The sequence below is a fragment of the Ostrinia nubilalis genome, chromosome 6, assembly GCF_963855985.1.
Source record: "Ostrinia nubilalis chromosome 6, ilOstNubi1.1, whole genome shotgun sequence".
NCBI classification, from domain to species: Eukaryota; Metazoa; Arthropoda; class Insecta; order Lepidoptera; family Crambidae; genus Ostrinia; species Ostrinia nubilalis.
Window position 1 is genome coordinate 4,521,989 of NC_087093.1, and position 144,179 is coordinate 4,666,167.

The 144,179-nt window shown below is 37.0% G+C and overlaps 6 protein-coding genes and 1 long non-coding RNA gene across 8 annotated transcripts; 6 read left to right on the plus strand and 1 right to left on the minus strand.

Moving 5' to 3' along the window:
• The first annotated feature begins 5,399 nt into the window (after nt 1-5,399).
• On the plus strand, nt 5,400-77,681 carry LOC135072789 (uncharacterized). Its single transcript, XM_063966826.1, has 36 exons — nt 5,400-5,747; nt 29,916-30,030; nt 31,263-31,482; nt 32,844-32,989; nt 35,195-35,318; nt 39,514-39,628; nt 40,071-40,297; nt 49,533-49,701; nt 55,652-55,752; nt 57,560-57,715; nt 58,292-58,500; nt 62,517-62,676; nt 62,789-63,002; nt 63,332-63,444; nt 63,624-63,719; nt 64,713-64,907; nt 64,957-65,088; nt 65,138-65,272; nt 65,322-65,461; nt 65,671-65,830; nt 65,886-66,020; nt 66,425-66,559; nt 66,609-66,743; nt 66,793-66,927; nt 66,977-67,111; nt 67,510-67,704; nt 67,850-67,970; nt 68,360-68,563; nt 69,356-69,462; nt 69,880-70,045; nt 70,391-70,525; nt 71,529-71,671; nt 73,763-73,887; nt 75,316-75,450; nt 76,197-76,284; nt 76,989-77,681. The coding sequence occupies exons 1-36, from the start codon at nt 5,585-5,587 to the stop codon at nt 77,265-77,267; spliced, it is 5,463 nt and encodes a 1,820-aa protein (XP_063822896.1). The 5' UTR covers nt 5,400-5,584; the 3' UTR covers nt 77,268-77,681.
• Nucleotides 77,682-81,696: 4,015 nt separating this feature from the next.
• LOC135072895 (PIH1 domain-containing protein 1-like) lies at nt 81,697-83,566 on the minus strand. Its single transcript, XM_063966921.1, has 5 exons — nt 83,380-83,566; nt 83,193-83,274; nt 82,490-83,052; nt 82,036-82,179; nt 81,697-81,794 (listed from the first exon to the last, which is right to left on the minus strand). The coding sequence occupies exons 1-5, from the start codon at nt 83,446-83,448 to the stop codon at nt 81,762-81,764; spliced, it is 891 nt and encodes a 296-aa protein (XP_063822991.1). The 5' UTR covers nt 83,449-83,566; the 3' UTR covers nt 81,697-81,761.
• A 1,486-nt stretch (nt 83,567-85,052) lies between these two features.
• Nucleotides 85,053-92,479, plus strand: LOC135072790 (ell-associated factor Eaf). The gene is made up of 7 exons (XM_063966827.1): nt 85,053-85,265; nt 86,469-86,597; nt 86,681-86,773; nt 87,393-87,531; nt 88,729-88,850; nt 90,620-90,734; nt 92,185-92,479. Exons 2-7 carry the CDS (start codon nt 86,501-86,503, stop codon nt 92,477-92,479), a joined length of 861 nt encoding a protein of 286 aa, XP_063822897.1. The 5' UTR covers nt 85,053-85,265; nt 86,469-86,500.
• A 291-nt stretch (nt 92,480-92,770) lies between these two features.
• On the plus strand, nt 92,771-93,189 carry LOC135072791 (uncharacterized). Its single transcript, XM_063966828.1, has 3 exons — nt 92,771-92,875; nt 92,939-93,028; nt 93,091-93,189. Exons 1-3 carry the CDS (start codon nt 92,771-92,773, stop codon nt 93,187-93,189), a joined length of 294 nt encoding a protein of 97 aa, XP_063822898.1.
• Nucleotides 93,190-93,829: 640 nt separating this feature from the next.
• LOC135072434 (uncharacterized) lies at nt 93,830-100,939 on the plus strand. Of its 2 annotated transcripts, none has more exons than XR_010257441.1 (3): nt 93,830-93,916; nt 95,091-95,202; nt 96,281-100,939. It is a non-coding gene; the product is annotated as an uncharacterized LOC135072434 (long non-coding RNA). The 2 variants fall into 2 exon arrangements; XR_010257440.1 differs by lacking the exon at nt 93,830-93,916 and adding an exon at nt 94,266-94,354.
• A 3,380-nt stretch (nt 100,940-104,319) lies between these two features.
• Nucleotides 104,320-109,923, plus strand: LOC135072429 (uncharacterized). Its single transcript, XM_063966329.1, has 3 exons — nt 104,320-106,363; nt 107,228-107,363; nt 108,077-109,923. Exons 1-3 carry the CDS (start codon nt 106,337-106,339, stop codon nt 109,363-109,365), a joined length of 1,452 nt encoding a protein of 483 aa, XP_063822399.1. The 5' UTR covers nt 104,320-106,336; the 3' UTR covers nt 109,366-109,923.
• A 480-nt stretch (nt 109,924-110,403) lies between these two features.
• Nucleotides 110,404-115,304, plus strand: LOC135072428 (uncharacterized). The gene is made up of 9 exons (XM_063966328.1): nt 110,404-110,689; nt 111,086-111,232; nt 111,485-111,637; nt 112,099-112,261; nt 112,626-112,861; nt 113,409-113,526; nt 113,746-113,939; nt 114,390-114,519; nt 114,898-115,304. The coding sequence occupies exons 1-9, from the start codon at nt 110,564-110,566 to the stop codon at nt 115,266-115,268; spliced, it is 1,638 nt and encodes a 545-aa protein (XP_063822398.1). The 5' UTR covers nt 110,404-110,563; the 3' UTR covers nt 115,269-115,304.
• Nucleotides 115,305-144,179: the final 28,875 nt, after the last annotated feature.

Below are 144,179 nucleotides of genomic sequence, written 5' to 3' on the forward strand. Positions count from 1 at the left end.
CAAGTGACACGATTCCGATAATCCAGGTCATACTGCGACATTTACATTATACCTGTATGTGCTTAGATACATAATAAAGTTGAGTTATTATCGCTTAGTTAATGCATTAACTCGGAATCTTGCAAATCAATAATAAACGACTGACGATTTTGTTTTCAGAATTTCCAAGAATTTACGGGAATTTCCGCGATATTAAGCTGGTTACTATGTTTTACAAGTAATTTGTTCGTTCGTTCGTTTCAGCCGAAAGACTGAAAGACGTCCACTGCTGGACAAAGGCCTCCCCCAAGGATTTCCACAAAGACCGGTCCTGCGCCGCTCGCATCCAGGCGCCTCCCGCGACCTTCACCAGATCGTCCGGTCCAGCTAGTGGGAGGCCTGCTCACATGGCTTCGACTGAAACGATCGAAACAGGTGTATGTGTATAGAATAAATCTAAAATTAGTATCATATTGTTCTCCGGCTCGTGGTCGCCACTTAAGAACTTTCCTGCCCCAGCGGCCTACAAGTAATTGCTTATCTGGGGGCACGGCAGTGCCCCCGCCAAGTCGAGCGCGAAGCAAACACTGCCGTACCATCTTTACTGGAACCATTTCGCCGCATTTTCAGGCCCCTATTTGAGAACCTCTGGATAAGACCAGAACGCAGAAATTTTCGTCATCTAGTAAGCTATAATCACATACTTAAAATCCAAAATTGCAAGTCTGTAGGTAATTTAGTTCCGAAGTTAAGCGAAAGCAAAGTTTCGCATTTACGACACTCACTCACTGATGATCATCAAAATAGAACTAGTACTTCCCATAAACTCAGAGAGCTGAAATTTGGTACAGAGTTAGGGTTTAATGGCCACATAAAGGGAAAACTATAAAAACTAGGGAAATCGAAGATCTGGAGTAACACCACATTCATAATCAATACTACTCCGGCACCGTGGTGTTCGCCTGTATCGCTTACCGCTAGATGGCGCTAGCACTAGCAAGTGGTGTCCAGATTTTTTTCCTTTCCAGAGCCCCCCGTCGATTAAGTTGAATGTTGTGTAATTTGCATTTCGTTGATTTCGTTTATTATATTGTAAGGATCGCTAAGGTCATGTTATTAAAACAATTCTGATTCGTTGTCCATTTTAAAGGTCGTTGAGTTTATTTGTGTTTAATATCGTAAAAAAAACACAACATTAACTATAATAATAAAGAAATCGCAGTAAGGAACCATAGACTTGGCACGACTTTGTCTAGATTTCATTACTTTTTAGAGATAAACAAGCAGCTCCATCGAGACTTGGCTAGTTTTTTACAGAATGTTTTTGGTGGGATTTATTTTTCTTCGAAAAGGGGTCGGTACTTTAAAAGGTAATACACACACAACTCAAAGTAAAGCATAGAGAGTTTTGAATATGGGCTTGAGATCGAATCGAGATTTAGCGTCAATTATGAATACGATATACGATCCTAAAGGGAGTGGGCGTTAATTTCCACATTTACAATGCGGAATAAGTTATTTATACGCTTTATACTTATTATAAAACAAAGTCGCTTTCCTGTTTGCCCCTATGTATGCATACTTAAACTACGCAACGGATTTTGAAACTATTTTTTAATAGATTGAGAGAGTGATTCAAGAGGATTTTTTAAAGTATAATACCATTGTACCTGTGTGAAGCAGGGGCGGGTCACTAGTTAAATATTAACTACTTTATTCTGTACTCATGAAAACCCCTTTTCCTTGTTTATCATATTATGGAAAATCCTATTAATACATGTTGTTTGTTACACAAAATTTGGTTGGCATAGTAATTCAAATCCGTTTATCTCTTGATGCGTACCTAACTATCATCCAAACCCAAACTATTGAGTGACTAGACAAGCTATTTATGATTAAAATTGTGAGCACAACTGACATCGCTGTCGTGCGCTAGTTACTTCAAATCATTGTAAGTTCTTGCAACTCATGAAGGCGAGTGGGCTTTACTTGTGTGTGTACGTGTACATGCACATAACGATAGTGTAATGTCTATCAAAACTTTGGAAAAACGAACAGTAGCGAGCCACCACACATGTAAAGCTCACTCGCCTACGTGAATTGCAACAACTACGACTACGAGTATAACTATGGTGCACGTAAATAATAAATAAATAAATTCTTTATTGAATAACTTATACAGGGTGTTAGGTAAATGGGTATATGAGCCGACACTAGCCCATGTTAACATGGGCATATAAACGGTATGATGAAGTCAGAAATTTGATATCATCATTTTAATTTTTTTAATTTTCATCTATACTTATAATAAATCTGTAGAGAGGTCAATTCTGTACATGAAATATATTTTCAAAATAACTATCAGGGGGTGATTAGTGATCGATACTGATGCCAAAAATGCAATCAGTAAAATTTTTGTCTGTCTGTCTGTCTGTCTGTCTCTGTATGTTCCTTATAGAAACAAAAACTACTCGACGGATTTTAACGAAACTTGGTACAATTATTCTTCATACTCCTGGGCAGGTTATAGGATACTTAGGAATTCCCACGGGAACGGGCATTAGCGGGAAAATCCTTTTGTATGAAAAATCTAAACCGCTTAAGTTAGATGCTTGAAATTTGGCAAGCAGGTACCTTAGTAAATTGAAAGCTTAGTTACAACAGGATATTGCAAAATTCTCACGGGAACGGGAGTTAGCGGGAAAAAACATTTGTATGAAAAAATCTAAACCGCGTAAGTTAGACGCTTAAAATTTGGCATGCAGGTACCTTAGTAAACTTAAAGCTTAGTTACAACAGGATATTGCAAAATTCCCACGGGAACTGGAATTAGCGGGAAATTCCTTTTGTATGACTGACTCACTGACATACCCACGCACAGCCTAAACGGCTAAACGTAGGCACTTGAAATTTATAAGAGACGTAGCTTAGATACCGTAGAGGTGCACTAAGAAAGGAATTCCCGAAATTCCCACAGGAACAGGAATTACCGGGAAAATCCTTTTGTATGAAAAATCTAAACCGCTTAAGTGAGACGCTTGAAATTTGGCATGCAGGTCCCTTAGTAAACTTAAAGCTTAGTTACAACAGGATATTGCGAAATTCCAACGGGAACGGGAGTTAGCGGGAAAAAACATTTGTATGAAAAAATCCAAACCGCGTAAGATAGATGAAGGGGGTAAAACGGGATCCACGCGTACGAAGTCGCGGGCGGCCGCTAGTACAAAATAAATTCTATAAAATCCGATTTGTATGAAAATTAAAATAATTAAAATGAAGGTATTAATTTTCTGACTTCACCATACCATTTATCAGCCCATGTTAACATGGGCTATGGCTCATATACCCATTTACCTAACACCCTGTATATCTATATAATGACTGAACACACGGAGACATCTCGTTTTTGCGTTAACTGCTTTTTGCAAAATCCCGTTTAGTATAGTATACGTGATAAATATTAACGTTCACAGTGTGTCGCAAAAAACCAATCCATTCGAATTTGTAATTTGAATTTCAAATACAGTACGTACATAATATTTTTATGTGTTCACACGAAAGTCTAGTTATAAGGGATCCTGCATTTCTGTATCCCGCAATGAAACTGGATTGTTGTGGGAACCATAACTTTAGCGTGCTAAATGCCCGTTTAAGACCAAATTTTACGTTGATGTAGAAAATGAATAATAGGTATAGCCGTGTTGCATCTATCTAGAAAATCCTTAGTCTATGTTACAGTTAAAACTCATTCGGTCAAAACCACTTTTGATTGTAAAAATCAGTCAGAAGTGGTTTTGACTTGGTCAATAATATCACTATTGACTGTTTTTTGCAGTCAAAAGTGGTTTTGACCGATTATGAATTTTGACTGTAACATAAACTAAGGGTGGGTTGCACCATCTTACTTTAACTTTGACAAACGTCAAAAATCTGTCAAACTCTGTACAAAAATCACCGGTTATCGTCATAGTTACCGTTAAAGTTAGGTGGTACAACTCAGCCTAAGGATTCCCTACATTTTATTTAACCGACCGAACAAATTGATAATCTACTTATCTTTGACCTGACGAATATCTAGATTTCTTAAAATTAGCCCCAAAGTTAGGTGTGATAATTTTGTAGACAAATCACAAAAATCAGTCAAAAGTGATATTGACCAAGGGCAACAGTCAAAATCACTTTTGACCGATTTAGGCTGAGTTGCACCACCTAACTTTGACCGTAACTTTAACGATAACCGATTTTTGACGTTTGTCAAAGTTAAAGTAAGATGGTGTAACCCAGCCTAAGAGTTTTGACTGTAACATCTGTACTACTACTACCAAATGGTCTGTAATAGGAAAAAAATAAGTTGTGTGAAATTTCACAAGTTTTTTAGTCGACAAATGTGTCAATGAATTTATGCGTATTTTGCTTAGCGACAGTTTTGCTACTTGTGCTATAATTCACTAAGCAAAGAAAGACATGTGAGTACATAATAAGCAAACATATTTTCTGCGATTTAACACATTTGCGTTACATACAAATACCGATACGCTAATGTAAATGATATAGGAGGTTATTTACTTATGCTGTGAATGTGTGTGTTATTCCGTGCCTATTGTAGATGCATGATAATAATAAGTTAAACATAATCATATTTAAAATGTTACTAAATAAATAATTTATCTTCCGTGCCTTAAATTGCTGAGGGCCACATAGATAAACATATGGAGTGAAACACGCACACGCTTTTCATGGTAATTTTTATGGAGTGGTTTACCATTAAGTAACTTCTCAATTACGCACACTTGACAACCAACAAGTGTGCAATATGAATATATTTTCCTTTTCCTCTTCATAACAATGCTTAAGAAAAATAGCATATTATGTAGTTTTTTTACATAAGTTAGAATTTCTTAGGCTAGCGTAAATACTGAATGATCAATAGGCCACGTTAATACGATCTAGGCTACAAATAGGTAAAGTGCTGATATTAGAACAATAAATTGTTCATTGTGGCGTCACATTCCTCACGATGATAATACTGACTCAGAAATAACTGGACTGGGTACGGTATTTCTTCACCTTAATGTACTGTTATAATGTACCGGTTTTATTACTAATTAGGAAATTCCGAAAATATTAACTAAATATTTTTGATAGTATCAAATAGAATAAATCGCCTATTAAAATATAAAAATATATCTATTTTTACGGTAATTCAAATTGAATTTTCAAATATTTTCTTACTAATTTTACATGGACACAAACTCGTAAAAAGTAGACATCACACAAATGTTACATAGCCCTATAATGATTAACTTCGATACGTAATTACAGAATAATGACCAATTATAAAATCATCGGACTAGTCACCATCGCCTAGTTTGCGTTACAAGTTTTTAATCGAATTTGTGAGTGAGTATACTCGCGGGCAGTCGCATGCGATACTCGTGGCGATTCGCACACCGCGCGTATTTGTTGAAACGGAACGCGGGGGAAAACAAACACGTTCTCTTTTTAAAATTTCGAAATATTTCTTTTTAATTTTTGAGTTTGACACAACAGATATTCGAATTATGTTTTTTTAATATTTTTTGTGCTAGTTTTGTGATTTGTGAAAATGGCCAGTGCGTTCGCAATGCTCCAAAGTTTGGGGAGGAAAGTGCGCGGGAAAGAGCATCGGGAATGCAGGACGCTGCAAGTGAATATGCCTTTGTCAAGTTCTGTTGACATTGAATTTACAAATCTAACCATGAAAGTGTCCGAGGGATTGCGTTCTAAAAGTGAGTTTTGCATTTTATATTACATTTTGCTTGCAAGTTAACGTTCACGGTGCGATATAATGATTAGGTACTCTCTTATCTGTGGGTGATTTTATGCACTTAAATTTTAGCATAGCTGGGTTATCATATCTTTTAGGTAATTCAAACAAAAAAATATGAATCAATAAATTCATTCTTAACCTTTTTTATTTACAAAATACCTAATACTTAGGTATAAATTATTTACATTGTCAGTTACATAGTATGGCTGATAAATAAAAAAAATGACAAAGCACTAAAAAGTTACGTTTTTCCTACTATCAAAAATGCATTTGAGATTGATCCCATTCTACTTATTTATTTGATACTTGAATGTGAACATTCAATGAATCAAATGGGTAGTTCTACAAATCAGGGAATTTTACGGGGCTCAACTTGCAGCTCCTTAAATTACCAATTAATAGTTTTCGTTTTAGGGTATTAATAAAGTTTAACTCACATAGTACTTGGTCACTGAATTTCAACACGTTTTAATAAAAACATCCCAGACAAAAATGGCTTCAAATGGGAAAAATTCTCATTTCCCTGTGGGGTGACATTCCAGAATTCATGATGTAAATCACAATAAAAAATATATAAAAATATAATTAGTCAAAAATAACATTGTATTTAAAGTAACCATTAGTGTATCTTTCATTTAACCTATATGGATTATGTTTGAATTCCCTATTTACATAATTTTTTGATTGCTGAACAAAGGCGACACGAATTAAGTATCACTTCCCTGCCACCTATAAACACGTTAAAATCTGTAACAAAACAAAGGGTAAGCCACGTTGTCGTTCTTATGTATTTAAGTATGCAGTTAAGTTCGCCTAGTGAAACGTTTATTTCGCCCAAATCGTCAGTCAGTTAGACGCAGCTACGCTGTTATCATCGTCTGTCGTGTCTGGGCCAGACAACTTCTCACTCATCTGTTACGTATTTATAACAGTATTTTATATTATTTTAGGGCAATTATGAAACAATATTGTCAAACTCGCTTGCGTCCATTGACTGATAATATTAAATTTGATATGAAGTTTATATAATTCATGATTTTGGCAAAATACATCAAAAATCTCACTTCCCTGTGTATCATTTCCCTGGGTTTACGAAGAAAATGGAAAAGTTAGTATCGACTAACCAGCAAAACTTACTGCCATATAAAGGCATTTGACAAATACACTAAGTGCAGGCAAATGCATACACTCCATTGAAACTGGATACTCCATTTTGACTTGCTTGACTCTATACAAACTTTTAGCTGTTTTTGCAGTAACGTGTGCGAGCACTTCCAAATAGGCATCGTAAAATATTCTTCCATGAAAGCAAATGTTGATGACGCTTAAACTGAATCTGAAACTGAGACCAGTAATGCCTGCAACACCAGTATTTTGATTCATCAGACTTGGTTGACCTTACGAGTGTACTGGGACTGAATGAACATTGATGATCCTGATGGATTGCTGGAGATGCCGAAAATAGATACTAACGAATTGTTTCCAGTCGAAGAAAAGCGTCGAGGAAAGAAGAGGAAGATAATAGAAGGAGATACGAATAGTAGGGAAAAGTCAAAGAGATCAGGTGACGGAAAAAGAAGCAATCTAAATGAGTTCCATGTTCAATTGTTAGTGGACCTTTATGATGCACATAAAAGTATTTTTTATAATTTTTAGAATAAAGACTATAAACTCAAATGCATCTTTCAGTTAAATTTTCACTATCCTGTATATGTTCTCACTTCCCTGTCCATCGAAAAATAGAAAAACCGCTATAAAATCAATATTTATCATAATTTTGTCTGGCCCGTTAAAAATTGGATATGTTGCAGTTTGCAGTATATTCTTGGTCTTTAGTCACTGATTATACTGATTACTAACAAAAACTGGATATTGATTTTATGGTCCTAAATAATTCCACCGTGAGTAGAACTACCCAAATGTGATTATTTTATAGATCGAACATGAATCAAATGTGATTATGAAAAATCAAATGTGATAGGCACACTAATACTTCTTCTTTGCCTGGCCCATTCCCCTTTTATTTGAGGTCATAACAACAAATTTAAAAATATTTTCTGACTGGGACTTAGACTCGGACGTCAAAATTCACGTTATAATAATTATCTTCAGCATACTCCAAAAATCTTATTAAATATCGATAAAATCAAATGAGAGTAATGATGAAAAATAAACTATTTCTCTAAACTCAAGGTCAGTCTATATTTTGATACATTTCTCTGTTGTTTCAAGTTACCGGTTTCACGAGCTTAGTTTCCCGGTTCAGTTACAGGGTCAGACACTTTAACTTTCCCCCGACCCGTGACAAACTTGACCTTCACTGGTTGTTTTTTTTGGCGGTTAAACTGCAGATCCTGGCTACACAGAAGTTGCAGCGGTGGGAACGAGAGGTGGGAATAGTCTAGTTCCAGGGACAGACAAGTCAGAAATGTTGACATGAAACAATTTGCCCTTATAGACTTGCATTTGTTGTCTTAAACGTAAGTTTGTCAAATGTTGTTAAGAAGTTGAAAGAAGCTAAGAGCACACCTTGTTAATAGGAAAAGTATTTTAAATATTATGTGTAATATCTTAAATTATTAAGTACAATATTTAATCATAAAGTTATTTTACATTAAGCTTTATAAAAAGCTTTACGTTTTAGCTACAGATTGAAAAGTACTCACAAGTAGGTACCTACTTGAAATGAGTGGGCCCTTAAAGTTTTGTGCAATTTTGCAAAAATAAAAACACCATCTAGTGAAGGTTGTATACCTTGAAGGTCTACATTTTGCAAAATTAAATTATATTTTAATAACAATGCTTCCTGTTGTAAATCCACTCAATAAAATGCATTCGTCTTTAGTCTTTACAAAGCTATCACTCGCAATGCAATAAGTAAGTAGTTTATTACAGGTACCTGCTTATTAGCTGCATATTTTAACCGACTTCAACAAAAGGAGGAGGTTTTAACCTTCAAGCGGGCGCGCGGTCTTTTGTAACGGCAGCGGTCGCGCGTAACCGAAAAGACCTATAGGGTCTAGTTGAGAAATAAAGCACTTATTTTACAATAATCATTTATTATTTTGTACGCAGATATATTATGATTGTATTAAAGTCAAAAGTAATTTGAATTAAGTAAAAGAATCAATTATTTCATCAATTAACATAACGCAAATATTATTTGAATCAAAAACCAATTTTGGAACAAAATCTTTTAAATTACCTCTGAATAGTTCATATACCTGGTAAAAACGATAAAAATGGCAAAATAATGATAAAACATAATTTTATAATTTTGGTCCAGTTTAGCTTGGTCTCTGAGCTCCGATTCACTCTCTTTTTTATCTTTTCTTAGTAATGCCTCTTTTATTTCACTTTGTACTAGCAGTCTACGACTTATTTAATAAGAAAAAACAGTATTGCAAGCTTAATTCAATAATATTGAGTGATAGCCGAAGAAATGTTATATCGCATAGAGAGTCGCGCGTAACCTTTTCGACGACAGGCGCGTGGCGTGCTTTCGACGCCGGCGCCGCGACTAAAACAATAGCAAGCCATGGGGTGGGAAAAGCGCGGAGAGCTGAGGTAAGCTCTTTATTTCACTCATAATGAGCAAACGACAGGCTACTAAAAATGAGAAATATGTGTAACAAGTAAAAAAAAAGTTATGAACAAAAATGTGTTAGGCGCGGTCGATTCGACGCCGCGCGCCCGCTTGAAGGTTAAATTCGGTTGGTAACATAAAACCAAACCTCTAAAAACGTTTATTATATCTACGAAATTCTAATTGATATAATATTGATATTTGCTTCGTGTTGGTGCGTCTCCGTATATTTCGTCATTTATTTAAATAATTTAGTTCAGTGCACAGTGCTAAAAGCTGTTGATATTTAAGTTTAAATAATAGTCGTTCAATTTATGGAATAAATTATGAATGATAGATGCATAGAGTAACTCTATGGATAGATGAGATGATAATTATCATGATATCACAGGGTAAATCGATTATTCTTGGATGTAGCGGACTTATGCCAACAGGGGGCTTAGGCCCAGAACAGACGGTGAAACGCAACTGCAAGTTACTTTTGAGTTGCATCTAAGTTTCTGCCATAGCGTCCGTTGAGAGACCACACATGACGCGACCAGTTTGAAAACTGGTTGTGTTGTGTGGTTGCAGTTTCGTTGCAGTTGCGTTTCACCGTCTGTTCTGGGCCTAAGTGTGAGTTTACATCAAACATCTTCACTAGTACTGCGTTAACGATAGATGACGATGGCATTCCTTGTGATGAAAAGGACAAGAATTTATTAATTTGTTTTATAAACTATGATTATAATAATAATTCCTTCATTGGATGTAAATAACAGGATGTATTTAATATTTAATTAAGTCAATTGATTCCAATTTCGTGTTATTATAGGCAGTTATTAAAGCGTAGATTATACAGATAACATAAATTTATTACTGGGAATATATTCATGTACGTTAATTTAGGATTTGTTAGAAACAATATTTTTTGCAAGGTTCCAAGCTGATAAAACTCAAGGTTTAAACTAACATGATATTATTATAATAATTAAACGTAGTTTTCACACGGTTCGTTAGCTGTAGTAAAACTGTAATGATTAAAATTAAATCATTATTGAAATAAGTAACAATAAAAAAATTGACCTTGCCTTGCCTTCTATGGCTTGCCTACCTGTAAAATACAATTGTTGCTCTAACCAATTTATTACTTCGTAATTCGTAATTTCTAAACTATTTTTGAAGTTTCGCGGTTCACTATTAGCAGGTTTTTCAGCATTTTTATGCCAAAATACCACGCTGGCTCTCAACACTCAACATAATCCATTCATCTACCAAATAAGTTTATTTTCTGTTTATTCCACCGATAAGTTTAAAAATGGGTCAATGTGCTTGTATCGCCGACGAACTGTGCAATCAGACGCTCAATTGGGTCAATAGCAACGAAGTCTATCCGACATCGCTGAGGCAATGGTCAAGTGTTAAAGTCCGTTTTCGATCCGATGTACGGTCGGCACATCATTTTTGTTTTTTTATCGCCAGGAAAATGTAAGGTATGTAATATACCTGCGAGGGCACCTAGTGGGTTCTTTTTCTTCTTCTTTTTTTATGTTGGCCATATTCGTCGAGACCGACTTGATTTGTGCCATTTTCAAGTTTCAAGTGAGACGAGTTATAAAGTGGGGCCAAGTGGGATGGGACTTGGGTTAATTAAATGATATAATTAAGAATGATAGATGATACACCTTCCCATCCCTTGAGTCTCAGTACTTGAGAACTACCTACTTAATCAAAAATTTTAGAAAATAAAACAAAACCGCAAACGTGACGCTTCACATTCCCGTCGAGAAGTCCTACCTAGTGGTTTTTGCAGGGCTCTTCCAACCAAAATAGTGGGCCTGCGGCCTACCCACTAAAAACTAGACTGTTTGAGCCATGAACCACTTGAGTGGGGAATGCTCTCCATTCGCCATTGACTGTTTTTAACCGACTTCAAAAAAGGAGGCAAACTTCACACGTTTCATAATCTTGGCACCGACTCCAGAAGTTTCAATCATGGTATACACCGTATACATCAATATTAATTCGTCCTAATAAATAAGTAATTAGTAATTATTTTTCTACTTTTTAGTGTATGTTTTTTGTAGTCGGTTTTATTTTTTTGCCTGTAGCATTGGTCCGCGATCCGTCGACAGCACATCAAGTTTAACGCAGTTGTGTCTTAACTTATTGTAACACAGGTTATTTTGCAATAAACGTTGTGTACTCTGATGTATTGTGCTGTCGACTGTACTGCGATAAAAATATACAAATATAGCGTTAGCCAAAACTAAACACGTTTTTTTTAACTAACTCTTCCGTATTATTAAACCCGCTTACTTAAGATTTATTGGGCCTAAGTATAACTATTATACGGTATCTGTTAATCTACTACACTGATATTGTGATATGGAAGAGCGGATTTTGAATGTTTGTTTTTATGTGGAGGGTAAGTAATCTTTGAAAATGATTTGTCATTGTTTAATAGGTATACCTATTTGAGAGGAGAACAAAGGTATCTGATGTATTTCCAACTATAGGCGAAGCTATACTTACACTTACGTCAAAACAAGCTAGTAATTCATTCATAATGTGATTGGGTTGTAAAAGTGTCATCGACTCTTGTGACTAGGTACGTAAAGGATCGTTACAGTACCGTGTATGTCTGTTCCTGGTTTTAGGGCCGGCATCATCAGCATTTATAGTATTAACTAAAAAATCAAGGTGAAATGACCAGCATTTTAAAAATTGCACATTCGTCCTAACCAATTTTTTATTTATCAAATTGTCAACTTGTATGGCCTGCTGCTGCGAAGGTATTATGGTGTTTAACGAAACATTCGAAAAACATATTTTAAATTCATAAAATTCATAAAATAAAAATTCATAAAATTCATTTATTTTTGCAAATAGGCTTTAAAAAAGCACTTATACACGTCCCAATATTAACCCTACCACTGCTTCGGGACAATAAATGGGCCAGTGCTGAGAAGAAGCAGCGCAAGAAACTCAGTCACTATTGTCTCCTTTTCAAGGGTTTACAGTCTTTAAAATATACAAATTATGTATAGTCATACGTTCTTTCCACCCCTCTTCACCGAACTGGTTTTCTCTCCGACTCCTTCCGTCTCCAGGCAATAAGGCTCTGGAACTCTCTGCCTGAAGAGACCAGGCAAGCGTCGAGTAAGTTTTCTTTTAAAAAATCAGTCCATAACCATTTCCTCCAAATGATCTCATCTTCATGAATTGTAATTTCAGTTTAACCCAATAATCTATTTTATGTATGTATTTATTTATTGTATATTTTATATATTATTTATGTATGTATGTAGCATTATTTGTTTTTGTTTTTCTTTCCTGCACTAGAAGTACCGCCAAACAAATTTCTTTTCTGCTCAACCCAAAGGTAAACTGGTCGAGAATGCTTTAGTGCATTAAGTTCGCCTTATGTACAAATTTATTTTGGCATTAAAGTTTAAATAAATAAAAATAAATAAGTATTGATGCGAGCTAAGTAGTTAAATATTCCAAATATTTTTATCTTTTATATAATCATCAACTTTATAGTAGCCCTTTTTCATTAAGGTGCTTTTGATATGTGTTTTAAATTTATGAATGGGCAATTCTACAACAGTTTGTGGTAATTTATTGATAAGTTTAATACATTTTCCCATAAATGAATTACCAATCTTGTGCACTGTGCAGTCTGAAATTTGGAACGGCAAGTTTATTTTTGTTTCTTGTATTGAACTTGTGTAAATCACTCTTTCTAGTAAATTGCTCTATATTTTTGCGAACATACCTATAAAAGGTTTTCATAAATGAACTGTGAAGCTACTGTCAGTATACGAGTATTAATCTCCTTAAAGAATTCTCTCAAGGAAAATCGGGGTCCAAGGTTATAAATGGCCCGCACTGCTCTCTTCTGCAGAACAAACACAGTTTCAATGTCCGCAGCTGAGCCCCACAACAATATGCCTTATGACATTTTATGTATATTTTAAGCATAGAAAAGTAATTAATTCGTAAATCATTGATAATATCGTTTAAAAATATCTAAGCAAATCTTTGACCATTTTCTTTTAACGAGATAATATCATCTTGCTTAAATGGATGGAGAAAATGATTCCACTTTAATAATAATCTTTAAACCTTTTCAGTAATATCATAAAATGACTTTCTTTGTTTTGTCCTTTCGCATTTAAAGTTCCTTCAAGGAAGCTATTTATTTTGCAAACTTGACATTAAAGATTTGCGGATTTCTCGATTTTGCTATTTTTTTTATCTCATAGACATTAATTTGATTTCTGTAAGACTGCCGTTTAAAACCGGCTTGACCACTACGGATCAATCTACAATGTTACCGGTTTCGGTATAAAAATATTCAACCGATGCAAATGTTTGCTAAATTAGGTACTCCTCTACTTTCAAAAAGCAGAATTAATAGAGTATTAAGGAAGGAAGGACTATTATTATTATTCGTGTCAAAATTTTACAAAATCATATGACATACCATAAAAACATCTTAGACAAAATCAATCATATATTAATATTGACTGAAATATATCAGTTTTGGACGATACCCACATATTGCAGCATATAATGCTACAAGAGCATTAAAAACCATATTATTCTTAAAATTTGCTAAATCAATAAAATATTAATATTGATCGAAAAATTACAATTTCGGATATATTTATCTAGGTTACGAAATAATTACATAAATATTTATGAAAGATTAAAATGACTTATCGTTATTTGAACTGAAAACCACGTGCAATGTGCATATTATTATCGCAACGTGACTGTAGTACCAGCTTTCATAAACAACACACAACGCAACCATCGACAATTTGATGCGACCTTCAATATCTATGGCTGATGTAAATCAAAACAAAGGGCTTAGGAAACTTTTTATAATTACCTATAATAGGTAATTTACTCAACTACGTCAACCGTGTTTATTGTAACACGTTGACTTGCGTGTAAGCCGACGATAGAAAATAAATTATCTAGCGATGTCACTGCGCTGTTATTTAATGAAAATATAATGTATGAAACTTATAGATGCTCTGACTAAGTAATTATAATTATGATGAACTAAGTTAAAGCGAAATTTCAGCTCGGGTAACTGACAAGGGTAAATAGAGTCGAAAACCTACATTCGTGTTTCAGAAGACGTTTCTCAACCCTTTCACAAGGACAAATAACGAAAAATTCAGATCTCATTTTTCACAATAACTTTTTTCATGTGTATTTTTTCGCTTGGTGTCTGATCACACTATACATTGTATTTGTTTTAAAAGGTAGAGTCGGGGTGCGAATTCTAATATAATAAAAAAAAAATAACATACCTAGCACCTTCTACATTGTTTTTTTCGAGGAAATATAGCCAATATCGAAATTATGCAATAATGAAAATATCTGCGAAGTTTTAATATCTACGCGAATTTAATTAAATAGTCTATTGACATTAAGAATTTGCACGTGCGGTCAACGGCCGGCGTGCTCTCATGCAAGGCCAACAGTGACTTAGTGCAATGCATATAACAGTAAAAGTTTTAAGAGCTTTTTGCTTCCTTAAGCCTTAACCACAAACCGCAAAATAAAATATTTGGTTCATTGTGTTTCACTTACTGTAAACCATCGCCACCATAAATGTACTGAACACTCGCTGTATTCAACTGAACAACTGTATTGCACCTTTAACAACCTTTAACATTCATGTAAGTACCTAAAGAGATTTAGCGGTATAAAAAAACTCATCAAACTCATTTATTTTTGCAAATAGGCTTATAAAAAGCACTTTTACACGTCCCAGTATTAACCCTACCACTGCTTCAGGATAATAAATGGGCCAGTGCTGAGAAGAAGCAGCGCGAGAAACTCAGTCATTATTGTCAGCCAGTTGCATGTTTCAAGTAATTCTTTCCAAAATGTTAATTATGTTAATTTCTGTAACACATTTGTTTGTAATTCCTAAAATAAAATAAAAAATAAAAAAATGGAGCAAGAATTTTTACGATAGCTTCTCTATAGGCCTGTAGGTAAGTAAAGACTACTTTTTTCGCGCTGACCGTCCAATCCAATAAGTAATAGAATATAAGTTTAGTCCCGGAGTAATCGTAGAACTATTTGTTATATGATGTTTCACGCATTAGATCAGATTTTTGTAGTGTTTTGTAGATCTGTATTTTATCTGATTCGGATGCGACCTACGTCCACGAACCGCTCTCGTAGTCTTATAAATGTAAAGTTAAAGATTTTTTTAACATACATAATTATTTCCAATTATACTTTACTTATAAGAACTCCTGAAAACACATAATTAAAACGTCATTCCGCAGGTAGGTAAAGCCTAAGTAGTAGTTTTAATCCTGTTAAGTACAAGTAACTTAAATGGTCGAATGACATTGAGAAGTTTTAAGCACTGTATTTAGTTATAAGACCTTATGTACCTACACTTAGTGAGCAAATAAATGAATATGAATATGAATATGAAAAGAAGTAATTAAATACTTTGTTAATCAAAGGAAAGTACTGTACAGTAGATAGACAAGAAATGACTTTAAATTCCTGTTTACTTCCACGAACACCCGGTAGTAAATTGTAAGAGTTATTAAGACCAGATTTATAAATTTTTTGTGAACAATGCAAAGATTTTACTTCAATAGTTTGGTTTTATTGCACAAATACCACATTTTGAAACTCCATGTCATCCTGTTTCCGGTTTCATTTTCGGATCAATTATAATAACACCCCTCTTTTTTCGTAAAAAGGGTTAGAATCCAGTTTTCTAGATTGCAACGCACATAGCTAACTGACCAATGCGTGAATCTACTCGTATAGGTACAAGTAGGGCCCATATAAGTTGATAAACCTGTTTTAACAAGGTATGTAAGTAGGTCTTATCTAGCTTGAAAGTAACATTGTATATCCTTATCTATATATATCCTTTTCTTTTACACACTAGCAGACGCTGGTATGAGAAAAACATGCCTAGAGCCACTAAAGTGCCGGTACAGCCCGATGATCTTTTTGAAGAAGAGAGCTAAATTATCCAGCTTGTATATATTGAAAATTTGCACGTATTTTATAACATATACTTATTAGTTACATAAACAGGTATAAAAACGTAGATCACTGTCCTTAATTTGAGATCACCACATTACTTCGTCCTTTTCCCAGAAAAATAAAGTAATTAGGTTTTATATTCATTTTTCCTCACATAGCATGTTTACACTTAACATTCATATTAATTATTCCTATAAAATGATCGTTTAATTAACAGTAGTAATGGGCAATAGTATATCAAGCGACAGCACTGCGACCTACTATCTCGCAGGTCAGGCGTAGGCTCGGGATCCCAGACGAGACGAACTATTTAGATTGTGTTTACTAACTCAAATAACATCGTCCTATATAAATTGTTATGCAAAAGCAGCAAGCATATTAAATTTTTTAACACAGTTTATAGGGTTGTGTATTTGAGCATTTTGTATGTGTTTATTAATTGTGCAACGTAAATGAAAATCATCGTAACTTAAATGTACGCTACTTGTAGGTTAGAGTCTAGACAGTGTTCATTTTGTTTATGTATTTTGATATGTAAATGACTGTAACCTGTATGTGTACTTATTAAATAAAAATAAAAATAAAAAATAAAAAATAAATAATAAACTTTAGCCATAAAATATTCTGTATTTATCCTTGTTCATCTACCTAAAAGCCGGTTTTTTGATCGCTTGGTAACTTTTATCTGAAGAAGTTTTTAGTTTATACCCATCTACATATTTTCGGATACAGTCTATATTAAGATACCTACCAGCCGGGCTAGGATGTGCGCCATGCAAAAATCTTATCGATGATTTTCGACGACAAATGTATGGGTTTATCGCGTAAAATCGGTAAAATGATGTGAGCCCGCATCCTAGCCACTGGTAGATGTTTCAAAGGAGAAAATAATAACCAGTAACAGTCGTGTTATAATCATCTTTCGTATTCATAGTTAAATCGATTAGATACCTAATCGAATTATGAAATTGTTTTAATTGTAATCGGATCCATAGACTACTAGCTTTCCGCCCGCGGCTTCGCCCGCGTGGAATTTTGTCTGTCACAGAAAAACTTCATCGCGCGCGTCCCTGTTTGTAATACCGGGATAAAAACTATCCTATGTCCTTTCCCGGGACTCAAACTATCACTATACCAAATTTCATCAAAATTGGTTCAGTGGCGTGAAAGCAAGACAGACGGACAGATAGACAGTTACTTTCGCATTTAAATATTAGTATAGACTAGCGGCCGCCCGCGACTTCGTACGCGTGGATCCCGTTTTACCCCCTTTTCCCGAATTTTCTTTGCTATAAACCTCACGGAGCCCGAGACCTTTCCAACGAATGCAAAACCGTGGAAATCGGTTCGTGCGTTCTGGAGTTATAGCGTCAGGGAGGAAAACCCGACTTATTTTTATGTAGTAGATTATCCTTAAATAAATAAATATTGGGCAATTATATCAATATCTACTGCGGGCAGTGCAATATTGTGAATATGTGGAAACACGCGAGGCAGATAAGCTTCACCTTGGGCTGGTTTCCGTAAACTGGGTTAAAATTAGAAATTCCTATTTGATGTGTTATCGTAAACTGTTTTGATGACGATGTCTTTTGTTTGAACTATCAAAGGTCAATGGTAGCCGCCACCCTCTCTGACAGAGTAAAGGTTCGGCCAAACCAACGCGTGCAGCCTGCGTGCGCGATGGCGATGGCGATCCTACTGATTTCTACTGGGAAATTATAAACCGGGTGAATAAATTAAATAACATAAATGGAGGACAGTTAATGAGATATTTTACTGACCGATCGCCACCGCCATGCGCTGGTTTGGCCAAACCAAGACTCGCAGTATAGGCACTTTGCTAGCAATAAAATCCTTCAATCCAAACTTATTTCATCAGTATCTATTATATTCCTCTACGTCTATAATGAAGATGCGGTCTATTGCGCGTTAAGTAATAGCAACACGCAAATAAAAACATGTAACGTAGTAGGCTAGCCTACTCATAATCTAAAACAGGGTGATTTTGTAATCAGTATCCAAAATTTAATAAGCTCTAGACCAATTTAACAATACAACTTTATCTTAATTATTATTCTTAATCTTTAATATTTTTCGTGAAAAAAAAATATTCAAAATCTAATTCGCGGTTGCCCATTTATCTTTATTTTTAAAGATTAAGGCTTATTTTACCTAACATTATGTCTATTAAATTAAACTTAAATTCTTACGTAACTGTGTGTACGATTTTTTCTATGAACTAAGCAAATTATCCACGTGAGCCAATTTTGAAACCGCGCGCATGAGTCTAAGTGATTTTTCCCACATTACCTATTATTATTTGTTATTTTGTTACGAATCTGCTATTATCTATTAGCAAATCCATCGCATTTATACAGTTAAAGACCAGCTAGATTGCTTTAAGTAGGTAGAATAACTAGTTGGTAACCACATTATTTCTTTTTCCCAAGGATTTTCCGACAAGTCATCATTAACTATTGATTTTTTATAACAAAAAAAAAGGCAATGATGAGTTGCCATCGATGAAACAATGTGAAACAGATCAGATTGAAGTATTTGATATTAAATATAAAGTGTAGGTAATCCTACTTAATAATAAATGCGAAAGTTTGGATGTCTGGATGTTTGTTACTCTTTCACGCAAAAACTACTGAACGGATTTTGATGAAACTTTACAGTATTATTGTTTATAACCCGGAATAACACATAGGTTATAATTTATGACGATCTGTGACTAACTAAATTTCACGCGGGTGAAGCCGCGGGCAAAAGATAGTTATTAATTTAATTAATTAATGATACAGTTCTCGGTCATTAATAATAATAATAAATAGAACATTTTATAGAATTAACACCGATAAGTCGATAAGTTTCTGTCTAGTTTCGTAACATAATAGTTTTGATATAGTATGTTAATTATTGTTTCATTACTTATGTATCTGTTATAGTCAAAGGTCGATATGCAGTCTCTTCGCGGAATGACTGGTCTATCCTAGGTTTGACCAAGGCCTTCAGGCAAACCCCGAAGTGAATTCTTATTTCGGCCTTTGACTAAGTCAAACCTAGAAGTGCCTAAACTGTTCAGTCAAACGTCGAAACTAAAAAAACCGGTTTCGGGCTTTGCCTAGTCAATCCTAGAAACGACTGGCAGACTCGGTCAAAAGTAGACGGCAAATAGAAAACCGGCCAAGTGCGAGTCGGATTCGTTCACGAAGGGTTCCGTGAGACTTTGTTGTTGTATGGGAGCCCCCCATAAATATTTATTTTATTTTAATTTTATGATTTATTTTTAAAATAGATATGCAACTAAATATTATGTGAATATTTCAAGGGTTCACCTGTTTACATTTTAATATCGAGTAGAAAACTGCAACAAGTCACGTTTGCTGTATGGGAGCCCCCTTTAAATATTACGTATTTTATTGAATTATTTATTTTAAAGGTGAATAAAAAACTAAATATTTTTAGAATTATTCATGAGATACGAGCCTGGTGACAGACAACCTTTAGCGAAGTCATAGTAATAGGGTCGCGTTTTAACTCTTTATCCTTTAATTTAAGGTAACAGTACTCTAAAAATTAGTAATTTCAAGATCGATCTAGAAACACTGACAAACAACCTCAGTAAATAAGTTTAGTTACTCGTACCTTCACCTAAAGAGACAGCTGCGCGTGCGCGTGAAAACCGACCGTAACGCCTATGCAAAAAGTTCAAGATCAGAATGAAGTATAGTTTAGTTTAAAGTTTAATTGAGGTTTGACTAAAGCCTGGTCCAGGCTTTAGTCAAACCCCGATTTCATTAAATTGAGTTTCGACCATTGCCTGACCAAATTAGTTACTCCTAGGTTTGACTAACATTATTTAGTCAAAGGCCGAAATGTTTGGGCTTTGACTAAGACTTCTAGTCAGAACCTGAGGATTGACTAGTCAAACCTAGGAGTGCCGGAACTTCGAGGTTTGACTATAACATATCAATTAACTCCAAGGCGCATTTCTCAATTCATTTCCTTTTTATGAAGGCAGTTTCTCAAAAATTTTACTTCATCATACGTCAGTCAATACAATTTATTAATTACTGATATTTTCATTAATTTTCTAGTTAGTAAATTGACTCGGCTAAATAAAACGTGATTGGATTTGTTCGTAATGTCAGGATTGGATTGCCATACAAAATCTTATCTTTAATTAATTTATTCTCATTCTCCTGTTATTTTAGTCGCCATTAACCTAAACAATCTGCCTTCAACCGGATCTTTCATTTATTTATTTGATTTAAACACATTTTATTAGAATGACGTTATCGGAAAACACAAATGATATATACAGTGTGAGTCACGTTAAAGTGTACATATGAAAATAGATGAAACTAGACCTATTTTTATCGACAAAAAAGAGGTCAAAATTTTTTTGAGATTTTTTTTAATTTTTTATAGATTTTTTTTTCTTCCGATTACTTATTGTAAAGAAAACGTAATAACTTTTAAACTAAGCGGTATATCCTGATAAAATAAAAACAGTAATAATGCTAAATAACAGGCGATACTAAAAAAATACATAAAATACACAAAAAATGCCAACAAATAATAAAAAATGATACTTTTTGAAAAAAATCTGCTTTTAAATTCGTGTTTTTTTGGTTATTTGATAAATTTCTCCAAAAAATGCCCCTATAACCGGTGGTTTTTATTACTTTGTATTATTCTCTATCGTATTACCTTCGTAAAACCAAAAATCGCATGTCTCTATCCCTATCACAACGTTTGCAATGATCGTTTGAAATAAGCCTCTCCGGGCGCGCCATTCAACGCTTCGTTAACAACGAAACTGAAAATGGCTCTAGATTTGTAATTTTTATAAAGACAAGTTAGATTTCAAATAAAAACAAAAGATTTCGAAGTAAAATAAGCATTTTAGTTAAAATTAAAATTGTCTCTACCTGTAGCGGAGAATAATGTTGTGGCAGGCCTTTGTTCAAACTTTCATAGCAAATGTTGTGATAGGGATAGAGACAATGAAATTTTTGGTTTTACAAAGATAATACGATAGAAAATAATACAAAGTAATAAAAACCACCTATTATAGGGGCATGTTTTGGAGAAATTTATCAAATAACCAAAAAAACACGAATTTAAAAGCAGATTTTTTTCAAAAAGTATCATTTTTAGGGTTCCGTACCTCATAAGGAAAAAACGGAACCCTTATAGGATCACTTTGTTGTCCGTCCGTCCGTCTGTCAAGACCCTTTATCTCAAGAACGCGTGAACGTATCAAGCTGAAATTCACATGAAATACTCAGGTCTATTGTCCCTTTAAGCTGTGAAAATATCGAACTTCTAAGCCAAGCCAATCAAAAGATACAGCCGATTATGTCGATATTTTCAACAAATTTTCGACACTCGCAAAGGAATCAAAACCTACAGGATACTTCCCGTAAACTCAGAATCTTGAAATTTGGCATAAAGCATTGTCATATAATGCAAATATAGGAAAAATTGCGAAAATTTCATTTTTTTAGTTATATAATATAATAAAAATATTTTAATAAAATGAAACTTACTACCTTATTTCTCACGAACGAATAAAGGTATCAAATTTAAATTTATACCAAATACCTAGATCTATTGTCCCTTTAAGAAGTAAAAAAATCAAACTTCTAAGTTAACGCGATCAAAAGATACAGCAGTTTATACCGACACCTTAGACGAATTTCCGTCACACGCTAGGGAATCAAAACCTACAAGGTAGGTACTTCCTGTGAACTCAGAATCTTGAAATTCGGCACAAAGCAACGTTATATAGTACAGATAAAGGAAAAATTGCGAAAATGATAAATTTGAAGTTATATAAAATTTAAAATATTATTTTTGCTTACATGACATAAAATATTTTTTTAATAATTATAAACTTACTACCTACCCTTTTTCACATGAACGCGTAGAGATATTAAAGTTGAAATTCATATCAAACACTTCTTAAATCTAATTGCCTCTAAACTGTGAGAAATTCTAAATCAACGCAAAAATTCAAAACGCTGAGGTAGGTACCTACCTATAATGCAAATATAGGAAAAATAAATAAATAAAAAATAATCATACCGCATATTTTGAAATTCGCCACTACTCGCAACGGAATCAAGTAAGTAATTTGATTTAATACGTCATAAATTGTAAACCGCTACGTTTGTACGGCGGAACCCTCGGTGTGCGAGCCCGACTCGCACTTGGCCGGTTTTTATTATTTGTTGGCATTTTTTGTGTATTTTATGTATTTTTTTAGTATCGCCTGTTATTTAGCATTATTACTGTTTTTATTTTATCAGGATATACCGCTTAGTTTAAAAGTTATTACGTTTTCTTTACAATAAGTAATTGGAATAAAAAAAAATCTATAAAAAATTTTAAAAAAATCTCATAAATTTTTTGACCTCTTTTTTGTCGATAAAAATAGGTCTAGTTTCATCTATTTTCATATATACACTTTAACGTGACTCACACTGTATTTAAATGATTGTTTGGTAGCAAACATTTTATGTTTATTACCGACGATTCGAAAATGCATCAAGATCATAATAAATACACTTTATTGTACAAAACACAAAACAGAAACATAAAAGAAAAGAAAAACAATAAAAGACAGTTTAAAATCACGTTTAATTAAGTTTAATGGTTACCACCATTTTTCAATTACCTGATAATTAACTTTTAACCACTGTTAATGAGATCTTGGTTAAATGATTGGAAAACGCATACAAAGTTACAGACACAACCACCAGGTAAAACTAGAAACGTAATAAAATATACACATGGATGGACCAAAATGAATCGGCTGAAAAAACAAGGTTTGATTTTATGGGTTAAATGAACTTCTTCGATCCATTTCTGCGAGAGTTATTTTTACATAAATTAAAACTTGTTTTATTTATGTGTATCACTTTTGGCATGGCACTATGGCATTTTCGAATTTTCCAGACGAATAAAACAAGTCACATGAGTGGCAGACAGACTTGACAACACAACAACTACATAATTATGTTTTGTACAGACGACAGCACATCAAGCTAACTGCAGTCTCTTATGAAGCTATAAATAGGGGCGAATTTGCAACAAAAAGTATAATCTGATGTGCTGTTATCAGTACATTAAAACGACAAAAAAAATTACGTATTCCACTTAGAGCCCCTATCGATATAAAAATAAATTTAATTCCACGAATAGCACCTGCACGATGAATAGCACCTGGCCTATTCGTGCAGGTGCTATTTGGGCGGGTGCTCTAAGTGTAATACGTAAAAAACAAACAATAGAACGAAATTCAGCGTTGTAAGTAACACACTTTTAAGCAAACAATTCGATTTCGCATAAACTTTGACCACAGAATAAGTAATAGTACAGGTACAGAAGAATTACTCCGCAAGATGAATTAAATAAATGCGAGACTTGCTGCGACGCGATACAGTAGAATTCAGCTCGCACAGCACTACGTACCTACAATTTTATTCACCTACAAGTTTTGTCTCTTTCTATCGCGTGCCTCTGAACTCTTCTTACGCTGTTAGGGTTGCTGTCTAGTGAAAAAAATAATTAATCTACTTATATGTCATGAGGTACGTACCTCATGACACGTATGTATGTAAGTACGCATTCATTATGGAAAACCTTGGGAGAGGCCTTTGTCCAGCAGTGGACGTCATTTGGCTGAAACGAACGAACGCATTCTGAGCAGTAGTCATGGTAGGTTAGGTTCCTATACTATCCTAAGAATTATTGTTTACCTACATGGCTAACATACCTTTCAGCATCTTTGGGAAGCGAAAAAAAAGATAAATCCGGTAGATTTCTTTTCGAATTTAAACACCCGAACGCCGCACAATATTTCTTTCTCTTTATGTCCATTTTTAAATATGTAATACTTCGATCAAAGAATTAGGTACTACAACGCACGCCAGCGTCCTGACGGGCGCGCGCGTGACACTCGACTGATATAATACCCGCCGGCGGGGCGCTTCGCTGTAGGTAATTATCGGATGTACCGCGCGGAGTGAGCCAGGCCTGCTTTGACCTAAAGAAGATGCTAAGTGACATAGAACTAAAATTCGAAAAATCTCACAGAATTTAAAAGTGTCACAGTTATGTCTATCGGGTCATGAATATCATTACCATAATTGCCGATTATTAATTCAACCGGTAAATTTGAATTATTTCATAGTAATTACTGGGTTACTTTTCGTAATTACAATAAGTATTAATAACCACAATTAATAGATTGATACTACGCCTCTAAGGTCACGTACACAGGTGCATAACTGATAATGAGGTCATTAGAGTGATGGCCTGTCATTGAAACGTTATTGAACTTGTCGGGGCGAGAATCGATTGTAATTGGACGACATTATTGGCGGTTGCAATTTGTACAATCGTACTTAAAATTGATAGGTTACTGTAATGTGTAATCACAAAAGGAGACGTCACATCGTGATCGTAGACTATAGCAGTCAGGCTCGTCTTTATTCGGGTACTGGCTGTGCCCGCGACTTCGTTAATGTTATCATTGATACTCTGGTCCCTCTAGAGCAGGGTTTCCCAAACTATGGGCCGCGACCCAGAGGTGGGTCGCGCTCGCGAGCGAACATTGAGTGGGCCCTGCCTGTAGAACGACACACCACCCTACTACCGATCTAACTGCTGGGCAGCGGGCAAAATTTCCTATAGGTGGGTCCCGAGTTTGGGAAATTGTATTAGATGAGCCGTAGCCCAGACAACTTTGGGAACCACTGCTCTAGAGTCTTCACTGCATAGTATAAAACAAAGTCGCTTTTTGCAGTCTGTCCCTATGTATGCTTAGATCTTTAGAACTACGCAACGGATTTTAATGCGGGTTTTTTTTAATAAATAGGGTCACTCAAGAGGAAGGTTTGTAGGTGCGTATTATAGAAGAGAAAAGCCGGGAAATTCCATTGCAACCGTGCGAAGCCGGGGCGGGCCGCTAGTTCTTGATAAATTCGCAATCTAATCCAACACAAAGTTTGACTCTGGTTTGACTGGCCCCGCGACCTCGTTAAAATATTTCTTGCTCTTCTTATTGGTCGTAGCGTGATGGAATATAGCCTGGAGCCTTCCTTGATAAATTGGCAATCCAATAAATGTTTTTTAAATCTTACCAGTACTCAATTCCTGAGATGCAGACCCAAATTGTTCAGTTATTTATACCGTGTTTTTACCCCTCTTTCTTGTCTTTCTGTCTTTTGTATTTTTTTAATTCAATGCATGAAATACATGAAGTTCATTTTTTGACTCAATTACTTAGTAGCAGAATAATAATTATTCAAGTTAATGGACGAATAATACATTTTACTGTTTATGGAAAACTACCAAGACTATTTTTTACAGAATCTTGTCCCAGACGTCTGCTCCTAAATAAATAAAGAAGTAAACCTTACGAACTCATGTCGGTTTTTATCATTTTATTTCTTTATATCCAGCTAGGGTTGCCATCCGTTCGGGTTTCCCCGGATTTGTCCTAGTTTAGGGCGCGTCCGGGATGCGTACGATGGGTGGGGTTTCATTTGTAGTTTGGGTTTAAAAATTTCATTCTTAGGCCGAAGCTGGGCGACGTGTCACATGACTAATTTTCGTCCGGGTACTAGGCTCCAAAATCCCGGGTTTTCACGCATCAGGTCCTGGTTGCCAAATTTTAGAGATGGCAACCCTATGTCCAGCACGTGTCAGACGCCATGAGTGTTTTCCGTGTTTCTGAGTCATGCCATCAAAACGTTAGAAATAAACACAAGTTGTTGCCTAAGTACCTAGGCATCTTGTCGATTGCCCTTTGAATCAACTAAGCAGACGGGTAGTAGGATATCACACATTGGTAGTATGTGTTTAAGATAAACAAAACAGTAAATACCAGACATGTTTTATGTAAACAAAATATTCAAAACAGAATATCCAGTAGCCCAGTACATTAATATCGACTTTTAAAAAGATACTTTATAAATCAAATCCATTTTAGAGCCGCCAAATTGTTTTTATTCATGATTCATTCAATGAAACCTTGCTCTATATTTTTATTTACTGCATATTTAGATAAAGAAATACATATTTGTATTAATTCCATATAATAACAATAAACTTACAATTGACAAGACATTAATTAAAACATTTAATGCTAAACGTTGATAACAAAAAATATGTGATTGGATGGAAATATGACCGGTTTCTGTTGTTGTTTGGTATTAAATGAGATATTTTGTCGCAAATGACGAAATGTTCTATACATAGGTACTTAAATATCGGAAACGAACGAATCTATAAATATCTATAATAAATATTAATAAGTCGTGTTAACACCAATTATATCTCAAGAAGGGCTAGACCGATTTTAATAAAATTTAATTGTGCTTTAAATGGTTTATATCAATAGAATAAAAATATTTTTTCCTGTAAACCATTTATTAGAAATTGCTATTAATTTCAGAATAATTAACTTAGTTAAATTGAGCATATTTTACGTAAATGTGGAACCCCAGTAGAATTGACTGTATCGTATAATTAATTATCAAATTTTGTTCAGCATTTTTGCTGAAGGCCAACTTTTGTTACTGATTGACCTTTAATGTAGATTACTTTTAGATTGCAATAACCTTTAAAGGTCATACAGATAGAACGAACACCATTTAATAGTACAGCTTGAAATAAGTCTTTATTTATTACGAATACCTACATTGTTGGCTGAAAAAATTACAGCGTTTCAGGAAAACTCAAAAAGAAATTATGTCATAGGCTCTTGAAAGTGTGTGCTTACGTTTTATTAATTACTAGCAGCACACATAGCTGTGCCCAAGACTTCGTGACACCCAAAGAAGACAAAAAGTTTCCAACACGTCTTTGTTACAATGAGGGCTATCGTTTTAGCGCTCACCAGTTGGCGCCACTGTAGAGTAAGGTCCTGTCACTTGCCAGTAGCGAAGACAGTGGCGCCAGCTGGTGAGCGCGAAAGTGGTAGGAGGACTATCGCATTTGCACTCATCAAGATGGCGCCACTGTAGAGTAAGGCCCTGTCAATCGCCAGGGGTGCCAACTGTTAGGTAAAAAAACGATAGCCCTCATTGGAATAAGATTGTGTTGTCAACTTTTTGGCCACTTTGAGTGTCACGAACTATTTGACGCTGCCGCGCTGACTGTACTAAATGTGAAAACAGTTTGAATAAGTACTTAATTATAATTTTTTGAAAGAATATTAATTTAACATTAAAAACAACAATGTTAACAGCATTGTTGTGTTCCGGCAGTTAGAGGTAAGATAGCCAGTTCCTCCGTGGTTGAGGATTCCGGGTGAAGCTCGCTTCCACCTTCGGCCTGATCATCACTTACCATCAGGTGAGATACAGGCCAAGAGCTTCCTCGTTGTGGATAAAAAAAAACCGTACAAAATAATGCAGAATATAACTTATTAAACTGAAAAAAAAGTTTAATAAAAAAGCTTGTAAAAAGCAGTCCTCTTTCCCAATCTTCTGAAGAGGTCGTTTCCTAACGACAAAAACCATCTAATTAATACTTTTCGAACTTATTTTGTTTCTTGTTGAATATCAGTTTTTATAGTGTAGGTATGGGTGTACATTAAAAAGTATCCAACGTTATTTTTTGTTCCTTTTGTAACTTCAAAAGTCCGCAAGTTCAATCTTCCGTCTTTCGCGCGAGACCGGTTATTTTTTCTTCCGCGTCAAATTCAAAATACGATTGCAGGAAGTCTACAAATATTTACTTTGCCGCCTCTCTAAGTATTTCTTATCTTGCAAATAAATATTCATCAATTAAATTTATTAGATGTGTTTACTTAGAGGTTGTTAGGTGCCAAAATTAAGGAGATGATAGACCATCTACACAAAAAAACCTCTAGCAAAAGTCATCATTCTCATGTTTTGGTACATCCTGTATATCTAAGCACTAACCTTGGGAGCTAATATAATTATGTTATTTATGCTAATTACTTGAAATACTCTGTCTAATGAGATGAGGCCTTAGCACTGTGTGTGTACTTAGGGAAAAGGCTAGGGCAAAGAAGAATAACGCCCGTATTTACAAACATTACTAGGATGTCTAACAGACTCACAGTACGCGTGGACACACAGGGTGACACACGAACCAATCACAAAGCTAGCTCTATTCAACGCTATGCGTTCGATTTGCTGCTTCACTTGAGCAAGCATCGTTAGTGAATAAGGGCGGAAGACTTCTAATGAGACGAGAATCAAATCCTGAACTTCTCAGTCAAAGATCTCTGAACCATGAACGCGAAATGCTTAAATGATAACTTAAACCTATGTGGTGTTTATACACGATTTGTAAGCATCACCAACAGAATGTTGGCAGTTATTCTCATTTTCCTGCAAAAGTACCATCGACAAGGATCTGCTTATTATATTGAGAGTAGGTAAACCCACGACAGGTCACAAACATGCTTATCACTCTAACGAATCAAGTAGGGCATGATGTGCAAATATGTAGGCAGTATAATAATGTAGGTACCTACTCGTATGTATTTACTTCGTGCTCGTAGTATCTACTTACGATTGACAGTGACGAAGTATTGTATGATGCGCAGTGGCTGTAACTACTATACTAGAATGGAGAAGTTTCCAATTTTTTTTCAATTAATAAAACTTGAAAATGTAAAATCAATAATATTGGTGAAAGAATCATGAAAATTACTATACAAAAGAAGTTACAGGTACAGGGCCCTAAAGATGCGCAACAAATATTTCGCGCCATTTTTGAACGATGACTTCACGCCACAAACAATTTGGAGTACAAACAGTCAATCACCCCTGGTCCAGTGCTATTAACAGATCCAATTTTTTATAAATCTAATAGTTTTTAATTTTTCAGCCAGGGTCACTCAAGATTCTTTCTGAGTAAAATTGTGTAACCTTTTTTGACATATCCAAGACCTGGCCATAATATCCCTTTATTTTTCTGAAGGTGGTATTTGCTGGTGATTAATAAAGTTAATATGTTTTGAAGAATTATTAAAAATGATTTTAATGTCATAATGATTTTCGGTCGGGTGTCTACAAAAAACTAATTCCGGGCATGACATAACAAGCACCTGACCTTGCTCGATGAATAATAATATAGGTAGGTAATGTATCAAAAATTTTTGCAGTTTGATAAATTAATGTTATAAACTTTTGATACTTAAGTTAATACATGTACCTATTTACCATGACAATGTGCCAAGTAAATAATTAAATAAAAAATCCCCGGTTACAGTTTTGTCTTGAGTGTAAAACATAAATGCACAAATGAAACTCATTTCAATGCAACGAAAATCTGTAAATTTACTAAACCTAAATTTAAAATGATTAAGGCTGAGTTACACCACCTTATTTTAACCGTGAATATAACCACAACCGGTGTTTTTGTATGGAGTGGAGTTATGTAGAGTTTGACGTTTGTTTAAGTAAAGAGATCTCGAGTAACTTACAAAATTGTTTTTATTGTTTACAGAAAAAACAATCCTGAAAGGCGTATCCGGGTTGTTCAGGTCCGGAGAGCTGACGGCCATCATGGGTCCCTCGGGCGCCGGCAAGTCTTCCCTAATGAACGCCCTTACAGGATTCTCGTATGTACCCATCAATATTTATATTATAACTAGCTTTCCGCCCGCGGTTTCGCCCGCGTGGAATTTTGTCCATCACAAAATAAATATTGCTGAATTTTGGTGAAGAGTAAGTAAGTAGAACTTTTACTTCAAAAAAACAAGATGAAATTCCACATCCCTAAAGATGGGTTATGTGTATAATGTTTTTGAAAGAAAACAAAGAATTTGCTAAATAATAGGTACTATAAAGCAGTAAAATAATTAGAAGTTTTAGTTTTTGTCGTAAGACGCGCGGTAGACTGTGTCAGTGAAAAACCTAATACTCGTACCTACAAATTCGACAGCAGGGGTTAATTGTATGCAAATCAATATTAATACAATAAGAGTTATATTACCAACAATTTCTTGAAACTATTTTCTTGAAAAATGATGTAATTTGCCAGCGTAATTTGTCGTTTAGGCTATGTATTTGATTTCAGTACAGCATAAGTCCGTTCTTTTCCTCCCTTTAGCCTAACGCAGCTATGAAAGAATTATTAAATTATCAAAATAAACTACGTACTTCATTATTCAAAATTAAGGAAAACTTGAGAGCCTCATACTTGTCCAACATTTCAAGATAAGAATATTGAAGTACGAATTACCTACTTACAAGGCCATAACGACTAATGCTACTAAGGGCTTCTAGTCCACCTTGATGCATGACTTTATAGAGCCAAAGGCTAGGCTACTTACTGATTCACTTAGTTAAGTGCGCGCAGTATTAAGGACTCAAAAGTCTTACTTCCAGTTTAAAATATCCCTAAAATATTTAAAATATCAGTTTTGATTACAACCCATATTATTCCAAAGGCCAAAACAATAAGTTTACTTAATTCAAATTCAAATTCAAATTCTTTATTGCTCCAATGTTGGTATTGAATAATTAATACTTACTCATCATACTGATTTTTTTTCTTTGAGAAGGAAAGAAAATGAAATATTCTTCGCTATTTATTGTGTCTTCATTTGGCTTACGAACCTTCGCCTTCAGACTTTAAAATTTTGTGACATAATCAAGATTTCATTTACATTACCTACTTTACGTAAGAATTTGCATGCTGAAAAAAAATACTTAAATTGTAAATTTATTCATTTATTTCGCCATTTCACCTACAACAATGTATATGTATTTAGGCACAAAAGATAAATCTCAATAAAATTAGTAGATACTTATAGAGACGGAGTTTCAATCAAATTATTGTTTGTTCCAGAACAAATGGCGTGACTGGCACAGTCCGAGGTGGTGACAGCATTTGTGAGCTTGACAAGCGGGAGCGCTCGCTTAGCTCGCTCAAGGCGTACCGCAAAAAGTCCTGCTACATCCTGCAGGACGACCGCCTCAACCCGCTGTTCACAGTAGCAGAGCTGATGAGGTTCGCAGCCGATATGAAGCTGGGGAACACCTTGAATGAGGAACTTAAGACATCTGTGGTAAGTTGTAAGTTACAGCTCGCTCTAGTACTGCAGGAAGTCCTGCTACATCCTGCAGGACGACCGCCTCAATCCGCTGTTCACAGTAGCAGAACTGATGAGGTTCGCAGCCGATATGAAGCTGGGGAACACCTTGAATGAGGAACTCAAGACATCTGTGGTTAGTTGCAAGTTACAGCTCGCTCTAGTACTGCAGGAAGTCCTGCTACATCCTGCAGGATGACCGCCTCAATCCGCTGTTCACAGTAGCAGAACTGATGAGGTTCGCAGCCGATATGAAGCTGGGGAACACCTGGAATGAGGAACTCAAGACATCTGTGGTAAGTTGTAAGTTGCAGCTCGCTATAGGACTGCAGGAAGTCCTGCTACATCCTGCAGGACGACCGCCTCAACCCACTGTTCACAGTAGCAGAGCTGATGAGGTTCGCAGCCGATATGAAGCTGGGGAACACCTTGAATGAGGAACTCAAGACATCTGTGGTAAGTTGTAAGTGGCAGCTCGCTCTAAGAATTGCAGGAAGTCCTGCAAACTCACTTCACGAGGTCCACGACGTGGACCTAAGGTCTCTCCCATCTTTTCAGTGGTGCTGAGCTCACGGGGATAATGCCGTAACTATAAAAGTTAAGTGATTAGTAAATGCAGCTCGCACAAAGTTAAAATATTTAAATGACTTATTTCAGGGCTCTTCGATTGTTTTGTTACTACGCGTATGACAAGCACCTGTCAGGTGAATAATTTATTTAGATATCTGAGGGTGTCAAGTAGGAAAAACCATATGTTTAAAATATGCATAAAGTTATAATGATGCAATATGCATAAATTAAATTCCTACCAATATGTTTCTTTTATGAATAAGAAAATACAATGCAGTTTTCCCAGACTCTTGGGAAATCACCATTGTATTCGCGTTGTACAGATGACAGCATTATAAACTAAACATTGCGAGATTTTATGCAGTTTTAATAAATGCTTTTTTTGCTACAAAAATATAAAGTCAGATGTGCTGTCGACTGTACATAGCAGTTATCGATTATTGCAAAATCGTTACCTATGCTGACATTGTATCATAACGAGGTTAGTACATAACTAGGTAAACTGTGATAATACGTCATGGCAATTGATTAAACCAGCGAATGAGTTAATACAAGCAACAATAAGAATTAGCAAGCAATAATAAAAAAATATCATCAGGGCACTTTAATCTCCACCTCAGGAATAAATGGTGAATTTAACTTACACTCCCAATGCTGGCCAAACGGGATGGGGAAAGCTGATGATCGCACATCCACGGGAAGTGTGGGGGTAGTCCTACCAAAACCACATGGTCACAAAAGTTTACCAATTCATATATTTTCCGCAGATAAACGACGTTCTCGAGACCTTAGGCCTACAGGGCACGGAAAACACGCGGTGCTCAAAGCTCTCAGGAGGTCAACGCAAGAGGCTCTCCATAGCGGTGGAACTTATCGACAATCCTCCAGTCGTGTTCTTGGACGAACCCACCACGTAAGTTGTCGTGCTAAAGCATGCTCATGCTCTTAAATAGGTACAGTCAGCGTCAAATAGTTCGTGACACCCAAAATAGCCAATAAGTTTTCAACATGTTTTTGTTACAATTCAAATAAGGTTGTGTTGTCAACTTTTTGACCACTTTGCGTATCACGGACTTTTTGACGCTGACTGTACCTACTATCTACTCATCATCACAATATACTGCCTGGCTGAGACGTTAGAAGCATTAAATGAGACGTGTACATTAAAATTCTGCTCTCTGTCTATCGTTTTCCTGGACCTAATTAAAAACAAACCAATGCGCGTCAAAAAGACGATCGCTCCTTTTTTGGATAAGCAGAGTCAACCATTAGGACTATTTATTAGACTAATGCCCGTTTTCATCATCAATCCCTAATTTTTAAGTGACTCCTATGGAAACAAAATTCCTGTTATTTGTTACCATATAAGTAGGGGTCACTTATAAATTAGGGATTGATAGTGAAAACGGGCATAAGTCGTCAATCCATCGAACTGTGGCGTCTTGCATTGGCAAAACATGTTCTGGACAAAATGTCAAGTAAACAGGTTCTCATAAGTATTCTAACTCTTGTTTAAAAGAGCTGCAAATCGATAAGTTTCAAGTTCTGAATCTACATTTCCGTAAATATTAAGTATTTAATATTAAGTAAATATCTTGTGTAATATCTAATGTTATTGCATTATCTAATAAGTGCAGTCATTATGGTATATCTTGATGTCTGCGACTAGGTAGGTACTTGATAATAAATGTAAGCCAGCTAGCAATAAATCTGACATGACTCGTTAATATGCAGAGAAAATGCCAAGTATTGTACTTAGCGCATCGTAAATTTTACATTGTACAACGCTTCGCGTCATCCTTTAGAGTTTAGAGCCTGGATTAACATGCAGTCCGCGGCAGATGTCAATGACCAGTGCCTATAGATAAATACGTATCATAAGACGTTTATTCTTCTTGTCGGGTCGACAACAAACCTATACCCCCTTATTTATTAATAAAAAGTTACACCTAGGATGAAGTCTGGATTTATATGACATTTCCATACTAAATGATAATTTAGGCCAGAGTTCAACTAGGGTGTAACTAGGGGATACAGTGTAGAGATGGGTTATACTAGGTAAATTTGATACTAGGTGCACCTATTCCAAGTATTTATTAATACTCGATCCAAATACCTGTTCCACCTAGTACGTAGTAATTTAGCATACTTGACGCGACTAGTGCGGACTAATCCAAGTAATATGACTTTAAAATACAATTTTCTTTGAAAAGATACAACCGTAGTATGAATAATGCAATTTGAAATTGAATAATAATATAATTCCTCCCTTCATACTTCAACAGGCTTTGGACTGTCAACTTAAAAGTTGGCGTATTTAAAAGATATCAATTTCATAAAAATATTTACATACTTTTTTCTTATTTACATGAATATGGTTTGACTAAGTTTGTGTGCGTTTGCTTCGTCGCGCTCAAATTTGTTTGGTCAGACAGAGACGGAGTGAATATCTACGTTCGCACATAAGCTTAGCGAGAAATACTAGGTGCGCGTAATACACGACTACGGATTACGCAATAATAACCTCTATTACTTTCAGGGTAGGGTCGGAAATCGTGTAATTTATAAAATACTAGGTGGATCAAGTATTTTTTAAAATGGAATAGGTGCCGCCTAGTACTGTAAAATACCTAGTGTGTGGATCTGTTCTAGTAAATACGTCTCATCTCTAATACAGTGTCAGCCCGAAACTCCTCTACAAGAGTGGCGTTGTCAGTAGCATTCTTTAAATCTTCCTGCGTGCAGTTATTTGGACACTCAGGGCACGACATCAGACGTTGATTAAAATCGTGATACAAAATCAGTGACAGACAGATTAAAATTGCACGGGTGTAGCTAACTAAAGAATTGGGGAAATCTTTTGACTGTATTGATTTTTAACCCCCAATTAAATTTCAACAATCTGCATTTTTTTATCGTAGTAATTAATATAAAAGTTATTAGGAAATAGAAAATTGTTGTTATACGTTAAGTTAACAGTTACTCTTAAGTTTTTTCTAAATCTTTCGTTTCTTTGCTGAGCAAAATCATTGCTTTCCTGAAAAGTCAATCATTTCTGCAGCCGACATTCGCTATCTTATATAGCTATGATGATAAACAGTTTCTACTCTTGTTTCAGAGGTCTAGACAGCTCCACATCAATGCAATGCATCGAACTGTTGAAAAACTTAGCCCGGGACGGTCGCACGATCGTCTGCACCATCCACCAGCCCACCGCCTCCGTCTACTCGATGTTCGATCAGGTAAGCGAACGTCTAAGGCCCAGAACAGACAGTGAAACGCAACTGCAACTTTCTGATGATTCTGATGAATGAAACTGAAACTGAAAGTTTCAAACTGGTCGCGTCATATGTGGTCTCTCAACGGACGCTATGGCAGAAACTTAGATGCAACTCAAAAGTAACTAGCAGTTGCAGTTTCGTTGCAGTAGCGTTTCACCGTCTGTTCTGGGCCTTACTGTCTACCGTAGGAGTGAATTTTAAGAGATTGGGATTTTGTTTGAGAAAAATTTTACACTGGCAAAATCGTAAAAGACATCCACTGCCATCTTGTCATGTCTACATTATCTACGAGTATTTTACTTATGTACCTACTGAAATATAAAAAATCACTCCCATGTAGTTTAAATAGCCGATCACTCTTGAATGTCTGTCTATAAAGTCTTATTAGTAAAAATGTAGTTAAATAGACAAGTCCATAAATTAGATTTCAATACATATAGATTTAGTAAGGTAAGCAACTACATGGGAGTGATTTTTTATATTTCAGTAGGTACATAAGTAAAGGTAAGCACCTTACTAAATCTATATGTATTTAACTAAATAGTAGGTAGGATCACTCTACTACACCAAAAATACGTATTTAATTTACAATCCAAAATTAGATACAAGCTTTGCTTTAATTTTATTGCAAAAACCCCAGATATATATAGATATTAATTTGCAATAACACTTTAAATAGCTTTAATTAAACGAAAATGTTGTCTCAGAATATTTATTTGCTTTAAAAGCCAGCAAAAATAGGGTAATTTAAATTTTAAACGCTTACAAACTGGGTTTCTGATTTGAGGCACTACTACACGTGTCAATCAATATTTGCATTACACACGCATACTTACATTAGCTAAATGTTCAAATTATACACAAGCTACAAACGCTTCCTCCTACCTATGGCGACGGCAAAAACCGTGGTAAATAGGTACTATGTATATCTACCTAACATAGTATTCTCAGGAACTCTCGCCTCATTGCAGTATTAGTTAAGATGCTTACTTTATTTGGTAGCTTAACTGCGTCAAGAACTCTATTTCGATACACTAATATTTATAAAATCAATTAGGTAAAACACTATAGACAGATTAGGGAGCATTCAAGTATTACGTAACGCAATTTGGGGGGGAGGGGGGTCTCGTAAAACGTTACGATGCGTTACAGGGGCGGGAGGGGGACTTTCTTACAAGACGTTACGTAACATTGTTTCTTTTTTTTTAAATAAAAATTTAGGGAATTAATGCCCGTTTTCACCATCAATCCCTAATTTTTAAGTGACTCCTTTGAAAACAAAATTCCTGTCATGTGTTACCATAGGGGTCGCTTAAAAATTAAGAATTGATGGTGAAAACGGGCATAAATCTCCCAAATTGGCAACCCTTTTCGTTTACGTTTTACGGGAAATCCTTCGTTTGTATTATAGTCTGGTCGTCATTTTTCATTTGTTTGGCTCGACGAAGACGAAGTTGATGCAAGTGGCTTGACAATTCCAGAACCGTCTTCGTCTGCACTCCGGGTGCCAGTGATGAGAGAATCTGAGTGGCTAGCAAACCCGTGGACAGAGGAGCGTTAATTTCAATCGAATTGTTTTTATAGACTTACTTAAATACTTGGTTAATAGTTGATTATTTTTTAATTTTGTTAAGGATACGATTTTATTTCGAGTAAAATGTTTAATTTCAGTTGGGTTTCTGTTTATAATTGCATTCCCAAAGGTTAAAATAAACATGTTATGTATTTTAAGAGTTTATTAGTAAAAAAAAGCTAAAACAGGATAGGAATGACGGAGAAAAACAATTGTGTGTGTGTAAAGCCAAAGTTATAGAAAAATAAACAAAATACGCAGGTGTTGCGGTTTAAAAATCTCTTGTTTTATTTAGTATGATTACAGCAAAAGCAATTAAAACTATACCAAGGACAAAAACAATAATATCTTTTAGCGCCTTTATGGTAAAAATGGTCACTTGAGTAACGGTCACGTAACGTTTAGAGAGGGGGAGGGGGGGTACAGAAAAACGTTACGGTGCGTTACAAGGGGGGAAGGGGGAGTCTAAAATCTTCAAAAATTGCGTTACGTAATACTTGAATGCTCCCTTACCCACGTATGCGTAGTTACGCTTCATGCGTCTTCAAAAGCTCATAACAAAACAAATAACAAGTATTCAATTATTTTCAATCGATAATGAATCGCGTCACTATTAGATAATTATGAAAATAGTTTTTCAAATACAAATACTACATTGACCATTTACGAAAGATCAGCGACTGATTAGGAGTTTTAATCACGCATGACATGTGATCATCATTGCACAAGGACGTATTGCTCAACTTCCTACTAGAATAATCTGTTTTGTTGTAATCCCAATTACCTAATTAAATTGTTGGAGTGACGTCGAAACTACACAAAATATTTTTCTATACAACCCATAGCTAAACGCAGCGATAATCCAAGGCAATCATAATTTAAACGTGTATGAGTATCGTACTACTACCATTAAAAGATTACTGTCGTATGTCACTAATTTACCTAACTTGTAATAACTAGGGTCACAACAACACAATACAAGATCTCAACTTTTAACTAAGACCTCATCTTCAATTACCATTAGATGAAATGAATTACGTAGAATTCATTTCATCTAATGGTACAAATCACGAAAAAATATTACATACCAGCGGCCGCCCGCGACTTCGTACGCGTGGATCCCGTTTCCCCCCCCCCCCCCCCTTCATCTATCTTACGCGGTTTAGATTTTTTCACTGACTATGGAAACCGCTGGGAAGGGGTATCTTTGTTCAACAATTACGTCGAAACTAATAGACGTAGACTAATAAATTTACATTCGTTTTGTAGAATAGCTTAAATACTAATATTAAAATGCAAATAAAACATACCTAAACGACCTGGTTTTTCTTGTGTTGGGAAATAACTGAAAAAGATGTGAAAAAAATCATGTTTATTTCTAATTAAATCCATTCTTACACCCTTAAAATGTATTAAACTTGTATCTGTTTTCTACTTCTACTAAAAGATATTTTTATTGGCTATCGAATGATATAAAATTTTTGCTTATTAATGTTAAACTACCCACGCTATCAATTGTTTTTGAAGGAAGAGGTGAAAACTTAAAATAAAAAACTTAAATCCTTGTAAATATGCGAGGAATGGGTCAAGCCCCAAATTTAAAGTATTTTCACCGATAAAATTGTCCATAGATTACGCCCTTAAAGTTTGATCACTACATGCCCGGACACACTAGAGATGGGTTATACTAGGTAAATTTGATACTAGGTGCACCTATTCCTAGTATTTATAAATACTCGATCCAAATACCTATTCCACCTAGTACGTAGTAATTTAGCATACTTGACGCGACTAGTGCGGACTAATCCACGTAATATGACTTTAAAATACAAATTTTTTTTTTAAAAGATACAACCGTAGTATGAATAATGCAATTTGAAATTCAATAATAATTCCTCCCTTCATATAATACTTCAACAGGCTTAGGACTGTCAACTTAAAAGTTGGCGTATATAAAAGATATCAATTTCATAAAAATATTTACATATTTTTTCTTATTTACATGAATATGGTTTGACTACGTTTGTGTGCGTTTGCTTCGTCGCGCTCAAATTTGTTTGGTCAGACAGAGACGGAGTGAATCTCTACGTTCGCACATAAGCTTAGCGAGAATTACTAGGTGCGCGTAATACACGACTACGGATTACGCAATAATAACCTCTATTACTTTGATGATAGGGTCGGAAATCGTGTAATTTATAAAATACTAGGTGGATCAAGTATTTAAAAAATTGGAATAGGTGCCGCCTAGTACTGTAAAATACCTAGTGTGTGGATCTGTTCTAGTAAATACGTCTCATCTCTAGGACACACTGTATATAAAAGAAAGTCGTGTTAGTTACTTCACTTATAACTCAAGAACGGCTGAACCGATTTAGCTGAAAATTGTCAGGGAGGTAGTTTAGAGCCAGGAGAAGGACATAGGATACTTTTTATCCCGTTCGAAATTAAAAAAAAGTCTGCTTATTTATTGCCATTAAGGCGGAACAAAGTTCGCCGGGTCAGCTAGTTTATTATAAGTATAGATTTCTTATACACTATACACTAATTTAAGGAGTAATTAATTAAAATTAACTTTCGTAGGTCTACATCCTAGCTGACGGCCTGTGTATCTACCACGGATCCAGCTCGAACACAGTTCCATACCTCGCGTCCGTAGGCCTACAATGTCCAAAGTACCACAATCCCGCCGACTATAGTAAGTAATAATTTATTTACACATACATTTATGCTAGCAAAGCATCTGTAAAACGGTAGAAGGGTTGGGCACTCTGAAGCCCACTATCTGACAAAAGCTCTGGGCTAGGCGCTTGATTAACCGCCGACGAGAAAGCGACTACTCTACTTCTCTATCTCACTCCCTCTCTATAATCTCCCTCAAAAAACATACAATTGATAAAAATCCCTTGTCGATAGAGTACACAATCTCTCCCTTTTTGCCATAGCGACAAGAGCTGTTAAATAAAATATTTGCTGAGCGATGCTTGCTTGGCGGTCGCAACTATTGCCAAGAAAATTGTACTCTATTTTAGTGCGAATTGTTTTTTCCTGCTTGTCCGTAGACTAACAAGTATCTTATTCTAATTAATTTAATTAAAATTATTTAAGCGTAAGTTCTTATATGTCAAACGTTATCCCAGTTTTAGAAATCGCGAATGGCGAATACGGCAAGTTCAACGAGTTCCTAGCTGAAAAGTGTACGAGTCAGGATTGGGGGGCGAAAGTGGCGCCACCGGAGCCGCTTCCTAATGGCAAAGTGGATTCCTTCCACTGCGGCAAGATATCCATAGTGGTCAACCCTCCTCACGAGCTTTACAAATTCGGAATCCTGTTTCGACGGTGTCTTATACAGCAGTATAGGGATTGGGTGAGTTTTCTTTTCTACTAAGTTAATCTTTTCTTAAGAGCGTTGTCACATTTTTCATGCAGAAATCGAGAATTTGGCAGATTTCGAAATGATTTTAGTCATATAATTTATTGTTATAGCTTCTTTTGACTTATATCATCGTAATTATCATACGTTTTTACGGAATGTCTATTGACAAAATCTCGTTCAAATTGGATTTTTGCCTACGAAAACAGCGAATTTCGAAAGCCTGATTTCCAGGTAACTCGCGAAGGCACAACTTTGAACTAATATTACAACAAATTTATTTCTAAGTAAGAAGATAGAATGTATTCATTAGAATAAGCATACCCTGAAGAAGAAAGTGTATTGAGAAAATTTTGATGTTTAATTCATTAAAATACATTTTTATCATGTCTAAGATAGTCAAAATTCGAGAAAATTACTGCAAGAAAACAGGTCACATCTCATAATCTAAAAGTCATTTGGCAACATAAACTACTTTATACTTAAGAAGAAACATAGTACTATTATTGTGTGAAAAAGAAAAAATATCTATCTTCAATCTCCAAATGAAAAATTAATTTGAAAATACTATAAAATCGGGTGCATCAAATGGCATAAATCAGTCGTGCTTTGGCACTCGTAGACGCCGGGTCTATGTCAGTTGACTGCCCACTGACATATCGCACCCTTAATAATATAGGGGCACAACTCAAAATTTTTGGTTTTTTACTTTTTGAACTAGAGAGGCACATTTTCGTAAGTTCTACAAGATGGCTTTCACAGAAATCGAAAACAACGATCAGATAAAAGAGTTCTACATTTTGTGCCCCTTCCATACTTTCGTCTATCTTCCCGCTAGAAGGGCTGAATCAGAGACATGCCGATATTTGTCGAATCCGGCCCCCGCGACTGTGGTCCAATTTGGAGTTGTGCCTTTGTGTGACAAACTTTTAAGTAAGTGTTAGTGAGCTAAGACTAATTAATTCCTTATATTTCTAATAACATGTTACATTTTCATTTTTATTACATTGATAAAGTCCCGTTAATCATAGAAAATTATAAAATATAACTTTAACTTTAGTTAGGCAGACCATGGATGGGTGTTTGTAGTTAAATTTACAACTCTCCTATAAAAGTAATTTGCTTCTTGGTATTAATTTTCATAGCTATTGGTTGATTAGGAGCCTATAGAATGTTTTATCGCGATGCTAAAAAATAAAGCGGTGGTTATGAAATACTTCCCGACAAATAAACTAATGATTAATAAAATAAGAGACATACCTACGTGTTAAGGCTATTAACGTTCGCTCGGGGCTCGGTTTGGCTTTTTTCTTTGTTTATTTTATGAATAAACGCACTAGTCAGCCAAAAGGTGAATTACTTTAATATGATAGTGTTATAATTTAATTTAATTATATTATTCATTAATTTATTACGGTCACATAAATTGATGCTAATTAATCACTCAGATTCTGAGGACTGAGGATACATCGAATTTATTTTAAAATTATCTTTTCACATATTAAGTTACTACAATTTTACTGATCAGCTATTAGACCTTGAAATTTTCAGTTTGTCTAAATTTAAGTTCTAAAGTGCTTTTTGTCTTAAAAAATATGAGTTCGTAATGAAATCTTGTGTTAACACCACTAAAAGTTTTTATTAATATGTGGAAAATATTGTACACAAAAGCAAAGAAAAAAGATCACGGAGTTTGTGATAACAAACCAAGCATACTTTGGGATAAAAACTGTACAAAATAATAAATATTGGGTGTCCAATATCGTCGTAAACCTTGTGTACCTAGACTCTTTGCAATACTGAAGTCAAGCAGGACGTAAAGGGCTTCTATTTGGAGGGCCAAATATATGTATTGAGCTTTCTAATCACTAAAATGATCAAAAGCAAAATGATGATGAGTACGGAAAAATTAAAAGCAGCTATCTTCGATGGACTGCAAATCCGTGCTCTTATAAAAGACTGTATTTGTAAACCATATAACACAAATTGAATCTGAAGCATGGCTAAGGTGCTTTAGTAGTAAAATATTTTTTGGGGAATGTTAGAACACCAGAATGGATATTCTTGTGTTCAAAATTGGTTGCTAAAATCCTTCAAAAATTACACACGCCAATTTAATTATTAAATTGTATTTTTTACAATAGCCATTTGAACTGATTCCCACATAATGTGGGTGATTATAGTAAGGGACAAGGAGAACGGTTCCTTCCACCAGGACAGCAGGATAGTGGAAAAAAGATACCAAGGTACTGGCTGTTGGACTTTAATAAGTGATTATCCTGAACAAATCCTTTCAGGATAATCACTTATTTCTGTTATAGAAAACCTTACAGAAAAAGTTTTTGTAGGTTTTTTCTTTATTTGATGAAAAGCATATTTTTTATAGGGTAAGAGTCCCTATCTATCTAAGTAAAAATATTTTGAATGCATAAAATTAGTATTTTCATGTCGGTTTTCTCAGAGAAATAACTAATAGTCTTTATTTTAATCTAATTCGACATATCTAATAATTTTCTAGTATTCAGCACCCTACTCTTATACTGAATTGGCTAAAAGCTACTATACCGCACAATAACTGTCCCCAATGTTATTGGGCGTAAATCAATATAAAAATCGAATAATACACTTATTTTTAAATATTAGAGAGCAATATTAGGGAATATGCCATATAAAGCAATTCAGCCTAAGGATTAGATGGGCACAAGTACAAGTAATACCCAAAATCACAACAACAGAAATAGTAAAATAAAGGCCTAACTTTGAAATATTTTTTTAAACAATTTTTTTAAATACTCATAATCAATATTTTCAAAAATGTCTTATGTCAAATTATATAACAGATACCAGTGATGAAGTATGCTTAATTTGAAAGTTGTAGCTGATAAAATAAAGATTTTAGAGCCAATTATGTAAAAAACCGCGATCCGCCGATTGGTTTTTTGGCTGTTCCCAAAAAACTGAATTTTGGAGTTGTGCCCATTCATTATTAAGGGTGCGATATATGCGTCACGCGTGATTTTTTCGTAAATTGTAGTATGATTGAGTACTTTTGATCCGCAAGAATTTTTAATTTATTTGTTTAGGTAAATCGGACTTGTAATTTCTTTCTTTTCAAACTTTTTATTATTTTACTTACAGAATATGGGTAGAATAGATAAAAGATGTTATTATGGTATCTGTTTGGTCAGGAAAAAATAAATGACTAATAAAAATTTTAACAGGGTGTCAAAACATTAGTCTATGCTATTGTGTTTCTACCAACATAAAATATACTCTTCCTTACTAATAAAAGTTGCATAGCGTCTGTATGGTCACACAACGCTTCGTCATGTTTTTCCGAAAGTTCAATTTCTGACGACTGAATGAAAGAAATTGGTGCGTAACTATTCATCTGATATTAAACGTTTAGTAATAAAGGGGTAGGTCAGGTAAATGGCAAATCCACCAGCGGTCGCTCGATGACACTTAGACAAATAGTTTTATAAAACGTCAACTAAGTTGGTTAGGTATTTGTATTGTAGATACTTATATACAAATGAACGTATAAAATGAGTTTATTTTTAAAATTATAGGTACAGGGTGGAAACGATAAGTGATTTCACTTGATTATTAATTATACAAGATATCGAGAAACTGTTTAATGTTCCTGTAATTGCTTCATGAGCTCTTTAAAACAATAACAATAAATAGGTCAAAGAATAAAGTGGATTTATGCGAAAATTCAATGTTTCCGAATTTCATACTAAATGTATGCCGCCAGCCATACCTACCATATTAGAAGTGTTAATTTTTTAAATTTAAATTTTTAATTGAGTAATATAAATAATCAAACAACAAACTCGTAAATTGCATTCTTATTTAAATTGTTTACGGAAAACATGATTTTAGGTTTAACTTGCTACAATATCATCAAGAGATACTAATTAATAAATACTAAATAAACAGATAAAGGGGACGGCATTAAGGCACTCAGAATTCTCAGAAACCATTGATTTCGTGTTTGTTTGTAACTGTATTAAATGTATGAAAGCTGGAAATATAGGTTTTTTGAATAGATTCAGTTCGTTCTTAAACATAATATTATTGATGCCGTTTGCTAGGTCTCATGAAGCACTTTTTCAGTAAGTAACCATTTGTTCGACATCTTGTATACCTACTATAAGAAATATTCGAGTGAGATCACTTATCGATTATTTTCGACATCCTTATTTGTATTAAATTTAATTAAAATACACTAAGGCTGAGATGCACCACCTAACTTTGACCCTAACTGACAATAACCGGTGTTTTATGTTAGACAGATTTTTGACGTCCAAAATTTTGATGTCAACGTTAAAGTAAGACGGTGGGTGCAACACGGCCTAACAAATGTATCGTAGACAGTACTTTTTATTTTCTTCATAAATCTTTCTTTTCTTTGTAAAGCTATCTACAAGCTTTTATTTTCTTTGACATCTGGAGTTGTAAAATCTTGCAACTTAAAATTTACTTACTTCCCGTTTTCCCATTGAGCTGAAATTTTGCATGTCTACACAGGCATGCAAAATTTCGTTTCATTTCGCACTAAATAATTTAATTTACACGTGTTTTCATGCGATGGCCAAGTCAATATATTTATGTAAAACGTTAATGATTTCCTGGACTGGACTTGGTATTACATGGATCTCACAACTTTTTACCGTAGAACAACTGAGTAATGAGACTTGGTTTTTTGACAAGTATTGTTTTTGATGGGTTTGTATTACAGAACGCATGTGTATCTAATGGGATAACTGTTTAAAAACACGATTAGATAAATTTTGCTCTATGGATAAAAATCTTAAAGTTACCTCTGTTTTTTTTTAGCTTTATACGACCGTGGTTTATAATAATAAATTCTATAAAATCACAATGATATCAGTATTTACCTCTTTGATTTCCTGAATTGTTTAGATTTACAAAAACTAAATATTTATTATTAACTTTTAGATAATAATTTGAATGGCGCTTACGATGTTTAGTTACGAGCTCTTTGATGGACACAGATATTATAGATAACGTTTAAAAAAATGGCACGCTCTGTTTCATACATTTCATTCTATTTATTTAACCTATCCATATTTATGAGCGGAAACGTCACAAAATCAGAATAAATTTTAATTTTTCCATCCCGCATCATAAAAAGTAAAAAGTCAAAAGTAAAATTTAAATAGTAAATATTTTTCATAAACAAGCTTTTGATGCTGTAAAAAGAATAAAATAAAACATAAATTCTTTCAAACCCATCAACTTATTACTTTACTCAATTTAAAGATTAAAAACTTGTCGCGGGATTTACTAGTATAAAAAATACATTAATTACGTAACTTGATTTTTCTAAAAGTCTGATCTGAGAAAAAATCAAATAGGTAAATTATACATTATTTCTTTATTATTATGTCGACGGTCCCTACGTACATTTCAGTATCTACCAGTTCCGTGATTTGCCGTTTTTGTTTGCAAAACCTTCAGAGGACCCAACAGTTACGGCTCAGTTCAAAAAACATACAGTTTTTATTCAAATTGAACCTTAAAACGTCAAAAAACAAATCCCGCAACTACAAAATTAGAACGATATCCGCAGTAAAATTGCATTAGTGGGAGTTACGAAATTTTACGTTGGACCTCACGCTTAACCCCGCGCGCCCAGCCCCGCAACTGCCACTTTCATTTGCGCAGATCGAGTGAATTGATACGTAATTTATGAAGGAAATAGGTATTATTATGGTTTCTAACCTAATTTATTTCACTCAACATTATACCAACGGCAAATTAATCAATTAACTGTAGGAATCTGGTAGTTGCGTTGTTTCACTAGGGAAAATTAAAGTTACTATTATAAGTAGGTGGCACTTACCTATTTTTACGTCGGAAAATTAAAGTATCTTCTAGCCATAACTGCCACTATAAATGTTTTACTTTGGAAAAGTTTGTTTTATGTCTATAAGCAAGTGCCAGTAACGGTGTTTTACGCTGAGAAATTGTATTTTAGCAATATCTGGTGGAGATGAAAGTGAAGACAAAACAATATAAAATATGATATACAACACGACTGAAGTATCTAGGGTCATTTATTAGACTTAACGCAACCAAGTTCTTCTCCTATGCTACTTTTTACAAGATACAAGTTTGTAAAAATATCGTAAAATTTATTTTATTTAGAGCTCGAAGGATCCGTGCCCCGTCATGGAGCGATCGTTCGAGCAACCTTAAACTTCTGCACGAGTGCGAATAAGGTTAAGTGACCCAACTTAGCTATGGCGAGGTAGTTTATCAACTACTAGACTACAGCACAGTCTAGCGAGTCTCACGTCAAACGGCCTCTCTGTCCTCCTAAGGCGGAGCTTTCACCTCGTTCTTCACGCTTCGTTAAAGCCAACGATGTAGCCCTGTAGACTTTCTGGGCCTATTAAGGTCTTAGAAGATGGGCAGCGTTACCCTTGCCTACGAGGGTGATGCCTTAGATGGGAGTCCTGTACAGAATTATGCTTTTGAGGGTGCCAGTATAGAGCTCCCGGCCTTTCTTTATAGCCTTCCGACATAGAGTTTTCGGACCTCTAAATTAGGGAAGCAGCCACGAAAAAGCAAGCTGTCTTCCATACGCACGGCGACGAATTGGTAAAAGTGCGAGCTGCCACTGGTTATATATAATTAAGGTCACCGTATTTGCACTAACTACTTGGTGCCACTGGTGATTAACAGGACCTTACTCTTAGATATTTGATCTGGCCCTTAGCTTTGACAGTGATGTGGGCGTCAGGTGAAGGTGTCAGGGATGCTTTTAAATATAATATGTGGTCCCTGGCCTGGGGCAACCATAATGACATCTGTGGCGTCCAGGCAAGCCGCCTCGCTGTTGGAAGGGAGGCTCTGAAAGTTATGAGGATATTCTTGTAATGATGAAACTATCTGCATGGCAGATGATACCTTGAAATGTCCATGCCCTTGAAAAGGGTTCCATTTAGTACCCAGTCGTATCCAATGTTCCACAAGATCGAACTCAAAAAAGACCCATGTGGATCTTCGGACTCGATGCCATGCTGTCAAACCTAGCCGGCACTATTGACAAAGAGAATTAAGCGGTTCTACAGGTACTCTTCAGTCAAAAGACCCCTTAGATAAGGAGGAATCTTAAGGTATTGAAGTGCCTCCAATATGCAACTATCTGGGAAACGAGGCGGGATGCTGTTATGTCTCGTCGAGCAGGACTATGGGCCTAGAGTGAGAGTTACGTTTAGTAGTAGCTGAACTTTGTTCCCGTGTACAATTACTTATGTGGCAGTTAATAATTTAAACAAACATATTACTCCAACGTAAAAGTCAGCAAGTACCGCTTACGTCATTTGCAATTAGAAACTTTCCGTTGTATAAGTGAGTAAATGACAAATAGTACACTTATTGTGATTATTTTTTGATAATTCTTCATGTTTTATAAAATAAACCTCATATAAAACTATTATACCAAATTTCATCAATGTACGATAAATAGAACGCGAGCTACACATGTTTAAACCTTCAAACCGCTCTCCTGTAAAATTGGCCGTTTTCAGATACGTTAATATACGTAGGGACCGTCGATGTATGATGTACTGTCTTAAAGTCCGATTTTTAATTCGACAGAATTCTGACAGCTGTCATTTTTTGACAATTCAGATGTAATAAGCCTTTTTTGCTTTGAATTATTAATAAATAATATGAAATGAAATTTCATCAAGTACAAGTTACAAGAATGAACTATTGTTTGTTTTGTGAATTCAATGTGACACTAATTATTATGTACATTTTAGAGATTAAATAGAAAAAAACGTGTTTTTAACACAGTAAAACAACATATTATCATAAATAAAAATATGTATTGATCATCAATCATCATTATCGTTATCATAATCAACTTGGATTATAAAATGGGCATCTTGTTAAATTGGTTATTTTATGAAGCTAAGATTTTATTAACAAAAGGATTTTCATAAAAAAGGTTTGTAACCCATGGATTATTGGCCAGGGAGTCCAGTAATAGAAAAATAATTTCCCATTATTTTTTGTAACTTCAAAAATATGATAATAAAAATTCAAATAACCATTTTGAAATGATCAGTACATTTTTAAGCCTTAGTTTTTCAAGTGAAACCTTAAATTTAAGAAAGGATTATTTTTGAATTTGTGAAAATGCTCTCCATTCATAATGGGAATGTTTCAATGTTGACAACACTTCTGAAATGTCAAAATTCCGTCGAATTAAAAATCAGAGTATAGGTACGATACAACTACGGATTAAGACGTTTTGTCGACGCAGCGTTGAAATTGTACAGATAAATGCAGTTTGCGCACTCACTACGCGACGTCAAGCAATAAAAACCTAAAATTCAAACGCCAACTTTTTGCTACAACGCTCTTAAAGGTTTTAAACCTTTGTTTGTCACCTGTCATCCGCTTTGCAATGGAGGGAAGTCGAACCTTTATTTCGAACTCCTCCTATGTTCTTCTGATTAATTTCGTTGCGGGTCCAATGACAGTTTAACTTTCCCCCGGGACAAACTTGACCTTCATTGGTTGGGTTTTTGTGGCGGTCAAGCTGTAGATCCTGGCTACACAGGAGTTGCAGTGGTGGGAACGAGAGGTGGGAATAGTCCCGTTTCTACTAAGTTACCAAGATCACTAAGTACATAGTATAAAACAACGTCGCTTTCCGCTGTCTGTATCTATGTACTTATTCGTAGATCTTAACGGATTTTTACACGGTTTATTTAATAGATAGAGTGATTCAAGAGGAAGGTTTATATGTATACTTAGCACCAGTGCGAAGGTGGGGCGGGTCGCTAGTATTGATAAACTATAAAAAAGTAATCAGTGTAGATAGGTTAATAAATCTATGATAGCCAACATCCCCCCGCCCCTCACAAATCTGTGTGGAGTGTAGGTTATTAGAGCTGGTTATTCTCCTACAGGAGAGACTAATGCCCGTTTTCACCATAAATCCCTAATTTTTAAGTGACCCCTATGAAAACAAAATGCCTGTTATGTGTTACCATAGGGGTCGCTCAAAAATTAGGGATTGATGGTGAAAACGGGCATGAATGACTTGATAATGATGATGAAAGATAGTCAATAGTCATTGATAAAATTATTTAGTGAATTACAAGCGTTGCATGTTAAGTTTATTTAAATTGATTTTAATAATATTCCTCTCTAACATCCTCTTATTATTTGGCAGACAGTAACTCACCTAAAAGTGTTGCTGCACATAGTGATCGGGGTGATCCTGGGGCTACTCTTCGAACAGGCCGGCAACGACGGCTCCAAGACCATCAGCAACCTCGGCTACCTCTTAGTCTCGGTGGCCTACCTCTGCTACACGTCTCTGATGCCAGCCGTACTCAAGTGTCAGTAGCAGCAGTTTAAATAAGAATATGTATATGTAAGGTTTGAACTCAGCAGGCCTTCAACTACGGCTCCAAGACCATCAGCAACCTCAGCTACCTCATAGTCTCGGTGGCCTACCTCTGCTACACGTCTCTAATGCCAGCCGTACTCAAGTGTAAGTACCTTTAGTAGACAGTGTATATGTAAGGCTGCAGCTTAGCAGGCGGCTCCTCCGGCTCCAAGACCATCAGCAACCTCGGCTACCTCATTGTGTCGATGGCCTACCTCTGCTACACGTCTCTAATGCCGACTGTTCTCAAATGTAAGCGATCACACAGGACGTCTGAACATAGGCCTTTGCGATTGGCCTGTTGGTAGCGACCTGTATCCAACGACTCGTAACCTCTATGAGGTAATTTGTCCACCTCGTGGGTGGACGTCTCACGCTGCGCTTGCCGATGCGTGGTTTCTATTCCAGAATCTTTCTGTCCCATTTGTTTTCTGACAGTTCTTCAGGCTATGCACTTTTTTGAGTCGCGTACATTAGGTTTTCAGTAGGGAATACCACCGCGTAGAATTCTAAAGACAAAAAAGCAAAAATTTTAATGATTTTATTGTTTTATTTAGCGCATATTTGTGCACGTTCCTTCCGGAACTGGTAGGTGATAATTTACTAAAGCCACTTTATTTCTTGAACCTAAAGTTAGAGGCTATCTAAGGAGGCTAGATGGCTAGGTTATCGATAAACACTGCATATCGTCAGTTGCAGGTTCACTTGGGGTAACTGACAAAATACAGTTTTTCAGTAGAGCCGTTTAAAGTTTTTTTTCGTCTTGAATCGGACATAACTTTTTTCCTATTTAACCTTTTATGGATCTGTTTTTACAGAAATGCTTAGAATTCTACGCGGTTTTAGATTAAATAAAAAGAATTATCTAATATGTCTTAGTTAAGGAAATAAATTGCAGTTATACCAATGTATTTTTGTACTTTTGACAGTTACACTAATTTTACACCATACTTTTGGAAAAAACATAGGTCAAATTGGTGTAAGTACTGCCCAAATTAAAATAATTTGATGTATTTGCTGGGTTTTGTTTACTTAGATGCTGTATAATTTATGTAAAAGTATTAAAAATAGGAGAATTCATGAAAAAAAAAATAACATTTTGTCGTTTTCTTTATTTATTTTTTTTTAAATTTATTAGAAGTAACTTTTATTTTATTCATTAAAAAATGTTAAAAAAGCCATGTAAATCAAGAAAATATGTGTATTTAATTTTTTTAAGACAGAAATATTGAAATAACTAAAGTATTACTGTGAAACTAAGTAATTTCAATATTTTTTTAAGCTTTGACTTACCAATACCGTATTTAGCTCTACGGGGCAATTTAAACTGAAAACAAAATGGATTTAATTTCCCACCTCTTTATAGCAATGTTGAATTAAGGTCATGAGTACTACAACAGTAAAAGTAACAGAGTAACAACAGGTTAATGTTAGCAACGCGCAGTGACGCCTAGTTGGCTGGATAGTTGCTCAACTTCAATATATTTTTTTTGTTGAGCTAACTTTAACTTCTTTAACTGATACTGCTGGTATAATAATAATGTAATATGCCTTAAAACTTTCTAAATTCCTATTTTATTTCATGTTATAAACCTTAGCAAATCAGTGTAATTGCAAAGTTTTGTAGCAAAATTTTTACATTATTACAGATACACCAATTCAACCTGGTAAAATAGGGATGTTTCCTGGGTCAAAAAGCAAGAGTTTTAATTAGTCCGTCAGTTAACTTATCAAAAAATACTCTACACGTATTTTTCACTTTTTCAAACTAATGAAAATTGAAAGAGATTAAGCGCGCCAAAGTTCATAAGAAGAGGCCCGTGACGTCAATGCGTGCATAAAAGTGCCGCACGTTGTGACGTCGTGCGGAACTTCAACGCACCATAACTATGTAATTATTTGTTAGATTGACAAATAAAAATATATGTGTCCAATATTTTTTTATATTAAACATGACGGACTAAAAAAATTTTTTTAAGAAAGTAGCCTATTATTACAATGTCAGTTACACCAAAAATGTGAAGGAAATCTGAAAAGTTCACACCTGAAAATGTCCGTGTAATTGTAATTTTTTTAAAGCTAGAATTTTTTTACGTATACCATTCGAAAGAGCAGAAAAAACTAAGAAAAACTGTATATTTAACTCAAAAACCATATTTTGTCAGTTACCCCAAGTGAACCTGCAACTGACGATATTTATCCCAACGTCCAGGTATGATAAATTTATTAGGTATTATTATAAAGTTCTTTGAACTGAAAATTAAAATTAAAATTAAAAAAAATCTTTTGTAAACTTTTTTCTTAACCCTTAATGCAACCGGTTTTGTTTTGCAAAATTAACTGACAAAACATAAAAGATCTTTATGGTCCATAATGAGGATCATTTCGATTTTTAGCTGTGAATGCAGATTTATAGGTCTACGAAATCCATAATATACAGTCCAAAAATTTTTGTTCTACGACAAAAATTGACAAAGTTATGGCCAAATTACTAAAAAAGTTCACTGACCGCCCGGCGCGGGACCGATGACGTCATTATATCCGATCCGAACGCTGCCGGCGTACTGCGTGGATAGAAAATTTTTTTTTCTAGCCATACTATCAGTTTTAGAGAAAAACTTCTTATGACATTTATTCATCAGAATAAAGTAAGCTATCGATAGGTAATTTTTTAAAATAGAAATTGTGAAAAATATCGCAAAAAATCCATACGCTCATACGATTCAATGGAACGCGGAGACGCGATTAGGGTCTCCGCGGTGGTATATTTGGCGATTTATGCAAATAAAGTGTTCATAAGTGTTGTTAGAGTCATATCTTCGTCCAAGTAAAGTATAAAAATGTATAAGTAGGTATTAATTTATTTACTTCTAACAATAAGTATAGCTGAGGCAGATACACTCTGCCTAGGCTACAAGACATTGCTATGAAGATCATTTCGATGTATACGCAATACCTACCTGTTATTTAGTTTTTCTGAGTTAAACCTACGTACCTACCTATCTATTCGCCGTTCCCATGGGCGGGCCAGCTGCTCCCTCCTGGAAATCTATTTAATCTTAGCCTAGAAGCTGGGTATGACTCCCCCGCCCCTCCTCTCCCCAGGTCATAAGCTGGGCATGACTGCCCCCTCGGCCAGAAGTCGGGTATTATGATTTACCCCCCCCCCCCCCCAGGCCAGAAACTGGGTATGACTTGACCCCTCCCCCACCCCCCCAGGCCAGAAGCTGGGTAAGGCTTGCCCCTCCCCCTAGGCCAGAAGCTGGGTATGACTTACCCCCCCCCCCCAGGCCAGAACCAGAAACTGGTTATGACTTGACTCCCCCCTTCCCCCAGGCCAGAAGCTGGGTAAGGCTAGCCCCTCCCCCCAGTCCATAAGCATAAGCTAGGTATGACTCCCCCTCGGCCAGAAGCTGGGTATGACTAACCCCCCCCCCCTTAGGCCAGAAACTGGGTATGACTTGCCTCTCCCCCCTCTTACCAAGGCAAGAAGCTGGGTAAGGCTTGGGGCTTGCTCCTCCCCCCAGGCTTTAAGCTGGGTATGACTTATCCCCCCCCCCCCCCTCCCTCTAGGCCAGAAACTGGGTATTAGCATTCATATTATGTTCAATACAAACAATCATAAAGTTACACTCACCCCAACCGCGTCTCCGCATTCCATCGAATCCTATAAAAATGTGGTTTTTGGACATAGCGATACTTATTTTTCACAATTTTTATTTTTAAAAATGACTGGTCGATAGGTTACGTTATTTTGATGAATAAATGTTATTAAAAGTTTTTTTCTAAAACTGATAGTTTAGCTGGAAAAAAATATTTTCTATCCACGCAGTACGCCGGCTGCGCTCGATTCGGATATAGTGACGTCACGCGGCCCTGCGTACGTTGACTTTTAGCGGCAAAAACGGCCTATGTTTATTACTTAATATCTTCGTAAGTAATGGTCCGATTTGGATAATTCAAAAAGATGTATCTTTCTTATGTCTTAAAGATTAACGTAGATACTAGTTTTATTGCATTTTCTACAACAGTACTGATCCTCATTCTGCAATTACTGTTTCCTGTCAAGTATTTTGTACAAAATTAAACTAATTACCTAATTTTATGTTACTTGTCGCAATTTGTCTTTTTTGCAATTTAAATTATTTACAGAAATAACCCTTTGTTTCTGCAATTTACCCTAATTATTCAGGTAACAACACACTCAGGAACTTAATAATAATACACGTAACGTTAAAAATAAGTTAATAACTACTATAATGTATACAGTATGATTACAGCGACCCTATTTAATACAATTTAGATTTAATATGGTTAACACGACAAATTAAGTTGTACTAAGGTTTCCTTGATTACATTGTTGCGTGAGAACTGCCAAGGTATTTAATTAAAATAGTTTTAATTGAGGTATGTAAGCAGTTACTGCAATTGAAAGTATAATTCACTGTAAGTGTATACAGAATAATTTGCAGTTACATAAGAACATCTAGTCAGTCTAGTATAAAATCATACTTTTATAGGTAAGTATTTATCCACTCTATCCTAATACGAGTAGGTATTATAGCAATAGGGTTGACAATGATTAAGTTCATTATAAAAAATATGAAATAAACAAAATTGGCTTATTTCTATTTTTGTAAATACAGCCTTTTGTTAATAGCTTGACAATCTATTCCAGAAACGTAGGTATGGGTCATTCCACAAAAATATGTCAACTCTTAGTCCGCGCCACATTTCACATGGAATATTTGTTAATATTTTATTCCAAAATTGTTAAATAACAGCTCGCAATGTGTTTTATTCATCACCCATTTATATTTTTTAAAACTATTTTTAAAACATCTTAAATTCCTTTTAAATTACCCATAACGTCATTCCCTAGGCATGTCCGTACTCCAAAAGTTTGTGTTTTGGAACCCATATTTATGGAAACATCAACTTGATCCTTTGTTTTAATTAACGAATAATCTATTTAAACGTATATTACACCAAATTCTATTAATATTTTACGGTTTCAATAAACAATAATTTGATTTTCTTAAGTTGAAAAAGAGTCCACAGCTTTTAACGTCATTCCCTCGCCACGCACAGATTTTATAATTTTGCGCCTTAATAAGTATTTAGAGTGAATGACATTTAGTTGAATTTAAAGTACGATACGAAGTTATCTTCAGACCATACTGACTTTGCGGCAACCGTTTTTTGAATTAGTGCAAACGTGCCAATTGTTGCGGAAACATGGTGTTGATCCAGTCACTGCGTCAGTACCTAGTTGAGTAGCTTTATTGATTACAATAGGAAATTGTATATAATTTATTAGTATTTACGTGTGGTTTTTTGGCTATTTTCGGCACATCGTATTAAGCATCTTATATTATAAAGTTAATCTGCATTTGTGTTAAGTTTTACTCTAAATCGTCAGTTCCTAGACCGTCAGGCCCTAGCTTTTAATGGCGCTAGGGACTAAGTTACCAGTTAGGGAATGACGTTTTTTATATAGTGATAATAACAAAACAACTACATTTAGTATATTAACTTATCTATACATGTTAAGGTTATAAGTTTTATACTTTATTAAAAGTCATATAGGAGTAATGTAGTATGAAAAAATTGAAAGTTATAATTTCTCGTAAAATAAAGCATAAAGTGACTGGCCCTTTTAGACATAACATAATTAATAAATAAACTATAATTTACACTAATAAAGTATTCAAAAGCATCTTAAAAAAGTTTAGGACAAAATGACGTCGAAAATATACAGATTTTCATGGAATGACCCGTATACAGAGATGGGTGCTATAATTTTGCAATTTAACAATTTACAGTCTGATTGATTTTCTGTCTCCCTTTAGTCAATTAAATTAGAACAACCTCACTAAATTTTTATCATTTTCCTACAGTTCCCTCCGAACTGCCGGTGTTGAAGAAAGAAAACTTCAATAACTGGTACAACTTGAAGACGTACTACGCGGCAATACTCGTCACGGGCATCCCTATGCAGGTAACTTTACTTTTAATATTTATTGTTTCCATATTGACCTATTATGTTTTCAAACTTACTTGAAATCCATGGTTACTAAGCATGATCCACCCCAAAAAGGTCTAGTACCCACCCCAAGATGTGGCTAATGGTGTTTAATCTTAGGTATAGGTAATTTTCTAAATAAAAGCACTATTTCTCACCAGATACTAAGATTGAAGATTGCGAAAGTGAAAATTTGGGTCTTGGAAACATTTCCCTCCAGGATAAAAATTATTAATATTACAACATATAAGTTGGTTCTAAAAATCTGACCGAAGACCGGTGTAGTTACACTTTTTACCTACAGGAAATTATACTTTTCGCAATAGGCATCTAAACCGACTGGTTTTCTTGGAATTAGCATCGCCAATTACTGCTTTTTCTATAAAATACACGCGATTGGTTAATGTAGCAACAATTTCCTGTAGATAACTAGGTCTCGTAAATAATAATCAACCAGGATCTAACATTAAAGCGTAACAATGAGTCTATTATACCAGGTGATTAGATGAGATTTCAATTGTTTCTGTTAAGAAAAGGTAGCACAAACAATTTAACTTCTAACATTTCCTGTGGGTCTGTCTGTCCGTTTGCCTATTCCACACTAAGCAGCTCAACATTTAAGTGTTCCAACCAAAGCAGACTTAAATTTTTATGACTCTTCACACTCCGATTAATTTCCCAAGACACTAACCCAAGAATTAACTATCAAACTGTCATATGACTACTACACTTTATTGCGGACAGTTGATATTATGCTGTATCTGATATCAAGCTGAACACAGTGGCGTCTTATCTCATCGTAATACGGGCTAATTTGCAACAAAAAAGTACTTATAGTTTGATGTGCCATCGTCTGTACCTAGGTAATAGGTAGTAAGTAGGTAAACATCTTTCGTAAAGATCCATCGAGTAATGCAAATTCGTCAACCTGTTTTTAGTTCGAAAAGAACGTTGCTGTTCGCCTCGGCCGAATTCTGGAAAGATGGCACCGGTCAGTCGAGTTGCATTCCGCAGCACTCTTTGTTGACTCTTTTTCCTACTTTAGCAGAAATTACCTGGCCTTGAACGTGATAACAGGCCTGTTCATCTCCGTGAGTTTACTTCGAAAACAAAACACGCATGATCCCACCTACAGGATACTATTCGACAAGGCCTCACATACGAGCGAACATTGACTCACGCATGCGTATTCTTGTGTATGATGGAAGAAAATAAAGAAAATGGTGTACTAAATACTGTGCAGTATTTAACTGCCTAAATAATAATAAAAACACAGAATGTACTTTTTTAAGTTGCCTCAAGACACTGAGAGGTAAATAAGTAGTTAATATTACTCATGATAATTCATGCTTAATCATGTATTTCCTCCGCCATTTTCCGCAGTTTGGCACCTCACGTCACATCATTTTACCGAAGTCAGCCCTATAGCTTCGGCGCAGTGCCGATCACTGACGTTTGTCAACAAAATGGTGCTTGACTCTTGAGACAGGCTAAATTACACCATATTGTTAATGACATTGAGCATACATTTTTTTAAATACCTTCGCGAAGTAAAACTTCTGTACGTAGTACTTATTATTATTCTGTGGTGATAATAGCATGCCATATACTACATAGTAGGTACACTGCTCAGCACACTTTTTTCTTCATGTGCTACTTGTATGCCCTTTTTGTGCGATGTTGTTCGCAGTAATTCTGTCTTTTCTTTCCTTACTTTGGGGCTAAATGGTGCTGGGCTGTGTAAAATTTTCTAAAGATAGATAAATTAATTAATTTGTTCCAGATATGGTACAGTTTCGTGTACTCAGCTCCGTCGTACTTCCTGACAGGCCAGCCGGTGGAGTTCTCCCGGTTCCTGATGTTCGTGATGGTGTTAGCTAACGTGACGCTGCTGGCTGACGCTATCGGGAACGTCATCGGGACCTGCGTCAATCCTGTCGTAAGTTCCCTACAAACTACATTTTTACTCTACTTCGGTACTCGCTAGCTGGCCAGATTTGGCACAAGCCAGCCAGATTTCGTGTAGAGAAAATTGTTAGATCTGCTATAAACGAAAAATAAATAAAATCACAAATTTTAAACTCGCTTTATCTCCCGCGCGATCGTGTGCCATCAGACACGTGAGGCTGACAATGTCAGACATTACTGATTAGGTACGATGTACGATAATCATGTCATCTCGTACATTACATCCATTATAGTAAACACAGCAGCCATTTCCTGGATAAGTACCTACACAAAAACTGTGCCACTCCAAGTCAGTAGGTACAGTCAGTAACAATATGAAATAACTTTTGCAAAGTCCTCCGCCACGTTTGAACGGGTTTTCATGCGATTTTCAATAAAAAATTAGTGATTCATGACGAAGATTTACATACTTATATATTTTGTAAATTTTTGTATAAATTGGTTGAAATACGACGAAGAGAAGTGTTGGAAATTGACTCATCGATCGCAAGTTGAAGTAATCCTTTTGAACTCAAAGTGGTTCCTAAAAAGAAATTGTTTGTTCCAGAACGGCACATTCCTCGGCGCCATAACGACTTGCGCGATGATAGTGTTCGCGGGCTTCCTAGTGTTGTTTGCTCACATGAGTCCCACCATGCGCATAGTGTCGTACGGTTCCTTCATGCGATACGCCTTCGAGGCGCTTGTCCTGACTCTGTACTCGGGAGGCCGGCAAAAGCTGCCCTGTCCAGAGGATAAGCCCTACTGCCATACGAGGTAAGGATAGACAAGATACTAATACAAATATTTTAACGCCTTTGTATTTCGGTAAACTTAGACTATATCACTCAAAGATTCTCACTCTCGCATATACATAGTGTAAAATCAGTTTGTATTCGTTCCCGTTTCGACATTGCTGGTCGAAAAAATATTATTTTTCGTCCCTAAAAATATGATCTAATTGAGCCATAGACGACTACGAGAACTCGTAGTATGACCGGATTAGGGAAGAACTACACTTATTCTGCTACGAGAGTTTTAAATGCTACGCTACGGGAACTGCTACAGATTCCTTAGTGGCTACGGGGTTCGCTACGAGTTCCATTCACGCTACGAATGGGAACATGCTACGTGTAGCGTAATGGTGTTTAGCCAATTTTTTTAGGGTTCCGTAGTCCTGACAAGGAACCCTTATTTAATCACAAACTAATTCTGTCTTCTGTCGTAACTTTATTATTGCGCGATAGCGTTATAATTAACAAAATTTTAGTAATTCCATCTTAAATAAAATGTTGAATTTGATTTTCAGATATCCTTCAGAGATCTTAAAAGAGTTCAGCCTTAAAAGTGACAACTACTGGACGAACATCGGGATTCTTTTCGCAGAGATCGTCGTTATAAGGATAATCGCATACATGACTCTTAAACGAACTGTGAAACGGTCTTCTTAGGTAAAACAACCTGTAATTACTAGTGTAATTTGATAAATTGTTGTGTGCTTCGGTAAGAAACTGTACAGTCATTGCTGAGAAGCCGTTTAGCTTAAGTAGACATAGGTATTGATGATCTAATGAGCCTCATAAGTGCCTTAACTTGGAACGGAGTCCAAAATTGATTTCTGTGACTTGGAATTTTAAAAAGGAGTTTATAGAGTGCGGATTTCAAACATGCCTTGGGCTGTTTATATGTCACGTAAAGTTTGTCAATTTTATATTAATATCCAAAGAAAAACGCGTAAGGAAGTTAAAATAAAGACTTGTATTATAAAATAGCAACACACTAGAAGCCAGGGTAGTCTTTTAAGTTTTAATTAATTTTCCCGGTCGCTTGAAAGTATGGCCTTCCTGAAAGCGCTGGATGCCGCTACCAACCTTGCGATGTGGAAGTCATTGGGGGAGGCATGTGTTCAGCAGTGGACGTCCTGTGGTTGAAATGTGTGATGATGATGATGATGAAAGTATGGACGACGGCACATTAAGTTAGTGGTATCTTATTCAGTTATATTAAGTGTTATTTTGCCACAAAATGCATAGTCTGATGTACTGGTGACTATATTATGCCTTTAGGATTTAAGGATAGGTACATAATATCTATGCATGGTGATTGATTGGTGATGGATGGAGAATACTTATAAAAGACTTATTTATTGTAAATATATCATGTTATTCCTACCTCTATTCTAAATAATATTTTAGTACAAACAAATATTATTATAAGCTAGTTGTCTTTAAAATAAATTGTATTTCCATGACAGATGTCGAGGTTAAATCAAGATAAATTGTGTAATTGGTATTATTTCGCACATGTTATCGTTATGTTATTAGTTAAGGAATAAGTTTATAACTAATTAGATGTCTTAGCGAGGTGATAGTAGTTAATCGCTTATGAACAGATCTTGAATTTAAGTTTTGATTTGAATTACGTTTTCTCTACGATGCGATGATGTGATGATGACAAAATTAAAACAAAGTAGGTTCAACACGATTAAGTCTAAGTTGCAACCACTTTTTTTATTTCCTCAGATTTTACGAATCTAATTCACTATTTTAAAAGAACATTAGTGTTAGGGTATCTCGTGTTTTGATTTGGTCTCCTTTTAAATACTTGCTATTGGAGAAAAAGGCAACTTTTCAATACCATTTTCTTTTCTATTTCATTAAATTGGCGACTTATTTGTATGAAATAAACTAGCGGCCGCCCGCGACTTCGTACGCGTGGATCCCGTTTTACCCCCTTTTCCCGAATTTTCTTTGCTATAAACCTCACGGAGCCCGAGACCTTTCCAACGAATGCAAAACCGTGGAAATTGGTTCGTGCGTTCTGGAGTTATAGCGTCAGGGAGGAAAACCCGACTTATTTTTATATAGTAGATAATTTTGGTACTGTCACATCATCGCCGGAAAACTATTTTCACTATGTTCGCTTTAATATTTTACACACGCTTTAAGGCTGTGTTTAATTAACCCTATTATCTGATAATACGCAAGCCGATGGGGCATCACCAGGGGTTATGTGGGGTGAGGAGACTCTTTTTCATACACATACATTTTAATTTTATAAATACTAAAAGCAGTCGGGAACTGCGTTAGCTGCTCAAAGTAATATTTAATTTATCATAATTTAGCCGACAGCTTGTGAACCAATAAATACTTATCTAAGGAAGTTGATACATTGCCTGGAAAATACACATTTCTTGCCATGTTTTTATGATCTTATTTGAATAAAATGTTTTAAATAACTGTAAGTAGTCAATTAAGGTTGCTGTGATATAAAATTTGATTTACGGAATAAATGTGTTTTATTTATAACAAAACAATATACCAAAATGAATAATAAAAATTAAAGAGACTTCCTGGCGGGAAAATAAAGCTTAATTAAATGTTCTCCAACAACGAATGTTCTGCAAGGTTTTGCATTCCATTAGGCTGTAGCGACTTATTTCTTATTTCCCACCTCAACAACACACCCTCCCCTTTCCTCCTACTTTTCCAAGTATTTGGTATCTTTGAAATCTATTTTACCTGAGTTAAAAAAATACCAGTTTTTATCTAGGTCAAAAATCTTCAATTTTGAAGAGTTCAAAAAAGTTAACTGTATGGCAAAATGCCTTTGCCTTTATTATAGAAGAAGGAACAAAAAAAGACACTAAACGTCACATTGCTGCCAATATCAGAAAATTAAAAAGGGATGTAATCATAATGTAATGCAGTATTGTCTCGATATCTACTAAGGTACATAGTTCCAAAATACTGAACTGTCCTATCCATGACATTAACAGTGGGGCGCCACCGTCAATACCGGATCGCTGGTTCCGATTTTTGCCATGTAGGAAAACATATAGTTGAACGATGGTAGCGCCCCCCTGTCATTGAGTTTAGTGGGACAGTTCAGCGAGGGTCATCTACAGGATGTTAGGTAAATGGGTATAATGAGCCAACACTAGCCCATGTTAACATGGTCATATAAATGGTATGGTGAAGTCAGAAAATTGATATCTTCATTTTAAATATTTTATTTTTCATACAAATCGGATTTTATAAAATTTATTTTCTATGAAAATTTAAAAAATTAAAATGATGATATCAAATTTCTGACTTCACCATACCATTTATATGCCCATGTTAACATGGGCTAGAGTCGGCTCATATACCCATTTACCTAACACCCTGTATACTATCTTAGGTTTGCCCCATTTCCATTAATTGTGTTTTGTTGTAGTTAAGTCGCATCGTATGTAAATAGTACATTTAAAATGTAGCATTTTAACGTTACGCTATATATTTAAACATTGCCCAGTACGATTTTACGTTACATCGAATCACCGGATGTTTTGCTCAGTCATTTGGCAAGTGAAAGATAACCTAACACGTCAATAAATTATTGACAAAATATTTTCATGCCATGAATGAATGAACTGCTATATTTTATCGACAACACTTTCAGACATCCCTATCATGAAATGAAACTGCTGTCAGTGTCAATGTCAAAACTGTCAAACTCAGTGCATTTTAAACTCATGCATTTTTAAACTCAACACCCACACAAAAAGTAAACAAATGTGCCTTATCTTAACAGATGGTCCATTTAAAGTAATTAATAATAGTTAAATAAAAGTGTGTCACAGATTAGACAAGAGTATGTGGTGTTACTCTTTCGAGATACAAGCTCAAAGTTGCTCGTAACTCTGGGAAGCATATCACCGGCTTATCTATTAAAAATGTAAGTTTTTTTAACTGTAAAGCAATGTTTTTACAATTAAATCGTTGTTATATTACTAATAGATTATTTTGCAGGTACAAACTAATATTGATAGGTTTTCTAATACTAGAAGTGGTTAACCTAAGTGAAGTTAGCTATTATGAAGTACTTGGTGTGTCTAAGCAAGCTTCTACTCAAGAAATAAGGCAGGCTTACAAGAAATTAGCTGTAAAGTTTCATCCTGACAAAAATTCTGTAAGTATTCTCTATTATCAGATACAAATTGCATAAAATCGACATTGTAAAGTTTCATAGAGATTAATATTGATCTTCAAATTGTAACATACAATTTATTGCTATTTTTTAGAATATTGGTGAAGAAGAGAAGTTTTTAGAAATCACAGAAGCTTATGAAACCTTAAAAGATCCACAAAAAAGACGAAATTATGATCTCTTTGGATCATTTTCTTCATTCACAAGAAGATATGACCATCGCTCAGAATCAGAATACAATAATTTATTCTATAATGGTCTGTACCATGGTGACCCATTTGTAGACACCCTGACAGGCCAGACATTTTGTGAGTATGACTAATTTGTTTTGAGTAATTTTGTGAGAAACCTAATTTCATACTGTAATCTTTACCCAATTATGCTTGGCCTAGACTTTAAATTAACCTGTGCCTATTCATTAGACCTAAAAACTAGTAAGCTGAAAATTAAAACATGTTTTATTTAATTACATTTGCTAATTTTACAGAATTTTTCAAAAACAAAGGCTTGAAGTTTGTTTCAGAACCTATTATTGTATAAAAACGCATGAAAATACTGCTTGTTTGGTAAATGATTTTTTTGTCTTGATGGGATCTATTTCACAAATTAAACGCGTTTTTATTTGTCGACTTTTCAGACAGCTATCTAAATGAAGGATTTCATTTTATCAACTTCTATTCACCCTTTTGCCCGCCATGCCAAAACTTAGTGGAGCATTGGAAAAAGTTGGCTGAAATATACAAGGGAATTGTAAGTTGTCACTACTAATTGTTATGCTTCAACTACACCAACACATGTAAATCGCGCTGGTGATAGATGCATTGGTGTGGTTGAAGCTTTACTGCTTCATTTTTGTTTTTTCTTGATCAGATTTTTTTTTATCCACAACGAGGAAGATCTTGGCCTGATTGATACTTTGATTATTGCAGGTTAAAGTTGGTGCGGTCAACTGCAAATACCATAACTCTTTTTGTTACAACTCTATGAGAATTGCCAGCTACCCTTCGTTACTGTTTTACCCTAATGTAAGTGTTCACCAGTAATGTTGTAAGCTTCGTTGAATTTTATAGATAGCTATTTCCTTAACATCCTGTTGTGTGATTATGAAGTTATGTCCAAACAATAAACTGTCAATTTTGTAATTTTTGATAAAAATAAACTCTAACTGATATTTAACTACCTCAGTATCTTTTACATTACTTTGCAATCAAATATAGATTTACTCAAACCACTAGATGCATTCACTAGTTCAGTCAATTCATTGTCAGCTTATGTTAGCACCAACTAAGTAAGCATACATTAAATGTACATTACTTGCTTGTAAGAATTTGACTTAAAAGATTTTAAGCAGATGTTCTCGCATCAACATTTTGTCTCACCTCAAATAATAATATACTCAGCACAAAGACGTGGCAGACCAAAAAATTGTGCGTATGTCGCCCTGAAAATTGCGTTTATTACGCTGGTTCAGGGAATTTGATTTGAAAGTGGACTGTATAGGTTTTTTATAATAGAAAATTGATGAAAGGTACATCAGTCCTCGCAACACAGTCTGGGTGTTACTATGTATAATAAGTATGTATTTAAAAAAAAAGTATATACCTAAGTAGTATATCCGTTAAGCTAGCACCCATAACACAAGCATTAAGTTGCTTACTTTGGGGCTAGCTGGCGCTTTGTGAAATTGTCCAAAGATTTATTTATATTAATAAGACAGTGCATAACACATTTTCTCTCGCACTCACACCGGTTATGAGTGACGTCACACAGAGGCAGGCATAGCATTGTTTATATTACGTAATAATTAATAAAATATTGACGAGTGTGCATCTCTGTATCAAAAATTACTTATGGTCCCGCCTGCCACAAGTCTTTTGCGTCGAGTATATTGTATGTTTGAGGTGAGACAAAAAATGTTGGCGCGAGAACGTCTCAAGAGGTTGATTTCAGGAAATCCATTATATTTTTTCTTCCTCCATAATGAAATCCTTAATATTTTTCACCCACTTACACCACAGGGAAGACGAGGTAACTTCGTGCATTACCGCGGCGAGCGCACCCTGGATGCCCTCGACCAGTTCCTGATGTCGTATCTAAACACTCGCGTGCACGTGCCGATAGTCCACCGACTAAGGAACGACAAGCCGATGGCTTACGTACTCGGAGCCAACAGGATCGAGCGGGCTGTGCTGAGTCGAGTCGCGTTCCACTTGGTAATGTATACTTCTATGTGCTAGCATAAGATGTACGCCATTAGACCAGTTCCTGGTGTATCTAAACACTCGCGTGCACGTGCCGATAGTCCACCGGCTAAGGAACGACAAGCCGATGGCTTACGTACTCGGAGCCAACCGTATCGAGCGGGCTGTGCTGAGTCGAGTCGCGTTCCACTTGGTAAAGTATACTTCTATCTGCTAGCATAAGATGTGCCCCATTAGACCAGTTCCTGATGTCGTATCTAAACACTCGCGTGCACGTGCCTATAGTCCACCGGCTCAGGAACGACAAGCCGATGGCTTACGTACTCGGAGCCAACAGGATCGAGCGGGCTGTGCTGAGCCGAGTCGCGTTCCACTTGGTAAAGTATACTTCTATCTGCTAGCATAAGATGTGCGCCATTAGACCAGTTCCTGATGTCGTATCTAAACACTCGCGTGCACGTGCCTATAGTCCACCGGCTCAGGAACGACAAGCCGATGGCTTACGTACTCGGAGCCAACAGGATCGAGCGGGCTGTGCTGAGCCGAGTCGCGTTCCACTTGGTAAAGTATACTTCTATCTGCTAGCATAAGATGTGCGCCATTAGACCAGTTCCTGATGTCGTATCTAAACACTCGCGTGCACGTGCCGATAGTCCACCGGCTAAGGACCGACAAGCCCATGGCTAATGTCCTCGGAGCTAACAGGATCGAGCGGGCTGTGCTGAGTCGAGTCGCGTTCCACTTGGTAAAGTATACTTATACTTCTATCTGCTAGCATAAGATGTGCGCCATTAGATCAGTTCCTGATGTCGTATCTAAACACTCGCGTGCACGTGCCGATAGTCCACCGGCTCAGGAACGACAAGCCCATGGCTTATGTCCTCGGAGCTAACAGGATCGAGCGGGCTGTGCTGAGTCGAGTCGCGTTCCACTTGGTAAAGTATACTTATACTTCTATCTGCTAGCATAAGATGTGCGCCATTAGATCAGTTCCTGATGTCGTATCTAAACACTCGCGTGCACGTGCCTATAGTCCACCGGCTAAGGACCGACAAGCCCATGGCTAATGTCCTCGGAGCTAACAGGATCGAGCGGGCTGTGCTGAGTCGAGTCGCGTTCCACTTGGTAAAGTATACTTCTATCTGCTAGCATAAGATGTGCGCCATTAGACCAGTTCCTGATGTCGTATCTGAACAGTCGCGTGCACGTGCCGATAGTCCACCGGCTAAGGAACGACTTACGTGCTCGGAGCCAACCGGATTGAGCGGGCTGTGCTGAGTCGAGTCGCGTTCCACTTGGTTAAGTATACTTCTATCTGCTAGCATAAGATGTGCGCCATTAGACCAGTTCCTGTAGTCGTATCTAAACACTCGCGTGCGTGTCCATAGTCCACCGGCTAAGGAACGACAAGCCGATGGCTTACGTACTCGGAGCCAACCGTATCGAGCGGGCTGTGCTGAGTCGAGTCGCGTTCCACTTGGTAAAGTATACTTCTATCTGCTAGCATAAGATGTGCGCCATTAGACCAGTTCCTGATGTCGTATCTAAACACTCGCGTGCACGTGTCCATAGTCCACCGGCTAAGGACCGACAAGCCGATGGCTTACGTGCTCGGAGCTAACAGGCTCGAGCGGGCTGTGCTGAGTCGAGTCGCGTTCCACTTGGTAAAGTATACTTCTATCTGCTAGCATAAGATGTGCGCCATTAGACCAGTTCCTGATGTCGTATCTAAACAGTCGCGTGCACGTGCCGATAGTCCACCGGCTCAGGAACGACAAGCCCATGGCTTACGTACTCGGAGCCAACAGGATCGAGCGGGCTGTGCTGAGTCGAGTCGCGTTCCACTTGGTAAAGTATACTTCTATCTGCTAGCATAAGATGTGCGCCATTAGACCAGTTCCTGATGTCGTATCTAAACACTCGCGTGCACGTGTCGATAGTCCACCGGCTCAGGAACGACAAGCCGATGGCTTACGTACTCGGAGCCAACAGGATCGAGCGGGCTGTGCTGAGTCGAGTCGCGTTCCACTTGGTAAAGTATACTTCTATCTGCTAGCATAAGATGTGCGCCATTAGACCAGTTCCTGATGTCGTACCTGAACACTCGCGTGCACGTGTCGATAGTCCACCGGCTCAGGAACGACAAGCCGATGGCTTACGTGCTCGGAGCTAACAGGCTCGAGCGGGCTGTGCTGAGTCGAGTCGCGTTCCACTTGGTAAAGTATACTCCATTCAGCTGGGCTTGGATGCGCGCTGTGATAAAATCTTATCGAAGATTCCAGACGACAAATGTATGGGCTTATCGTGAAACATCGATAAAAGTTTATCGTGGTGCGCATCCTAAGCCTACTGATCCTTTGCAATCTTTTTAGAAACATTTAGTTGGCTCTCTTTGCTCAAAAAATAATATTGCTTTTGTACCATACCTTATCGTACCATCCACCTTACTAAAAATTCTGTTTCTATTGAAATATTTTTGCGGGAAGACCTCGCCTGCTAAAGTTCTTAATCTTATCATCTCTAACATTTGGATAATTTTCTTCTTTTTATTGAAGGTGGATAAAATAGTAACTTTCTTTTCTAAATAATTTATACAAATTAATTCATCTTTCAGAGCAATTTAATCAATTTAGTCATCGTAGAAGACGAAAATCTCCGGGAGCAGCTAACAAAGAACGAACGCACAACAGTTGTGTTCAGGTACAATGAAATTACCAAAGAAATTGAGAGCACCGAAGAAAAGGAGCTGTTAAGAGAGCTAGTGAGCTCACTGCCAAAGATTGATCTCATTGGCCCAGAAGAGTTCAAGGTATGTTATTTACTTGTTTGTTAACGAGTGGGAATATAGTTCCCATTATATTTTCAACCTTATTTGCTTGACTTAAAGTCAAAAACAATGAAAAAGATCATGTTGTGTTTTGTATTTTTATTTATGTTCTTATTAATCTTTTCAGGACTTACGAAACCGTCTTAGAACTACTCTAAAAACGCCTTGGATCATTTATTTCTCAGCCAAAGGTCATGACCGACTACAGCTATACCAAATGAGGGTGGCCTTTCCTGAAATGTATTTTGGTATGTGATTTCTTCTACATCCTCGATTTGGCGCATTATTTTTTAAAATAATTTATTTATTATATTGTGTTGTGTTATAATAATATGTAGGTACTCATTTATTAAAAAAATATATGTAAGAGAGGATCTGGCTCAATTCCTTTTGAAACGTGACACAAGTGCCATAAGGACCAGTTTTTGCGCTTGCCTCAAATGATTCGTTCGTTCGTTTCAGCCAAATGACGTCCACTGCTGGACAAAGGCCTCCTCCAAGGTTTTCCACAATACACGGTTCTGCGCTGCCCGTATCCAGGCTCTTCCCGCGACCTCAAATGATTACTCAAACATAAATTTTGCTTAAGGATCTGCCAAGACTGTGGAAGTAATTTGACCTTTATTTTACTTGACAGCTGAAATGGACTGCGACAAGTGGAGCGAGCTATGCGCTTCCCTTCAAGTGGCAGATGCCCCCGCTTGGGGCGTCATGAAAGTGGGCGGGGCTTACCAGCTTGCCCCGCCCAACGGGGACTTACGGGACTTCATACAAACGGCGTCTGAAGCTGTCAACCTTCACACACTGTCTGCTTCGGAGTTCACTCGGATACTGGATGGAGGTATGTTGTTCTGTTATAATTAGTCGGACTTTATTTATTTACAGAATATGAAGTACATACATGTGTGTATTTTGTAAATGGTAATAGTTATTTCATGAAAAAACTACTTAGTCAAAACCTAGAAAATCTGTAAAACTTTGTATAGCGTCGATAAAGACCGCGGCTTTTTCAAAGATGTTACCGAAATGTATTGTGGAATATCATAAAGATTTTGCACTTTAGCTTAACCGATGACGGCTCTGTATCGTTTTGCTCTATTTTCAAATACGGCCATCCACAACCCCGACAATAGATCTAGCGCTTAACTCCAGTTAGTGCCTACGATATTATGACGTTACAGACCTTATAAATCTAAAGGTGATCTGAATCTGAAGTCTCGCTGAAGTTAGACGTCTCTTTTTTTTTTATCCACAACGAGGAAGCTCTTGGCCTGTATCTCACCTGATGGTAAGTGACGATCAGGCCGAAGGTGGAAGCGAGCTTCACCCGGAATCCTCAACCACGGAGGAACTGGCTATCTTACCTCTAACTGCCGGAACACAATAATGCTGTTAACATTATTGTTATGGCGACAAATTTAGGTAAGATGGTGGTAGCTAGCCAGGCGGACTTAGAACAAGCCCTACCACCAACCAAACCGAACAGAAAAATCTGACCCCACTGGGAATCGAACCCGGGACCTCTGCGTCTGAAGCAGGTGGTCTTACCACTAGACCACAGAGGCGGTTAAAAAAATACCCTCCCGTGCCACTCTTGAAATTGTATGTAATTCAAGTTAATTTTCTTTCGCAGATGCAGGCATGTGGGTGCTTGTAGTAGTGCCGCACCGGCTGTCGTGGGAACACATCGCGGAACCCTTCACGCAAACCAGTCTACACTTCTTGGATACAGATATTAGCGTGAGTCATGGTGCTTTATTGGTTACTTTTGCATGTGATTCAGTTCAAAATCTTTATTGTGATCTAAGTGGCTATTGTTTTGTGATGGTGTAGATACGTACTACATATAATTGTTTTCAGTTCCGATTAACTAGTATCAGACTTTGTCCGACCGTCGCTATAAGTGATGTTACCGCATTTATTGGACCGTTTTTAATGTACCCCTCGAAAAAATAATAACAGTTTGTGAGTTATCTTGAGCCAATAGTAAAAGTTCTGTAGTTGTTTTAATTTTGTAACCACTGCCATCTTTTCCTTGAAATAAGATATTTATTGTTTTTTTTAAATCAGGCAGTTTTAACAGCTAGACATTATTGACTGTAACCTATTGAAACAAACAGACGCAAAGACTAATTTGCTATTATATGTATCCTTCAGTTCGGCGTAATGGCGTGTACGGCGGCCACAGACAAGTATTGCCGCGATCTGGCGCCATCGCAGCCCGTTATAATATTGCAAGAAGGTTCCAAGCGCCACGAGTACAACGACAAGATCGACGCGCACAGGCTGGCGGAGTTTATACAGCTCATACTGGATAGTTACGGTAAGTTTATACAATCTAATAAGAATTAAGACCACCTGCTTCAGACGCAGAGGTCCTGGGTTCGATTCCCAGTTGGGGCAGATTTTTCTGTTCCGTTTGGTTGGTGGTAGGGCTTGTTCCAAGACCGCCTGGCTAGCCAGGTAGCTAGCTACCACCATCTTACCTAAGTCTGTCGCCATAACAACAATGTTAACAGCATTGTTGTGTTCCGGCAGTTAGAGGTAAGATAGCCAGTTCCTCCGTGGTTGAGGATTTCGGGTGAAGCTCGCTTCCACCTTCGGCCTGATCATCACTTAACATCAGGTAAGTTTGCAAAAAAAAAACAATCAGCGTGCATGACCATAGACAAGTACTGCCGCGATCTGGCGCCATCGCAGCCCGTTATAATATTGCAAGAAAGTTCCAAGCGCCACGAGTACAACGACAAGATTGACGCGCACAGGCTGGCGGAGTTTATACAGCTCATACTGGATAGTTACGGTAAGTCGATGATGAGGATGCGTTACTGCCTAGCTCGCATAAATATTTATAACTTTGTACATTTTAAAGCCTGTAAACCTTTGAAAAAGAGGCTGACAATAGTGACTGAGTTTCTTGAGCTGCTTCTTCTCAGCACTGGCCTATTTATTGTCCTGAAGCAGTGGTAGGGTTAATACTGGGACGTGTAAAAGTGCTTTTTTTTAAACCTATTTACAGAAATAAATGAGTTTAATGAGTTTTAGTTTATACAATCAGTTGGCGTGCAAGGCGGCCACAGACAATTTCCAGCATTAGCAGTTCTCAAGCAATAAATCTTGTAGTTATGAATGTGCTTTCGTATCTGATTTCTTTAGTCTCGGAGGACAAATTATGGATGAGATGAGATAAGGGAATCTTATGGATGAGATGAGACGTGACCGTGATTTATTTGTAGTAAATAGGTATACAAACAGTTTACAGTCTACAGTCTTCATCGTTAAGAAAAAGTATTATGCCCGTTTTCACCATCAATCCCTAAATTTTAAGTGACCCCAATATAATCAAAATTCCTGTTAAGTGTTACCATATGGGTCACTAAAAAATTAGGGATTGATGGTGAAAACGGACACTAATAAATTAGAAACTGGACCGTAAGCCAAAGCTAAGTTAAACATAGTAAGCTTGTAAAGCATTTTTTTTAATATATTATCTCAAAAATGTTCAGCTCTTGTTTGCATTCCATTTGATAGAAAGTGATGACTTTGCTTCGAAAAGTCCTCGAATGGCGACCACGGGCTGGAAGACGTAGCGTGGGCAGGCCTCCTACTAGGTGGACCGATGATCTCGTAAAGGTCGCGGGAAGAGCCTGGATGCGGGCAGCGCAGGACCGTGCATTGTGGAAAACCTTGGAGGAGGCCTTTGTCCAGCAGTGGACGTCATTTGGCTGAAACGAACGAACGAACGATGACTTTGACTAAGTATGTCCAGAAGTATTTATGTCTATTCTTTGTTTTCCCGTTCCAAGACTTGGAGCTGGACGAGCAGCAAGTGCTAGAGGTGATGGACTCCCGCGAGCGCCGGAACCACTGGCTAGTGGCGTATTTCCCGGCACACTGCGGCCGCGGCTGCTCGCAGCTGGCGCACGAGTGGCGCCGCGTGGCACAGAAAGTATAATACCATCCAATGATATTATAGAACTATAGAAGATATGTTACGTTCATAGAAATTACGATTTTAATCCGTGCCGAGCTATTCCAAATTGCACACATTGACAAATGTAACTGATAAGTGAAACAAAAGATACGAAATAGCACGCAAATGAAAGAGATAGCTATAGTTTTAACGATTCTGCACTAACTAATCTATGTCCGTAGCGCACGCATCCTTATCGCTCTAACGTCAAAACAGATCGCTTTCTCTTTCTTAACTTGAACATGGCGCATGGCGTCTTGATTGTTTGCATAAATAATTGAAAATATAAATACTAAATAATTTTGCATAATCACATGTGGTAAGAGATACCTTGTATTTTGTTTACTTTAGAGTCATAATTGGTACACTTTCGAAACACACACGATGGCATTTTTTATTTATTTTGGTAAGAACACAGGAACTTACGGTGTGGTACGCACGCGATTGCGCACGACGCAGGCCACACGAAGACTAAACACAAGACGTCCCAATTGGGACGTATTTGAGTATTCACAGCGCGAGCGCTTATAACATATCTGCTTTTGTTTTTATATAATATCATTGATACCATCATTATTATTTAAGCTATAGATCGTTTCATCCACGAAAACGCGCTCCACTATTCTTCCGCTAATGTTTGAGTGTTATCTGTACACAGCTTTCTCATGAGTGGCGTCGTGTGGCACAGAAGGTAGGTATATCATCATCATTACAAATTATCCTTTCAGGCAACTGTCCACTAATAGGCAAAGGCCTTGTATAAGGATTTCTATTTACAACCAACGGATCCTCCGCTGCCCGTATTTTTCGCAACTTTCACTAGATTGTCTATGGCTTCCGGTCCATCGCCACTTGAGAACTTTTCCGCCCCATCGGTCATTAGTGCGAGATATATGCCCCGCCCACTGCCACTTGAGTTTGGAAATGCGGGCTGTGATGGTTACTTGGTTCTCATACGGATTTCTTCATTATTATAGGTATTCGCATAAGATGCACACAGAATATTTACTTGTATATCTATAAGTCTGTGTCCATAGAGGGTCTCGTAGTGCAGGAAAAGGTTAAGGCACCAGACCATGTGGTAGATCACAGATGGACAGACCAGATCAAAGTTACAACTAAGTACCCGGAAAACTGCAGTTCGCGAGAAATGGCGCCGTATTGCAAAGATCATCACTCATCGTGATTCAGAATGATGACCTGAGGGCTTAGTGTGAGTTTACATCAAACGCGCTCACTAGTGAGCGCGTAAAAAAAGACATTAAATGTATGACGGATTGTACAGCGCCCCTAGCGGAAACCAAAAACTAAAATTTTCATATATTTTTTAACGCGCTCACTAGTGAGGACGTTTGATGTAAACTCACACTCGGCACACAGGACCCTCTGGCAAGAGTGTACCGAGCTAGGAAGAAAAATACTGACGTAATTTAAGAGCGTTTACGCGAAGCGCGGCGTTTCAAGGGGCATCATTGGAAATGATTCGCGCGCGGCGTTTTTTAATAGTTTTCAAATGTTTATAGCAAAACAATAACAATGAATTAAATATCGTTTCAAAGTAAATATTTTAAAGAAGATGTTGTTTTATTATATTAAGCTATTTTTATGTTGAATAAAGGAAAAATATTGGTGAAGAAACACTTTGATTTTTGGGTATTTCACGTTCTTTTAATTTGTGATTTCTTATTGTAAAATGCTTAAATCTAAAAATTTTCTCAGATAACTATTTGCCCAAGGATCTATGCTATAGGATATAAATGTTTTTTAAATCGTTTTCACAGTATTTTTATAAAAATTTCAGCTTGTAAACTGACGCTAAAGTGGAAATTTACAAAACCTGTGTGGACTTATCTTGATAGAATTCTTAAATACTAAACTAATCGCAATATTTTCGCAATTAACTATTTAGACGACGAAATTGCCTAACTATTTATGCCTATAACATATTTGTAGTATTACTGGTTAATGATTGTGACGAGTTGAAAAAGTACTGTTTTTGCGCCAAACGGCGTAAACGCTCTTAAACATGCAAAATGGATTGAATGTTGATTTCTGTTTGTTCCTTAGCTCCGGCCGTTAGCGCAAGTGCGCGTGGGCATGCTACAGTGCTCTAACAACGCTCGCGGCTTCTGCTCCAACGTGCGCTCGCCTTCCGCGCGCCTTTATCCGCCCGCCGTCGCACACCACTACACGTAAGCACATTACGCGCACACTATACACTATTCTATGTGAATCACATCATACACTAGCCCCACAAAACACTTTAGGAATTCACGGTAAACGAAAAGTTAATTCACACCACTACAAGCTAGTATCACACAATACACACTATAGTCCGGTCGCCAAGCACGTAGAATTTTGTCCAATGACCCCAAGCTACCCATCCTTATCGCTCGCGCGTAATTAACCTTAACCAAGCGCAAATCACTGCAGCCGCCCGTCGCACAGTCGCGACAGCCATATAATGAGGGATTTCGCGATTGAAAAATCCGCCAGATGGCAATACGTAGACGCGAGGTCCAAATGCTGCATGATTGGTTATTTTTGACATGACATTGACAGATATGTCAAAATCCACCAATCATGCAGCATTTGGACCTCCCGTCTACGTATTGCCATCTGGCGGATTTTTCAATCGTGAAAACCCTCATTACGCGCGAGCAATAAGGATGGACAGCTTGGAGTCATTGGACAAAATTATTCGTACTCGGCGACCGGATTATATACGACTAGCCCCGCCCCCGCCACTGACTGATGCCATATTATGGGTCGCACCCACAGATCACAGAAACTAATGGGAGATGTGAAAAGGGGGCGGGGCCGGTGTCGCAGCAATATGCCCAAAAGCAGGACACATTGCTCGTGAAAGTAATGATGACAGCAGCGACGTCATAATGTAAACAGTTTACATTACTTGCTGCTTTAGTACTCCACTAAAGATTATTCTAACGTTGAGTACTGATACCGCAGTGGATAATGAGCACATATTTTGATTACTTTGTGTGTGTGAATTTCTAATGCGACACTGAGTTTCGAACTCAGCGCATTAGTTGGCATCTCTCTATATCTCTATTATGAAATGCATTCCACCAGAGATGTGCGAGGATGCGTAGCGACGGATGTGTTTGTAAAGAACCAATAGAATCGCTTCAGTTACCGAAGCGAGGTAAACGCATCAACGTTACGCATCCTCGCACATCTCTGGAGGAAACGCAGCCTAAGACACAGGGCTCCCTGTTTAAAAATTTGTTAGGGGCCCTATCTAAAAAAAGGTCATAAGGGAATCCTTTTAATGAAACTACGTAACCCTAAAAATGAACATTGCAAAATTACAGAACTTCCTTAGGTTTTCTATTTGAAGAAGTCTGCCACTGGGGCCCCTGTATTTCAGGGGCCCCGTATCATTGATACGGAAGATACGGAGGTAGCTACGCGCCCCTGGGTCGACACTACCTTTTAAACGCACAACTATAAGCGAGTCATAACTACACGCGCGTCGTTCGTTCGTTTCAGCCAAATGACGTCCACTGCTGCCTCCCCCAATCTACACCTAAGTGTTACTTAAGCTAAGAACTTTTGTATGGCCACATAGTGACACACATTTTATGTTTTTATTCCAGTGTAAACCTCCAGCAGTTGTCCGAAGCCCCGTACATATTAGAGTGGGCTTTGGAACACATCGACGACTCCGTGGTCAAGCTCACGTGGCATAGCTTCATGAAAACCGTCGCAGTAGAAGAACTCAATCCGTCCAGGTAAATAGAAGCATGTGGTCAATGTGTTAAGGTTTAATTTAGTGTGAACCTCAAGAAGGTCGTGCCTGAATAAGTTATGTTTTAGGCCCCTCGCCCACGGCGACTTTTTGTAGCGATTCTGTTTCGTGTTCGCATCGATACCTACAGTCGCAATGCGGTCGCTAGCTGTGTGCCCTCGCGCACTTAAACGCGCTTCTGTCGCAATGCAAACGCAATACTGTCGCGATGCAAACGCGATTCAGTAACCCTCCCTCCGTTCTCTCTCCGATGTCGTCCGACACGGTCGCGCGTTTGCATCGATACAGTCGCGCTGCTGTAGCGCATTGTGGCATCGCTTCTACAGGGTGTTAGGTAAATGGGTATATGAGCCGAAACTAGCCCATGTTAACATGGGCATATAAATGGTATGGTGAATTTGATATCATTTTTTTTTTAATTTTCATACAAAATAAATTTTATAAAATCCGATTTGTATGAAAATTAAAATAATTAAAATGAAGATATTAATTTTCTGACTTCACCATACCATTTATATGCCCATGTTAACATGGGCTAGTGTCGGCTCATATACCCATTTACCTAACACCCTGTATAGTGCGTTGCAATGCGACTAACGCGCGTTAGTAGCGTCGCTCGTTTCCGAAACGTGTATCACTACAACAAGTCACCGTGGGCGAGGGCCCTTAATCTCTTTTTCAATCTCAAATACTGATTGTATTTATTTATATTATTGTTGCCCATTTCAGTGGTAAAAAGCCTTGGTTGGTGTACTTCCATTCCCCGCGTTGCTACCGGTGCTACGAGATGTATGCAGACTTCGCTATAACTGGCATTGTAAGAAATTATATTTTAAACTATCTCAGTTGGTACGGAATCCTACTTTCCAACTAATATTATTAATGCGAAAGAAATTCTGTCTGTCTGTTATTTATGCTTTCACGCCTAACATAGGACAGTTTTTGTCCCGGTTTTTGAAACAAGGACGCGCGCGAATAGTTTTTCTGTGACACTAAATTTCAAACATACGAAGCCGCGGGCAACAACTAGTTACTGATCAAAGTTGTTCGTCGCATTATGGGCGCAATGGATTTAGTATAAACTAGCGATCCGCCCCTGCTTTGCATAGGTACAATGTTATTATACTTAAAAAAAAGCTTCTTCTTGAATCACTCTAATAAAAAAAACCGCATCAAAATCCGTTGCGTAGTTTTAAAGATCTAAGCATACATAGGGATTAGGGACAGACATACAGAAAAGCGACTTTGTTTTATAACTAGCGGCAGCCCGCGACTTCGTACGCGTGGATCCCGTTTTACCCTCTTAGGGGTGGAGTTTCGTAAAATCCTTTCTTAGCGGATGCCTACGTCATAACATCTACCTGCATGCCAAATTTCAGCCTGATCCGTCCAGTGGTTTGGGCTGTGTGTTGATAGATCACTATGTCAGTCAGTCAGTCACCTTTGCGTTATACATACATATATTTAGATATGTAGCGATGACGAATTATGACGCTTCTTAAATAAGCTTATTGTTCTCAGTTCCTCCAAAAAGCGGTCAACGCGGGCAAAGTGAACTGCGTCAACGAGCGCGGGCTCTGTCAGAACGAACAGATATCGAGCTACCCGTCACTACGGCTCTACCTCAACAGGAACCATAGACAATCCTTCACCAGCGTGGTCACCATACAAGTCAGAGACCACGAACTAATGATACAGGACATCAGAAGACACTTGATAAAGTACGACGAGAATTTATTAGACGCTGTAGATAATATTGTAAGGAGTCAAGGGATCCATGCGAAGCATGATGAGTTTTAGCCAAATTAATAATTTATATTTAAAATTAATATTAGCAATAAATCCAGTGATAAGTAGGAATTGAATTGCAATATTAATAGAATCGTTTGTGATAATGTGCCAGTTAGACACTTGGGTGGTAACATCACTTTCTATTACCACAAATTCTCAATATTGATCTGTCTAATATTTAAAAAATATACACCACTACATTTTTATCACCGAAAAAAAAAATTCTGGGTAATGAGTTATTGATACTGATCCTATTTATGCAAAAAAAAAGTTAAATAAAGCTACTCAAAATTTCATCCCAAAATTGGTAATATTTGGACACACGCGTCGCTAGCACTATTTACGCTCAACGCAAGGCCGCCCGTTACTATGGAGAGAGATGCGACGTTGCCGGCCCGACGCTTCCTAAAGGCGGCGGTGCACGTTTGTTGTGCGGCCATTATCGGGCGGGTGCCCGCGGCCCCGCGCCGCCCTCTCGCTCGCCCGGCCGCCGGCCGCGGTCGGTCAGTTGCACGCGCGCGAGCTCTTGATCGGTCGTGAACTGTCTTGTTAACATTGTATCAATCAAGTCAATAGTGTCGTGCAATTATTACGTTGTCTTACCAATTCACCTCACGTGAATACGTGTTAATGATGCGTGCATTATTATTCTTGGCCGGAGAAATTGTGTAGTGCAGTTTTGCGACTGTACCGGGACAGCCACACTTCAGCACGATGCAGGGTGCTTATCAAAGCATTGAATTTTGCCGGTCCTAAGGCCGATCCTAAGCCCGGGTAAGTATGAAGGGAAAGTTGAATTATTTTTATTATTTTATCTAAGCGCCTACTAAAACCACCATCTAAAACTGTTCGCACCACTCAGCTGTTATGGCGGATCTTAAATTCACGAACTACGAACGACGCGCGATCTCAATTGGAGTTACACAGTAGGTATTATTATTAACTAGTGTTAAAAACTAGAGATGAAACGGATAGTTGTTTGGCCGGATACCGGATACCGGATATCCGGCCAGCTGCTAGGCCGGATAGCCGGATATCCGGCGGCCGGATAGTTGACCCATTGTCTCGTTGCATGTCGTGACGAGTTTAGCGCCGCATAGGTGCTTTGAACGCGATCAGTGGGTCTATTAGTAGAATAGACTAGTCACACTTTTCAAAAATCGAATCCGTCCGAATAGAATGTCACATTTTACTACTTGTCTAGGGGGCAGATCAATTTAGGTGATTTCGGTTGCTCCTAGTGAGTGTGTGATTGAACAGCGAAAATTAAATTAGTTTACTTGCTGTGTAATCTGACTGAACTGCATGCATCATATTGTCACCAGACCATCAGTGAAAAAAAGATCGCCTTTTTATTTGGCAATATTTCGACATTAACAGATGTTTACTATTTATACATATATTGGTCATTAGAGTGATTAGCCCAGAAAAAAAGTTTTTTTTTTGAAAGGCCTGAATATGGCTTTTTTGTAACTTTTTGGACTTTAAATAAAAGCAGTCATTATTATAAGCCATTTTATCGATATTTACGTCAAAGATTAATGTATTTCATTTTATTAATAGGAAAATGTCGTAGTTTTTTAATATCCGGTTATCCGGTATCCGGCCGGATAGTGAGTTACTATCCGGTATCCGGCCGGATAGTAAATTTAGGCCGGATATCCGGCCTACCGGATAGTTACCGGATATCCGTTTCATCTCTATTAAAAACTCACAGAAATACAACGTGACGTATTACGTAATTACTAAATTACTGTTTTCGTCCTTTGCCCTGCGTTCAATTACAATTCTAATTACCTACTTGAAATGTTGCAATAAAAATAGCCTAAGATAGGTATAGCCTGACCAGGAACATAAAAACCCTGGCATAGAGGCGCCTCAATTGCATTTGATAGTGCAACACTGGGTACAGTCGTACCTGTGTTAAATTAATAGGCTAACTTTATGTATCAGGATTCAGGATTACGGGCTAATTTGATATTTTCATAAATTAACGAAAAAATATTATTATAGGTAACCTGGTTTAAATAAATTAAATAAAACCATCAATCGAGCTAGTAGGATTTATTTTATTATTCATCAATAATCAAATTCAGAACTTGAATATTCAACTACAATGTCTGCTCATGAACGCATCAAACTCGGTACTTCTTTCCCAATTTCATAAAATTCAACACTTAGAAAGTGACAAAAAACTTTAAAATAGGTAGTTGAAACAAACCACAGCTAATTTTCATAGTGGACTGTACTATACGATAAACATGTCAGTCAATTTGACAACCTTTGTTGGAAACATTATTCAGTGAAAATATTGTCCGAACCCTTAGTATTTCTCTTCGACAAATACTTTAACACATTGTGAACCACTTTTCTTTCACGACTTTAAAAAGATTTTAGCAATTTAATTCACAAAATCAATTGCACACATTAAAATAAAGTTTGTTTACACTTTGACAGCAATAGACTGACATGCAAAGTGACAACTCAATGAAGTTTTCAGTTACTGTTGCCATTAAAAGAAATTAGTACCATTAGTTTTCCGCAACATGGCGAGGGTTTTTATGTTCCTGGTCGGGCTATAGCTAAGTAATACATTATTATTATTCTGTGATGATAACACTGAAAGCCGCTGTTTTGGCAGATCTTTGAATTACATATTTCTTTTAAAGTCGTAGTAGCCTCGTAACGACACATTGGTGTGTATTCGTAACGTATTCACAGTAGGTAGGTATTTCATTGTATTATTAACTTACAATTAGTGTTAACAGTCAGAATACCACGTAAAGAAGTACGTAAGTGTAATGAAACACTTATTAGAACTCAAAATTACTTGAAATGTTGCATTATAATGGTCTAAATTAGTAATAATAAGACTGGAAGCGTGGTCAAGGCGTGAGCGAGACAGACAGATCAATGTGCGAGCGCGTACGACTACTCTACTGAATGAACGAGCAGCGGAGTGGCCCAGCTGTGACGCGTAAAATAGGGACTAAAGAAAATTTAATAAAAAAATTAACTTTATAAAAATTTCAATTTTTTTTTTACCATGTAATTTTCACACATTTCTGCATAACCTGTTAAAATTTTTCCGGTGATAAAAAAATAGTGGTGTATACTCGCTAACTTATCGGTTCCTACTAATTTAATATATGTAAGAAACACTAATATGGCTAAAAAAAACAGAATCTCGCTAGTCACAGTTGTGTGATTATACAACAGTCGATATCCATATAATATGGATATCAACTATTGCTATTCCTCGAACTGTTGAAATGAAGACGAATCTCAATTTTCAATCATGTTTAAAAAACTGATATTAGAAGCCGATATAAAAAGGTCGGAAGTATGGTAACCCTCACCTGCATTTATCAACTAAAACCAAGCCACAAAAATCGTCTCACACATGGTTTAAGTACCCTATGTATTTATTATGTTGCATTTTGTGATATTTTAAGTTAGTTTAAGTCTAATAGGTGTACCTAATAGGATAATTGGATTTTTTTGTACAATTGGTATTGAAAATACAGCAGTTTTTATCCCGGTTTTTGAAAAGATTGACGCCCGTGTTTGTGTTTTCCGAGACAATCCGCTATTCACGCGGGCGAAGCCGCGGGCAAAAGCTAGTAGCCATATAAAATAGTATTGACAGCTTTTGTGAAAATAGAGAAAAATATTGTTCCTTGCAATAAGTTTATCACTGTACTAGCGGCCGCCCGCGACTTCGTACGCGTGGATCCCGTTTTACCCCCTTCATCTATCTTACGCGGTTTAGATTTTTTCATACAAATGTTTTTTTCCGCTAACTCCCATTCCCGTGGGAATTTTGCAATATCCTGTTGTAACTAAGCTTCAAGTTTACTAAGGTAGCTGCATGCCAAATTTCTAGCGTCTAACTTAAGCGGTTTAGATTTTTCATACAAATGTTTTTTCCCGCTAACTCCCGTTCCCGTGAGAATTTTGCAATATCCTGTTGTAACTAAGCTTTAAGTTTACTAAGGTACCTGCATGCCGAATTTCAAGCATCTAACTTAAGCGGTTCAGATTTTTCATACAAAACGATTTTCCCGCTAATTCCCATTCCCGTGGGAATTCCTAAGTATCCTATAACCTGCCCAGGAGTATGAAGAATAATTGTACCAAGTTTCGTTAAAATCCGTCGAGTAGTTTTTGTTTCTATAAGGAACATACAGACAGACAGACAAAAATTTTACTGATTGCATTTTTGGCATCAGTATCGATCACTAATCACCCCCTGATAGTTATTTTGAAAATATATTTAATGTACGGAATTGACCTCTCTACAGATTTATTATAAGTATAGATAATAGTGTGCTAGTTACAAAGGCTATTAATGTATTGATACTAATATATTTTTTTACAACATCATTACATTTTTTATTTTTCTAGCAATCTCAAAATAAAACCAATAAAATATCTTTGCATAATTTTTATTAAGGCTCAATTATTAGAATCTTTTCCAAACACAGCGGCTAGACATTGTTTTTATTGAATAACAGGCATTTTCACCAACAGCATCTGAAAGTAGAGAAAAACATGTTATTGCAAAAATATTATTTTTTAGCTGAACACCCACCGTGTTCAGGTAATTAAAGGAAAATATAAATAAATAACAAATTGTCACGCCTGAGCCACACACATCACATCGCGATGACATTCGGGCGATATCTTGCGACTATGCGAATCTATTATCGCGATCTGTCTGGTCTAGAGGACAGAATGTATTTGGAATGATTTTGCAATGAAACAATGTACTTACATCATCATTCCTATTCAGCTTTGCATCAATAATGTCCTGGTCAACACTGCAGGGTAAGAAGAAGTCAACTATCTCAAACATGCCCTTTGAGTCTAGAACCAGGCGATCTTCACCAACTTCTAAATTGAGATCCTTAAGTTCAACCTAAAAATAAAACTTGAATTTTAAAGACATAATTTACATATGCCACATATTAAATACCTATCAATTATCATAAAAACAAAGCCAAGGCAAAGGTCAAAATCATATTTTATGTTGAGTTGCATCTCTTAAGTTGAAACCTGAAACTTGAAAAAAAAAATGTGTTGCCTTTCCCTTCAAACCCTAAAACCTCAATAGCTTGAAATCTGACCCCTCTAAGTTTAAATAATTAGTGTTTTCATGCACATCTCTAGCACTGCACCAATCTATTATTGTCCTTAGAAGATTATAGAATAAACATCTTTGAACTTACAGAGGCAGGTATTTTAAATTCAGCTAGTAAGTATTCTATTTCCCCAGTAGGGGGTTCTCTTCTCAGTCTATAAATAAGCTCTCTCCTTTTGGTAGATATTTTGGAAGCATCAATTTCCTCAATGAGGGGGGACTTAATCTTCTCCTCGCACTGTTGGATATCTCTCATCTGAATGTTGTGAGACTGCAGAGTACCAATCGACTTTCTATTTTTCAGGACTGTGAATTTTAGCATATCTAACTCGAACTGGTATTTATCCTGCAAACCTTCAAAGACTATGGTGAGAAAGAAGGTCCGCCACAATTCATCTTTCTCTGTTTTCTTATAAAATTCAGGGTTAATGGCTATATCATATACTGTTGCTGGTGCCCCAGACTTATCTTGCTCAGTTCTCCCTTCCCCAATGCTCATGGGCACTCTATAGCTGGAAGGATCTTCCGAATTCAGTATTCGCATCAACTCATCATTACTGATGTCTCTCGGACTGGGTATGGAGTCTGCAGTACATATGTTTACAAAAACTTTCTTGTTGTCTGGTTTTGAGAATGTTTTTACACAGTAACCTACAAGAGGGAACAAAAAGTGAGTTTATAATTAAGGACTAACATAGATAACGTACCCAAACCGTAGTACATTTTAGAAGTTTTTGTTTCCGGCGTCTTTATTGTTCTTTGTACGTTTACTGTGTATGAACATAATTTACCTGGTGTTGGTTTCACAGTCTTATACGGCAATGGATCCACTGTAGCAAGCAGTTTGTTGAACTCTTCTTCCATAGGATTGTCCTACAAGAATATTTTAAGATAAAAATATAAAAATATCACGCAAAGAAACTGTGTGTACTGGTTAATCATGATGGGTAAGAAAAATAATCATAATTATCTACTTACTCTCACAATTCTCATATTCTTCTCCATTATTGAAGGGTCTATTTCCAGCGATATTGATTTTTTTGTCATTTTGTTTAATGGTTTCTATGGTACCAAGTCACACCAAGTGCCAATAATTTCTAAAAGCAGGCAGATTTTCAAGTTCAACAAAATGAACGATGTTTTTTTTCCAAATGTGACATTTTGATAAGAGATGACAGTTTTGACAAATTTGACACACATTTGCCAAATCTGTCATGAGTGTGCTCTTTTTTTATCATACAATTTTATCTTTTGTACTGTAGTAGAAGTAAATCTTACCAACATAGAGGAATTAATTCCTCTATGCTTACCAAGCAAGGAAAGAAAATCATCAGATTCGAAATGAAAATGTTATGCTGCTATAAATTAGGTTTAAGAGCGTGCCGTAGCAGTTGTACGTCTTAATTAACCATAGAACCATAATCTCTCTTTTTCTCTTTTTAAAACGGTAAAAGAGAAAGATAATGTCACAGTGAGAAAAAGAGCTCACCGCTGCGCGCGCGCTATGGTTTGAAATGTGAAAGTTATGTGTTTGGTGGACTTGCGAATGCATCAAGCTTCTGACCAAACAAGAACATGTCATCATGAACTATAATGACTTTTTTCGTGAGCTGAAGATATCGATTAAATAACTTTAAAAGATCAACTTAGAAAACAATGTGTTACACTTAAAATACATCTTTATCCACTTTTTTTTTTTTCAATTAAAATTATTAAAATTCCAAGGCACGTCCATCCTAATCCATGAAAGACAACTTATTTATTTAGGCTTACAAAAGGCAAAAGGAGCCTCTTCGAGGCTTAAAAATAAACATTTATCAATGTTCGGTTATTCGGTGGTTAATAGGTACGAATTTGGGCAGTAACTGAGACTTCGGTTTTATTAAACGGTCTGGACCGTCAACCCAGCATTGCTTAATTTATTCAATTAAAACATTAATTGCACAAAATTGACTACAAAAAATATTGAATGTTTTTACCCGACTGCGCCGCCGGGGAGATCCGGTTTACAATACCAATTCACCTACTGAGTACGAACGATACACTTATAATTCGTATTTTTCCCTCATTTAAAAGTAATGAGTAATACAATTTAAATATCACAAGATTCTGATTAAAATAATTTTGGTTTTTTGTTCGTCAACTTATATAATTACACATTTCAGTGCCCCGATTGCGCTAATTATCGCGGTAAAGTTCACGCGTAAACAAAGACGAAACAACGGTTTTAATCACTTTCCATTAAAAGTAAAACACTTTATTTTCACTTAAAAACAGGAAAATGAATGTTCGTGAAAGCGTTTGACTTGAGTTTGAGAAAAAGTAGCTTTTTTTCAGCTTTTACACAAAGAAGCAGTTTCGTTTTGTTTCCGTTTTAACTAGCTGACAAAGCGACACCGCGATAGGAATTTATGATTTTCGTTCATCGTCTAGTCGCGTTGTAGTTGAAAATATTTAGCGCAATCGGGGCCCAGAATCTGAACCTTATGCCCGTTTTCACCATCAATCCCTAATTTTTAAGTGACCCCTATGGTAACACATAATATGAATTTTGTTGTCATAGGGCTCACTTAAAATTAGGAATTGATGGTGAAAACGGGCACTAATCTATCTTTTCCTATTTATCGATATCGATGATTCCAGATGAATTTTGAAATCACTAGCTACGAACCAGGTATGTCAAACGTCATGAGAACTAGGTCGAAAAAAATAGTCAATGCCTAACCAATGGACTATTTTAATATCATTCTAAGGTGCCTCCGATGAAATTATTATCAGATTATCACAATTAAGAGTAAATCTAACGATGATCATTGTTTCCAAGGGATAAACAGTACATAACCTCGGAGGAAACTTAATCAAAGGTAAGGGTATCCTTAACTCGACTTGTCGACTGTTTGCCATATTTTATCAATTTTAACTTGCCATCTATTTTATTTTGTGCAAATACTTAGATAAGTTAAATGCTCTTTAAGCATTTTATAGTGTGAAAATAAATTTTAGCGGAACTGAGGTGTCAAATCTTGTCAAAGTCGTTCTGGCGAAATCGCTCGGGCGATTTTGTCTACGTTAGTACATTGGTAATACCCAATTAATGTTACGAGCTCTACTCCTTTAATTCCTCTACGTTTTCCTGGTTCATTACTTACTTGAACTTAAAGAAAATGTTGGCAATTGTAATTAATCTTTCTTTATGTCTCTAAAATGTAGCAAAATCTATGTAAATCATTATTTAATCATCTTATTGAAACACTTAATTTTTTGAATTTTTGCCCTAAGTTTTTGCTTTAGAAAATTATGTGCACCATGCACTTTTTTCAAGATGAGAACTTTTAAAGCCAATTTAATTTACAATACTGAACTAAATACCTTATCTCTCCTAAAGAAATGTAGGTATAATTATCTTACTTTTTCCTTGCATTAGTATGCAATCTTCATCAGTCCCTACAGCTCCTCAGATTTATCAACAAAATAAAACATTTTTTCACTACACTTCAATTTATATTATCCAGTACAAGATTAGTAAAGTGGCCTGTATTATTGCACTCAAGTGTAGATATTCACTTGATTGATTACCTACAGTTAATAATCGCAGGAATTATAATAACTACTGACATAACTTTTCTAGATAACCTTTAACTGCAATAATTGACACTGAAAGTGCTGCAAATATAAAACATGTACAGTTTAGCATTAAAAACTATCATTTATAACTTAACTAGCTTTCCGCCCGCGGCTTCGCCCGCGTGGAATTTTGTCTGTCACAGAAAAACTTTATCGCGCGCGTCCCTGTTTCAAAAACCAGGATAAAAACTATCCTATGTTCTTTCCCGGGACTCAAACTATCTCTATGCCAAATTTCATCAAAATCGGTTGCGAGGTTTAAGCGGGAAAGCGTAACAGACAGACAGACAGACAGACAGACAGACAGACAGAGTTACTTTCGCATTTATAATATTAGTTGGGATTAGTTGGGATTATTAATTAAATAGTGTTTCTGCAGTACTGACCACTTTTTAATGATTATTCTGTAAAACATTCAGTCATATTTCTTTTATTTCTTCCAGATTACTAGATAACTTATGGCATAGTTATCAAAATGGCAGATAAATTTACTTTCGATTATGATGAGAGAGAATTAAACTTGGGGGCTAGTTTTACTAATAATAAGTCTTCACAGTACCATACTATAAAATGTAAGTATTGTATCATAAATAAAATACTATAATAATATGATAGTGTATGTAAATTTACTGTAAAATACTACTTTAAATTACAGATGACTTCAAGCCAGCATCAGTTGATGTCAACAAAATGGCAACCGTGGATGTGGGTACTAACAACCAGGTCACTGTAACAGTGCCTCATTTAGGTATGTATCATCATTTATGGGTTATGGTAAAGTTGAGTGTCCTCTATTTTTAATTCTTGAAATAACTGTCTTATGATTGAGGATATTACGATTTCCTGTAATAAATAAGAGGCTGACAAAGGTGACTGAGTTTCTACCGCCATTTCTTCTCAGCACCAGCTGATTGTTGTCCTGAAATGGTAGCAGGGCATGCTATATTGGGATTGGGACTTGTATAAGTACCTTGAAATATTTTTTTTTATCCTTTTTATATCTGCAATCGACTTGGGTCATAATCAGATCTTTTGTCTTGCTTTTTTTTGTGTTCATAAGGAGGGGTATTTTAGTAAATTCTCTCCCTCGGTCTTCACTCATTCACGTAGCAATCTAGTCCAGTCTTCCAATATTCAGTCCAAGAAGCCACTAGCATCTTTGGTCCAACTGTAATATTTGCCATCTTTTCAGTTTTGTGGGTTTGTTCCACTATTTCTCTAGCGAGTTGGTTTGTGTGATGTTTCAGCCTTACCTTGAAATGGGCATACATACTCATGAAGAACTTGATTTGATGCTAGCTGTATGTAAGAAAATGATGAGGAAACTAACACACAATAGTTATTAAAAGTTCCAATAACATTTCCAGATGGTGCTGGCGTTCCACAGACAGTGTTCAAAGGAAGCCAGCGGCCTTACACGAAAGAATGTGTGCTTATCATTGACAGGGTCACGGGTGAAATCACCTTAGAGAAACTATCTAGTAATATTCAGGTTAAAAAGACTAGGTAAGTGATGAAATATTTCTATTATTAACATTTTCACACAAAACTGCACACCACATACATTGGGGTATCCAGGGTCATTTTTCATGAGGGGCTCAAACCCCTACATGAAGCCTGGGGTGCTATTAGTATCTTATAGTATGAAGATATTCTATTTCTAAGATTTTCTGGGGCTGCCACTAGACTAATATGGGGTCATAAGTTATAAAAAAAATTAAAAATGCATTTTTTGACCTTTCAAGCCAATAATACCAAGCCAGTGATAATTTTATCCATTCCAATGTCTGTATTTTTTGTTACTTACAATTATTTATTTTTAAATAGTTGATTGGATTGGGTTTTTTGCTAAACAGTTTTTGTTTATTTCATTATCATAAGATAAACTTCAAGGTAAACGAAAATGATAGCTATTTTTGGTACTTAAGATAAAACATAATTATTACATAAATGCTTATTTTTCCGTTAAAATGCAAAGTGAATCGACACACTTTTTGTTTACCCTGCAATTTGGAAGTTAATTTAAAAACATTTAGTGTCTTCATCCATATTCAGATGATTACAGGCAGCCAATATAGCTGGTGCTAAAAAAGTTTCTTTAGCTATTGTAGGTTGTTTGAATTTATTCTAAAATACAGGAAAACTATAAAAAGATTGAATGTATGAAAACATTTGGCACAATAAATAACTTTTATAAACTAGATTTTTTTTAAATTAAGTAAATAAATAGATGAGTGTCAAGAAAACCATTTATAATGATTTAATATTATCCATATTTAATAAAATTAACCATGTTCGTACAAAACACAGAAAAAAGCAGCTCAAATGTAATTTTTTTTTCTTGGCTTTCGCGGTTTGCGTTTAGCCACAACGGTATGTAATATTACTGGCTGGAATTAACTAGGGAGGTATTGTAACCTTCTTTTTTATAAGACATAATATGCTAACCACACAGCATAGAGCTGTAGAAAGTGACAGCTCAATAATACTGGCTGGAATAAAAAACTAATCTTTTTTTCGAAAAAGGTTTACAATAGTGTCTGAAGTAAAAACCAAAGTACAGTCCCAAAGAGGTTTTAAATAATACTGGTAGGAATTAAAAACTAATTTTCTTTTAGAGGTTTACAATAGTTTCAAAGGGGAGGTGCTTTAATAAAAACGTAACTTCACTTCCAAAGAGGTGTTAATCCGGTTATATTTCAGGCAGGAGACAGCGCAGAAGCCGCGGCCTCTGACGCCGGTGACCACGGACTTCACCAACACCACTCAGCGTAGCACGTCGCGCACCAGGGTCGCCACTAACAGGCGCTCCAACACTAATGCCGGTATGTGTGCTACATGACAACTAATGACTTGAAGTATGGTGTCAGACTTTAGTGAATGAAAAAAAAAAAACATTCATGAAAATGGTGGTTTTCATGAATGTTTTTTTTTTGCTAAAGCCCGGTCTGTGAGCACGTAGAATTTTGTCCAATGACCCCAATTACCCATCCTTATCGCTCGCGCGTAATGAGGGTTTTCGCGCATGAAAGATCCACTAGGTGGCGGGACGTGGATGTGGGGTCTGACTGCTGCGTGATTGTTGGATTTTGACATATCTGTCAATGTCATGTCAAAAATAACCAAACATGCAGCATTTGGACCTCGCGTCTACGTATTGCCATCTGGCGGATTTTTCATACGCGAAAACCCTCATTATATTGCTGTCGCGTCTGTGCGACGGGCGCCCGCAGTGAGTGTGCGAGCGCGACAGCAACATAATTACGCGCGAGCGATAAGGGTGGGTAGCTTGGGGTCATTGGACAAAATTCTACGTGCTCGCGGACCAGACTATAGACTAAAGAGGGATATAGACGAATCTACCTTTTTTCATAAACAAAAAATCTTTAATGGTGTATCCATCCATGTGGCCTTGATTGACGCCTGGACAGTTCTTGACTTTAAATAAGAACGCAAATACGGATTCAAAGCCACGCTTGGCGGTGGCTTCTTTGGCAGCTTTGCTTGTGATCAGGCCATCATCTGTAGCACGGTAATAATATCATACAGTATTGTAACTTCATATAAACGGACGAAACGTGAGCTTTCATTCGAAATTCAAATCTCGGTATGCGCTCGGCATACGAAATGGGTGCTCTGCTGAGACGATATGAATTTGCATGTCTATTTTATTCGACTAAATATGTTGTGTACTCGCTTATGAATTTTGTAATAACTATTTTCTACCATGTTTTATGCAAATAAAGATATTTATTATTATTATAAAAGTCGGGGGTGTCGCGAATGTGCCAAGTAATAAACGGACGATGTGTTGTTTTTTAAACAGTGTTTTTTTTATAAAAATAATTACAAGTACCTATTTATACGTGTTAGGTAAATGGGTTTATAAGCCGACACTAGCCCATGTTAACATTTATGCATGTAAATGGTATGATGATGAAGTCAGTGATATAATTTTTTTAAATTTTCATACAAAATAAAATTTATAAAATCAGATTTGTATCAAAATTAAAATTATTAAAATGATGATATCAATTTTCTGACTTCAGATTATATGCATTTTGTACGCTTCAGTCGAGGCGCATACATTTTACGGTCGCAAAATAAGATTTGTTACTAAATCTTAACACAAATGTATTTTTTAAATTAAATCTACTAATGACAGACACCATGCATTTTTATCTGTATTCATTCACAAAGTATTTTGTTTGTCAAGATAAAATAAAAAATTACAATCACAAAATACATTCACAAAACTAGATAACAATTCTAAGTAGGCAGATGTAATGAAAATAGGGTCTGCAGGTGGACAGCCCTATCGCATGTTGTCATACGGTGACGTACCGCGCGGCTGTTGACATTTATTTCAAAAATATGGTCGAGTTGGAATACTGTATAGATAGTATTACCGTGTCTGTAGTGCCGCCGTAAGGGGTGAAAATTTGTATGAACCCATTATAGATCGTTATAAAGATAAGTTGCGGCCATATTATGGATCGATGCAGCTGGATGAATAAAAGGGGAGAATAGTGATGCGCAATGATATTGGCTGAGATTATAATCTGAATTTAAACATTGCACATATTGTTTACAGGCCCTGGAGCGGCGGCCGGCAGCCAGGCTCGCTTCAATGGTAACGCGGGGGCTCATAAGCCTAATATGGTGCGCTCCCCGCCGCGAGTCAAGACCTCCCCGCCGCAGGCCGCGCCGTAAGTACAAAGTCAAAGTCAAAAGTCAAAATTTCTTTATTTGTTTAGACTAATAAATAGTTCTTACAAATCGTCATATGCTCTTAAGGAGCCTCTACATGTCTCATAATCTTTTTACCCTACCAGCGCTTCGAGACCAACATTTGGCAAGTGCTGAGAAGAAGCGCCGCAACAAACTCAGTCACCACTGTCTGCCGGTTAATATAAATAAATAGAAATAGTAGTAGTAGGTACATTCGATTCAGGAGCAGTTCACTGAATTTACCATGCATTCTTGTATGGTGTATCATAAGAATGGGTATACAAGATTGCGTGGTATATTAAACAAGGTAGTGACGTGCTAATATCTAGACTTACATATTAAGGTACTAGTAGAAATGACTCGCATACATAAATTTGAATAACTTGGATTGACCAGTCCCCGAAAGCAGCGCCTGTTCACAGACATGACGAGTGAACCAGCCATCGCTTCACTCGACCATATTAGAGGGAATGTAACGACCCGCCTCACTACCGCCATCATAGTCGCTGTCATCATCACGTTACATTCCCTCTAATATGGTCGAGTGAAGCGATGGCTGGTTCACTCGTCATGTCTGTGAACAGGCGCTGCTTTCGGGGACTGGTCAATCCAAGTTATTCCAATTTATGTATGCGAGTCATTTCTACTAGTATTTAAGTCATCTGTTAGTCTAGATATTAGCACGTCACTACCTTGTTTAATATACCACGCAATTTTGTATACCCATTCTTATAAGATACACTATACAAGAATGCATGGTAAATTCAGTGAACTGCTCCTGAATCGAATGTACCTACTACTGCTATTTCTATTTATTTATATTAACCGGCAGACAGTGGTGACTGAGTTTGTTGCGGCGCTTCTTCTCAGCACTTGCCAATAAATGTTGGTCTCGAAGTGCTGGTAGGGTAAAAAGATTATGAGACATGTAGAGGCTCCTTAAGAGCAAAATGACGATTAGTAAGAACTATTTATTAGTCTAAACAAATAAAGAAATTTTGACTTTGACTTTGACTGTCGTTATCGTCATCACCATCATTAGGTCATCTCATCTAGTCTAGACTAGGGGTCTCCAAACTACGGCTACACGCCACTGCTATCAATCCGGCCCGCGACAGCTTAAGACAAAGCCTTTGTTTGCATAGGTGGGCAGAAAAATTAAAAATGTTATGGCCCTTGCAACATACCGAAAAAAATATTATGGCTCCAAGGCTTCAAAGTTTGGAGACCCCTGGTCTAGACTATAGTGCGCTTCAACGGCGCAGAAATTTGTTTGAAAACATTGCAACAAGTGACGAAAGATGAACTCATTTGAGTTTCAGAATCAATAAAATATCTCTTTTAAATTATTTTTTATTTATTGATAATTTCAAAAACAACATCATTATAATAACGTATTGCTATTTATGTCCTATTTCTCTCATCCAGTTGGTCAGGAGGCGGCAACAGCACGCTAGCGTCTCTCTTCATGATCGGATTAGACGACGCGCCCGCACCCGCGCCCGCGCCCGCGCCCGCGCCCGCTCCCGTTCACAACGCTCACAACGCGCATAACGTTCACAACGCGCATAACTCTCATAACGCGCACAACGGGTACGGGCGGGAGCGGCCCGCGCCGGCCGAGAGGTTCCAGGAGCGGAGCGTGGTGCCCGACAGGCCGCCGCCTGTCTCGCACGCGCCGCCGCCTGTGAGCCATGCGCCGCCGCCGCAGCCGGTGAGTTGACAAACTTCTACCGCGCATAATGTTCATAATGGGTACGAGCGAGAGGTACCAGGAGAGGAGCGTGGTGCCTGACAGGCCGCCGCCTACCTCGCACGCGCCGCCGCCTGTGAGCCATGCGCCGCCGCCGCAGCCGGTGAGTTGAGATACTTTTATAACGCCCATAATGGGTACGACCAAGAGGTACTAGGACTTAAGAGAGAAGTGCGGTGCCCGACAGGCCGCCGCCTGTCTCGCACGCGCCGCCGCCGCAGCCGGTGAGTTGACAAACTTCTACCGCGCATAATGTCCATAATGGGTACGGGCGAGAGGTACCAGGAGAGGAGCGTGGTGCCTGACAGGCCGCCGCCTGCCTCGCACGCGCCGCCGCCTGTGAGCCATGCGCCGCCGCCGCAGCCGGTGAGTTGAGATACTTTTCTGCCGCGCATAATGTCTATACTGATCATAATGGGTACGAGCGAGAGGTACCAGAAGCGGAGCGCGGTGCCCGACAGGCTGCCGCCTTTCTCGCACGCGCCGCCGCCTGTGAGCCATGCGCCGCCGCCGCAGCCGGTGAGTTGAGATACTTTTGTACCGCGCATAGTGTCCATAATGCTCATATAGGTACGGGCGAGAGGTACCAGGAGAGGAGCGCGGTGCCCGACAGGCCGCCGTCTGTCTCGCACGCGCCGCCGCCTGTGAGCCATGCGCCGCCGCCGCAGCCGGTGAGTTGAGATACTTTTATAACGCCCATAATGGGTACGACCAAGAGGTACTAGGACTTAAGAGAGAAGTGCGGTGCCCGACAGGCCGCCGCTTGTCTCGCACGCGCCGCCGCCTGTGAGCCACGCGCCGCAGCCGGTGAGTTGAGATACTTTTTTGCCGCGCATAATGTCTATACTGATCATAATGGGTACGAGCGAGAGGTACCAGAAGCGGAGCGTGGTGCCCGACAGGCCGCCGCTTGTCTCGCACGCGCCGCCGCCTGTGAGCCATGCGCCGCCGCCGCAGCCGGTGAGTTGACAAACTTCTACCGCGCATAATGTCCATAATGGGTACGGGCGAGAGGTACCAGGAGAGGAGCGTGGTGCCTGACAGGCCGCCGCCTGCCTCGCACGCGCCGCCGCCTGTGAGCCATGCGCCGCCGCCGCAGCCGGTGAGTTGAGATACTTTTCTGCCGCGCATAATGTCTATACTGCTCATAATGGGTACGAGCGAGAGCGAGAGGTACCAGGAGAGGAGCGCGGTGCCCGACAGGCCGCCGCCCGTCTCGCACGCACCGCCGCCTGTCTCGCACGCGCCGCAGCCGGTGAGTTGAGATACTTTTGTACCGCGCATAGTGTCCATAATGCTCATATAGGTACGGGCGAGAGGTACCAGGAGAGGAGCGCGGTGCCCGACAGGCCGCCGCCTGTCTCGCACGCGCCGCCGCCTGTGAGCCATGCGCCGCCGCCGCAGCCGGTGAGTTGAGATACTTTTGTACCGCGCATAATGTCTTATAATGCTCATATGGGTACGGGCGAGAGGTACCAGGAGAGGAGCGCGGTGCCCGACAGGCCGCCGCCTGTCTCGCATGCGCCGCCGCCTGTGAGCCATGCGCCGCCGCCGCAGCCGGTGAGTTGAGATACTTTTGTACCGCGCATAATGTCTTATAATGCTCATATGGGTACGGGCGAGAGGTACCAGGAGAGAAGCGCGGTGCCCGACAGGCCGCCGCCTGTCTCGCACGCGCCGCCGCCGCAGCCGGTGAGTTGACAAACTTTTATAACGCGCATAATGTTAAAAACGCGCATAATGGGTACGGGCGAGAGGTACCAGGAGAAAAGCGCGGTGCCCGACAGGCCGCCGCCTGTCTCGCATGCGCCGCCGCCTGTGAGCCATGCGCCGCCGCCGCAGCCGGTGAGTTGAGATACTTTTGTACCGCGCATAATGTCTTATAATGCTCATATGGGTACGGGCGAGAGGTACCAGGAGCGGAGCGCGGTGCCCGACAGGCCGCCGCCTGCCTCGCACGCGCACGTAACATGTACAGTCGCGGAATGAAAAGGTTCGTCACCTTAGTGTTGGTTTTCGCTTGCACTAGGTACTGTAAGAGTCAAACCTGCCAACATAACCGTGCAAGAAACAGTGCTGCTAACATTTAAATAAATAAGTATTACGGTTGCTAACGAATAAGGTTTTGCTTGTTTATTTTTCTATCTCATCAGTGCAATGTTACAAAATGTAGTTTTTTTATTTAATAGATAATGGCAGGTTGAACCAACAAGAAGGTTTTAGTTTATCAATCATAATAATCTTCTTGACAAGTTAAATCGTCAAACAACTTTGATCTGAATAATTTTGAACTTTAGGTACTGACGAACATTTAAAGATTATTTTCTCTAACTCGAGATTATTCTGTAACATAGTTTCAAAAGGTAATATGTGCTCGCGATTCGTTGAAGGAATCAATTTGAAAACTGACGAACCTTTTCATTCCGTGACTGTACATAACTTTATTCAAAGCCTATAATTTGTATAAAACATAAAACGAATAAGTATAATCATTTAATGCCTTCGAGATGTCCGAAACTATATTCAAAGCCTGTAATTTGTATAGAACATAAACGAATATAGTCTTTATTGCGTCCGACAGAAGCCGCAGCAAGACGACAGCTCGTCCAGCTCGTCGAGCAACAGCGACAGCGACTCCGGCAGCGACAGCGACAGCGACAACGACTCCAGCGCGCACCAGCCCGTTCCCAACGGTAAGTGCAAGTCCATAAAGTTAATTTTTGTGTGTACCTACAGTCTAAAGTCTTTATAACGAAATTAAAGGAAGCATTTATTTATCGTCATAGAGAGTTATCGTTATATGGAGTGAAGAAAAAAAAACTACATAATATCCTGATGGTTCCTCGTTCGTTCGTTCGTTTCAGCCGAAAGACGTCCACTGCTGGACAAAGGCCTCCCCCAAGGATTTCCACAAAGACCGGTCCTGCGCCGCTTGCATCCAGGTACCTCTCGCGACCTTCACCAAATCGTCGGTCCACCTAGTGGGAGGCCTGCCCACGCTACGTCTTCCAGCTCGTGGTCGCCACTCAAGAACCTTCCTGCCCCAGCGGCCATCAGCTCTTCGAGCCATGTGCCCCGCCCACTGCCACTTGATTTTAGCGATTCTGCGGGCTATGTCAGTCACTCTGGTTCTCCTACGGATCTCCTCATTTCTGATTCGATCACGCAGGGAAACTCCGAGCATAGCACGCTCCATCGCTCTTTGGGTGACCTTGAGCCTTCTTATGAGGCCCATAGTAAGCGACCACGTCTCAGATCCGTACACCATCACTGGCAACTGGTTCCTACCTCTACCTATCTAACGTCCGGTCTCCAAGTAACCCCAAGGGGTCATTATACGGAATTCTATCTGCTCGGCGACCGGACTTTAGCGTGTTTAATTCGCTAATATAACTTCAAAAAAACATAAGGAGATGCTAAATGCTAATGGACAAGCATCTATAGAAAAAAAAAAGTATCACCATTTTCAGTTTTTTTTGTTATGTTCTTTTTAATCCCTAATTAATTTTGAGTCTATCTTGTGCTATTTATAAATGGGCAAATCATTTTCAAGATGAATAAGAAAAATATCTGCTCATTCGTACACACAGCAACAAGAGGAAGACTCAAAATTGAGGATAAAAAAAATCATGAAAAAAAAATCGTATCGAAAATGGTGATACTTTAAAAAAAATACTTTATAGACGGCCATCCGTTAGTCTATCATCTCCTTTAGTTTGGAACGCTCTTTACGGGACACCCTGTATACTAATAACATGTTTTTATCGCCAGGCAACACGAGCAACCCGGCGCTGCCTAGCGACGTGCTGAACGATGATCTCTGCCTGTCCGAGTCGGGCAGCGACTCCGACTGACCTCACGATAAACCTCTTTATTTATTTGGGTTTGGGTATCTCTTCTCCTGACTTCTCTGCGGCCTCCCCCACTCTAGCGCTGTCTGAGCAGGCGCTAGTGTTGTGCATGTGTCGATAGTTTGTATCGAGTTTGTAGTTGAGCGAGTCGAAAATGGTAACATCGATAGCGTTTGCCACTCCAGCTTTCTCCGAGTGAGCGTTGGTGTTGTGTATGAGTCGATAGTTTGAGTATCGATAGTGGATCTAATCGAAAATGGTAACATCGATAGCGTTAGCCACTTCAGCTTTCTCCGAGCAAGCGCTGGTGTTGTGTATGTGTTGATAGTTGACCTTAAGGAAATGGCAACATCGATAGCGTTAGCCACTCCAGCTTTCTCCGAGTGAGCGTTGGTGTTGTGTGTGTCGATAATTTAAGGATCGAGAATTAATTAGTAACATCGATAGTGTTAATACCAGTATTCAATTGATCAACCGTCACTACTAGTGGAAACACTATCGCATAATTTTTCGATCTCTTGGTGTGGTAATTTGCGTACCGGAATATAGAGCAATCTACGGTTCGGTGTTTGAATTCTGAAAGGAGAAAATTATAGTGTAATGATTGTAAATATTACGTCTGCACTTATAATAAGCGGTGTGGAAGCTTGCAAGAATCATTAGTATCGCTAGCTATAGATGTTTTACTGTTTTTCGATGTCACAAGCGTATATTATGTACAACACTAGCGTGAGTGCTCGTCACGTTCGTGCGCTCACGCTGGGAAACCGCTAGTGTGTTGGAGGCCTTAGACGCAAGCAAACAGCTCTATGAAACTTGGCAAGTGTCTGAAGTCAGCACTCATTGAATCGTTATTCGTAAATCGTTCACTCAATACGATTGTATACAAAATTAAGACTTAAACAAGGATAGAAAAAGCATAGTTTTGCATCAACAAGTATCGATATCTTACTGTATCATATCGATATGACTCGATTACTGATACTGTTTCGTATTAAACGTACGAAAATAATCTGAACGAGCATGAATGGCAGCCTGTGTAAATACGCCTTAAAACCATACAACGGTTAGGATTATTAATGCAATAATAAAAAAAGAGAATATGTGGCCAACTTTATTGTAACGTTAAAATAACGAATAGTAACGTTATCGCTAGCCTAGAATATAATTGATATAATTGACAACGGTGGGGTTTCGGAATTAGATGTATTGTTGTGTGTTGTACAAAATTAATGTGTATTATGCCTGAAAATTCGTTATAGTAAATTGCAAAAATGTATGAATTCGAATGTAACTTTAAAGCTGGTCGTATGAATGGCTAAGAGTCGCTTCTTATATCATAACTTAAATGTAATATAATTCATTAATATTAATAAAACATACATGCATCTCAATCATGAAACTAAAGTTCAAGAATAAAATGCCTTTTATACAAACTATATTCTCAGTACATAATGTATGGTCCTTAGCATGTTAGTCTACCATAAAACGACCATTTCTCCAATAGTTTTTGAGCTTTATGTCTATAGCATATGGTTCAAAATTGATTGCGGAAATTTGATACTATAAGGTAGTTTGATGTGCTAGAGACAGGTAGCTTAGTTTTGGTATTTTGTACGCTAGTGATAAAAATCGTGTCAAATGAAAGTTTTTGGTCCACTTAGGTAAATCCTTGAGCGATATCCTGCTTAATCTTTTTCTGATTGCAGCCGAATGCAATAATCGTATGCGAAAGACGCACGGGTCTGTGAGGTTTCTCGGAAAAACGTAAACGTTATGTTGCCAACCAAAGTTTCGAATGTTGCCATCCCTTTCACGCAAAGCGAAATGCCAGCATGAGAGACAGTGACAGATAAACCCGAAACAACGTTAACAGCGTTTCGGAGTAGCCCAGTTGATATTCGCGCAGTGTAAAAGAATTGCGACGCATTAGTTTCGTTTTTCGCGCCTTTTGGAAGATTAAAATCGCTCACAATGCACGGAATTATCTTGAAAAGGTCACCTTTAAAATAAAAAGAAAATTCTAATGTATTATTCTAATCATCGCCTGCAAGGCACCGTGTGTTCTGGAAACCTTTAAATCGATGTACAGTCACGGAATGAAAAGGTTCGTCAGTTTTCAAATTGATTCCTTCAACGAATCGCGAGCACATATTACCTTTTGAAACTATGTTACAGAATAATCTCGAGTTAGAGAAAATAATCTTTAACTGTTCGTCAGTAAAGTTCAAAATTATTCAGATCAAAGTTGTTTGACGATTTATCTTGTCAAGAAGATTATTATGATTGATAAACTAAAACCTTCTTGTTGGTTCAACCTGCCATTATTATTTCTATTAAATAAAAAAAACTATTGTCAATTGGTCAATGTCATCATTGCATTGCACTGGATGGGATAGAAAAATAAACAAGCAAAACCTTATTCGTTAGCAAACGTCATATTTATTTAAATGTTAGCAGCACTGTTTCTTGCACTGTTATGTTGGCAGGTTTGACTCTTACAGTACCTAGTGCAAGCGAAAACCGACACTAAGGTGACGAACCTTTTCATTCCGCGACTGTACAAGTTTACTGAAATCGTGCAATAAAAGTAATCGTGTCTTATTTGCAATTAAATATGAGAGGTCGTAAAACCGTATGTTTTTTAACATACATACCTATTTCATCAACTCATAACAAAGGAAATTTTACCGTTGCAAAATAGTGAAAGAGATTATTAGAATTACGCTGAATATATACTTAATTATATACCAAAAGTGCCTTCTCATTGGCACCATATTATAAGCAAGTATCGTTAGAACCTCATATACCTATTTAATAGAAAAAGTATACAGTCTTTTCTTCTTGTAGGCTACGTGTCCACTAGCAAAAAATATCACATTTTAGTTACCGATTATGAATTCACAATAAATAAGCAATTCTAGTACTTCTTTATACGTAAGACTGACAGAAATGTATTTTTCATATTCAAGTAAATTGTTTATTAACTAACCTGCAATGAATATACAAATATACATTACTATATATTTTTGCAATGGACAATTAGCTGAAAGTTAAATATTATTTTATGTAAAGGCCTTATTAAATACATGAAAATAACAATAATTTTAAATCGGCGCTTAGTATTTATTAGAATATCCTATTCATTCTTAGATAAATAAAATTACGTCAATATTTCAATGATTTAGGCCCATTTGCTCAACAAACTTAAAAACGAATTACTTATTACTTAATTTATAAATTACTTATAAAATATCAATTTTAACAAAGTATTTAACACATCATGCATTATTTAAAGTTATGAGAAGACAGAAACTGAATGATATTTAAAGATAGGTATCTTTATTTAGTTTGAGTTTTAAAAAACTGTCTTTTTCTACGTTACTTGTTGGTTTTCCAAGTCACTTTCGGCTATTCCTTTGTCAGTACTCAATCAATGTTAAATTCTGAATTCTATAAATAATCCTAGTAGTTTTTTTGTGCAACGGGGCCTTAATAATGCTTTTACCGTGCTATGCGTATCAGTCCAAAAGTTGGCAAAGTTTTGAACAAAAGTAACCCATCATTTGGTCCAATACGCCAAGTGCTGTGTAAGCAAATAATTTAATAATTTCCTTGTAAGTTGCTTAACAAATCATCGAGTAAAAGCAATCGTGACATTCTAAAAGGCATTATGTGTCTGTTGTTTAAATTATATGATTGTTATTCGTTAACTTGTTGTTGATTCTCATAATAGGCTTGGAGAGCTCATTGTGGTTTTCTTTACTTTCTTTCTATGTACATCTGTTTTCTCCAATGTGTTCATAAGTCATTTACTTATCTCTCTTCTACCAGCGATAGTGTATAGAGCCATTATGGTACCGTCGCGAATGTCATCAACCAACAATAATTTATGTATTTAGTTTATTCTGTCTGTTCAATCTTTATTGTAAGAATGTATTCATTAATTTGATATGAGCACCTGAGCAATTAAAATTGTTGAGCATCAATAATCATGCTAAAATGGGACTTAACATTTATGTTCTTTTCTTTTTTAGCAAATATTATATTTTTCAACTTATGGTAGGTGACGTGTCGCAGCGAAGTTTACACGTGCCAGCACTTTGATGTTTGTACAAATGTTTGTGTTATTTGGCTAGGCCTATTTTCACCAAAATCTAATTTATGTGCTTTGCGCTAAAGCTCCTTTTGCCTTGGCAAATACTGGAAACTTTTGCCAAACATCGGGTGCTAGCATCAAATAAAGTGTAACACTTGACTCTTGCCATGTTTTGAAATATTTTTAACGTAAGTGATGGTACATAATAGAGTAACTGTTACGAGTTATTTTTATGTCAAACCTATTTTATACATAATTTTAAGTAAAAACATTTACTTACGGTTATGCATTAGTGACATAATAAAATAATAATAATGTGCCTCAAATCAGACAAGAGTTATTTTTTTTATCTTATGCCAATAACATAGTGCGTCTAGATAAGCGTGTAATGTTTGTTTGATATTTTTATGACAACCATATTATTTAATATTATTAGTTATGAAATAAAAATTTTAATAAATTTGTATAGTAAGAGTAAAAGTATGTTTTATTAATTCTCACATAGCGCGCTCGGATAATTACGCGATCAACGGAACAATGAACTTTAATTAAAGTGTGTGTATGAATAGATATTCTAGAAAAAACTTTACATAAAACTAACATACCTGATACAAATGAACATAAATAAAAAAACAGCGAAAAGTATTTTCCTGCTAAAAAGGTATTTCAGTTTCATTGAGGCTTTTTTTTTACTTATCTTGAATGTAAATTAATTCTTTACATAATTAAATGCAAATCAATCAACCATAATCTAACGGTTAATAGTGTTTTACAAAAGGATATAGATAAACAATTTTCAAATGAGTTGGTAATTTATTTTTTTACCCAACAAAAACGGTTAGAGGTCGCAGGTTTTTGACTGTAGTTAGGCTTATTTTACAGAAGAAGGAAAAACGTTTAAAAAAATAAGTAAACATTTACTTGCGTAATAGCAGCTATTTCCACAGAGTTTCATTGCTATCTAAAAATGAAATATCAGTTAGGGCTGGATTTTTCAATCTTCGGATAACTTTTAACTGAAGAATAAGTTTGGCACATTGACAGTTTTTGTATGGGAAATATGTCAAAATGACAAGGTTATTCTTCAGTTAAAAGATATCTTACGATTGAAAAATCAGCCCTTAAAAGAAAAACTACTTAGTCCTCGCGAAATTAATTTTTATTTATTTGTAGTTGTTTGTAGAGAGACACTGGGCGAATTTTTTAGCCTAAATACATACAGTCTTGGCCAAAAGTATTGAGCACCCATGATATTTATTAATTTTGAAGGAATTATACATGTGTCTGAATCAAAACAGTTTTTAACAGTTTTATATTGTTTATTTACAACAAAAAAATAATACTTTGTTGGACCACCCTTCGCCTTAATTACTGCAGAAATTCTTTTTGGTAAAGATTGTACTAATTTATTACAATCGTCACATGTTAAAGCGTTCCACTCTTCTCGCAAGCGATGTTTTAGGTCTTCTTTTGTTTTTATTGAATGGCGCTGGACCTTGCGCTTCAATAGACCACACAAATGCTCGATGAGGTTCAGGTCTGGTGACTACGCAGGCCATTCACGCAGCTCGATGTTATTGTCACTAAACCAAGCCATCTTTCGGTCAGCTTTGTGACAAGGTGCGTTATCCTGCTGGAATTTGACGCTCTTCATGTTGATGTCACCAAAAAGTTTTGTAAACGAGGGCAGAAGTGCGGATTCAAGAACGTTTATGTACTTTGTAGAGTCCATGCGTCCTTCACACACAAACATTTCCCCAAGTCTTGCGGCGCTCATACACCCCCAGACCATCACACTGCCGCCGCCATGTTTGACGGTAGGTACCACACACTCCGGGGTAAATTCTTCGTCTACTCGACGACGGACAAATGTCACACCAGGTGTGCCAACAATCTGTAAAGTAACGAAATTTTGCTAAGTGTTTTTCGGTCCAATATTTATTTTTACAAATATAGTTTTATAATATTATTGTCGCGTATTGTTATTACATGATATTGGCTAACTTACCTCAAAGTTTGATTCATCTGACCACACAATATTTTTCCAATCTTCCTCGGTAAAAGTTTGGTATTTTAAATTTTAAAGCCTACTCGTAACGAGCTGTTTTGGTCTTTTCTGAGAGCCATGGCTTCTTTCTGGCTGTATAGCCCTTAAGCCCAGCTTCTTGGAGTCTTCTGCGAGTTGTCCTTGCAGAAATCGGCGTATTAATTTCAGCTGATAACTCAGCAGCGAGGTCGGAAGAAGTTTTTTTATGATTTTTCAAAGACTAACAATACTACAGTATCATAGCTAAACATCTCGAAACGTGTTTTATTGCACGTTGTGCCGTGAGTTTATGTTTCAAAACCTGTCAAAGAAAGGTTTTTATCAAATAACTTTGAGTATCTTATATAGTTATCATGTATAAGCAGTATTTAGGGGGTGCTCAATACTTTTGGCCAAGGCTGTAGGTTGACTTGCAATTTCAAAACAGTAGAAAATTAATACCCATTTAGTAGCGACAAATAGTAAAAACAATTAAACTTTTTGTACCAGTAGAGATAAATCAGTACGAAAATATGTAGGTAATCCGGGTGAGTTCTAGCTAATGTTTGTTTTCGAAGCAAAAGTTTAAAAAGTATGAATACTGATTTATGTAACAGTTTGTTGTTGAATAAACTTGCTCTTGAAAAATACTGCAAAATGAATAACTAATTATTGCCTAAGTACTACATCTTATCTCAACGTATAAGGTCTCGTAATGCAAATAAATCGATACGATTAAGGCTTGGTATTTCTGCTAAAGTAGGTATTTCGCGCTGTCAAAATCTGCGCGCGCAATACTTCGCCGAAGACAGCGCGCCAAAGAGCTCTCGTGGCTACACAGTATAGAAATACGCAGTTTAGAAATACGCAGTTGGTTAGGTTAGGTTGACTTCCTTCCGTTCAAGCGTCACACATCACACTCACAGCACTTTTTAATACAAATCATATCCAAGTGATACAAATTAAAACAACTTTCAAAATTTTTGGGAATATATTTTAGAATCGAATAAATATAGAATATAACTGCCAAAGTAAACACGGTTCAAAGAGGCGTGGCATCACCCGACCTTCCGGAAGTTCCGCGCTGGCTAAAAGAATTTCAAGATTACGTCACCCGACCTATCGGTAGATCCTCGGGAGCTTGAGCGATAGGAAAAACATTTTATGATCAGTTACTCGTAGTAGCGATTATTTAGAGCTTGGATAACACAAGTTAACAAAAAAAAACTTTTTTTTTGAGTTTGTTATTTAATTGATATTTTCTGATTGTCTACATCTAAAAGTACCTAGAGGCTCTATGTCTATGCATAGCAAATAAAGTTTGCTTTTGTGCATTTTACAATGAAAAAGTTAAAGCTAGTATTTTCGTCGGTCCAGAAATTAAAAAAATAATGGCCAGTGAAGAATTCCTAGAGTTACTGAACGCCCACGAAAAACAACCGTGGCTCAGTCTTAAAGCAGTAATCCATGGATTTCTTGGCAATAAAAAAGCTGCAAACTATGTATAAAGATCTAATTTCTAATATGCTTAATAAGTATTTTCAAACTCATGGGTTGCAGAATGTCCCTTAAAGTAAATATGCTAGATGCTCACTTAGAAGAGTTTAAAGATAACTTAGGGGCATATTCAGAAGAGCAAGGAGAACGGTTTCATCAAGATGTGATGAATTTTGAACAACGTTATCAAGGACAATATAATGAAAACATGATGGGTGACTACATATTTTGGAGTCTAATACGTGATAGTTCCTACGTACACAGAAGAAAAACAAAAAATCTTCATTTTTAAAGCTTCTTTCTGTTTCATTTTAAGTGTTTTGACGTTTATCTTTATTGTTCTTTGTAATTAAAAGTGATTAACACATAAATTAAAGTTCTATCTCTTGCTTTCGCATTTGATTGAATTAAAATTATTAGATTTTCTTAAAATTTGAAATTTCGTTCTAGTTGCTACGAAAGCAAACTTTATTAGATAAAAGTATTTTTTCCTAGTTTAGTTAGACGAAATTAATCAAAATCAGCACTATAGAACTTAGACTCAAAAATCGTGTTTACTTGTGTAATAAATTATAGCTGTTGCAATTCACAAAGCTTTGCATGTGGTTAATTACATTAATCAGTACACGCATCAATTTTGTTCAGTCTTTTTGTTTATTAATAGATAAAAATATCATACTAAAATTGCATACATATTTGTTTGTATTGGTCTGGGTGTTTTCTTTCCATAATTTATGTATAACGTATGTACGGGGCTCTGTATCGAAAATCACTATGAGCAATAAGCATCACACACGGTTACCTGGAGTGCATTACCAGTCCAGTCTTAAATCCGTTGATATATGCTGCATCTGCCATGTTTTTGGCTAAAAGATTCTTCTATCTTGCAGTTTAGACTTTTATTACAGACCTCAGACAGTATTTTTGGAAAACTTTTACGCATGGTGGAGGAAGGGACGCTCTAGACACTCAAGTCTAGAAGGAGTCACATGAACTCCAAGTTTTAAATCCGTTGACATCTGCTGCATCTAAGATTCTTCTATCTTACGGCTTAGACCTTTAGCTACAGGCCTTAGACAGTATTTTTGTGAAAATTCTTACGCATGGTGGAGGAAGGGACGCTCTAGACACTCAAGTCTACAAGGAGTCACATGAACTCCAGTTTTAAATCCGTTGACATCTGCTGCATCTGCCATCTTTTTGGCTAGAAGATTCTTCTATCTTGCAGCTTAGACCTTTAGCTACAGACCTTAGACAGTATTTTTGTGAAAATTCTTACGCATGGTGGAGGAAGGGACGCTCTAGAGACTCAAGTCTACAAGGAGTCATATGAACTCCAGTTTTAAATCCGTTGACATCTGCTGCATCTGCCATCTTTTTGGCTAGAAGATTCTTCTATCTTACAGCTTAGACCTTTAGCTACAGACCTTAGACAGTATTTTTTATTATTTATTTGTGTCAGTGTGCTCTTCTAAAGAGTGTAAGACGATTGTATGTAGTAGGTACTATTAAAATGTAATTTTAACTCATTGGTTTTGTGTCATATTTGAGGAATGTACTATGTATCATGAGTAGAGTCTTCGTTTAAAAGGATGCGAACGATTTAAATTTCAATAGGTAGACAAAATTGATAATTTTTAATTATCAAAAATTTAAGCTTTCTCCAGCAACACTGATATTATTATACTGTGACTCATCAAAGTCATCATTGTCAAAAATATTGACAAATCGCGAACTGTCACGGCCAAAAAACTGACACGCGTCCGTCCTCCGTAAGCGCCACCGCGCGACTGATTGAGATTGTCCAAGCCGTCATGGACGATTTTTTCCACATTTTTTAACATAGTAACTAAATAAGACGCAATATAAAAATTTCATCCGTTAAAAGCCCTCAAGTTATTTCTGAACTTTAGTTTAGTATAAGATTTAGAACCTCAAATCGCTTATTTTAAAAATAAAACCATAAATAGAAAACGAATAGAGGTAACTTTGGGAATTTATTCTATCGAGTCAACTTCATCAAATCGTGTTTCCATCCGTTAATAGCCCTAGAAAATATCCTCAACTATGCCCAATAAAAATCTTAGCCTTTAATTTTACTGTTTAGTACCTCAAAAATGAAAAATGAAAACCTCATTTTCGCCATTTTCTCTGCTACCCGGCCTTAAGAAATTGCTGTTTTTGAAGACGTTTTATATTTAATGTACGTTTTATGTACTGCTGTAAATTATACTGTGGTACTTAAAACTGTCTCGATGCGTCTATTCCAATTACATCGATTCATTTTGGCGGACGGTCGTGGTGACAGTGGTATTATGGCTTGCCATTCGCAAAAGTGAATTTTTTTAAAAGCCATGGGGCGTACGGAGAAATGTCGTATGGTAAGTACCTAAATAAGAATGGAAATAAATAAATAAATTTTGTTACTAAATTAATAATTTTCAAAAAATCGTTTATTTATAAATGTTTTGTTCTTTTTATAAATTTAGTCGATAGACTGTGTAAAATTTAGTACCTATGAAAATAGAACGGTCCCTTTGTTTAACAATAGCATCGGAAGTAAAGAGTGACGTAGAGTACCTAATATTTTTGCCCTTATTTCCCATTGTTCCCACTAGGCTTGTCGCCACCAGTAAGTAGTGGAGACAGTGGGAATTAAATAAAATAAGAATTATTTTTTATTCCCATTGTCGCCACTCCTTCGGCCGGTGGGTACAACGGATATATAAAAAAATATTTTTTAAATATTGAATTAATTCCCACCAGTATTGAATTAAATTCCCACCAGTGGGGACAGTGGAAATAAACCATAATGTAAATAAAACATAATTTAACGACCTGATTTTTATGATATTTTAAAATAGGTAACTGAAAAGACGTAAACTGAAAGTAATGTCACGATTTTTTACTTAAATCCATCCTTACTCGCATAAAATGTTAAGGTTTTGTTTCTACTTCTAGTAATAGGTAATTTTTTTAGATGTCGAATGATACCTAATATTTTTTTATCAGTGTAAGGTGCCCATGCTGTTTCTTATTTTTAAAGGAAGAGGTGAAATCTAAAAATTAAACACTAAAATTCTTGTAATTCGGCGAGAGGCGGGTCAAACCCCAGATTTGAAGTATTTTCATCGATAAAATTGTCCATAGATCACCATAAAGTTTGATGACTATTTACTTCCCCAGACACATTGTAGATCCTGGCTATACAGGACAGAGCTGACTTAATTTTGCTAATTTTACAGACGCTCGTCATAGTTGGGATGGGGTTGAACACTTTTACGGAGAGCTACATTATGGGGCACACCGCCCCCTTCGTCGCTGGGTTATTTGAGGAAAAAGAAGATTTACAACTCACTGACGAAGTTGTATCCTGGATAAGTAAGTGATAGCTTTCTTTACTTTTAATGTCAATAAATCCGTTCGCGATAAGTTTGCCGCTGGCGATATGACGTCACTCGAAGGGAATCGTCTTTAACTATAGCAAGCTATATTGAAAATATTTTTTTATTATTAATATTGATAAAAATTGTGTATTTACGTGAAATAAGACACATTAATTGCGTTTAATCACCAACTAATTGCGTTTAATCGCGGTTGGGGGAGGCACACGCATTCCACGGACCGGCAAACTTAGCGCGAACGGGTAGTATTCATCGTGGTTGATGGCGGTGGTGGGTGGTAATTCCCACTTAAAAATCACAAGCAGTAAAATGACTCACAGACTTAGATTAATTACTTAGAATAATCTATGCTCACAGAAGAAAGAAAAAGCCACGATAGCCGAACGGTGAAGGGGTCGGAATGGCAGACTCGTGATCCGGGGAACGCGGGTTCGAATCCCGCCACCGCTCGACTATTATGGTGAGCCCACTCGTGACACAAACATATTTATTAGCTTAGAACGAGGGGCTAACGGGACTATTAGTATTTTGTGTAAAACAAATTACTAATAATCTTTTTATTTATAAAAAAAAAATCTGTACCTACAGTTCGCATCAATATTTATTTAACTTTTGAACAACAATTGTTTTGTGTTCGTTTTAGCTACCAAGGTCAAAATTAACTAATAATGATATTTTTATTTTTTTCAGTGTCCGTGATGTTTTTAACAATGGTGGTCGGCACTTTACTAGCAACTTTAATCACAGAGAAAGTCGGCAGAAGGCTCACAATAGTTATCTTCAACGTCCCAATATTAATACACTGGGTTATGTTGTACTACGCACGAGATGGTTATGTCTTGATGTTCGCGAAGCTGTTGGCAGGCGTCGGGTTCGGAGGCAATATACCAACGACATACATGATGACTGCCGAATGCAGCTCTGCAAAAATGAGAGGATTGAATCTCGCAATCATAACCACTGTATCCCCTGGAATTGGGGCGATGACCGGATCATATGTGGGTATTGATGTAGGCTGGAGACAGGCTGCCATGATAGCCATTGCACCGGCGCTTCTATCTTTAATTATTCCCTTCTTCTGTGTCGAAAGCCCGGCATGGCTGGCATCCAAAGGTCGATTCGAGGAGTGCGAGGTGGCCTTCACATCACTACATGGAATAAAACCCTCTGCACAGAAGGAACTCCAGCCAATGCTTAATGTGGAAAAATCTAAGTTTGACAATAGTGAAAAAAATGTCAACGCTATGAAAGTAACTCTTAAACGATTAAAGGTAGCAGCCACGAAAAGGTACTTTTGGAATATATTGCTTATATCATCTGTACTTAACATCTACAAAATGATTTGCGGTAGAATAATTTCTGGCGCTTTTGGGATACTTATTCTCCAGAAGATAACCGGACAGTCGGACGTATTGCTATACATAATGGTGCTAAATGTAATAAGCCTTGTTGGGAGTGGATTTACGATTATATTGTTAAAAAAGATAAACTTCAGGACTTTATTGTTTCCTGCAGGGATATTGAACAATCTGCTTCTTATTGGATTGAGTATATCTCTCTACTTTAATTACGATTATTATGATAACTCTCTAATAGTTTTGAGTAATGTTGTAATGTATTTTGGTCATTTAGTCATAATAGCTGTGATTTTGTTTCCGATTCTGGAAGCTGTTCCCACCGAGTTGTATCCTTTAGAGATCCGTGGTGTTTGCAACACCATCGTAGCCTTCATCGGTACCGGCTTCTGCTTTTTACTTCTTAAAGTGTCTCCGGCACTGTTCGCACTTTTAGACTATTATGGGTTTTTTTCAATCACCGCCTGTTTAATGTTCTTTATGCTCTTATTTTTTTGGATAAAGTTACCGGAGACGAAGGGTCGAACTTTAACCGAAATTGAACTAGACCTTAAAAACAAGAATCTCGTAAACCCGGATGACAACATCTCCAAAGAAGAAACAAAAGAGTTCCTAAGAGTTTAATGCTAAAATGTTCATTTTATTCTAAACTAGCTTTCCGCCCGCGGCTTCGCGCGCGTGGGCTACATTATCTACATATTTTACGGAACCCTATTTTATTCCAAAATAAAATTTAGCCTATGTTACTCATGGATAATGTAGCTTTCGAATGGTGAAAGAATTTTTCAAAATGGTCCAGTAGTTTTTGAGCTTATTCATTACAACCAAACAAACAAACAAACAAAGTTTTCCTCTTTATAATATTAGTGTAGACTGTAGATAAGTTGGTTAGGAGAATCTAAGGAATAGTAAGTAAGGGCTAAAACATGAAAACTTAACTGCACGTAATTGTCTTAATAATTATAATACATATAATAGCTAATTATAATAAATTGACTTGTGAATTCCGATCAACATCAATCGGCGGGGGGCCCGACGCCCACGTGCTGCGTGCTACGTGTTATTCAGTTGTATTAACGTGAATCTCTCAAAAATAACTAGGTTTACGTTACGTTGTACTTATGCAGTAATAAATTAATTTAAGATTTCCTAGTTAGGTAAAATAAAATAATGTCTTTGTAATACTGTTGCTTTTCTAAAAGTCGATCCTTATCTTCATATTCCTCTTATCTATAGGGCCCGGAGTTATTCGTGCTAAGGGTACCTACTGAATTAAGATATTGCTCGTCGATTGCAAGCGAGTGTAGCAAACTTTCTGCGAGGTCCACAATATGAGACCAATAATATTAAATTAAATTATTTAATTACGGGCGCATTTTTCTGATGAAATATTGAATGGTACACAGTCGGTCGGTACACACTACAAAAAAGAAAAAAACCGATGGATTGCACGTTTGTTTAGGAGCCAGGCGTTACAATCACAGGTGCCTCAATTTTCATTCTGTACTATAGTACAATATTTTGTGACGAATTGATTTACTTAATTAAAATTAAAATTTAAAATAAAAATAAGTATTTTTTTTTATTAATTTTGTAATTGATAGAGTACAAAACGCAGATTAAAAAAAATCTGTTATCTGTCACTGTCATTACTGTCAAACACAGACGAAAAACGCGAAAACAGTGCATGGGATTAATTTTACTAATGTTTTAATTCATAAAATTATCGATTTCCATTTGATTGATATTGTCTTGTAAATGTGAGATTAGTCTGTATTTTGTGTGTTAATTTTGCCATGAGTGTGTGAAGTTCGCGTCTAAAATGTCGGGCTCGAGTAGCAGCAAGAATCATTCTAAAAAGTCGAGCAGTAGTCGCGATAGAAACAAGTCTATCGCTTCTGAATCTGGCGGTTCCAGCCAGTGCGATACACCACCACTGATTGAGAAGGTATGTTAGCCCAGCTAGTCGTTTTCTCCAGTCTTCGCCCATTGCGCTTTGACATGCGCTTGTTCTAAACATAGGTAGCAATGTCTATAAACAAGGCACTATGCTTGGATTTACTATGTAACAATAATCTAAAACAGCGTGTTGTACTTTATAGTATGCCTTTCAATTAAATTCTCTAACATTTCATCTATAAAATAGTATTTGGGTCCTATGGGAAACATTTTTTTTTACATCATGTTGATCTGTAATAAATAATACAAAAAGAAAATATTGTACATTACTGCTTGCAAATTATCTTAGAAAATAACAGCTTAACAATGTTTTAAAGCTTCTATATTCATTCTTGTATTCTTTAGAATAGAAGTGCTAATATTACTTTGATAATATTCTATGCAGGATGGAAGTACGTCACAAGGCAGATTTGCTGGAGTGGGGCCGGACTCCATTGTGTGCATGGCGGAGCAGGTGGCCTGTGAACTCAATCCAGAAGCCGCCGCAAATCTTGCCGAAGATGTCAGCTACAAACTGCGACAGACGATTAGCGTAAGATATTTTAATGAAAATTCCTCTCAATATTATTATCAAACTCAAATAATTTCATAGCACAAAAAAATTGAATAACACGTTGTACTAGAAGTGAGCAGGATTTTTGACCACATTTTGTAAAGAGCTCAGGAGTACATTAAATATTTAGAAACAGGTTTCTCTTACTTATAGTATCTAGCTAAATATGTTAATGTGGTATTAAAATGAAGTTTATTAAATTCATGAAAAATGTTTGCATTTATGTTATAGACAATAGCACTGCACAGTGAGATGTTCAAGAAGACCCGGGTAGACAGCTGGGACGTGAACACGGTGATGAGCCTCACGGACACCAGCCCAGTGGTCGGTACATCTGTCACCCAGTACGTGCCCCTCGGTGATGAGAAGTTGTGCTGCCCAGTTGTATGTAATATTTTAAACTACAATTATTATATTGAATTTTTTTGACTGATGAATAAAAATTGAAATATTGCTGAATGTGCTCCTAAAGACAGATGGCACAATAGAATGGGAAAAAAAAAATGCGAAAGTTTGGATGTCTGGATGAATGAACGTCTGGATGTCTGGATGACTGGATGTTTATTACTCTTTCACGCAAAAACTACTGAACGGATTTTGATGAAACTTTACGGTATTATTGTTTATAACCCAGAATAACATATAGGCTATAATTTATGACGATCTGTGACAAATGAAATTTCACGCGGGCGAAGCCGCGGGCGGAAAGCTAGTTTACTATAAATTATCACGGGATTTTGCAACAAAAAACATACAAAACAGATTTTATTGCCGAATTAATCATCTAAAGTCTTTAGCGAATACATGTATTTATTCTTCGTATCATTAATTACTAGCCCTTTCAGGATACACTTATAAACGTAACCGAAGCGGCGCTAACGCCGCAAAGCTACGTGTTCTCGACCCTGCCCACCGTGTCCGTCGAGTGGATCACCGACGAGAAAAGTCTGAATAACAATAGCAATATAAGCGTTAGTTTACAAAATTATTACACTAAAGTAGCCAGAGGTGAGTGAAGAAATAAATATTGATCAAGCATGTATGAGATTATAGCGATTAATAGTTTCTTCTTCTTCTTATAATAATTTGTATTCGTCCATTTGCCAATATTTTCTAATTCTTACATTAATCGTGTCTGTTAAAGCTCCAATAAACCGCTTTATTAGTTTTTTACTAAGATTATGAAACTCCGGTCTCAGACCACTCGTAGGTCTCACTTCTAGGGTCTCAAATTTTGGATGGGGGTTCCCTTTAGAACATAGGTGCTCACGGGATTTTGAGAAACTTTCTTCTTTAAGGGCGTAAAACTGAATCCACGCGTACGAAGTCGCGTGCGGCCACTTGTATTAATATAAAATGTCTTTTCTCCCAGCAATATTGAATCTGAAGAAGAAACCGAAAGAAATAGCGGTGGAAGATCTCACAAAGAACACACGGATCGGGCCGATATTCCCAAACCTATTCAACTTGGCGGTGCTGGTTCTCAACGACGATAACCTGAATGCCCTGAACGTGCCAGCGAAGAAACCGCTGCAGTCAAACGTTCTGGACATGGTGGATGCTCTCTGTTCTAATCCGTGCAGCTTAGACACCAATATACAGCAACAGGTAAGTTATCCTAATAATATTATAAATGCGAAAGTTTGGATGTCTGGATGGATGTTTGTTACTCTTTCACGCAAAAACTACTGAACGGATTTTGATGAAACTATACGTTATTTTTGTTTATAAACCCAGAATAACATAGGCTATAATTTAGGACGATCTGTGGCAAAATAAATTTCACGCGGGTGAAGCCACGGGCAAAAGCTAATTAATGATAATATCGAGGTACCATCTCGCCGTCGATATTTATGTCGAATCCGGTCTAGTCCAGAAGCTTGAAGACATCTTCCAGGGCGGTGGTAAACAGTTTCGGAGGTATGTCGCCTCCCTGTCTTACCCCTCGCTGCAACTGGATAGCGAGGGGTAAAACAGGGAGACGTCATATCTCCGAAATTGTATCATGTTTTTTTTGACAATACCTATTCTTTGCAAATAAATACTTTGACTTTGACTTTGAAATAGATTGATCTCCACCCAATAAAAGGTCGTTTTAGAAAGCTTTTGAAATGAGCTATCATTCAAGACGCTTACAATTACCCTTTATTTTCAGTTCCAACGGTTATTTCCAGTGATGGTGTCAAATATTTTAGGAAATGGATCATTATCAGATAAAATGGTTGCAATACTCACGAAAATCACACGTACCTGGCCTTCTTTTATAGCAATAGGTAAGTTGAAACAGTTTATTCCTGTTAGATATTAAGACTGGGTTCCATCATCTCAATTAAACTTTAATAAACGTCAAAAGTCTGTCAAACTTCATGTACAAAAAACACGTTATCATCACGGTTAAAAAAATAAGTTGGTGGAACTCAGCCTAAAACTGTGATCCTATAATTAATTTAAAGATTTAATATTGTACTTGTAATTTTCTTTTTTTTTTTCAGGTAAAAGCATACTCTTTGACTACCTAGCGCAAGGCACTAAAGAGCGACTGACCGCACCCATGATAAAGTGCGTCATTGCTCTAGGAAGAAGGGCGCTTATAGAGTGCCTGGATGACCATCTGCAACACTTAGATGAGTGGATGCACACTCCCAGGAGGAATCATCTGCTGCCTGACCTTAGGGAGACTATACTCGTAAGTGCTTCATCATCATCATTGTTTCAGCCTAAGGATGTCCTCCACTGCTGGACATAGACCACCCCCAACCCCCAAAGATATAAAGGTTGGCCGGTTGGTAGCGGCCTGCATCCAGCTCTTTCGTGCAACCTTATGAGGTCATCTGTTTTATTGATGAGTAGATAAACTTATAAAGCCCGGTCTCCGAGCACGTAGAATTTTGTCCAATGATCCCAAGCTACCCATCCTTATCGCTCGCGCGTAATTATATTGCTGTCGCGACTGTGCGACGGGCGCCCCCAGTGAGTGTGCGAGCGCGACAGCAACATAATTACGCGCGAGCGATAAGGATGGGTAGCTTGGGGTCATTGGACAAAATTCTACGTGCTCGGAGACCGGGCTTTAGATGTTTACAGTATACTAGCATTTACGCCGCGTTACGCCTAATGCCTCTAATGCCATGTCCAGGACGCATCGACCTGCCTGCTCAGATCTGAGCCCACCACGTACCTAGAAGACTACGTGTCCACCGACTACGCGCTTTATGAAATGCTCGGCGACTCCATCTTACCGCGGCGGACTCTATTCCCTTTACAAAGTAAGTTATACACCATTCAATTAAGTCATCCAGTTCGTTCGTTTCAGCCAAATGACGTTCACTGCTGGACAAAGGGCTCCAAGGATTTCCATTTTTCCAGGCCTTTTACGAGCTGTCTAAATGCTGTTCTGTACAAGTTTGTGTGGATCTTTACATCCATTTTGACTTCATTTGTAGGGTTTGTTTTTGAAAGTAAATAATAATCGAAAAGAATACGTTGATAATGAGTCGGCTTTTCTTACAATGTATTATTTTAACCTACATCAAGTTATTATTTATTAAAAATGTCTATTTTGCATCTCGTTTTATATTATTGACTCAAGTTTCTGTCAACCAAACATCATAACTGAGATGTTGATTATTGTATTTTTCTTTCAGAACCAGACGCAGACGAAGATGACGAAATAGAAAAGACATCTGTGGAAGACATGCCATACATTCCGGTGCGGCCCGTCATCCCCCGACCTAAAGTGCGGTTCATCCCCACTCTACCCCGCCTCAGGAACTGTCTCCACAGAGACCTAATATTCGAACCCACACGCTTCGACCCATCACAATGCATCAGGATCAAAATCAAAAACTGCAGGTCCCTGGAAGTCGCAAGCAGGATACAAAATATACACACAAACTCCTACATCACCCCCCGAAGCAATGTAGCGGTGGCGGCCAGCGGTCTCCTAAACAGATTTAGGTTCAGATTAAAGGATCCCAACGACGCCTTTCCTTTATTAGGAGCTTTAATTATTTAGTGTATTTTAAGCGAAATATAAATTATTTTTTCCAATGTTTTTGTTTTGGTTTTTGTTTTATGTTTTATTTCCAGTTTTTTGGAATTCATACATTTTGGATAAAATGAAATGCAAATTCATAATCAGTTGCAAATATGATTTTTTATATTAAATTCATTCTTGAGTAGAAGATAGCACACTCAAGCTGGATATCTCGATTCTTGTCATTCAGTTTGATATACTTTTAATAAAAGGCTTTTCGTGTGATTACTCATTAGTAGATAAGTATGTGTGTATATCTGTGCAAAGGCACGCTGCACGAAAAATAAAAATGCGCACCGTTTAATTACATAGGTAAACCTTACATAAACTAGAGAAAAGTACACGAAAATATCTTAACAACTGATTCTATACTTTGTTCAGCAACCTAATTTCAAATTTCGGTAATTTTCAAGGCACAGTAATTCGTATATTTTATTATATCTACTAAATTGCGTATAGCAACTAATCTTCTTTATTCTATTAACTTACACTAGAATCGAACACGTAAACGACTCGTACTCGTACTTATTACGAAACGATTCCCAAAAGTAGAAATATTTTCACTCGAGCGCAGATTTTCTGAAACTTTTGTGTCAAATCTTTATGTATAAGCTACCTATGTAGTGAGTTCTTAACTTCCTACTCATTGGGGAATATAATAATTATGATTAATATTTGGATAAACATAAATATTTATTGGAGTTGGATTAAGATTTGCTCGACGCCTAAAGATATTTTGCAAGCAAAATTTTAGTAAGAGCAAACATTGCAAAATTGTATACAACTGAAAACAAGTAAATAATCGAAATTACTAGTACTATAGTACATAATGGAATGATGTAAGTAAATAAACGACCTATTATTAATTTTGTGTTTTTGTGAAACAAAATACATAAAATTAATAAATGGGTTTGAATTGGACGGTTGTCGTAAATGAAGAGAGATTGAGATCAATAGGTTGTATGTATAAAATCTTAGAGGTAAGTTGGCTTATAGGTCGCCTTATCCACGAAGACGCGCCCCACCATTCTTCCGCTAATGTTTGAGTGTTATCGGTTCACGCTAATTTATCCATGAGTGCACACGCACACTACAATAATGACGCCCGCGCTTCCCTCAACCAAAATTTGGTGGGGCGTGTCTTCGTGGATGACACGATCTATAGTATTCTATTGGCAGTGGTAATAGATACGAAACAGTATGTATTAATTATCGTTATGTAAATCTGTACTTCGACTAGAAAGAAATGGCGTCAGGGTGTTTTATTTAGGACTACTTACTTATTGCGGTCCAAAAATATTGTTTTTAGATGTCTATGTAACCTATGTGTGTAGTAGATAATAAATAAGAATGTATATTACTTAATGACTTAAAAGCTTTTGAACTGATGGTTATTTTTCTTTCTTTACAATTGGTTCATAGCTTTTGAACTGATGGTTATTTTTCTTTCTTTACATTGGTTCATCCTAGATATCTTGATGATCCTAGTATTGTATTGCTTGATCCTATTTCTAGAAGCTCTCCCTTAAAATAAGAGGTCTACAGTGGTTGGTTAACGAATTCCGAGTATGAAGTTGCAGGCATTTGGCAATGAGCACATAGCTAATCAAATTAACTCTAAGGCCCAGAACAGACGGTGAAACGCAACTGCAATGAAACTGCAACCGCTAGTTAACTTTTGAGTTGCATCTGAGTTTCTGCCATAGCGTCCGTTGAGAGATCCACGCGACCAGTTTGAAACTTTCAGTATCAGTTTCATTCATAAGAATCATCAGAAAGTTGCAGTTTCGTTGCAGTTGCGTTTCACCGTCTGTTCTGGGCCTAACTTAATTCATTCTAACTTATCCACCTACTGCAACTTCTAAACTGAGTTTCTTCCGCCACTTCTTCTAAGCGCCAGCCCATATCTTTTCCCGAAGTGTCGGTACCGTAAGCAATATTTGGAACGTGTATAAGCGCACTGGAAAGGGCTTAACTGAATAAAGGCTATGACTTTGACTTCTTCAGTTACTGTTAGTTTTAAAGCAAAGTACCTATTCCATAAGAATAATATTAACAAAATTACGGAGCGGTCTTTTATCGTCTTTTTGAGTCGATCAAACACTCATAATACGAAGATGATCACCTTTGTGAACCTAAGCAGGATAACTCATTGTTTTCGGCATTATAATAAACCGACATTGATGTACCTACATTGTGTTGATGAAATCAGTTCCCAGGAGGTGCGAACTCATAATAGCACAGAATATACGGTAATAGGCACTTTGATCAGGCATAATACCTAACGCTCCGGCGCCGCGGGCCATCGCGCGGCGTCGTCGCGGCGTCGCGCGCGTCTCGGGTGAATATCAATAACCGTGGCCGAACTAGCGCCGCCTTAACACGTGCGATTGTTAACTTTGTAAATAACAATTATGTAGACACACTAGGAGTATTGTAGAAGTCTCGCCGCTGCGCATCGTGGAGTCATTGCAAAATTTGTCATCATCATGGCGAAAGGAGAGCTAAGGATTCCTTCGTTTGGCTGTATTAGGAGCTCCATGGTACCTATCAGAAGATACTAATGGCGTTTGTGACGGATATAGGTAGTTCTCAAATAAGTACCTACCTTTGTAACTGGAACAGATAACACTCCCCTGGCTGGCTGTTCAAATACTTACAGTCACTCCAGAGTTTTCACACCAAGGCTGATCAAGTGACAGGGCTCGTTCCCACGGCAATTCAGTTTGCTGGATCCAGTAATGCAGGGTTCCGCAAATAGAACTGTCGTGTGAACACACTAATGTAAATAATTAGGTACAAGTGTTTTTGAAATTTGAATTTCAAATTCGAGCGGATTGGATTTTTGCGATTGCAGAGTCCCAATCGAGATGTTCATGTGAACGTTATTTGTTAAAACAGTAAAACACGTAGGTACCTAATGCTATTAAATGGAAACGTGAAAACACAGTTCCTGCAAAAAACGGGATGTCCCCATGGAAACGAGCCTTAAGAATGCGCAAATTCTACGCCAAATGTATCCATGAGGTTTCGATATCCAGCTCTGTTTTTGGTACATTGATTTGATCCTACCGCGTCTGCCACTGCTGTGTCTATTGTTATGTCTAGAAGCATAATTCCTCGTTATTTACGAGCGCCAGACAACTGCGACTTAAGTGGATACATAATATTTATAAACGGTCCCGTATTCATTTTCTAAATCTTCAAGTTAGAATCGTATCTTAAAACTATTTTGATCCTCTTCAGCTGTCTTTTCAGGCATTTTTAATGCTCTACTTGCAAAGTTCTTTCAAAGCAAAACGGTCTAAGTACTTAAATGAGGATTTACCTAGTTATGATGTAATAAAGGTCTTGGTAATTTATAAGTTAAATCAGGAACTTCCCTAACAATTGGATTGGAGGGAAGTCAATCCTTGACTTCGAACTCATGTGCTTTTGTTCTGATTGATTTCGTTGTGGGTCTTATGACAATGTTACCTCTCCCTGGGATAAACTCGGTGGGCTTGTTTTTGTAGATCCATAGGAGTTGCTGCAGTAGGCTGAGCGGAAGGTAGTCCCACAAACTGTTAATCGCAGACTCCCAGTCTTCCTTCGCTGTGAGAGGTGTGAACTTAACTCGAATGTGATTATTTTGTGCATAATTAAGTAATCGATATTGCCTTACATAAATTACGTAGTCGCCACTTAGCCAGCGACAGGCGTGTATAATGTATTCCAGTAATATAATATTCCAGGTTTGCCATAAACCATGTTATTTATCGGCGAGCATTCCAACTGTCAGAGCCGTGTAGAATCTGAATTAATGAAGGTTCATACGTAATAGACAATTTAATTACTTTGCGATGTCATAGAAAGATAAAATTGTAATGGTTTGATTGACAATTAATGTTATAACTTTATAAATAAGGCTGTTGAGAGCAATTTGTCGATTAATTTACCCTGGAAATTTATGTAGACATGTTTAACTGCATGTATCTAAACGCCTTGGTACTTTATTAAAGGTTAATTGATCTCAACAGGGAAATGATTGTAACAGTTCAGTTATTAACCACAGACCCAGAACGATGTTTGTCAATACATAGCTAGGAAATGCAAGTAGGAACGGAAAGACAAAACAAAACCAATAATTTCCTGGTAGGACACACGAAAATTAACACATTCATAATCCATTGTACCCATTCATTATGATAAGAATCACGAACAAAAAAGTCCCCCAGCCAGCCCCCACTAAAGACTCAGCAATAAACGAATCCCACGCGAGTTCAGTTTTCGAGCTAATTTGCCGGTGTGAATATTTATGAGCGATGAAACTTATTTGACACGCCGCGATTTAGGGTGATATTGTCAGGTCTTTTCATGGTCACCGCGCGTTTTTGTTATGTATCTTTTGACCTGTTCTGAGGCTGTACCTACATAATTGTTTCAAAGGATTAAATGGTTTTCTTGAGGACATATTTGCTTCAAATCGTCAACTTGTTTCTTCATTGTGTTACCTAAATGTTGGAGAAGCATCCAATTTGGTTTTTATTTGCTGCCAAAATTTACTGGCTTTGACAACAACCTGAACATTTTCGTTTGTTGCAGTCTTGCTGAACTGAAAGAGCTTTTTACCAATATTTGGTAGGTAATTAAAAGTGTAATCTTAGATGACAGGTAGTTAGATTTTGGCCTGATCGGATGTAGAGCGCTTACGTCCCTTACATGGTTTTGGTGTGAAAACATATCCTACCCTATATCCATCGCAATTTCCACCGATATTTCAGTTACTATAATTAGGTATACTTACTAAATAACTTGTATTTCATCCGCTGCTTCTTTTTAGCATCAGCCGAATTACTTAGTCCCGGGGCGGTGGTAGAGCCAGCTACGAGTATATTTGGGACGTTTTTAAGTCCTCTGAAAAGGTTTTATACAAAGAGTTTCAATTGAATATATTTTGTTAATACGCGGTCGACGTGGGCTCCCTGCGCTCGGGCGGGGTGCGCTACATCGCGCTTGAAAAATTGCTTCATTGTTGATGTCTGCTGACAATGCGCATGTCTGACTGCATTACAATAATGTCCTGTTGACACAATGAGTTTTTACCTTGTTTATGTTCCTGACTTCATTTAGTAATGAGATATTTTGAGGATGCATCGTTGATTTGATAAATTGCGATACCGTTGTGTAGCCGAATGGTTCCGGCAAAGTAGAATTAATAGGACTCAACTATTCCCGTGGATGTATAAGAGGGAGAGGCAGAGTTGTACGGGAACATCAGGCCTTCTCATTAACCTGTATGGTCAATGTGGGGGTGTATGCCAAATCCTGCATTTGGCTCTGGTAAATTGGAGAATCGTGCCTGCAGTAGAGACTCAATGATCTGATGATGAAAGTTCTGTGACTAACTATAAAATATTGCGCGTTGAGCGGCACTTAAACATAATTATAAGAGTACTAAGTAATGTGCAGTGTTTAATGCAAATAAATGTTATTATAAAGTTATTATCTACTAGTTTACTCTAGCGGTTGCAGGATTTAAAGTTTTAAACATTCTACAAACATTTACCTAGAGACGTGGATTTAAATAAATAAGTTTATGCGTATGAGTCAAGTAGGTATCAATGAAATGCGTACATTTGTATGTTCAATTCTAAGAAAACATTTCTGTATTCTTTGTATCCAAGTACGTTGTATACATATGTAGGTTTTTCCAACTATTCCATACGACAACATCAAGCTGCGAACGGCGTGACCGATCACACGGTGCGTGCTTTCTCTATTTTTGCGCCGACCGCAGAATATCATCTCCGTCGGATAGCGTCGTTATGGATGGTCTTCGTAAGAGTGAACAATTCTCAAGGATTGGAAAATAACTCCATTTAAAATTAATCACACTGAAAAAACACAGCTTAAGGTAGGTATAACTTGTGTTCCGGCAGTCGATTCCACATTCGGCCTGATTATCACTTTTATCAGATGAGATGCAGGCAGACGTAGCAATGCACTCACATTATCTGTGATGCTAAGGGAGAAATAAGTACTCATTTTAGTCACAATGGTAACTTATTTTCGGACTTTACTGCGGTACGCGTTATCGTATTTACAAGCACTTTAATGAAAGCTCATTACTAAGCATTTTTCTGTAAAACTTTGTGAAGTAAGAGAAAATTTAATGGAAGCGTACAATTTCTACGTAAACTGGCGCACAACGCGTTGCTACCATATCTGGAGTTACATCTAGCAAATTCAAAATTCTTAGTTTATTTTCAGAACTTTATAGCTGATAACTTGTTATTCGCGTCCAAAGCAGGAACAGCTGAGTAAGAGTCGCAAATACGATAGGAAAACTTAAAGCCGGTGTAATTTTGGCTCCGTCCCGCATGCGGTTGACACTTCCAATACCTATCACTGTCAGAACAGCGTATTATGGTTGCGGTGTGTATGACGCACGGCGTACATTACAGACTCGAATGCACCGAGTTTTAGTGCCTAAAGTACTTTCGTGTGCAGCAATAAAATAAGAGCATCTACCTACCTTGTCTACCATGTGTTCTAAATAGTGTTTTTGAACTTTAAATAGTTAGTTTGGGTGTAATTGGGTGATATTACAGCAGCAAATAGACAATGTGAGCACTCGTTATAGATTCGACTATACGATCGCTTCGCCGGTCATAAGTTAGGTCAGTATCGTAGGTTTACGCGTCTGAAATAAATAATTAGTTACTAAGTAATATTGTTCTGCAAAATATACCGTCAACGAGGTTGCTACATCATAAAATATGATTCAGAAAGACTGGATATTGTCTCTCGATGTTGATCTAGAAAATAAAAAGATGGAACTCTACTTTTACATATTACCCACCTACATACTTATTTTGACTTACTTATTACGGGTGCCACAAGCAAGTACCTATGCACCGCTTTAACCTACGATTTCGTAAATGTAAGCATAATAAACCTTCGTACTGCGTCCGTCTCATGAGTTTAATAAGCTTATTAAGGTAGGCGCCTAGGTCATAGCAGGCGCCACGCCGCTCCGACATCCCACGTGTCAAACGTCGGGGCCGCCAAATAGCTCTATAAAACTTACATCATAATTCGTAATGCACACACATTACATTCCGTATTTTGGAGGGAATGTGTGTGAAAGGTGGGAATTCCTCCACTCCAGTTATTTTAAAACATACGTGTCTTTGATTTGTATTGATTCAAAATTCAATAAATAACTAGTAGTTTTACTGAAGTTCTGAAGAACCTAGTAGGTTCGACTCCCGAAATTGCCAGTGTGATGAATAAATAGGTATAAAAATTTAAATAATTAGCTATGATTGAGTCAGGTATTAATAATATGTTAAGCCATTCGTCGCGGTACGTGATCCGGTGGTAGAGTTGACGACACCTCAAGCTTGACACCGTATCATCTTATGCGAGTGCCAATAAGAACTACAATGTGTTGGCGATTGTACGATATTCGGGCAAGACAATTAGTGTTATTATAATGTATTTATTGCCATGCTCGTGAGCACACGGTATTAAGCCTTGTTCGCACTGATCGAGTAATTTAGTAGAGTAACTCGCCTTTAGTAACTGAACTACTGGCTGCTGATCAAAAAACCGTTCGCACTTTGGTCGAGTATAGTTTAGTTTACAAGTAATTAGTGGTTTTTGTACGAACTCGACTAAAACCACCGGTTCGGACTCGTTTACCCGAGGAGCGAGTGAGCAGGGACGCATGGTGGGGGTGTTTCTCACCTGTCAAAATAGAACAAAATGGATTGCCTCGACTGATCGATTTAGTAACCTCTCATTTCAGCCGAATGACGTCCACTGCTGGAAAAAGGCCTACTCGACTAAATTTTTGGTGTTCAGACACGTTTAGCTACTAAATTACTAGTCACTCGATTAGTGCGAACAGGCCTTTAGAGTGGGTCATCGGAGGCACCGGCCCACGTGACGTGCGCGGGCGCCCGTGCGCGCTAAATACCGCGCTACTATAAAATTCGGTTTAACTTTAAACAAAAACCTCTAATAATTACTTGTTGTAAACTGTACTCGACCAAAGTGTGAACGATTTTTTGGTCAGTAGCGATTGCTTTACCAAATGACTAGTGCGAACAGGCCTTTAGAGTGGGTCATCGCAGGCGCCGCCCACGTGACGTGCGCGGGCGCCGGTGCGCGCTAAAATACCGCGCCACTATAAAACTCGGTTTAATGCCGCCGTAAATCGTGCATCGACGAGTTTTAGATCGTAGCTCCTGGGTTTGTCGGATGGTGTAAATGCAGTTTTACGGCGAGCGCCGGCAATTTGGTTTTTATTGGATAAAGATGGGGCCTTTGTTTTGATTTTTAACGTAAAATATGTAATGTTGTAATCGATGGGAACATGCTTTTAGATTATGCTGTTGTTTGGATAAAAAACTCATAAAACTCATTTATTTCTGTAAATAGGCTTAAAAAAAGCACTTTTACATGTCCCAGTATTAACCCTACCACTGCTTCAGGACAATAAATGGGCCAGTGCTGTGAAGAAGCAGCGCAAGAAAAGAACGAAAACAAAAGTTAAATAAAATTGTTGGAAAACTATTAAATAGGACAGTCATATTGTCATGTTACCCTCTTCTTCAAGCAACATATTCTTAAGTGGAATTGCTAATCGAACTCATTTCGTGAAGATGAAAGGCTACATTATCTCAAATCTTGCAATAAAAACATTCGACGTTACCTACAATAGAAGAAAGTTTAAGCTAGGTTGTAAGATGTTTTCAAGCTAAAGTTAAAATCCTGAATCATTGCCTGCGTTAAAATTTCATTCATAATTCAATGTTATAAAACCTATAAATCCTGAAACTTTCACGAACGGATTACTCGACTAATCGGCCGACCGATCCGAAGATATCCCAGTTCGGCAAATCAGTCTGGTCTTCCACAGGGAACGCGCGTGTTCCCACTTTTGTAAAGATGATAAAACTTTTTGTGATGTTACTAAGTTAAACAACTTGTATTTTGTGATATATTGGTGAACAATTGAGTTTGAACGTTGTTGTGAATGTGATGCTGGTTGGATGGGATGTTTAGTGAAGGTACGTGTTGTTTGAAGAAAATGATTTTCTATGTAGTTATAACAACAATAGTTCAGAAGTAAGTAGTAAGAGTTAATAGACACTTGTAAAATATGAAAAATGATTGAAATATACAAGTGCAATTTTCACGCACTATCGCTACATTTTTGAAGTTTCGATAGTGCCTTATAACATGTAATCGCAAAAACAAAATGCCAGTAAAACACCAAAATAAACATAAGCAAACACATAACTAAAACCTACCCTAAGTCTTGAATATTTTACTAAGTCTTGAAAACCTAACTAAGTAAAATCTTTGGCAATAAGTAACTTTATGATTTTTTATATTACAAAGTTTACTTGATAGAAGCTCTTATTCCTCAATTAATTTATTCAATTGCATATCTAACCGACCGGCACATAATAATATTTACGTAGAATCTAACTTTGACACTTTGTGAACATTCGGCTGGAACTGAGAAGTGGGTGTAGAATCTCAGTCACCTTTGCTGATTGATAGTGACATTATAGTATCGCATTGCTCTTCACAATGTACAATGTACACACGGCAGCATATTAGACTACCCATTTTTTGCAAATTCGTTCCAATTACAACCGTATAAGACCCTTCAGTGTTCACTATGACGTGCCATCGTGTTCAAATCTACTAGCTACACACACATTGTGAGAGTCCCGATATTATTTGAACTAATGCTCGAAATCTGTCTGATTGAGGTGTCTATAAATATTTATCCTCCTAACGATCGACAGTGAGCTAAATTCAATCGCGTAGATTACTGACGTTTAGGCTGCAAACACACGGAAAAGCGGACTTCAGTGATGATAACATTTTGCAAGGAAGAAATGTAGACAGTGTCCTCATAATGAAAATCATTTTAATCCACTATCTTCTCTCATTATAATAAAACACTGGTTTAAAAATACGGTTTCCTATTTTTTTTAAAGAAATGGTTAAAAAGCTTTATACCTACTTACCTTTAAGTATAATGAGAGCTTAGCCTTAGACTTACAAACAAATATTTCTTTTAATATCAATCTAATTTAATCTAATTTTCAATCTAAGTACTGATTTTCAGAAATAAAATGCCATTTACCAGGTAGACTACCGAATTTTCTATTATGCACTGCTCGACCATATGCTATACTTGATAGAGAAAGTTTCGTGCTTAGGTAAGTAACTATAGTCAAATCCTAGGTACAGATAAAACTTATATCAGCTTAAACATTCATAGCATAAAAATTAAAATAACTATTTATTAGCAAGCTATAAATAAGCTGCCGTCAATAATTTAGAATTGAATGTCAAGCTTTGCCTCCGTGATTAAACATGTAGAGTTCTCCAATTGTAGAGTTGGCCGCCTTCCAGCGCACGGTTTATGCGTCTAGATCGCGAGTTTGTTTGGGCCAAATAGCCCTATTTGGGATTACATTTTGTTGGTTTTTAGTACGGTAGACTTAAAAACACCCGCCAAATGTGAGTTGTATCTTCCTATCCAAAGAGCAATCCGTACGTGATATACCCTACATTATTTACGAGTAATATGTGTGTGCTAAAATTAAGCGGAATCACAGTAAACACCTAAAAAGTAAATTTTAGAAAAATATTACCCGGCGAACTTTGTTCCGCCTTAATGGCAATAAATAAGCAGACTTTTTTTTTTAAATTTCGAACGGGATAAAAAGTATCCTATGTCCTTCTCCTGGCTCTAAACTACCTCCCTGACAATTTTCAGCTAAATCGGTTCAGCCGTTCTTGAGTTATAAGTGGAGTAACTAACACGACTTTCTTTTATATTGTACTAGCTGACCCGGCGAACTTTGTTCCGCCTTAATGGCAATAAATAAGCAGACTTTTTTTTTATTTTGACGGGATAAAAAGTATCCTATGTCCTTCTCCTGGCTCTAAACTACCTCCCTGACAATTTTCAGCTAAATCGGTTCAGCCGTTCTTGAGTTATAAGTGGAGTAACTAACACGACTTTCTTTTATATAATAATATAGATTACTGTTTTCCCGCAAACGTTCGGCAAGATTGATTATCCGGTTTTTCAAAACTTCGGGTATAAATTTTGAGTTACAAATATTATCATGGTGCCATTGTGTCGTCAATACAAAAACATTTAAATCTGGACTGCGTAAAATCAAACTATGAAATAAATTTTTCATTGATGAAAATAAGTATAACCTTGCCTAAAATTGGTTTCAAATAATAGCCATCTTTCTAAAGCAGCCTCTAATGCAGTATTTTTTCCAGGCTAGTTCAACTTTTCAGCTTTCAGTTAAAACACAAATTAGAAAAGAGAACAAACCTATTGTGTTATTTATTCAGTTCAGGATACAAACGGGAAATAAATGAACGTGATTTATGTAAATCTAGTTGACCTCTACGTCTCCGATTACCTAACGGCCTAAGCCCAGAGACATAAGTGGTTAAATAAATGTCTGTTTATGGTAGACAATGTAAAACAATAGACTGTCACTCGCTTCGTTTGTTTCCGACTGCAAGATGGACTGCGGTGCTTTATCATTGTTTCTTTGATTCATGCGAATTGTTTTTCTGAGTGGCTCTGATAACTGGCCAATAGACAGATTTTGCAATAAAGCTAGGTAATAAGAAGGTTTACTACTTTTGTTCGTTAGTTCGTTTCAGCCGAAAGACGTCCACTGCTGGACAAAGGCCTCCCCCAAGGATTTCCACAAAGGCCTTTACTAATTTACTTAATTTTATTCTAATCGTAGGTTTAGAGGTCCAAGCTTTGATGTCTCATGATTTTATTTGCCATAGCCGCGTTTGACATGGTTCTACCAGGCCAATTGCTTAATGTGCCTTTGCTTAATGATAAATTGTGTCCTATAAATCACGAAAATGTTTACCTTTGACATCCTTCCGTGACGTCTATACTTACATACATTACATTATTGGAGAGTTGTTCTCCGTGCTTGAGCTTCTTCGTGACATCCATAGTACCTATCTAATATAATATTATGGTTAATGAGTTGTTTTCTCGACTGTGAGATAGATAGATAGGTTATTTTTAATTTTCATAGGCTTTATCTAAAAGGTTTGTGGTAGTTTTCATTTGGCAAGAAGACAAGACCAGATTAAAAAATCTTAATTGTAAGTTAACAGAATTGATTTCATGCTTCGAAGACCACTTTAACCCGTCTCGTCCAAACTAGTCATTTCAGACGTCTACGGCGGCGCATAAAGTCTCAAATCAGTGGCTATTGATTATTAAGTGCTAGTTAACGAGAACCCCGATCCATATAATAAGGTGAACATTTTAATATGAAACTATGCATTCATTGATACGCTAAGTAAGCTGATACTGCTTTAGCTTGGTAGAGCGCAGTAGGTCCACTACCCGGTTAAATTAGAAATAATGTTTTTGCTCATGTAAAAACATAGCTTTTCCGACCTTACGAACTTGAGAGCAGAATGCTGCGAATTCGGTGCTATTAAAGAAGTAATTAACTTCGAATGTGCTAACATTAAAGTTTCATTTAGCGATTCGCGGTTACGGCTTTATAAATGGTTCCAGTGACAAGTGACCACAAAACGTTAAATCCAACCAATAAATCTAATCGTGGCGGCTAGGTCCTGGTACTCATGGAAGATTGTAATCAAAATTCATGTTATAAATAGGTAATTTATCTGGAACCTATTATTTATTTAGGGATACTTTCAATAAATAAGTTTAAACCCATAGTGCTAAGTACGGTGGTCCAGCAATAAGAACCTTTGTATACCAACATGGAGCAATAATTTCAATTTGAAAAAAATATTAAATGTGGACCAGTATTAGTGTTTCTACTGACCCTTCATACATTAGCAGCAATAATACGAGTGTTTACGTGGTGCATTGTCGGGAATAGACTGGCGACGTCTGGACTGCAGAACTCGTTGCAATTATTTTACAAGCTAGTTATGAAAATTTGCCTACTGGATTGAATGGTTTAACGGACCGTTTAAAGGTCAGTTGTAAAGTTCTGCAAGGCTTAAGTGGTTTAAATTGTTCTTAAAAGAGTAAATAGTGGTTGGAATTCTGTTTTTTCAGTAAATAGAGGTGGGAAGTCTGTTTTTTCCGACTTTCGACTTTTATTATAACAATCGTAACGTCAATTGAATGAAAATAGAGCTTCGAGCTTTTTCCAAAAAGCTCTAACTATTGTTAGTTCTTATATAATATTAGATAAATTAAGGACTATTCAATTATTCATTGCTTGTGTTTGCTGCTTTACAATAAGAATTTAGTACCTTGCGCCTTTTTAAAAAATGTTTAGATACTCGTAAATCAATAAAAAATGTATGTAATTAACGTATTATACTATAAATTAACAATACAACAGAAAAGAGCATGCCTTTTAATGATTTTTTTTTCGCAAAATGTAATTTTATCGTAACTAGAGTTTTCGTTGTCAATTTATGACTCAATAAATGCAGCCAGAATGACGTTCCGGTTATGCAACTGTGTTGCTATTATAACAAGCATTTGGTATGTTAACTGCACAGAAATTATCGCGCAGTCTGTGCTAACACAATAAATTAATTATGAAGCCTCATTTGCCAATATTTATTTGGACAACAGCTGGCGACGCGGCGCCTCTACAATTGAATTGGTGTTAGTAAGACCATTGCAGTAGAACTACCTGAAATAATTTTGTGAATTATTTCAAGTTATCGATGTTATGTATTATTAGTAGTAGTAAATTGTACTTACCCAAAAAATTGTACCTACTACCTAAAATCGTAGAAAGCGCAAGACACATTAATATTATCCGCCTCTGTGGTCTAGTGGTAAGACCACCTGCTTCAGACGCAGAGGTCCCGGGTTCGATTCCCAGTGGGGGCAGATTTTTCTGTTCGGTTTGGTTGGTGGTAGGGCTTGTTCTAAGTCCGCCTGGCTAGCTACCACCATCTTACCTAAGTGTGTCGCCATAACAACAATGTTAACAGCATTGTTGTGTTCCGGCAGTTAGAGGTAAGATAGCCAGTTCCTCCGTGGTTGAGGATTCCGGGTGAAGCTCGCTTCCACCTTCGGCCTGATCGTCACTTACCATCAGGTGAGATACAGGCCAAGAGCTTCCTCGTTGTGGATAAAAAAAAAAAAAACAGTCAACTCAACATAACAGTTCTTTAAAATTAGGCCAGTTTTCTTGATGTGTTTGATTTTAATGTATGATTTTACAATAGCCTGAATTTTCAAGACAAGTAACACAGTTATCAGAAACCAGACTGACCGTTGGTTCTATTCTTGTATTGGCATCTTGGCATCAAATGTTTTGTGGTTTCATACCTTTAGCAGGCCTACTGTATAGCCTTTCGTATCTGTTATATCAGCGGCGCCACCTAGCGCAGTTTTGATAAGTTATCTTTACGCCGTAACATTACCAGTCTATTTGTAATATCTCCCGTTGGCGCCGGGTCCAATAACAGATTTTATGGTACTTGATGTATTATTAGTAATAACGCACTCTCATTTCAATAAACACACTAATTAGTTGAATGAGCGTTATCTCTAGGCATGAAATCACGGTCTAAACGATTTCGCCTTGGTATTTGTAGCATATTTATTGACATCTTTATTGTACGGGGTCGTGGAGTCGCTGTAAATTGTGAATGCACTCGTGGAAATGTATTTGCTTGGTTTTCATGTAACAGCGAGCAAGCATACATTTAGGCCTGGTTTCCACCAAGACGGAGCAGAGCGGAGCGGAGAAGAGTTTTGAATAACCAATCAGATTTAATTAAATTATTTCCACTTCTTTCCGCTCCGCTCTGATCCGCTTCGCTCCGCCTTGGTGGAAACTGGGCTTAAGTTATTTTTCTTCGATTGTCGAATTTTCAGGCGTTGCCTATTGTAGAGTGCCTTATTTATTTTCCATTATGCTTCATTCATTCTATCAGAATAATTGCTACTCATGTTTAAAGGTCAGCTCTTGTAGGTGGATAGATTTTGTATCTCTTTAGAGCTTCTTTTGTCTACCTTCAAGAGCTGACGTACACTTAAACGTCTTTATTTACTAAACTTATGTTATTTGAAGTCTGAAATTTATGAATTGATGTTATATAAATGTAAAAAGAATTATGGTACATGGTGGTTCATGGTACATACACATCATGTTCTTTCCATCATCAGAACCAGGACAAGCGTATATGACGAATCAGCCGTTATGTTAGGATGCGTAATGCTTACTCGTGCTTGTGTAAATATTGTCACTTTGGGAAAATACTGAGTATTTTGGCATTTTAAATAAGTGAGTATTATGTATATTTAATTAATTACATCATCATTAAAATTAAAAATAAGAACATGGCGAATTGACGACCTACTTGTGTCTTATAAATATTCTACGTTTTATGGGAATTTCCTGGTTAAATACGTAGGTAAATTACTTATAATAAATACATATTTAAGACACATATTTATTATAAGTAATTTTTGCAGTTTAATTTTTAAGTAATTTTAAGTTTATTATGAGGTAGGTTCGTTCGTTCGTTCGTTTCAGCCAAATGACGTCCACTGCTGGACAAAGGTCTCCACCAAGGTTAGGTAAGTATGTGATTTTAATAAATTCTATAAAATGATGTAAAAGAAGCGGGAATTTAGAGCTTGTCATACAATTAAGAAAAATATGTAGGTAGAGGATGTGGAAATGTACCATGTGGTTTCCACATCATGTAGTATTCAACGAGCAATTAAGAATAGTGATTTACTCATTAATTCTCCAGGATATACAAGGTGATTTTATTATCAGTGTCCAAATTTTTTTAATAAGCTCTATAGTAGGTACATTTTAAAAATATGAGTACAACTTTATCCTTATTATTCTTAAACGCGGCATTTTTCGCGAAAAAAAATTATTGAAAAATCTAATTCGCGGCTGCCTATATCTTAATTTTGAAGGTTAAGGCTTATTTTCGAACACCATTGTCTATTAAACTTTGTAGTAAGCTGTGTGTTACTATTTTTCTATGAACAAAGCAAATTATCCACGTGAGCCAATTTTGGAACCGCGGCAGAGGATAAAAATAAATAAATATGAAAAAATAAAAATGATTTTTACGATAATCGATAAAGTTACTGATTCTGAGTTGCGCCTAAAATTTTGGATACTGATAACAAAGTCACCCTGTAGATTGTTTAGATTTGATAGACTTTGTCCCGCATGGTCTATGATTGAACCCGAAGTCACTCAGGTCCACATATCACAGCATAACAACACATTACCTACATGTAGGAAAAGATTCCAGTATAATAAAGTCGGTAATTCAACTGTAGCTATCCGGAGGAACATCTTTAAGTGTTACTTAGTACGTACTTTAGAGTTTCCTTTAGTAAGTTAAATATAATACGAGCATGATAATCTTTGATTCTACTAGTACTTACAATAGTATAGTCAAGTACAGGGCTCTGTTTTCCATCATAAGTTTAACCGACATGGTCTTGATTCTATTTTTTTCCCTTTTCCAGCATCTAACACTAGCTAGCTTGTCATTTTACTAAGGGTTAATAATCCCATCCCAGATCCAGGTGGATCTACTCCTCAAATTAAGAATTACAATTTCCAATGATATTTGGAAATTGTCTTTTTTGTTTAATAGTGCAATTCACGTAGTTTTTATTGTAACACCTGGAAAAGATCTTTCAAAAAGTTTGGTCTCGTGGTTGTGATTTTCCTCAAGAGCTTTCATTTATGTGTCAGAGATAGTATGAAAGTTTATACTTATAGCAAATCGGTACGCTAGAGCTCAAAATACTAATTCACAAATCGGGGGTCCGTCTTCAAGTGGTTTCAAGCTACTGATCAGTCGTTCTTACACTGTGAGTACAGTAGCCACGCGGTGACGTAAGCAGATGTAATCGCGTCGGTACGTTCAAAAGGCGATTCGTGATAGTTGTGACTAACGTCGGAATTGTGGCACTCATTGTGATTGAGCAAATAAAGTACGCTGTGAGATAATTTATTGCGGGAAAGAGTTATTTGCAGTAATATGCCGAGACGTGGATTTCCCTGCTTGCATTTTGGTCTTGTTGGTAAAGGACCTTTCTGAGACCGTATAGTGGTCAAACTACCTTTCGTGGTCTCATTAACGTAGTAATATTAAGGCTTGGTATTTCTGCTAAAGTAGGTATTTTGCGCTGTCAAAATCTGCGCGCGCAATACTTCGCCGAAGACAGCGCGCCAAAGAGCTCTCGCGGCTACACAGTATAGAAAAACGCAGTTTAGAAATACGCAGTTGGTTAGGTTAGGTTGACTTCCTTCCATTCAAGCGTCACACTCACAGCACTTTCTAATACAAATCATATCCAAGTGATACAAATTAAAACAACTTTCAAAATTTTGGGAATATATTTTAGAATCGAATAAATTTAGAATATAACTGCCAAAGTAAACACGGTTCAAAGAGGCGTGGCGTCACCCGACCTTCTGGAAGTACCGCGCCGGCTAAAAGAATTTCAAGATTACGTCACCCGACCTATCGGTAGATCCTCGGGGGCTTGAGCGATTGGAAAAACATTTTATGATCAGTTACTCGTAGTAGCGATTATTTAGAGCTTGGATAATAAATTATAGTTGTTGCAATTCACGAAACTTTGCATGAGGTTAATTACACGAATCAGTACACGCATCAATTTTGTTCAGTCTTTTTGTTTATTAAAAAATAATATTATCATACTAAAATTGCATACATATTTGTTTGTATTGGTCTGGGTGTTTTCTTTCCATAATTTATGTATAACGTATGTACGGGGCTCTGTATCGAAAATCACTATGAGCAATGAGCATCACACACGGTTACCTGGAGTGCATTACCGCAGCAAAATTTTTATAAATGTTGTGCTTTAGAGTGTCGAGAGTATAGCAGATAATTAGTCCATCGTGAGCAGAAATTTGTCCACTAATAGCAAAATTCGTTCAAATTATAGTTTTAAAGTTATTAGGAAAAAACAGATTTTGCTGGGGTAACGTTTCAAACATTACTCTGGCAATTTTTTTTTTGAAAGTCGTTCTATCCCGGAACCAAATACATGGATAGATAGCTCTTGTTGCGTAGTAATTTGTCCACGAATAGCAAAATTTGTTCGTGTTCCGGTTCTCAAGTTATTTAGAATTTTGCTGGGGTAATGTTTTGTGATGTCCCAGATCTCGTAAATGGCTCAACGCAGAAGTTTGAAAAAAATACCAATGATAGACTTTGATATTATTTCCAAATTAGTTCAAACATTAGTCATTGATTTGAATGATAAACACCAGTGTAATTAAAAGATTTCGAAAATCAGATAAAACGGATTTGTGAGTAAACCAGTACTCTTACAATCGAATAAAAAGGTGCAGCATGTACCCTTGGTACACCTTTATAACCACAGTAAATATAAATGATGTGGCTTTGCGCAAAAGAGAGATTTCAAGAAATCTAATTTATTTTAACAGTCTTACTTTCGTGGCCGAATACGCGATTCCCTTATAACAAGGGAACATGGCATACAATGGACAAATTAAAATGTTCCTTGAATAAGCTATCCTGTTAATTTCAGCTTTATATTACGACTTACTTATAAGAAAGTTATCGAACTGCAAAACAATATCAGGAATTCTTCTATAAGCCGACCAAATTATAAGGCCTCAGCCTCGAACTTAGCGGGCAGCGGGACGGGAGCGGCGGCGGCGCGGCAGCGGCAGGATCTTATGCGTGAAATCAAATAGACCGGTTCTCGAAAACAGCGGCGCGGCAGCGGCGCCGGGGCGGGCAGCGGCGAGGGAGCGGGTAACGAGCGGGCAGCGCACTCCTTCTTTTGCCCACAATAAATCGAGCGTTAGGAATAAATTTGAATCGAAATAAAATTGTCGCCGTTGTTCAGACATTTCGTTTGCGAATAAAAACAAATATCTCGACAACATAACCCCGAACACAACACTTCGCCGCTAAAGCGCCGCGCGAGCTGCCCGCTTGTTTCGAGAACGGGTCTGCGTTGCCCGCCCCGCTCCCGCGCCGCCGCCGCCGCCGCCCCGCTGCCCGCTAAGTTCGAGGCTGAGGCCTAAAGGTTACAAAAAAGCGACCGTTCCATACATCAACTCCAGTTTTAAATCCGTTGACATCTGCTGCAACTGCCATCTTTTTGGTTAGAAGATTCTTCCATCTTGCAGCGTAGACCTTTAACTACAGACCTTAGACAGTATTTTTGTGAAAATTCTTACGCATGGTGGAGGAAGGGACGCTCTAGACACTCAAGTCTACAAGGAGTCACATGAACTCCAGTTTTAAATCCGTTGACATCTGCTGCATCTGCCATCTTTTTGGCTAGAAGATTCTTCTATCTTGCAGCTTAGACCTTTAGCTACAGACCTTAGACAGTATTTTTGAAACATTCTTACGCATGGTGGAGGAAGGGACGCTCTAGAGACTCAAGTCTACAAGGAGTCATATGAACTCCAGTTTTAAATCCGTTGACATCTGCTGCATCTGCCATCTTTTTGGCTAGAAGATTCTTCTATCTTACAGCTTAGACCTTTAGCTACAGACCTTAGACAGTATTTTTTATTATTTATTGTGTCAGTGTGCTCTTCTAAAGAGTGTAAGACGATTGTATGTAGGTACTATTAAAATGAAATTTTAACTCATTGGTTTTGTCTCATATTTGAGGAATGTACGGTCAACAGCACGTCAACGTAAACACTGTGGTATCTTACGAAGTTGCGATAGGGGCGACTTTGCAACGAAAATGTATAGCTTGATGTGCTGTCGACTGTACTATGTATCATGAGTAGAGTCTTCGTTTAAAAGGATGCGAACGATTTAAATTTCAATAGGTAGACAAAATTGATAATTCTTAATTATCAAAAATTTAAGCTTTCTCCAGTAACACTGATATTATTATACTGTGACTCATCAAAGTCATCATTGTCAAAAATATTGACAAATCGCGAACTGTCACGGCCAAAAAACTGACACGCGTCCGTCCTCCGTAAGCGCCACCGCGCGACTGATTGAGATTGTCCAAGCCGTCATGGACGATTTTTTCCACATTTTTTAACATTGTAACTAAATAAGACGCAATATAAAAATTTCATCCGTTAAAAGCCCTCAAGTTATTTCTGAACTTTAGTTTAGTAAAAGATTTAGAATCTCAAATCGCTTATTTTAAAAATAAAACCATAAATAGAAAACGAATAGAGGTAACTTTGGGAATTTATTCTATCGAGTCAACTTCATCAAATCGTGTTTCCATCCGTTAATAGCCCTAGAAAATATCCTCAACTATGCCCAATAAAAATCTTAGCCTTTAATTTTACTGTTTAGTACCTCAAAAATGAAAAATGAAAACCTCATTTTCGCCATTTTCTCTGGTACCCGGCCTTAAGAAGAAGCTTTGTACGAAAAACCTGAATGCACCTTTTGGGTAGGTTTGTATCTACTATCATAGATCACATTTACCTGCAACACGCCTTGAGTGAAAACGGTATAAAGAAAAATCTACGAAATCGGTGTTAACTTGTTTCTTGTAAAGTTAAGAGCTACTTAGGGTTATTTTTTTCAGCTTTCCCCTGATATCGATTTTATTGATTTTGAGCTACTTAGAGTTAGGGTTAGATTTTAATCTCATGCGCTAAAGGAAGCTAATATAATTTAAAAAAATCAGGTGTTCTTTTCGGGTCCAACGTTAAATCCGTGCTGCTCTATGGGTGTGAAACGTGGAAGGTCACCAAGGTCATCTCGCACCAGCTGCAGGTCTTCGTCAACCGCTGCCTTCGCCGAATTCTCGGCATATACTGGCCTGAGAAAATCTCCAACGTCGAGCTATTGGAACGCTGCCACGAAATTCCGATCGACCAGCAGATCAAGCGCCGCAAGTGGAACTGGATTGGCCACACTCTCCGAAGGGATCCCGATCACATCCCCAAGCAGGCTCTGGATTGGAACCCCCAAGGAAAGCGCAAACGTGGTCGCCCCAAGCAAACTTGGCGGCGCACTGTGGCAGACGCGGCGAAGAAGAACGGCAAGACTTGGAGCGAGATCAAACACATAGCTCAAGACCGAACGCGATGGAGGACTGTTGTGGACGCCCTCTGCCCCATCTAGGGGACATAGGACCATAAGTCTAAAGGTGTTCTTTTGTTATGTTACGTTGTAACATTATCTACTAGGATATTTGCATTAAAGCATAGCATAACTGACAGAATACCTATGTATATTTTAATTATACTAGCAATAGTACTTGTACAATATTTTTTAACCACAAATTAATACTTATCAGCATTTTCATAACGTTGCATTATTAAAATCTAAAGTAACTCAAAGGTGACTGACTGACTGACTTAGTGATCTATCAACGCACAGCCCAAACCACTGGACGGATCGGGCTGAATTTGGCATGCAGGTAGATGTTATGACGTAGGCATCCGCTAAGAAAGGATTTTACGAAATTCCACCCCTAAGGGGGTAAAACGGGATCCAGGCGTACGAAGTCGCGGGCGGCCGCTAGTTACTCATAAATTGATAGCATCGGTCCAGATAATATAAATCTTTGGATAATTATAGTTTAACACCGTTTATTAGCTCATGTTTTATTGAATGCAATTAAGGAAAACTTAAAGAAATAAATGTCTTTATTTATACCTGGTGCCATTTAACAAATTACTGGAGTTGAAACGTTATGTACTGGGTATGATTACTGTATTTTAGTAAATAAACGACCGTTGTATTTTATTATCTATAATTACTACTTGTCTATTTAGTTATTTTACTTATTTATTTATATTTTGAGCGTAACAAATATACCTAAAGATTTTTTTTTTAATATACACAATCTTACTACGTACTTATTGATTTCATCTAAAACTTAACTGGATGTAAGGACCAGAAAGGACTTTATTAATTACAAAAAGTCACTAATAACAATCTTACAATTGAAAAAGACTTTCAAAACATTGACATAATGACACTCGTACTTAATAAAATAAGTATGAAATTAAATGGATGCATATTATGTGAATAATTAATTGTAACAATATTCATAATCGTACAGTTTTAAAACATGAGGTTACTTATGAATGCTTTAGTAAAATAATATATTCAAATGATATACAGACAAACGGATACTAATTATCGATGTTTAACATGTCCCACTCTGTAATGGTGGTACAGTCCACTGAACACTTTGGAATTTAAAACTTGGCTAGCTTTGGAATTTAAATACTTGGCGAATTTGGCGTAAAACAGTCCCGGGAGTAAGATAAAGAGTAATGGGAATTAGTGTCCGACCGAATATGGATTTTCAGCCGAAAACGGAAATGAAAACGAAGCTTCGGCTGCAGTCTCATTTTCGGCCGAAAACGAAAACGAAAATGACCTTCAACTCTCAAATTTCAATCTGTGATCAAATAATATCTTGTAAACAATATGAAATTACCTATGTAAAAACGTTGAACACACCGGACCCTTACATTCGCAACTATGCGAAAGCAAATCGTGCTAATAATTTTCCTGCAACTTCACGGCGGATATTTTCTTACAGAACCTGAATTATTTAAGGATAGTTTGCTGTCAACTTTTGCTTGAGATATCCCCACAAGAGAAAGTCACACGGTGTGAGATCTGGTGACCAAGGCGGCTAGGGTATGTCCCTGTACTTGCTGATCATTTATTTGAAGAAAAAAATAGTCCTCAGTGTCTCCATCGAGGTCCTCTCCGTGTGTGGAGAGCCGTGGGATACCTTCTTGCTGAAATAGAGTTCCGTAGTTGTCCGGGATGCAGTTGTGGTATCTGACATTCATCGATCATTCGACAATACATTTCAAATACTTATTGCTCAACTGCGAACGCTCTGTTGGCTCCCGATCAGTGACTTATGGTGTATTTGAAATCAGCATTAGACTCTATTTTGAATCAATTAAACTTAATGAAAACTCTTAGGTTTTATTTGTATTCAATTTTGAACTTGGAAAATTCTCGCTGGACACCGTTTACAACGTAACCTCATTTCACAATTTCAAAAGAGTGTGACAATACTGCGTCCGTTCAAGTCTGATTGGAACCATAAGTACACGGACCAAATACACTCCTGAAGATATCAGAACGATAAACGTCACCATCTTGTTCACGTATTTCTGATAATATTCGGTTTGGCCGAAGCTTCGGCTGGTTTTTGGCCGAAAACGAAAATATGGCCGAATGTCCATTTTTTGGCCGAAAATGGCCGAAAACGTAAACGAAAACGAATATTCGGTCGGTCACTAATGGGAATATAATGACCATAACGCTTAGTATATTTTATGAATATTTACAGGTTCTTAGGGTTATCGAATAAATCTGTGATCAGAGCTTTTCATACTGATGTTTTTCAGTGAAAGAACTGAGTAATGCTTAATAAAGCATCAGCACATTAATTTGTTTAATATCTACCACCCTGAAGATGCTTGGTGAGCGCTGAAAACCAACCATAATCAAAATTTATTCTGTGGAAAAACATTCTAAGTAGGCTTATGACTGAATCACTGAAGAATATTGACTGAAATATTTTTTTTTTACATTTGAAGATAACAATGAAGTTTATATTATTATCTACTTATCCCACTCCTATCAGGACTAATCCCACCTCTCGGTCTCACTGCTGCAACTTCTAGCTGTCGAAAAAGACCTTCGACAGTCATAATGTTAACCATGTATGAACTTCGTGAAAGTCTTCAGATAAAATAGTAAGACACGGGTCTTAACGCGACGTTTAATGAGTTACATTATGTACTCACGCCATGACGTTTATTCTTCAGATATCAGCTTCCTAGTCTAGTCTTCAGATATAAACTTGCTGGTATTTGTATGAAGAAGACTGACTAAAAACTGTATTTTGTGTATGTGTTTGTGAGGCCAACTATACCTCAGTTTATTTGTTGGTAATTCGTGACTCTGGTCATAAATTATAATAATTTATTGAGATAATAATAATAATAAATAATAATAATAAAACATTTATTCGCTGCAATTTTAGGGTTACAAATTAGGTGTGGACTTCCTCTATTAAGTACATAAGCACCTGTGTCAGAGGTAGCCGCTCTTCCATAGCATAGCATTGTAAAAAACCTTGGTAGGGTGCAGTAAACATTTCAAACCAAAAGAAAAACAAAAATGAAAGTTAAAGTTAAACATCGAGACTATGTAAAACTTAAATAATTAAATTAAGTACATGTTCGATTAAAAGTATAATTTAAATTAGTGAGCCATGTGTGTTTGTGTTTGTGTGAAAATAATGAAATATTATTAAAATTTAAGTTAGCCTAAATTTCAGCTATGCTATTAAATGTTTGTTTTATTGCTATGCGACGTAAGTAAATTAAAACATTAATCTAAACTGACAATTTAATTGACAAGCGGTTTACTTAAACACTTTAAATTGAAAGTCAATTATTGATGAATATGGAATAGTTAGTTTTATTGAAGTACCGAGTTGCATAATTTTGTTGCAAAATATTTATGTTTAATTCTTAGTAAGGAGGATTTATGTAGCAAGTTGGAATCTTAATTTCTTATTTCAATCAATAACATACTATTGATTTTTCAGTTTCTTAATAAGGTTTTTTCAGTTTTTGCTTTTGTTTTTAAAATAAGAAAATTGTGACACCAAAGGATTTAGTCTGACAAAATATTTTACACTAGCTTTTGCCCGCGGCTTCACCCGCGTGAAATTCCATTTGTCACAGATCGTCATAAATTATAGCCTATGTGTTATTCTGGGCTATATACAATAATCCTGTAAAGTTTAATCAAAATCCGTCCAGTAGTTTTTGCATGAAAGAGTAACAAACATTCAGACATCCATACAAACTTTCGCATTTATAATATTAGTAGGAGTACTCAATTGTAAAGGTCATGTCTCTCCAACCTGCCTGCATCCCTATGCATCCCTATGGAATGCAGGGATGCGAATAGGAAATGTAGGTCAAATCCTCCACTTAACTCGTGTAGGTAAATTAGAGAGGGCCGTGCTCTGGTAATGGATATTAAATTACTTATTATGATTATCAAGTATCTAAATATTCTGCTCTCCTAATACGAGTAATACCTTACAAGCCACAAGTGATATTAAAAAAACTGTTTCATTTTATCATGCCACAATCTAAACGCAAATGACTTTTGGTCTTTTAAAGGCAGATTTGAACCCAACTTACACATTTTTCTATAGCACGAACTGGCGCCACCATTAATAACAGCATATTTGTACAGAGTTGTGAAATCTGCCCATTAAAATTGATTAGAACAAATGTCAATACATTAGTTACAAATTGAAATACATAATGGTCTAAAATTAAGTTATTTATGCGTGCTGTCAGGCAAAGGATACAATAAATAAGGCAGTTTGTCGCATGCTCTACTGCTACCAATTTGTACTGAGGTGACAGTCGTGTAGGAATTTATTGGGTTACGCCATTTGTCTTGTTTTATGGTGGTTAGTTAATCTACGTAGTTTACTAAGCCTACATTTTAAAAACTATTTTACTCTTAGACTATAGACGTACGATCTAGAGACGTATTCTTAAACTGTTAGAACTCCATTTCATGATTAAGAAAGGGAGAAAATGGATTTCAGCTACCATGTTCAAATTGTTCATATTTCATTGGAAGTATTTTGCCTATTTGTAGAGTAGTGGTATACTACACTGGCTCCACATACTGTATACTAATGCCAGGCTTCACTATCACCATATTTTTTTTGAAAGCCGCTCATAATGCTACAAAATATTCCACGATGCCTAGCTTGATATACCATTGCTTGCACTTTACCCATAGCAATTTAGATTTGGCGCATCTCACGGGCCCTATTCAGATACAAACGGGACTATTCCCACCTCTCGTTTCCACCGCTGCAACTCCTGTAGCCAGGATCTACAGCTTGACCTCCAATAAAAACCCAATCACTGAAGGTCAAGTTTGTCCCGGGGGAAAGTTTACTGTCATTGGAACATAGGAGGAGTTCGAATTCCCTATTTAGATACAGCAGTGGATATCAAGATGCTGAAAGGGTGAAATGACGTCATTCTCTTCTTCAACACGCCTTGTCTCCATCAAATATCCATCAGTGACGATCGCTATCGAATCTTCTGTTCCACGCTTGCCTTTTTCGCACTTTCCTTATTAGGTACCCATAAAGCATGCCATTCACGTATCGATATTTACTACGTTAGATGGGCGATGACCTTACCCGTGTCCTTTCGAACTAGATCGCAATGACGTAACCGATCAGTCCAGCTTACTGCAGGATGACTGATTGTGATTGAGTTTTAATGATTGTGTCCAACAGCTGCTGCTTTGGGTGGGGTGACCATGTTTCGAAGATAAGAACAGACTACACGCTGAAATTATTTTTTTGACAGGAAAGCCAGATCTCTTTGGTTCCTATTTTGTTCGTTTCAGCCAAATGACGTCCACTGCTTGACAAAGGCCGCCCCCAAGGATTTCCACCACGACAATTTCCTCTTATGTGATTGTTTTTTGTGACTTGCAAAATGTAATATTAGTTAGAACTAGGGAAAAAGGAGAGAGTGGGCATTTAAATAAAAATGTAATACAAAAAATGGTCTAGACAAAATTAAAACAGGCATTCACGCGTCGCGTATTGATTTAAAAGGAGTATAATATGGTCACCATACATATCGTAGACATTGAATAGATGCCGAGGCAGATTACGGCAGTGAGATCATGAGCTGATTTACAACCAATGTTCTTAACTCGTTTCAAATGCCCAAACACTTTCTTTGGGTGACATCATTCTATGCCTATATCCGCGCCTGTAGACTTTGGCAATTTTGTACACGAGTCAGTAATAAAAAAAGTTTCTGAAACTGACTATTTAAGTGATCTCAACATTATTTCTCTCGGCAATCAATGATATCAGGGTTAACCATGGTCTTGAAAAATTTAGCGAAGTATGTGAGTGAGTGGGCTGGCCATATCCATCTCTGAACAGGCGAAAGGTGGAGAAAACGTTTTTTTTTAATGAAAACCATGTATGGGATAATCGTAGTATGGGATGTCCACCTGCTCGATGGACCGATGACCTCACGATAGTCAGAAGTGGCGGGATAAAAAAATAGTGTATCGTAATCGGAAAGTTTGCGTTCAGAAGTGGACCACCATTATTATACAGTGTGTCCGGGCATGTAGTGATCAAACTTTAAGGGCGAAATCTAGGGACAATTTTATCGATAAAAATACTTCAAATTTGGGGCTTAACCCATTTATCGAAAAATTATAAGGATTTAAGTTTTTAATTTTTAGTTTTCAGCTCTTCCTTCAAAAACAAGTGAAAGCGTGGGTAGCTTAACATTAATAAGCAAATATTTTATATCATGCGATAGCCAATAAAATTATCTATTAGTAGAAGTAGAAAACATACACAAGTTTCATACATTTTAAGGGAGTAAGAATGGATTTAATTAGAAAAAAACATGACTTTTTTCACTTCTTTTTCAGTTATTTTCCAACACTAGAAAAACCAGGTCGTTAAGGTATGTTTTATTTGCATTGTATTATTAGTATTTGAGCTATTCTACAAAACGAATGTAAATTTATTAGTCTACGTCTATTAGTTTTGACGTAATTGTTGAACAAAAATACTCCTTCCCAGCAGTTTCCATAGTAATCGGAATAGGTTGTGTGATTCTTTCAGGCAGTGCATTTTCGCATGTCGCGTGCGCTATGGAAACCGCTGGGAAGGGGTATCTTTGTTCAACAATTACGTCAAAACTAATAGACGTAGACTAATAAATTTACATTCGTTTTGTAGAATAGCTCAAATATTAATAACAAAATGCAAATAAAACATACCTTAACGACCTGGTTTTTCTTGTGTTGGAAAATAACTGAAAAAGAAGTGAAAAAAGTCATGTTTTTTTCTAATTAAATCCATTCTTACTCCCTTAAAATGTATGAAACTTGTATCTGTTTTCTACTTTTGCTAATACATAATTTCATATATTGGCTATCGCATGATATAAAATTTTTGCTTATTAGTGTTAAGCTACCCACGCTATCACTTGTTTTTGAAGGAAGAGGTGAAAACTTAAAATTCAAAACTTAAATCCTTGTAATTTTGCGAGAAATGGTTCAAGCCCCAAATTTGAAGTATTTTCATCGATAAAATTGTCCATAGATTACGCCCTTAAAGTTTGATCACTACATGCCCGGACACACTGTATTATGTATAGCACCATAGAAAGTTGACAATGTTCAGCCTTATTACTTTTCAAGATTGTCTAATTCTACTGGCGCTGACTATTATGAATGTGTTTATGGTAACGTAACTAGTTAGTTTGTTTTGGCTCGAACGGCAAAAAATGCAGCCATTGACTAAGTTTGTCTCACGTGATTTAGGTAGCCATTATTTTAGAGATAAACACGCAGTTAATTCAGGATTGTAGTTTATTTTTCTGAGAGTTTACCTGTATTGTAGTGCGTAATCATTTAATTTATAAAGACAAATTCCATGTATTTACGTAGGTAATGTAGGTACTGATTTAAATGACATCAGAAATGGGTGAAATTGCAACGTAGAAATAGTACCTAGTATAATTTCATCGATAAAATATTTTGATATTCATATATTATGTAGTAGCATTCTGTGGTGTATGTACGACGTACGTACAAATGATAAACATTCCTGTTAACCCCTCTAGGTAAAATAAACATGATTTCCTTAGGAGTGGGTTCCTAGTTTCCTACAGTCCCCTTGAATCGGCTGTGTATTGCCTGTAAGCCCATGGGCTACAGTTGTACTATCAATATACACCGCCCCTATCTGTGCATATTTATGTTACTATTCATAGTTTTATC

What these genes read in the sequence shown, in the direction of transcription:
- LOC135072789 (XM_063966826.1), top strand. Translation starts at nt 5,585, where the DNA reads ATGGCCAGTGCGTTCGCAATGCTCCAAAGTTTGGGGAGGAAAGTGCGC. An exon ending in CGAGGGATTGCGTTCTAAAA is followed by an intron (nt 5,748 to 29,915) that starts GTGAGTTTTGCA and finishes TATTGTTTACAG; the next exon opens with AAAAAACAATCCTGAAAGGC. An exon ending in GGCGCCGCGTGGCACAGAAA is followed by an intron (nt 71,672 to 73,762) that starts GTATAATACCAT and finishes TTTGTTCCTTAG; the next exon opens with CTCCGGCCGTTAGCGCAAGT.
- LOC135072895 (XM_063966921.1), bottom strand. Translation starts at nt 83,448, where the DNA reads ATGACAAAAAAATCAATATCGCTGGAAATAGACCCTTCAATAATGGAG. An exon ending in AGAATATGAGAATTGTGAGA is followed by an intron (nt 83,275 to 83,379) that starts GTAAGTAGATAA and finishes ATATTCTTGTAG; the next exon opens with GACAATCCTATGGAAGAAGA. An exon ending in AGCTGAATAGGAATGATGAT is followed by an intron (nt 81,795 to 82,035) that starts GTAAGTACATTG and finishes CTCTACTTTCAG; the next exon opens with ATGCTGTTGGTGAAAATGCC.
- LOC135072790 (XM_063966827.1), top strand. Translation starts at nt 86,501, where the DNA reads ATGGCAGATAAATTTACTTTCGATTATGATGAGAGAGAATTAAACTTG. An exon ending in TGTAACAGTGCCTCATTTAG is followed by an intron (nt 86,774 to 87,392) that starts GTATGTATCATC and finishes TAACATTTCCAG; the next exon opens with ATGGTGCTGGCGTTCCACAG. An exon ending in ATTCAGGTTAAAAAGACTAG is followed by an intron (nt 87,532 to 88,728) that starts GTAAGTGATGAA and finishes GTTATATTTCAG; the next exon opens with GCAGGAGACAGCGCAGAAGC.
- LOC135072791 (XM_063966828.1), top strand. Translation starts at nt 92,771, where the DNA reads ATGGGTACGGGCGAGAGGTACCAGGAGAGGAGCGTGGTGCCTGACAGG. An exon ending in ATGCGCCGCCGCCGCAGCCG is followed by an intron (nt 92,876 to 92,938) that starts GTGAGTTGAGAT and finishes GGTACGAGCGAG; the next exon opens with AGGTACCAGAAGCGGAGCGC. An exon ending in ATGCGCCGCCGCCGCAGCCG is followed by an intron (nt 93,029 to 93,090) that starts GTGAGTTGAGAT and finishes GGTACGGGCGAG; the next exon opens with AGGTACCAGGAGAGGAGCGC.
- LOC135072429 (XM_063966329.1), top strand. Translation starts at nt 106,337, where the DNA reads ATGGGGCGTACGGAGAAATGTCGTATG. An exon ending in GTACGGAGAAATGTCGTATG is followed by an intron (nt 106,364 to 107,227) that starts GTAAGTACCTAA and finishes CTAATTTTACAG; the next exon opens with ACGCTCGTCATAGTTGGGAT. An exon ending in CGAAGTTGTATCCTGGATAA is followed by an intron (nt 107,364 to 108,076) that starts GTAAGTGATAGC and finishes TATTTTTTTCAG; the next exon opens with TGTCCGTGATGTTTTTAACA.
- LOC135072428 (XM_063966328.1), top strand. Translation starts at nt 110,564, where the DNA reads ATGTCGGGCTCGAGTAGCAGCAAGAATCATTCTAAAAAGTCGAGCAGT. An exon ending in CACCACCACTGATTGAGAAG is followed by an intron (nt 110,690 to 111,085) that starts GTATGTTAGCCC and finishes TATTCTATGCAG; the next exon opens with GATGGAAGTACGTCACAAGG. An exon ending in GACTCTATTCCCTTTACAAA is followed by an intron (nt 114,520 to 114,897) that starts GTAAGTTATACA and finishes TTTTTCTTTCAG; the next exon opens with AACCAGACGCAGACGAAGAT.